The sequence below is a fragment of the Notamacropus eugenii genome, chromosome 2 (genome assembly GCF_028372415.1).
Source record: "Notamacropus eugenii isolate mMacEug1 chromosome 2, mMacEug1.pri_v2, whole genome shotgun sequence".
In the NCBI taxonomy this organism is placed as follows: domain Eukaryota; kingdom Metazoa; phylum Chordata; class Mammalia; order Diprotodontia; family Macropodidae; genus Notamacropus; species Notamacropus eugenii.
The window spans coordinates 65,871,771-66,000,867 of record NC_092873.1 but is presented as its reverse complement, the minus strand read 5'-3'; the positions used below and the strand labels follow the sequence as shown (position 1 = coordinate 66,000,867).

The following is a 129,097-nucleotide window of genomic DNA, read 5'->3' as shown; positions in this document are numbered from 1 at the left end:
TTCGGCAGAATAAAAATTTTGAACCCACAGTAGCAAGTGTCACCAACAAAGGAAAAGAAAATAACTCAGTGGGAATGCGTACACACAGAAGTGAAAGACAAACTGGGAGAAGAGGAACTGAAGCAATAACATTAAGAGAAAATGTGGGGGCACCTAAGTGGAGCAGTAGATAGAGCATCTGCCCTGACATCAGGAGGACCTGAGTTCAGATCTGGTCCCAGACACTTGCTAGCTGTGCGACCGTGTGCAAGTCACTTAACCCCAATTGCCTCCAAAAAAAGAAACGAAAGAAAAATGTGATCTCCATGCATGAAAAACATTAATCTCAAAAACCAACTAAGTGACCCAGAAGAACACAAGTTAAAATAAAAAACATCATAATGTGAGAAATAATACAAGAAAACTGCCTAGAACTTCTAAAAAACAGTGTCTATCAAAAGAATTCACAGATCACCCCCAGATTAAACAAAACTCCCCAAACTCCTATGCTGTAAACTCCAGTGTTTCAGTTGAACAATTCCATTGACAACACATTTTCTAAGCAACAAGGGGAAAGACTTTCAAGAATAAAGCAAAAGAAATTTTAAAACACAACTCTTTAGCACTGACCAGAAACTGTAGGAGATATTGAAATAACATGTTCCTATAAGCAAAGGAGCTCAAACTCAGCCCAAGGTGACCTAACTTGAGCCTGACTGTTAGGGAAAAAAATGTGGATGTTCAATAATGAAGAAGAAGCTTTCAGAGAATTCCCAGAAAGAAAACCACACAGAGGAAAGTATTTGCTTTTCAAATGTCCAACATAACAAAAATATAAGAAAACAGGGGCAAGAGCAACAGGAGGACAGCCAACCAACAATCATTGAGACTCTTTCTAAATGTACATGAGAAGAAAAAGGTGAAAGCAGAAATCAAATGGAAGTGATGGTGAAGAAACAAGCGTAAGATATCATAGGCTGAACCTCACAACATCCCAAGTAGAGGTGAATCAATGCTTGTTATGGGATTAAATGTCAAAATAAGAGGACACATAAAAGAGGGGAAAGGAAGAAAAACATAGAGGGGAATATGTGATATATCCCAGGCAAGTCAAAGTGCAGTCATAAGAGAAAATGACTCCTGTCATTTCTCAGGAGGAAGAGAGGCTACAGTAGAATGAGTGAGGAGACAGAAGGAGGGATTAAAAAAGGGAGAGTAAAAGACGAAAATCTTGGGAACCAAGATGACTGAGTAAAAGCAAGGACTTGCTTGAGCTCTTCCACCAAACCCCTCCAAATACCTGTAAAAATGATTCTAAATACATTCTGAGCAACAGAACCCACAAAATGATGGAGTGAAACAAATTTCTAGAACAAGACAACCTATAAGGTCAACAGGAAGCATCTATTGCACTAGTCTGGGAGTAGAACAGTCCAGCATGGGCCATGTCTGCACAGATAGGGTTAGAGAAATCCTCAGGGGACTGAATCATTGGCAACTGTGGCAGTTTCTAGACTTCTCAACCCACAAATGCTAAATACCATATGGAAGTTCAGCGGAAAAACTCTGTGGGATCTGGTCTGGCTGGGCTCTGGCCCCAGCCCTGGGGCATAGGAGGAGGAGGCGGTGCTGATGACAGCACCACCAGCAGCAGCAGTGAAAGCTGTAACTGCTTCTGGAGCTCTGGGCCCACAGATTGTGGGGGACTGAGTGACTGATGCTGAGTGACTGAAGCCTGGGACAGTATACTCACCCCTACCTATACTGGAAGAAGAATCCTATCTTGACAAAGAATTAGAAAGTCTAGTATTTGACTGGGAATATGAACAAACAGTGTAAAAAACCTCAGAAAATCTTTGGTGACAAAGAAGATCAAAACATAGAACCAGAAGAAGACGACAAAGTCAAAGTTCCTACATCAAAAGCCTCTAAGAAAAATATGAATTAGTCTCAGGCTATGGAAGAGCTCAAAAAGGATTTTGAAATCAGGTAAGAGACATAGAGGAAAAACTAGGAAGAGAAATGAGAGTGATGCAAGAAAATTATGAAAAATGAGTTAACGTCTTGCTAAAGGAGACCCCACCCCCAAAAAACTGAAGAAAATAATATCTTAAAAAATAGACTAACCCAAATGCAAAAGAAGTCCAAAAGCTAATGAGGAGAAGAATGCCTTAAAAAGCAGGATTAGCCAAATTGAAAAAGAATCCAATAGCTCACTGAAGAAAATAATTCCTTAAAAATTAGAATGGAGTAAATAGAAGCTAATGACTTTATGAGAAATCAAGAAATTATAAAACAGAGCCAAAAGAATGAAAAAAAATAGAAGACCATGTGAAATATCTCGTTGGAAAAACCACTGATTTGAAAAATAGTTCCAGGAGAGATAGTTTATAAATTACTTGACTACCTGAGAGTCATGATCAAAAAAGAAGAGCCTAGACATTATCTTTAAAGAAATTATCAAGGAAAACTCCCATGATATTCTAGAACCAGAGGGTAAAATAGGAATTGAAAGAATACACTGATTACCTCTTTAAAGAGACCCTCAAAGGAAAACTCCTAAGAGTATTGTAACGAAATTCTGGAGTTCAGAAGTCAAGGAGAAAATATTACAAGCAACCAGAAATAAATAATTTGAGTATTATGGAAATACAGTCAGGGTAGCACAAGATCTAGCAGCTTCTACATTAAGGGATTGAAGGCCTTGGAATATGATATTCCAGAGGTCAGAGGAGCTAGGATTAAAATCAAGAATCATCTATCCAGCAGAACTGAGTATAATACTTCAGAGGAAAAAAATGGAATTTCAATGAAATAGAAGACTTTCAAGCATTCTTGGTGAAAAGACCAGAACTAAATAGAAAATATGACTTTCAGATATAAAAATCAGGAGAAGCATGAAAAGCTAAACAGGAAAACAAAATCATAAGGAACTTATTAAAGTTGAGCTGTCTACATCCCTGCATGGAAAGATGATATTTTTAACTCATGAGATCTTGCTTATTATTAGGGTAGTTGGAGGAAATATATATGTATGTGTGTGTGTGTGTGTGTGTGTGTGTGTGTGTGTGTGTGTATGTGTGTACATAGAGGACACAGGAGGAGTTGAATATGAAGGGATGATATTTACAAATAAAATTAAGAGGCGAGAGAAGAGTATATTGAGAAGGAGAATGGGAGAGATAGAAGGGGGTAAATTATCTCACATAAAAGAGGCAGAAAAAGGATTCATAACAGAAGGGAAGAGGAGGAAGGTGAGAGGGAATGAGTGAATATTGCTCTCATCAGAGTTGGCCTAAGGAAGGAATAACATACACACTCAGTTGGGTATCTTACCCTACAGGAAAGTAAGGGGAAAGGGAATAGGGAGGTAATAGAAGGGAGGGCAGATTGGGGAAGGGGGTAGTCAGAAGTAAGCACTTTTGAAAAGTGACAGGGTCAAAATTGAAAATAGAATTGTAGGTGGGGTAGGATGGAAGGAAATATAGTTAGTCTTTCACAACATGACTATTATGGAAGTATTTTGCATAGCTACACATATATAACCTATATTGAATTGCTTGCCTTCTCAGTGAGGGTGGGTGGGAATGGAAGAAGGGGGAGAATTGGGAATTCAAAGTTTAAAAGCAAATGTTAAAAATTATTTTTGAATGAAACTGGGAAATAAGATATATAGACAATGGGGTATAGAAATCTGTTGCCTTACAAGAAAGTAAAAGAGAAGGGAATAAAGAGTGGTGATAAAAGGGAGGGCAGATGGGGGAAAGGATGATCAGAATGCATACCATATGGGGTGGGGGGGGAGGAGAGATGGAGAGAAAATTTGGAAGTCAAAATCTTGTGGAAATGAATGCTGAAAACTAAAAATAAATACATTAATGAAAGAGGGAAATCTTATTTCAGTGGTGTAACAGGGTACCACAGATGAATATTTCCAAAGGATAAATTTGTTATTCTATAAAGGGAGATGGGGACCTGCAATGAGTTTAATCTACAAGGATCTAATACTTAAAGAGACCTACTTCAAAAGAAATGGAATCAGAACACCTAGGCACAACTAACACTCAGAAGAATGGGGGGACATGGACTCAGGGAAGAGATTTCAAGGAAATGGAGTGGGGAAGAAATGAGCAGTGGAAGGGCAAAGGTCAATAATGAACAGCACAATCAGGGACAATAAAAAATTCCTTCCATAGGACAAACTCTATCACCTGTATAAAAAATGGAATTTTTAAGAGCATGGCAGAATAGAAAAAAAAGTAAAATCATGTTGAAAGGGCAAGGTCCAAAGGCTACTTAGCATAAAAGCAATTTAGAAGAAGAAACTCGTATAAGTTTTCATCCCATGGGAAATAGAGATTTAAAAAGACATAAGTAAGAATAAGGCTGTGAATCCAAGAAGAAAATCTAGAATGGACAGAAAGGGAATGTAAAAATAAATTAGAGAGTGAGGGGAATAAATTCTTTTTTAACTGCAAAATAATGAAATGTTAAAAGGTAAAAAAACTGAAAGAGAGAGTAGAAAGGAGAAATTTTATTTAATTCAGGGAAAGAAAGGAAAATGAATTATGTAAAATTAAGAAAAAGAACTAATTAGGCAAAACTTCAAAACTAGGAAAAGGGAAACAAATGGGAAGGATGGGAGCTTGAGGGTGAGGAGAAGAGAGGTTACCTTAAAATAGATTAAATTAATATAATTGAAGACATTATTTGTAGAAAGGAGGAGGGAACCCTAATATGGAAACAGAAAATATTAGACAGAAAAGAAAAAAATATACATTTAACTCTCAAAATTTTAAATGTGAATGGATGAGACAATTCAATAACAAAAAGAGAGTAACAGAATAAGGAAGCAAAACCGCACATTCTGTCACTTATAAGATATGCAGCATAGATAAAGCACCTGTGGTTCCCAGATCCCTCAACCCACAAATGCCAAAGGCAGTGTCAAAGGTCAGTGAGAAAGCTCTTTCACAGTCTGGCCCCAGCATGCATTTTAGGAGTCCTCAGCCTAAAGCCCCTGGGGGAATTGCACAACTGATCTGAATCTCAGCCCTGAATGGAAACCTTGAGATGAGGAGGAGTGCTGGCTGGCCTGGTGGAGCTGGTGGAGGTTCTGGAGAGGGAATTCTACTCACAGATCCTAGGCAGAAAAGAGAGCTTGTGGTTACTCCCAGACAAGACTGTAGTCCAGGAGAGGAGTAAACTCCTATCCCTTTATTGTGCCACCTTGGAGGAACTGAGAACTTGCAGGTCCCCAGAGTATACCATCTTCTCAACAAAGGACTCAAAAGTCAAGTAACTAGGTGGGAAAAAAGGGAAAAAAATAAGACTATAGAAGACTACTTTCTTGGTGAACAGGTATTCTCTCCCATCCTTCTGAATGAGGAAGAACAATGCATACCATTAGAGGAAGACCTAAAAGTCAAGGCTTCTCATCTGAAACCTCCAAAATAAATATTCAATGGTCTCAGGCCATGGAAGAGCTCAAAAAAGATTTTGAAAATCAAGTAAAAGAGGTAGAGGAAAAATTGGGAAGAGAAAAGAGAGTGATGCAAGAAAATCATGAAAAGTGAGTCAACAGCTTGCTAAGTGAGACCCCAAAAAAATGCTGAAGAAAATAACAACTTTAAAAATAGGCTAACTCAATTGGCAAAAGAGGTTCAACAAGTCAATGAGGAGAAGAAAGGTTTAAAAATCAGAATTAGGCACATGGAAAAGGAGGTTCAAAAGCTCACTGAAGAAAATAGTTCTTTAAAAATTAGAATGGAGCAGATGGAAACTAATGACTTTATGAGAAACCAAGAAATTACAAAACAAAACCAAAAGAATGAAAAAATAGAAGACAATGTGAAATATCTCATTGGAAAAACAACTGACCTAGAAAATAGATCCAGGAGAGACAATTTAAAAATTATGAGTCTACCTGAAAGTCATGATCAAAAAAAGAGCCTAGACATCACCTTTCATGAAATTATCAAGGAAAACTGCCCTGATATTCTAGAACCAGAAGGCAAAATAAATATTGAAAGAATCCACTGATCACCTCCTGAAAGAGATCTGAAAAGAGAAATTCCTAGGAATGTTGTAGCCAAATTCTATTAACTATTTAGACCTATCTAGGTAAAAATATAATATCCATTGGGGAATGACTTTTAATTACATATATGCAAACAGGTATATTTAAATATGTTTATTGCATATATGTATTTATTATATAATACATGTAACATATTTTATAATATATTGCATATGATATGTAGTGTCATATATAACACACATAATATGTTATATATTATATGTTATATTATATGATGATGTATAATATTTATTTATATTTTCTGTGTGTGAATGTACATGTGTATACAGAAAACCAAAAGTAATTCCCTAACATACATGTGTCAAAGGACATGAACATATCATTCTCAGAACAACCTTATGAAAGAATGTTCCAAGTCACTAATAACAAGTGAAATGCACATTACCCCTCCTCTTCCCCAGAGGTTCACCTCACACCCTGACAACTGGCGGAGATGATAAAAGATGGGAGAAGTTCAAGTTGAGGGGGGTTTGGGAGGATAAGAAAACTGGTGCAATGTCGGTGGAGCTGCCATTCAGTACCACAGTTTTGAAAAGTATTTTGAAATTCTTCAAACAGAGACTAAAATGTGCATACTCTTGGCCCTAGGACTTCATTGCTAGGCTTATATCCCAAGGAGGCCATTGACAAGACAAGAAGACAAGCTTCATAAACATGACTATATTGATAGCAGAACTTTTTTTTATGATAACACACTCTTCCCTCTGGGGCCTAGCATCATAAATCTCCTCTATATAACAGCTCTTCTATAACTTGGTGACAGCTATCACTGACCCTTCCTCTCCTCCAAGTCTTCTCTTCTTCAGATTAAACATCCCAGTTCCATTAGCCAGCTTTATATGACACAAACTTGAGAGCCTTCCACATTGTGGTCCCCCTTCTCTGGATGCTCTCCATGTCCAAGTGAGAACTGAATGTACTCTTCCAGCCAAGGTCTGACCCTACACTGTAGAAGACAGTCCCAAGCCTATTGTCTTGAAGCACTTAGCAGCAGAAGAGATGACATGAGGACCTCAGATACAAGATCAGTTCATTGGCTTGACCTCTGTCTATGCTTGAAATCCACCTTATTTATACTATTTGCAATGTTCATTATGTTAATGAGAGTTAAAGAGCTTCCCTACCAATTTATGGAAGGGAAAAGTCTTTGACAAAGTACAATATTTATTTTTGCTAAAAGCCCTGTAAAGTTCAGGCATAAAGCGATGTTTTGTAATGTCATAAAAAGTATCTAAAATCAAACATCACATGCAATAATAAGGTCACACTAGAACCTTTCTCAATAAATACTAACTCATTAACACAAGTAGCTGGGATTGAGTAACTACCACTCTATTTGATAGAGTTCTGGAAATGCTAGCAATAGTATTAACATAAGATAAAGAAATTCAAGGTATAAAGAAAGATAGGTAAAGAGAAGATAAAACTGTAGTTATTTGCCGATAACATTAAGGGAAGCTTGATTAGGGGAGATTTGTTTTGTAGGAAGACCCACACCTTTTGTTAATTTCCAATGAGGCACTGGTTCTCAAGGGTTGCGATGCCCTCTGCTCTGAAAAGTATATATATACTCTGAGGTGAGGTTTTTCTTTGGGGCTTACTAATTGGAAGTGTTTGTTTGGCCAGAGGAGACTCTGGATAGCCACAAAGGAGCTCCCTGGCTTTGAAAACTCAGATGTCTGTGCTTCTCTCTCAGGGAATTATGTATGTATGTAACGATCAGATAGTTGGATCTATCTGTTGAACTGTGATGTATGTATTACTTATGGTCATACAACTGGGAGCCCTGTCTGTTGGACTTCTTTTCCTCTGTGTTTTCTCTGAAGTTCAGGATGCTTTTCCCCCTGAACTAAGTGAATGATGCATGTGTTGGATTAAAGTGATTGTTGACCCCTCAAAAGTTGCTTTCCTTTTAGAAAAGCAGATCTAAGAACCTTTACAGCAGGCCATCCTGTGTATGCTGGTGTCCTTGCTATTACACTGTTCCTGAAATTTGGTCCCTGAGTCCATTCATGTAAATTATTCAGTCTGTGTCAACCCACTTCTTCAGCTGTGCTTTTTGTGTCTTGCTCTTTAGGGATTTTTATAGAAGATTTATGTGGCCAATGAGACCCTTACATTTCTCTCTAAGGAGAAGTGACCCTGAGGTGATGTCATCTCTCTGGGGCTCAGCTTTTTCTTTTGTACAATGAGAAAGCTAGATTGGAGGAACTCTGAGATCCCTTGCAGGTATCTATGCCTGGAAAAAATATACTGGGCTTGAATTTAGAGCTCCTGAGTTATGATCTGAGATGTGACCTTGGTCAAGTCATTCTCTTTGCTTTACAAATAAGGAAACATATCTTTTTAAATTTAATTTTTTTAATGAATTTTGTTTTACGGATTTTCACTTTGGATCTGCTTATGTGGTTGTTCTTATTGTTCAGACGTGTTTCACTCTTCTTGACCCCAAGGATAGTATTGTCCACAGGGCTTTCTAGGAAAAGATACTGAAGTGGTTTGTCATTTCATTCTCCAGTGAATTAAGACAAACAGAATTTCTGTGACTTGCCTAAGGTCACACAGCTAATAAGTGTCTGAGGTTGGATTTGAACTTCCTGACTTCAGGCCCAGTGCTTTATCCATTGAGGAATCTAGCTGCCTCTTGCTTATACAAGCTGGTCTCAAAATGTAGTCCTTTGACCAAGGGAGTTTTTGAGAATTTTTCTGGAGGTCTGTGAGAACAAAGCTATTTTCATAATGATAATGAGATGTTATTTGCCTATTAAAACCCTCCTCCCCTTCCCAATTACATATCCCTGTGAGCCCAGAATGTCTTCACATACTTCAACTACAACAACATATTATATTACAATAGATTAACTACAAAAGCAGATATGATTTCAGTGATGCTAAAAAATGTCTTCTCTTAATACGGATATTAAAAAGATTTGAAAAATTTACAAAAATAGTGAAATCTTACTTTATTGTTGGGAAAATGTGCTTATTTTCAAAAAACGTTATTTACATGAACATATAATGGGTTTATTATTGTTATTTAAAATAAAAACATTTCAAAATTTTATCAGTTGCAGTTTTAATAGAGTAAATAAAAGCTCTTTGGGGAATTTTGAAGACTATAAAGGGTTACTGGGACCAACAAGTTTGGGACCAACTAGCTTACAAAAAGGGGCCTCCAAGTTCACAGTAGACTAGAATTGAGCAATTCCAGTGGTCCACAGGTGGACCACCAGAGGGCACTGACTCCCCAGGAAAAACCCTCTCCTTGTACTCTGAAGGGCAAACCTATGCATGTGCCCAATCTCAGCCATGGTGCGATCAGGAAAGGAGATATCTCTTCAGTAGGTGGTCTCACCCATTTTCCTCTTTGTAGACTGAAGGCAACAATCTCTACAGCGAGGTTTCAAGATGAGCTGCAAACAGCTGGCACCACAGTTTCTTTGGCTGTGTGATAATAATAACAGTGATGATATTAAGTGGATGACTTGTCCGTTGAGCTAATGCTCAGACTCACCTCAGTGGTCCCTGAGGCAGATGTCCTGCGTTCATCCCACTGTGCTCCATTTTTAGCCCTTGTATTTGAGACTGCTTGTCTGGCCTTTCCTTGTTGTATTCATCAGCAAAGATTGGCAGAACACTTACCTTATTTGCCCAGAACCAATAAACATTTCCTGTTCTCCATTAAGCCCAGGCACACCTTTGGGAATGTGTTTGTTTAAAGACACAATACTTTTGTTTCACATGACTGTATATGCATAATGGTATAGCATTCCTTTCCTTGTCAATGGTGAATGAAGCATGGAGGGAAGGAAAGAATTTAGAGATGAAAATCAAAATCAAATTTGAATTTAAAAAACAACAACAATAATTTGAGTAGATGGACCTTCCCTAATCAAAATGGCACAGTGGAAAGGGAGCTAGGATTGTAGTCAGAGGATCTGAATTCAAATCCTGCCTTCACCAAGTACTTCTTGAAAGACCTTGGGCAAGCTGTTTCCCTTCTGGTTGGCCATTTCCTCATCTGTAAAAGGAGCAAGTTGGATTAAATTAATTTAAAGCTCCTATGTTTAAATCTAGGATTCTGTAACCTGCCTGGGTTCAAACCTTGTCCTTGGTGAGGGATATCCCATAAGGCTGAGATGAATAAGGCAGCTTTTGTAAAGGATCCCAGAGCTAAGCTGGGGAAGCCAGGAGAGCTCAGGGGGTTGCAGCTGTCCCCCATATCTAGGAGCTCCAGGGCACCTCACCCAACTGGAGCACCCCCTCCTCTCCTCCCCTCCAATTCCAGGCACATTGAAAACTATAAATCCAGACCTTTCAGAAGGGCTGAGATGTGAAAGAGAAAGCCCCTACTGTGGCTCTGGAGAAGGCCCAGACTGTCAAGGCCTAAAGGAAGAGATGCTTCATTTACTGAGAGTTAGCTCAGGCAGTTGCTTCCTTTGTTCAGTTGGTAACCGAGAGAAGTTCCATTGAGGAAAGCCAGTCTCTCCCTTTCTGGGAGAGGTTCCAAAAGAGGCCAAGCTTCAAGGTCAGGAGCTTGTTCCAGAGCAGGTGGAGGAGGGCCTAAGGTCCTTGGAGGGTCTATGGAGGGTCTGCTAGGAACATGGATCACTGGGCTGGTGATTCTGGGCAAAGCATGAATCTTGTATCAGCTCCATTGATGGTGTTTGGAGGAAGAAAGAAAGAAAGGAAGAAAGAAAGAAAGAAGCAAAGAAAGAAAGAAAGAAAGAAAGAAAGAAAGAAAGAAAGAGAAAGAAAGAAAGAAAAAGAAAGAAAGAAAGAAAAAGAAAGAAAGAAAAAGAAAGAAAGAAAAAGAAAGAAAGAAAGAAAGAAAGAAAGAAAAGGAAGAAAGGAAGGAAGAAAGGAAGGAAGGAAGGAAGGAAGGAAGGAAGGAAGGAAGGAAGCAAGGAAGGAAGGGAGGGAGGGAGGGAGGGAGGAAGGAAGGAAGGAAGGAAGGGGAGAGAAAGGGAGAGAAATGGAAAGAGAAGGAGAGAAGGAGGGAGAGAAAGTGAGGAAGCAAGGGAAGGAATGGGGGGAAAGATAAGGGAAAGAAGAAGGGGAGGGGAAGGGAGAGAGGAAGGAAGGAAGAGAGAGTGAGAGAAAGAAATCAAAGTATTAAACATTTACTATAAGCCAGCAGCAAGTTACAGTGCTGGGCCTGGAGTCAGGAAGACTCATCTTCATGATTTCAAATCCAGTCTCAGACATTTACTAGCTTTGTGACCCTGGGCAAGTCACTTCACTCTGTTTGCCTCAGTTTCCACATCTACAAAAAGAGCTAAAAAAGCAAATGACCAACCACTCCAATATTTTTGCCAAGAAAACCCCAAATCAGGTCATGGAGCGTTGGATACAACAGCAAAATGACTAAACAACAAAAAAATAAGCCAAGCACAGTGCTAAGTAACAACACAAGCAAGTAACAAACCCTGACCTCAGGGAGTTAACATTTTCCTTTGAGGAAAACAGCATATACGGAGGAATTAGGGGTGGAACGCTTGACCTGAGGTATAGCAGGCCTGGTTCTGTACAAGATAAGTCAAAAGTTTAGCGACTGGAGCCGGGAAACAAAGGGGTCAGAAGGTGGAGGTGATAATCAGAAAGAAGGCATCCTGGTGAGAAAATGAAGGAGCAGACAAGGAAAAGGACTTGCCAATGTTCATAGAAGTAGTAAGTGTACAAGTGTGGATTTTAATTCAGGTTCTGTGACTCTGAATTCAACATTTCTCCCTCTATACAACTGACATTCTTTGATGAGCCTGGAGGGGAGGGAGGTGCTCTGGAGCTGTGGGGAGGGCTGGCAGTTATAGCTCTCTGAGCTCTCCTGGCTTCCTCAGCTCAGTCTTTTAGGGTATCACTACCTGAGGGCAAGGTTTGAACCTGGGCAGGTCATAGGATCCTAGATTCAGAGCTGGGAGTTTGGAGGCCAGTTCATCCAACTTGCTCTTTTTACAGTTGAGGAAATGGTCACCCAGAGGGGAACAGCTCATCCAAGCTACCATGAATTGAGAGCCAATGATAGGTGGAGAAATGATTTTTCCAATTTAGATCTTGAGGTCTCTCTCAAAGGAAAGTGAGATGATGGGAAAAAGCCTTAGATTTCCAGTCTGAGCCCGTAGCTTTGAATCCTGACCCTGCTGTGTGTTTCTTAACTGTGTGACCTTTGGTGAGTCACATTCCCTCTCTTAGCCTCCATTTCCACAACTGTAAAGTGAAGAGACTGGCCAAACAGACAGCTTCCCAGGTCCCTTCCAGCACCATATCTATGGACTCAAGAGGCTCTCTAATTCTAAATCTAAATCTAAAACTGTCAAAGCAGTTAGGGAAATCCCTCTGACACTTGAGTAGAGCAAAGCCAAGAGCCCATTCTGTCTGTGTTCTTCTGAGAAAAAGAAAGAGAGAGAGAGAGAGAGAGAGAGAGAGAGAGAGAGAGAGAGAGAGAGAGAGAGAGAGAGAGAGGAGACAAAGAGAAGAGAAAGAGACAGACAGAGAGATAGAGACAGAGAGAGACAGAAAGACAGAGATAGAAAGAGATGGAGAGAGGCAGAGAGAGAGAGGAGAGAGATGGAGGGAGAGACAGAGATAGAGAGACAGAGACAGACAGAGAAATGGAGAGACAGAGACAGGGAAAATCAGAGACAAACAGAGACAGAAAGACAGAGAGAGATGGAGAAGAGATGCAGACAGAGAGAGATGAAGAGGGAGAGAGGGAGGGAGAGAGAGAGAGATGGACAGAGAAAGACAGAGAGAGACAGAGAGAAAAGGAGAGAGATGAATAAAGGTAGATTGTACATCTTAGATACCAAACCCTCATCAGAGAAATCTGATACAAAGAAAATTCCCATTCAACTATTTTTCTTCTTATCCTAAATGTATCAATGTTGATTTCACAGAAACTTTTCAATTTTAAGTAATCAGAGTTACCCAAATGACTTTTTTCAAATGACTACTATAGATGATGTTATGGATGATAACCCAGATTCAAAAATATCTTGACAGCCTAAAATACTTGGCTAAATCAATTAAGATGACATTGAGTATTTTCAAGTCTGGATCAGAAGCGTAAACCACCATACCGAGGTTGGAGTTGGTAAAAATGGAACATAGCATAGTGCAACCCATTGAAAAATTGAGGAAGAGAACTGAAATTAACCAGTAAGCGTGAGAGACTTCCTTCTTGGCAAGACCAAACTGAAGAGATGAGCCATTGGGATCTGGCCTTGGGGAGTACTATAGGAAAATAAGATTGGGGTTGGAGGGGCAAGGACATATACCACCACCTCTGTAGGCACAGTCAAATTTATCATGGGGAGTCTAAAGGAACTGAAAAGTCAATGGAACCATCACCTTATGAAGCATTTGTGATCCATAAACTGAAAATAAATGGGTTAATTTATAGGGGAAAAGATGACATTTAATGTGATAAATGTTTAAAAAATCAACTTTATAAACACAGGAGATTGGTTGGTTTTTTTCCTTCATTTTTGAAGAGGACCAAAATGATATCACTATGCTAGAATCAAGTTTCAATGTGTCTGACTGTGGCTGATCAGATCAATACGGGCTTGGAATGCTCTACCACAGAATGGGCACAAATAATCTGTGTGAACGTTTGAGGTAGATACTCTAAATTTGTTTATCCTGTGTTTTCTTTGAGCTGTTCCAATTCTGCTTTACTGGTAGAGTGCAGCACCTTCTCTGATGTGGGCTCACCATGCTGAGTGGTCCTGTGCCAGTGTCTCCCATGTCACACAATCAATTCCAAAGTTCTTGGGAGAGACCTTGATCGTGTCCCTGTATCACTTCTGATCACCATGTTATTGCCTGCCCCATGTGAGTTCTACATAAAAGGACTCTTTTTGACAAGTGTACATTTTGCATTTGAACAACATGGCCAGCCCATTGGTGTTGCACTCTCTGAAGCACAGTTTGAATATTTGACAGTTTTGTTCAAGTAGGGGCCTCAGTTTTTGGTATCTTATCCTGCCAATGATCTTCACAATCTTCCTAAGACAATTCAAATGGAAGCGATTCAGTTTCCTATATGGCACTGGTATACTGTCCAGGTTTCACAGGCATACAGTGAGGTCAGAACAATGGCTTTGTAGAGGTACAGTTTGGTAATCAGTTTAATACCTCTTCTTTCTCATACTTTGCTACAGAGCCTCCTAAACACTGAGCTAGCTCTGGCAATAAATACAGCACCCTCATTATCAATGTGTACATCCCTGGAAAGAACACTACCAAGGTAAGTGAACTTATCTACAGCATTCAAAATTCCTCCATTTGCTGTAACTGATGGTTCCATATATGGATGGTGGTGGCTGATGGCTCACATATGTTTACTTGGTGTTCATTGTTACGCCAAAATTAGCATGAGCAGCACAGAATCAATCCATTCTTTGTTGTATCAGCTTCAGAGGCAGTATTGAGTGCACAATTATCTGCAAATAGAAAATCATGCATTAACACTCCATCCACTTTGGTCTTGGCTTATAGCCTTTTCAGGTTGAAGAATTTACCATCAGTACGATAGCTGATCTTGGTGCCATATTCATCCTCAATAAAAGCCTTTGACAACATGGCTGAAAACATAATTCTAAAAAGCATGTGAGCAAACCCACAGACTTGTTTCACTCCACTGATGGCTGGGAAAGCATGAGAGCATTGTCCATTATCTAGAACCTGAGCATACGTGTCATCATGAAATTGATGCACAATGCTGATGAACTTCTCCAGGCAACCTAATTTTTTTCCATAATCTCTCAAGACTAGCATTATCAAATGCCTTGGTCAGTTCTACAAGCATTGTGTATGGACTCTGTTCTGCTCCTGACATTTCTCCTGCAGTTGTTGGACAGCAAACGCCATATTGACTGTTCCTCAGCTCTTTCTGAAGTCACAGTGGTTCTCAAGTAGATGATCATCTTCCAGGTGAAGGATCAGCCAATTAAGGAGGACTCTGGCAAGAATATTGCCACAATGACTAAGAGAGAGACCCCTCTGTGATTGTTACAGGACAATCTATTTCATTTACCTTTATTGAGATGGACAATGGAAGCATCCTTGAATTCCTGGGGGATAACCTCCTCTGGCCATATGACCTGGAAAATTTCAGTCAGTTTCTGTATGAGCAATGGTCCCCCTACCTTGTAAATCTCAGCTGGAATAGAATCAACACCAAGTGCTTTGCCACATGAAAAGAGTCTAATGGCCCTCAAAACCTCTTCTTCAGTTGGAAGTTCAGCTAAGGAGGGATTGAGTTCAACCTGAGGTAAATGGTTAATGGCTTCAGCATTGATTGATGATAGTCTGTTGAGAACACTATGGACATGTTTAGCCCATCTCTCTAGGATCATGTCCTTATCACTAATCAACGTGACTCCATCAGCACTGAGTTGTTCACATTGTGTAGACATAGGTCTTTGGCCCATCATCAAAGCACTTTAGATTGTTACTATCAGCATAAAACTGAATTTCATCTACCTTCTTACTGAGCCAGGAATCCTGCATCTCTCTAAGTTTTGCTTGTATTTTACTCTTGATGGAATTAAATATGCATGTTCGTCCTTCATTGCCAAAGAAGACCATGCCATCAGAGAAATGATGACATGACTTGCACTTGACTTTGTTTTGAGTGAGGGAGGACTATGCAGGTCACCAACCTCACTTCTCCTCCAAAGCCATCTGAATCCAGTGACCAGATATTCATCAGGATGACTGGAGATGACCCAGGATGAGGCAATTGAGGTTAAGTGACTTGCCCAAGGTTACACAGCTAGTGAGTGTCAAGTGTCTGAGGTGGGATTTGAACTCAGATCCTCCTGACTCCTGCACTGGTGCTCTATCCACTGCACCACCTAGATGCCCCGTGAAATTAAATGCTGCCTTCTTAGAGATGGATGAACTATCTTGCTGGTAAATCCTGTGAAGTTCTTGTTTTTTATTTAGCAGCTTCTGAATTTCCCCACCATTTTCATCAAACCAGTCTTGGTGTTTGCGAGTGTTCAGACCCAGATGAGCAAATGCAGTGCTGTACACCAAATCTCTGAAAGTTGCCCAGTCCTTTTCTGCTCCACTGTTGTCAACTGTGTTTTGGCTCAACTTTTCCTTGAAGTTAGCAACAAACTGTTCCTGCTCAGAGAAGAGCTCAGAGAAGAGCTCTAATTTGTTGACATTAATCCTTCTGGTAGTCATTTTGCCTTGCGGATGACACTTGTTGAATGTGAATAGCACAGAATAATAAGCACAGGAAATATTTGAAGTATTTGCATTATCATATTTTCTTTTAAAAACACTTTTTATAAGTTTTATAATATGAGAAATGAATATTACTCTCTTATATACAATAACCAATTATTGTATTGAGACCAAGATTTTCCCAGGTCAGGATCTAATCAGAGAGTAAAAGAAATTAAAAGTTTAGGCTAATGGGTACATTGCTCTTCATTGTGTTTGCTCAGATAGGTTCTGGGAAAATGTTGATGCTTTCTATTACCAAGATAGGCGATATGAAAATCCATGTCTCTTTGACCAATATTTGAGGGACCTAAGTCAATTACCCCAAGATAGTCCACCTACCATTGGACTAACCAATCAGAGGTTATTAGGCATCTCTCAGGAAGACCTACTTTTCAAAGAATATATAAACTGTGACCCCCACTACTATTAGGAGTTTTTGGTCTAAGAGAGATGGCTAAATAAGCATCCTTTTATTATTAACCTGATGACCTTATTAATAAAATTACATTACCCAGAAACTATGTCTCTCAAAACTTCTTAATCATTACAATAATACTGACACATTTTCAATCAGTTTCACATTCATCTTATAATCCTTTTCATGGCTTCTAACCTACATATATATAATATACATATGCATGCACATATATAATATACACATATATAATATATGTATATGTGTATACACACACACACACACACACACACACATATATCTATGAACTTTTATAAAGTGCCTTGCTGCGAAGAATATACTTGAGTTACTTTCAAAATTTTCTAACTGCAATAATTTGGTTTTGCTGTTGTTCAGGCATTTTCAGTCATGTCCAACTCTTTGTGACATTTGAGGTTTTCTTGGCAAAGATCCTGGAGTGGTTTGTCATTTCCTTCTCCAGCTCATTTTACAGATGAAGAAACTGAGGCAAAGGGGGTGAATTGAGTTGCTCAAGGTTACACAGCTATTAAGTGTCTGAGACAGATTTGAATTCAGGTCTTCCTGATTACAGATTTGGCACTCTGTCCACTGCACCAGCTAAATAAAATTTGTTTTTTATCAGGGAGTTAATAATAAAGAGAGACATGGTCAGATAACAGTTATCTGATTTTTTTAACTGGACTGTAAGTTTGGTAGGAGCCAGAAGTGAGTTATGACAGTCAAAAAATGCTTATCAGGTGCATTTAGAAAGTCATGGGGACCAGGATGAGGGAGATGGCCACCCTGGTCCCTCAGGGGAGTGTTCTGGTTAGATTGCTTCAGAAGCATTTGGCTCAGCACTTGAAACTACAGTTTAAAGTGGTAACTGATAAGTTAGGGTGTCTAGAAGAGGGTGACTGTAGTGCCAACACAATATTCATGGACACTACTGTGGCCATGAATATCCCAGCACAATTCTGAATTGCCAAATATGACAGACTGTCCACATGGAAGACAGAACCAAAACACTTATTCAGCCACCAGAAAATCAAAGCTCTCATAATCTATACACAATAACAATGCAGAGGACAATACCATCCCCACGCCTTCCTCCTGCTAGGCTTCCCACAAACCAGTTCCCTTAAACAAAATCACAAACAAACTCTTTCACTCATGCTAGCCAACTGCTTGCTTGCCTGTACCCTTCCTAGCTCTGACTGCTCTCATGACTCACTTCCTCTCAAGCTCTGCTCTAGCTCTGTCTCTTCCTGTTCCATCCTTCTTGCTCTATCTCTTTAGCAAATTCCTCTCTCCACAGACTCATGTGACCCAGGCAGGTCACATGGTCCTATTAATAAATGGGAAAGTTCTTCCCATTTAAATTACCATTATAGTGACCGGGGTAGTAAATGGGTCTGACTTTATGCCACAGGAGGATTATTCAAAGAAATTAGAAATTCTTTGCCTGGAGAAGAGGAACATGTAATCAGTCCTTATGTCCAGAAAAGGTAGTCACACAGCAGAGGAAGTTCACTTGTTCTGTCTGGTTTCTGAGGGCAGAACTAGAAGTTACAGAGAGTCAATATCAGGAAAATCCTTCCTACCTTGAGCGACTCCTAAAGTGGAAAGGACCTCCTGGGAGGTGAGGAGGGGGTTCCCCTCACTGAAGAGATCTGAGCAGAGGCTGTTTTGGCAATAGTTCATAAGGGTGTTACCCACACTGAAGAATTTCTTTCTCTAACAGGGGAAGGCTTGAGCTTTCCTTCTGTCACTCATTTTGTCCTGCTCTTTGGAGTAATTGTCTTCCTAGAACCCTGACATGTAAGAGGGACTATGTATTCCTTAGACATTTTCATACTCCTCATAAGTAAGACTAATTCTTTTCATTAAGAGGTATTGAAATGCTTCTCAAGTTGATTAATTGGTGGGCTAATTCCCGGTAGGCTGAGTCAGAAAGGTCAGGAAGAATTCCCACTTTGTCGGACCCCTCTGAGCAAGAGTCAACAGCATGAAGAACATGGAAACACTGGTCTCCGTTAAATTGGATGATGTGCTTATAGAATATCCTTCCCCTGCTATGGCTAAGCACACCCCCCTCCTTTTTGTTAACTGTGAATGACCTAATATGTCTCCTTTTCTTCCAATATCATGCTTGAACTACTAAATTCAAACTATTTAAACCAGAAGTGGAGAACTTAGGTCCTCGGGTGCAGCCTTTTAACTGAGTCCAAGTTTTACAGAATAAATTCTTTTATTAAGGGGATTTGTTCTGTGAAATTTGGATTCTGTCAAATGGCTGCACTTGATGACCTAGAGGGCCACATGTGTCCTCAAGGCTGTGGTTTCCCCATGCCTGATTTTAACCTTTAAAATAGTCTAGTAGTCCAACCCTCTCTTACTGAATCCTCTCTTTAACAATTTGTCCTTCCCATGTGTCTTCTAGTCAACCTTATTTTACATGGAGGAAACCAAGTCCCAGGGAAGTTAAATGACTTACCCAAGGTCATAAGATCATAGATCTAGAGATAATAGGGACCTCAGAAGCCATCTAATCCAATCCCCTCTTTTAACAGGTTTGGAAACTGAGGCCTAAGAAAACTAAGTGATTTGTCCAAGGTCATACAGCTAGTGCACGACAGAGTTGAAATTTGAATGGAAGTTTCTTACTCCACACTGGATCACAGAGGGACTTTGAGAATGGAAATACAAATTTGCCACAGTCATATCACTGGAAAAAGTATTGAGGAATGTAGTTCTACAACAATGCAGAATGTGGTAAACATAGTACGGTAGGGGTTAAAGTCCGGCCGACACTCACCAAGGCCTCTCCAGTCCAGGTTAAGAGACTTTGCCCCATGCAACTCTTAATACTGGAATCGGATAGAAAACAATGCTTTTCAAGAGCTCAGAGCTGCTCACACATGATGATGTCACATACTCTGGTCTGAAGGTCAGCTGGGAATCTGCCACTTTCCTCCTTGGTCCTCCTTTCATCCTGGCTCCCTCGCTCATGCTTTGGTGTAGAGCTGGACCACTCCTAGGGTCCTTGTCACTGCCCCATAAGTGACTCAGAGGCCAAAGTCCTCCCATTGTCCATCTCAGAGACTTCCAGGCCCTCAAAGTTAGAAGACATCTTACAGGCATTAAATCCCACTCACACCTGACCAAGAACTCCCTCCAGAACACCCTAGGTCAGGGACTGATGCTTCAACTTCCTTCTGTAGATTTCTCTCCACCAAGGGAGGCCCAACATCTCCTGAGGCCCTCACACTATGGGGGACAACTCTCCCTAGGAGAAAGTGTATCCTGACATCCAACTTTCATCTGTCTCTCTGGGACTTTCAGTCAATTCATCAAACTTTGGAAAAGGGCCTACAGTGTTCCAGGTATCAAGCAAGCTACTGAGAAGGCAATGAGAAAATTGAAATAGTCTGTCCTCAAGAAGCTCACATTTTATTAAGAGAATTTATTGACCAATTTTGTCCACTCCATAATGGTGCTAACACTTTTTGTCCAATTCATCAGAAGTGAGAGAAGAGTAATGAGGTGGTTATACATTTGAACTCTGGCTCTGCTACTTTCTACCTATGATGCTGCCTCCTCAGCCTCTGTTTCCTCCTTGTAAAACATGAGGTATAGATGAGATGTCCACTTCCTAGCCTCATGATCCTAAAATTGAAAATGAATATGAATACACACATTGAATCCAAAGTCTCTATTTGTGTTTTTTAAGACACTTGAACTACCTTGTCTTCACCTGACATTCACAGACGATGGCTTCCAAGACATCATTTCTCTATGATGTTAATTTGTTTAGATGTGACTCACAGATGCTTCTAGGACCTCGGATTTCAGCCAGGTTTCAGCCCATTAATATTTGTTAAGTGCCTACTATGTGCCAAGTATTATGTACTCTAAGTCCTGGGGATACAAAGAAAGGGAAAAGCCTTTCAGGCAGGTTACAGTCTAAGGGGAAAGACAACCTTTCAACAGCTCTGTACAATCAAGTTAAAAATAGGGTAAACCATAGATAACCAACCAAAGAAAACCCCTCTGAGACTGGACCCATAGGTCAAGACAGCTCCCCACTTGTCTATGAATACTCAAGTTTGCTCTTGTTAGGAAACCACAACACTCCCCATCTGAGGAACATAGCCCCCTCTCCCCATCTCTGCCTTTCACTATCTCTTCTTTCAAGACTCAGCTCATCACATGGGAGAATGTTGGAATGGGAGAGCTGAAAGGGATTTCAGCATCACTGCTTAGATCCCTCGGAGCAGCCTCTCCAGTGCCCCCTCTACCAGGAAGCCTGCTCTGCAAACAGCCACATAACAGATGTTTTACAGAATAAGTCCTTTCATTAAGGGGCTTAATAAAAGATTTGGTCTGTAAAAATTGGCCTCAGTCAAAAGGCTGCCCTTGTGGACTTAGAGGGCTACATGTGACCTCGAGGCTGCAGGTTCCCACCCCTGGACTTACCCAATCACATTAGCTCTGAGCCCCCACCTACTGACCTTTTTCCAATGCCTGGTTAATCCACAAAACCTTAGTCATGTAACCTTGGTGTAATGGAGTAGCTTTCTAACAGGAGTAAACAAAGCATGTTTAACTATACCCAGTGTTTTACTTTTTTATATTAATTTTATTTGTTTTCAGTGCTCTACAATCACTACCATATAACTTAGAATATTTTTTCCTCTCCCTCTCCCCTACCTACCCCCTCCCTCCCCAAGACAGAATACAATTTTATATAGGTTCTACACATACATTCCTATTAAATGCATTTTCACTATAGTCATGCTGTATAAAAGAATTAAAATGAATGGGAGAAATCATATAACAAACTAAAATGTAATACAAAGGAAAATGATCTGCTACATTCTGCAGTTGAATCTTTCTCTGGGTAAGGAAGGCATTTTGCCTTAAAAGGCCATTGGGAATTTTTTTTAGGTCCTTGCATTGCAATAAAGTTCCAAGTCTACTAGAAAAAACTCTCGCACACTGTGGTCGTTGCTGTGCACAAAGTTCTCCTGGTTCTGCTCCTTTCATTCAGCATCAGATCATGTAAGTCTTGCCAGGCCTCTCTGAAGTCTTCCTGTTCATCATTTCTTATAGCACAATAGTATTCCATTACATTCATATGCCATAATTTATTCAGCCATTCCCCAGTTGACGGGCATTCCCTTGATTTCCAGATTTTGGCCACCACAAAGAGGGCTGCTATAAATATTTTTGTACATGTGGGACCCTTTTCCATTTTTATGATCTCTTGGGGATACAGTCCTAGTGGTGGTATTGCTGAGTCAAAGGGTATGCACATTTTTGTAGCCCTTTGGGCATAGTTCCAAATTGTTCTCCAGAATGGTTGGATCAGCTCACAGCTCCACCAACAATGAATTAGTGTTCCAACTCTTCCACATCTTCTCCAACATTTATCATCTACCTGTTCTGTTATGTTAGCCAATCTGGTAGGTGTGATGTGGTATCTCAGAGTTGTTTTGATTTGCATCTCTCTAATCAAAAGTGATTTAGAGCATTTTTTCATATGATTATAGATATCTTTAATTTCTTTCTCTGAAAACAGCCTGTTCATATCCTTTGACCATTTATCAGTTGGGGAAGTGTTTTACTTTATTTTACAAAACCAATATAAAGCAATAATGCAACACATAATAAAACATCTATTTTGTAGCTGTTTGCTTAGGGCTTCCCTTAGACACAGCTCTCAGGCAGTGATAGGCTGCTTTGTACCCAGGAACTGTAGGGAAAAGACAGCTTTAATTTGTTTAATACTCACCCAAAATGCACTCTTATTAGCTTCTGCAAAAAAGCTTAAAGATTCAACATAGTTCCCAATGTCTCCTTACTTAAGAATGGTTTTTGCCATGTATTGGGCTGATCATTAGATAAGGAGTTGGGAACTGTAGACCTAACTTTCAGCTTTTCTTCATGGTTTGGGACATGAGCTTAGGACCAATTTCGACTGAAGCTCATATTTGGGCTTTGAGTGCTTTTCCACTGTGCATCTTTTAACAGGCAAAATCCTTTGACTTGGACTTTCTTGGACTTCCTTAGCCCCTGTGGAAGAGAGGGAGTTGGATGTGAATGTATGATCCAACAGTGAGAGCCTGGGATCTCTGTGACCTTGAGTCCATCAGTAGCAGTGTCTGGAGGGAGGCTGTCCTCAAGCCTGTCTTTGGCACCTCAGCCTCGGCTGCTGCATCTCATTACAACTGCAAGATGGTTCTCTCATTCCCTACTGGCTGATCCATCTGAAGGAGAAGCTGGCTAAGACATAAAGTCAGTTAACAGACATTCACTTTGTGTTTCCTAAGAACCAGACACTAACTGGCGAGCAGACAAAGAAAGGCAAAAACAAATAAAACTGGGCACAGGAAAACTTTGCAATTTCATCTGAAGTATTGACATTTTCTTCATCTCTTTCTTCCTCCTAAACTATCAACAGAATACTACATCAGACCCTGGTTTGTAGTGTTGACTAATAATAGTTGATAATTGGCTCTCCCTTCTTATTCTAAGGGAGCTGAAGCATGCCCCTGCCCAGAGGACTAAACGCAGACTCCATTATTTGGTCTTCAGAAACTTACGATACCCTACCTCTAACCCTAGCCTACCTTTGCACATTGTACAATATATATTAGTCCCCTTCATGAACTCCACAGTCCAGCCCAACTGTCCTGCTTGCCATGAGCTCTGTAAACTCAGTATGCTACTTCACACCTGAAAACTCTGACCAGGCTTATCCACCATGGTGGAATGCTCTCTTTCCTATAGAATCTATCTCCCATCCCTTCAGAATTTCCTTCTCCCTGCAAGGTTCAGCTCAAGCTCCACTAGGGCTTTCCTGCTCTCCCTCAGTGACTAAAATTGCCTTTTCTTTAGCTTCTGTAAACTCTGCGTTTACATATACTGTGAATCTACTGTTTACCCACTGAAGAAGGAAATGACAAACCACCCCAATATCTCTGCTAAGGAAATTCCAAATGGGGTCACCAAGAGCTGGACATGACTGAAACTACTAGATGACAACAACAACACCCTTTACCTGTTGTTTCTTTCATAGGATGTAAGATCCTTGAGGGCAGTGACTATTTCATTTTGTGCCTGTGCACCCTCAGCTCCTAAAATGCTGCTTGACCTGAAGAAAGCTCAAAGTCAATGTTGGTGGTCTGCTTGACCATTTGGAACCACTTTGTTCCCTATATTACCCAATTTCCTCTCAATTTCTTTTTGCAGAACAGAAGTTTTAGAGTCCAAAGGAGTCCCACCCACATACGAAAAAGTCTTCTCTCCAACATGGTTCAAAGGATCACCAGGCTTGGATTAAGGATTTGCGGAGGAGAGAACTCACTACCTCTCTGTCAGTCTGTTGTCCTTTGTTTCCTTTAAATGGGACAGAAGTAAATTGGTCACTTGGGGAAATTTTTGTTTATCAGGGCAATTGGTTTGAGACCTTTGATGGAAGGAGGGACACAAGTTGAGGAGCCACCTTGCCTACCTGTCTCAATTCCTTTCTATGTCACTGCTCTTTATTTCTACCTTTCCTTTAGTGGTGTGGGCCCAGCTGTCTTTATCCAAGGTGGAATAGAAGGGACCATTTTTTCTCCTTCCCTTCGGGAAACTCAATATCATTTCTCTAGCCTCAATAGAATTGATTGGCCTAAAGAGAACTTTCTAAAACTCTAGCCTTTGTGCATCTCACTTCAATAATTTACAAGGCTGGAAGAGGTACACAGCCCTCTGAGGAAGGAGAGAAACAAACAGTTGAATGGAAGGCCCTGTAGTCTGGTAATGGAGTTGGGAGCAGGGTGGGGAAGACCTGGGCTTCTCACTGCTTTGAGATACTGCCAACCTTGGACAAGATGCTGAACACACCGTCTTCAGGTTCCTCAGTGTTCAGGTGATGGTCCATGGGGTAGGGGACATGCCCACCATGGCCCGGTTTTGGGGAGGATGACTTAACTTCCACAGAACTCTGTCAGCATGTCCAAGGTGATAACTTCAGAAAGGAAAATGACAGCAAGAAAGGTAAGAGTGTCAATGGTCTCTGAGCTGACTGGGCAAAATCTTGGCTCCTCTATAGCTAAATACTTCGTTAATTCAAGGAGGACATTCAGGGTGATGAGGGGTTAGAAACTGCTGAAGGACCTGGGGTGATCCATTTGCTTGGAGAAGGAAGGTTGAGGATGAGGGTGGGGGTACAGGACAGGATGATTGTAAATCCACATTTAAAGGAGTGTCCTATTCAAGAGGGAATCTAATTCATAGGATCATAAACCTAGATCCGGCAGGTTCTCAAAGGCTAAAATGTCATTTTGTAGCTAACAGAGATAGAAAATAATTTGTCCAAGGTCACACAGGTAGGAAGTGGCAGAAACAGATTGTTCTATGCATCCCCAAAGGAAAGGACCAGGAGCAGTGAAGATCTCCCATCTCTTATGAGAGATAAGGTAAGATTTTGGCTTAATGGAAGGATAGAATTTCTCCCCAGCAGCACTATCCAGCATGGGGCTGGGACTGGGGGGTGGGGAGGAGTAGAGCATTTTTTAGTAGTGAGCTCCTTGTCACTAGAAGTGTTCAAGAAGGGATTAGATACTGTAGACAAGACTCTAGCATTAGGTGTCAGGCTGGACCACATGATGTCCCTGAGGGCCCCTCCAACTTTCGAGGATCATAGATTTAAACTGCAAGAGGGAGTCACTATACCCAGGAGGGAACTGAGACCAAGAGAGGACAAGACTGATCCAAGACCACAAGATGGTAAAGGTTTGAATATGTAAAGGCAGGATATGAAGCAAGCCCATCAGGTTATCGCCAGCCTTTCAATTCTGTTTTTTCTGCCCCAGTCTGCCTCTAGGAAGTCCGTGGACTTTCTTTCCCAGGAGGGGACAACATCCAGACCATTACTTCAGTTTTCTCCAAAAGGCAGAAAAATAGTTTTCTCTCACCTTGAAGTAGGAAACTCAGCCTTTTCAGCTTTCCTCCATTTAGGAGGTGAATGGCCAAAGCCAAGAGTGCTAGGAAGTGGGGAACAAAAGTTCCCCCTTCCTCCTCTCCTCCCTCATTTTCTTTGTCGTTCTCCTCTTCCCTTTCTTCCCTCTTATCTTCCTTCCTCTTCCTCTCCCCTCTTCCTTCATCATCCCTCCTTCTTCCCTCCTTTTCCTCCTCCTCCCTCTTTCTCTGATTCCCCTTACCCCTCACCCTCCTCCTTTCTCCTCCCTCCTTTTCTCTCCTCCTTCCTTTTCTTTCCTCTTCCTCTTCTCTCTGGCCTCAGCCTCCTCCTCCAGCATGCTGAGTGTCTCTAAATGCGGCCAGGCGACCACCTGGCAGTCGCAGAGCTCGGTCCCTCCCTCCCTGGGCCCCGCAGGTGCCTGCCCATGGCAGCAGGGCTGGTAAACTCCTGGCGGGAGGAATTGCGCCCCCACGCGGCAGCAACTGCAGGAGCAAGGCAGACCCTGAGCCCGCAATCAGAGCTCTGACTCTTGTGGAGGTCAGGGCAGAGGCTGAAGATCTGTGGGACCGACCGGCAGCAGAGGCTGCAGCGCCCCTCAGCTGGGACCGCTGTGGCTTGCAGGGACCTTTCCAGGGCCCCACCCACCCTGTGCTGTCCATATTGTGACTGCAATAGCAGCTCCCGCCTCGGGCCCCTGAGGATGCTGCCTGCTCTCTTCCTGCCCCGCTGCAGTAGGTTGGGTTTGGGGTGCGTGCGTGCCAACTTGAGGTGGCTGCGCCCGTCTCCTCCCCTTGTACTCTCTGACCGGAGGGAATCAGTCCTTCCCGCCACCTGTCTCAGCCTCAATCCCTTCCTTTCATCTAGCCGGGCCCGGGTCGGAGGTGCTGGACGCCTGGGTCCTCTGGTCCTTAGGAGGGTGAGAGCTCGGAGCAGCTTTCGCTATGCTGCTGGCCGGAGGCGCCTATGCCAAGAAGAAAAGGAAAAAGCCGGTGCGGAAGAGGTGGGTACTTGGACCAGGAGAGCGGGCAACTTCCTAGCCCGCCGCCGCTGCTGCCCCACTTGGGGCCAGCCTGGATCGCCCAGGACCAGAGCTCAGCTGGTTACTGGGCCCAGGGTGCCTTTAGAGACTGGCAGCCTCCTGCGGGGCTAAGAGTACGGAACAGAGCGGCTAGGAGCCCGGGGGAGGTTGGAGATCCCGGGAAGCCGAGGCTCCACAGGGGAAGGTCTGAATTGGAAGCCAGTACTTCTGACTCTAGAACCAGGGCGGTCTCGCAAGGCCCCCATGCCCGTCCCCATCCTTTTCTCAGGAGGTCTTGCCCCACCAAAAGTGTCCTCAGTGGGGCTTCTTGGGGACCTAGGACAGGGCCCTAATAGCCTTAAAGGGCCACCACAGCCCTTGAAGAAGCCAATGTCTTGGTTAGAACATAGGCTCAGCACAGCTCTCTAGACCTTCCAAACTTACAGAGGGAGGTCTCCAAACTCAGCAACCTTTCCCGACCCACCCCCTCCTCTCGGTTCTAACGCTGGCCTCGGAAGCGCTGGCCCAATTAGGCCGGAGGGAGGGCTGAGGATGGGGGGCCCAGCTAGGGGCTGGCTAAGTAACTTTGATTTTCATTTTGTACTGTTTGTGACTCCCCATCCCCAAGACTTCTTCCCTACCCCCAAGCTCTCCTCAGCTCCATGAAACGAAACCCCCCTCCCCTTGAAAAGTATTTTTATTTTATTTTTTATGTAGAGGGAGATTTTCTTTCTTAGTTCCTCTGAACTGGCTCAGGTGTAGAGAGCAAGTTTAAGGTCATTCATTTCCTTTGGGGGAACCAGGTGGGGCTGGACTGAAGGCAGAGACGCAGGAGAGATAGAAACAGCCAGTGTTTAAGCAGAGATGTAAAGGGGATGGGTGACACGTTAGGGTCATTCTTGAGCTGTCTCCAGTTCTGTTACTGTATGCCTAGAAGGTGTCTGGGATACTTATACCATGGCTTTGTTCTAGCCCTGCTATATATGCACATGAATGTCATCCTGGGTCCTGCCCTTGTTGAATGGGTCAGTGCTATCAAGGAAGAGAGCCCCTGGATTAGAGGACCTGGCTTGAATCTTGGACTTTCCCCTTCCTCAGTTCTCCTATCTCTTAAAGAAAGAGTTGGGGCAAGGTGGGAATTGTGATGTGAAAGGACCTATCATGAAACCCAGTGAAATCTGCCTCCTGTCACTGGGCAGAGGAAATGCACTGTAGGCATGGAATAAGGCATAAGTGGTCAGGTTGGGCCTTGGTGCTCATCTACTTTCTCTCATAGTTACCAGAGAGGATTCTAATGTGAGTAGGGGATTCACTGACCAGGAAGCAACAACAACGTTTAATACAAAGCACTGATAAAAAACCAAAAAACAAAAAAGCCATTTATCTTTTAATGGGTCTGGACTAGGACCAGTAAGCCAGGCAATTCCTAAGGAAGATCTTTTTAAGTTCATGATGCCCTGAAATACAGACTTAGATGAACAATTGTTTTTGGTTCCGATTTGTCATTACATTAATGTGGAAGTTGCCTCTGCTGATGTATAGGAATTCATCTGAAGGACCAAGGAGGTGATGAACCTTGTTCATGGTCACAGTAGCATGTGTCAGAAGCAGAACTGGAACCAGGGTCTTCCTGTCCCCAACACAACCTCTAGCCATTCAACCAGGAAGCCTTGAGGTGCCCCCAAAGATGGAGGGCTGATTCCAAGGCAAGAAGGCGAGAGTTGGAATGTTAAATGAGAGAAATAGCAAATAGACCACATGGACTGGAACCCAGACCAAGAGTGATCTTTGCACAGTTTGGACTGTTTCTTGAACCTAGAGAGCAATGGCTGCCACTGTCCCTGCCCAGCTTCTACATTCTGAAGAGAACAAGACTAGAGGGGAAGTTTGTAGCATTTAGAGCTTAGAGGGACCAGCAGCTGGAGAGGCCATTGAGTGCATCCCTCACAACCTTCTGGCCTGGTCTTCACCTGGCATGTGACTTGGTTTGCCTGGAGAGTGATTAATGATTACAAGATGACCTTTTTATTTTTAAACTTTAACCTTCTTTGGATGGATTTTTAGAATTGCTTTGTTCTGCACTCCCTGGCTTTGTGGCTTTCTTTAATCACTCAGCTTGGAGAAAGAGCTGTTACTCATTGCTTTTCTTGTTATTAAAAAAGGGGACTCTTTTTTCTCTCCCATGAAAGTGAGAGTCCATTCTGAATACTGGTGTTTCTGAACAGATACATTGCATGGGAAGCCTAACGGGGTTGGTCTTCCATGTATCCCATTGGACTGTTAGAGGGTTCCAAGTTGGGGAAGCCTATAGCCATGTCAAACATGATGGTGCTGAAGCTGGAGATGTATGTGTGTGTACATGTGTGTGCATGCATATGTGCATGTGTACATGCATGTGTGTGTACATGTGTGTGTGTGTGTGTGTGTGTGTAGAGGATAATGCAGCAAGGTTCAGGGCACAGTTGTGTGCCTGCTCTGCCTAATGACTGGCACACCTCTCAGACCCTTGTGATCTGTCCATTCCACTCTCCCAGGTTTGAAAAAGAGAGAAGACAGTCAAGTTTTTCCAAAGACTTTGAAATGCACTTGTTTGGGAGTCAGAATCACTACTTCTCAGGGCAGGTGTGAGAGGAGCATGAGATTGGACATATGACAACCAGGGTTCAAATTCTGACTTTATCCCTTCCTAGGGGTTGAATTTTGGACAACACAAGTTCTTCCCCTCTCTGGACCTCAATTTCTGCACCTGCAAAATGGGAAGAGAAATACATCAACCCCACAGTGTTGCTGTAAGGATCCAAAGAGATGCTAGCTGTAAACTGTTAAAATGAACATACCAATTTTGCAGGTCTCTTGCAGCTCTGACTCTGACCTGTTATTCTTGATGAATGACTTCAAATGTGTCAATTTGTTTCTTGGCTTCCTCAGTTTCCTTATTTGTGAAATGTATGTCATATATTTCTCAGTGATCCATCAGGTAGCTCATCATTGCTGGTCTACCAGAGATGTAAATACAGCACTTCTCCCATGCCTGAGGCACTGTACAGATATGTCAGGCAACTGAGAAAATAGTAGGTCTTCAGGCCTGTGTCCTGTGGGCTTCCCTCCAGTGTGTGGCACTTAAAAACTTTATGACTCTTGATGAGTTGTTGAATCTCTCTGAGCCTCAGGTCACTCTTGAGACCAAGAGCTTGTAGATGACTTGAGACCTTCAATGTATAGTAAGTACCTGTGCTGTCAAGATCCCAGGGTCTTGGCATAAGGGATATGTAGTCTATTTTTAGAACTTAATTGACATTAAACTTTCATACTGCAAACATCTATGGCTTTGAATTGTGGAACTTCTTCTACCAAGGTAGATCTGAAAATTTTAATGGCTTTAAAAGTGGCCATGGCTGGAAGGTCCATCCATCTTCTGGCTTATCTGGTGGTTGAGTTTCTCTTATTTGAGACATGTTGAGTCTTGGACAATAGACAGACAATTTGTGAGTATTCTCTGGTGTCTTTTCCAAAGTCTGGCTGATGGATCTCCCCTGCAGGGTTCTATGGGTGTCTAGAGAGGCTGATGGGTTTCTCTTCTGTAATGTCATTGGCTCAAGCCTTCACCAGGTGTGTTTTCTCTCTCTGCTAAATGTTGTCCTGATCTGTATGTGATGACTGCACCCAGATGTCTCTGGAAGACAAAGTGAGGCTGGTGACTTTTCCCAGTCCTCCCTCACTTAAATCCAATTCACTTGCATGCCATGGCATCACCTCCCTGATGTCATAGTCCTCTCCAAGAATGAAGGACAAAACAACTGTAGCTAAATACCAATGACTATCCATCCAATTCCATTTAATCACTTAACATTAATTAGTTATTACAAAGAAATATTTACTTTGAAAAATAACAAAAAGCCACAACTATTATGACTTATCCTGGAGGCTGTCCCAGGTTGGTAAAACCTGTCAGAGATTATGGTTCAGTGATCAGAACCTCAGGTCCCCAGTGTAACCTCTCCACCTCATGAGACATTAGAGTGGGCTTTACATCACAAAATCCTTCTAGAGGCTCCATAGTTATTTCTGGAGTCCTGTACCTGTTGCTTCACCATGTCTAGGGAAAACTTGAGAGCATGAATGAGATAAAAGGACACACATCCATCAGGGGTGAGCCACTCCTTGGCCACACATGACCTCTAACTACTTTTCTCTGAACTGTGTATGTACAAAGGGGAGGGAAAGAATTTTGTGGGACATGTTTCATACCCAATTGTCCTTATTGTATCATCTTAGTAAATATTATCCTTCTTTTCTTCCTCCCTTCCTTCATCCCTCCCTCCTTTCCTTCCTTTTTTCATCCATCCCTCCCTCCCTTCCTCCATTCCTCCCTCCCTCCCTTCCTTCATTCCTCCCTTCCTGCCTTCCTCCCTACTCCCTTCCTCCTTTCCTGCCTACTCCCTTCCTCCCTTCATCCCTTCCTTCCTTCATTTCTTTTTGAATTCTCCCCTTTTAACAGGTATTTGAGATTCACTGATTAAATTATTTTCATCTGATGTGTGTGTGTTTGCCCTTCATTGCCAAGGAATACCATGCCATCAGAGAAATGGTGACATGACTTGCGCTTGACTTTGTTTTGAGTGAGGGAGGGCTGTGCAGGTCACCAGCCTCACTTCTCCTCCAGAGCCATCTGAATCTAGTGACCAGATATTCATCAGGATGACTGGAGATGACCCAGGATGAGACAATTGGGGTTAAGTGACTTGCCCAAGGTCATGCAGCTATTGAGTGTCAAATATCTGAGGTAAGATTTGAACTCAGGTCCTTCTGACTCCTGCACTGGTGCTCTATCCACTGCACCACCTAGCTGCCCCTTTCATCTGATAGTACTTAGAAGAAAGCACCTCAATTAGGACTTCAGCCAATGGTGTTAGACAATCACTTCTTCTTTCCAGATGTGCCTTTTTCTCCTGCCAGAGAACCAGACCTTATAGGAAAGAATAAAAAAGAAAGGGGGAGGAGAAGGGGGAGCAGTTTTGGCAGAATTAACCAATACTGTGAACAACACTGGCTTTGAAGACTGAGGACTTAGGCACGACCTTGGGCAACTCACTTAGTCCCCTGAGATTCAGTGTTCTGTCTCATGTGTAAAATGAAGGGCTTTGAGGTCCCTCTCTACTCTAGATCCATGACCAACATAGTCTGCTGTTGTCTGTGTTGTTCCTCCAGCTGTTTGGGGGACACCATTTAGGACAGGGATAGAAGACAGGAGGTTGGACTCTTTCCTAAGAGAGATGGGGAGGTAGGATGTGCTATGCCACTGATGGGAAGCTGGAGAGGGCCAATATCCTCTGGGGAAACTCATGTCTGAGCAAGAATGTGGAGAGTAGAGGAGAAAAACCAGTCTTATCCTAACTTATCTTTGATTAATTGCTTACAATGTATCGAAACACTACACTAAATGATGGGGATACAAAAAGACAGTCCACTGGCCTCAAGGAGCTGACAATTTAAGGGGGGAGACAATATGCAGACAAAATCTACAAAACAAACTATGCAGGAGACAGGAGACAATGAATCAAGGGAAGGCCCTGGAATTAGGAGGGGTTCATGGAGGCTTCCTGTAGGAAGAAAGTCTTTAGCTGGGACTTAAAGGAAGCCAGGGAGTAATGTCTTTGGGATGGACAGGAGCATTCCAAACATGGGGGACAATCAGAGAAAATGCCTGGACCCCAGAGATAGGGGGTCTTGTCTGTGGAAAAGCCAAGAGGCCTATGTCATTGGACTGAAGCATATGTGTCAGAAAATAAGATGGAAGAAAACTGGAAATGGAGGAGAGGACCAGCTTATAAAGGGCTTTGAAGGCTAAACAGAGAATATTGTTAATCAAACCTCCTGTTTTTATGAATAAGGAAATGGGCCCAGAGAGGTGAGTAGAGTCAGGATTCGAACCAGGTCTGCTGAGTCCTAATCCGTTATGCATTCCTAGAATCCTAGCTACAGAGAGGGAAGGGCTCCCAAAAGCTATCTGGCACCATCCCCTCCTCTGAGGAAATGAGAAAACTTGGGCTCTGAAAGGTTAACTGATTTTGGAGAAGCCTTCCCCAAAGCTGAACAGTGGGGAAGAGGCAGAGATGAGAGTTTGAACCTTGGGGTGCAGAGGAAGTCTTTGAAATGAGAGGACCTGGGTTCAAATCATGCCTCTGCTGTTTTCTACCCATGTGACCTGGGGACAGACATTTCACCTTCCTGGACTCCTATAAAATGAAGGAGTGGGATTTGATGGCTCCAGAGGCCCCTGCCAGGCTGGAATCCAAGGACTCTAGAGCCAGGGCTCCTCCCTCCACCAGATGGGCTGTCTTCATGACTTCTGGGGGAGTTGTGATTGGTCTCAGCTCTGAGCCAAAGCACTTCTGTGCATGACCAGCTTACAAACAAATGCACAAACCACATTGGCTTTCATTCCTGAGGACTGGGAGGCAAAACTAATCAATACTACTGCACCAGAAATGTCAAGTTCACATAGTAGAGGAAGTTCACCACTCCCATGCAGGCTGTGTCAGGTGCTTTACTTTGTACACATAAGAAAGTTGAGACTTTCATTTGCAAAATTATTGCACATCAACTTCAGTTTGGTCATGGAAGTTATTGGAAGAACGTGACTGCATGCAGTCTGAGAGTATAGACTTCTGAAGGTTTGGGGATGAAGTTTTCTAAGCTTGGTCACTGCATAGAGTTCAGAAATATTCTTCTCTTTCAAAAAACAAATCAAGATTCCCTGGGCTGTCTTTGGCAGACTGATGAACGACTGGTGCTCTTTAGCTGTTCCTAACTGAGCTCTCCCCCTTTTAAATAAATCTTTATTGACCTCTTTTGTCTTTACATTAATTTCCCCCTCTAGCTTTCTGCTTCTCCTTCCCTAGAGCTATACCTCATAACAAAGAATTTAAAAAAGAAAGAAAAAGGAAGAAGAAAAAATAAGCAAAACCAATCACTACATCAAACAAATCTGACAGTCTGTGAAGATTTACACTCTGCCTCACCCTCCTCAATCTGTGCAAAGCTGTACCCTCTTCTTTTATGATGAAGAAAACAAAAGGGGAAGGAATGCTAAGAAGATGGGGAGAACATAAGTGAGTGATTCTGAGTTTAGTGGGGCTCATCCATCCTCCCAGTCCAGGGCTAATTCTCTCAGGGTCCCACTAGAGGAGAATCCTTTTCTTCAGAAGCATATTTATCATCTGAAGCAAAGGCCTTTAGACCCTTTGCTGTCTCCTTGTCTGAAAGCTGATGGCCACCAAGGAATGGACGAGGTGTGGTGTGCCACTCAGGAGCTGTCCTTAGTATCTTTAGATTGTGAGTTCAGCATTTAAAAGACACAATTCATTTTTCAAGTATGGCTCTTTAACTGGATGATGAGTAGCTTAACGATGTCGACGGCTAGGCAGGGATTTTCTGGTTTTACATCACAGCCTTGGAAGGGGAGATACAATTCACAGAAAAGCAAGATGCGGGGCTGCACTTTTTCATTTTGCTTTTCGAATGAGTGATTCATCCAGTCTGACGACAACTTGAGAGAGGCTCTTCAGAAGAGGGTACTATTTGATTTGGAGCATAGGGCAAAGTGTACAAGTGATCAAAAGTTGTCCATTGAGGGGCACAGAGGGGCCCCTGACTCCATAAGTTTTTGCCAACAGTTTTGGGCAGCTTCTGCCCGTCTGGGGAAGCTTCACAGAGTCCAGGAACTGTAGACTTCATAAAGAACACAAAGGGATCTAGCTTTCCCTTCCTCATCTGCAAAATGGGGCTAATATATTAGCACCTCAGTTATTCCATCTGACCAAAAGAAAAATAACAGCACTGACTGCATTGGATTGTTGCAAAAGTCAAATAGAGCAATGTGTGTAAAGTGATTTGTAAAATGAAAAGTGCTATGTAAAGGCTAGCTGACATTACTCAATCCACCAAAGAGCTTTTATCAAATAGATAGCAGATGCAAGTCATTGTATAGGTCCAGAGGGAAATGATTCCTGCCTCCAAGGAGCTTATTGCTTAGCTAGGGAAGATGGTGTGTACATTTATAGATACATACAGAGTAGATGATAAAAATAACATTTTTTATGTTTGTAAAATGCTATCTACTTATGTATTATATATCAGTCCACCCATTTATCTGTCTCTAAATTAATTTGATCCTTATAAAAACTCAGTGAAGCAGATGATATTGTCTCCATTTTACAGATGGGGAAACTGAGGTAGAAGGGATAAGTGCCTTGCTCAAGGTTGCAAAATAGAAGATAATTTTGGAGCAGAGATATTCCCTTTTAAATTTCATAATATTTTATTTTTGACATGTGAAGATGATTTCTAACATTCATTTTTTGAAAGACTTTGAGTTCTAAATTTTTCTCCCTTCTTCCCTCCCCAAGACAACAAATAATCTGATATAGGTTATACATGTGAAATCAAGTAAAACATTTCCACATTAGTCATGTTGTGAGAGAAGAAACAATAAAAGAAAAAAAAACAAGTCCCTCTACCTGAAAAGTTAAAATAGTATGCTTCAGTCTGCATTCACACTCCATCATTCTCTGGAGATAAATAACGTTTTTCATCCTAAGTTCTGTGGAACTGTCTTGGATCATTGTATTGCTGAGAAGAGCTAAGTCTATTATAACTTCTCATCACACAGTGTTACAGTTACTGTGTACAATGTTCTCCTGGTTCTGCTCATTTCACTTAGCATCAGTTCATGTAAGTTCTTCCAGATGTTTTTGAAATCCACAAAGCAGAGCTACTCTCATAGAAGTTGTGAGCAGAGGATGCTCAGTCCTGAAGCATCATGGGAGATATTATATTTGACCTGGGACTTTGAGGATCAGTAGAGTTGGGATAGTTTTCCCAGGTTTGGATAATATTTAATCTAAAAAAATAGATGCAGACCTGTCTAAATAAATTGATCATAATCTTCTTTCCTTCTTTTTTTCTATTCAGCAATCCCAAGCCACCCCCTCCTGAGGACATCAAGTCCAACCCTTCAAAAAGACACAGGGACCTTCTGAATCATGAGCTCAACAAACTGACCAACTTGTTGCCTTTTCCTGAGGATGTCCGGACCCGACTGGACAAACTTTCCATCCTCAGGCTGGCTGTGGGTTATCTTAAGGTAAAGGACTATTTCACAGGTAAGATGTGGAGATGGTCCCCACCTGCTTTCCCCAAATCCAGTTATCCCCACTTTGAACATGCTTAGGTGGTCAGCAGGAGAGCCCTACTTAGGAATTGCTGCATCTATGAAAAACAACATGAAGGATGCCATCAATTGGGGAATGGGGGGAGACACTCTATTGTTAGAGACTGAGAACCCCTGGAACATCTTTGTGAGATCATTTCCAAAGAAGCCACAGTGAAGGGAAGGAAGAGAGAGAAGTCACAATAGCTCCCTGCTACCCTCTAGGAGTTTCCAATTTTAACTTGCATTCTTGGCTAATTGGTGATAAATTTTGTTGTTTCTATTACCCCTAAGGACTACAAGGGTCACTGGCATTCTTTAAATTCAATGCCTTAGGTAAAACCCCTATAATCCAGCCCCAATTCTGCTGCTGGTTGACTGGTTGATGGGTTGTGCTCACATGGTACCATATTTAAGCTGGGAAGTTGCTTTGGGGATGTAGGCACATGGGGGACAATGTCATGCGGCAGATATATGTTCCTGGATATTGCGAACCAGAGATTCAAATTCCAGTTTGGACAAGGACATCAAGTTCTAAACCTTGTTGAACCTGAGCATCTCCCTTGTTAATCCAAGACCAAGCTTAGATTCAATGGCTGATATAGTTTGGCATTCCTGGTGTGTTTTCACCTTCCTTGGATATGATATGGATCATAAAGGTCTCAGCTTAGGTTTACAATGGTACAATTTCTTCCCTTAGCCTCCTCCCCTCTGGTTTTTGATTGGTTGTTACTCCTTCTGAGAAATTCGATGACACCTCTTAAACCTGTAAAATCTACATCATAGCAAAGAGTCTCAGTGACTTTAAAACTGTACTTTGACCTCATGACCCATGAATCAAGTCTTTATGGGCATAATAAATACTTCTTCCTCGTGTGTCAGTCTTTGTGTCCTGTGTTGATGGGAAATTAGTCTGCTTCTTCTAATTCTTAATTCCTATTCATGCATCTTGAAGAAACCATTAGACTGGAAGCATGATGAGCATAAGAGCTGTATCTTACCTAAGTTTCGTGATTCACACACCACCTCCCAGTGAGCTTTGCTCTGAATAGCAAGTAAGCAATAAATCAACAAGTGGTTATTAAGGCCCTGCTATGTGGAAGTCACTGTCCTTGGTGCTGAACACACAAAGAAATAAACAATCCTTGCCCTTAAGGTACTTATATTCTAACACAAGAGACAACACGCATATTGTTTTTCAGTTGTTTCCGTCATGACCCCATGTGAGATTTTTTTTTTGGCAGAGATACTGGAGTGGTTGGTGAAGTGACTTGCCCAGTGTCTGAGGCCAGATCTGAACACACAACGATGAGTCTTTCTGATTCCAGGACTGGCACTGTATTCACTTCACCATTCAGCTGCTCCAACAGTATGCACACATATAGGTATATACAAAGTGTGTACTTTGTAAACATGGATATAAATAAATATAATGTGATGTTAAAATGGATACAAAATAGATTCAAAGTGATGAGGGTAGGGGCAATGTAGAACTGGTATCTGGGGGATCAGGAAAGGTTTCATTCATGAAGAAGGTAGTGCTCTAGTGAAGACTTGAAAGAAACTAGGGATTCTGAAAGGCTGAAGAGAGTAGGCAAATGCATTCTAGGCATGAGTGACAGTGGGTGCCATTTCTGTTGGAGATACTTGTGGAACCTATTTTCCTACTGGAGTCTCTCCTCAGTCAGTCAGGAAATGGTTGCCTTCCTGGCCAGGTGTAGTGCCTTCTGCCTTCTGGAAGTCTCATGCTTTGGGCTTAGACATAAGCCCCAAAGAGAAGGACTTGCAAATATTCAAACCCAAGAGTAGGGGTCCTGGCCTTAGGATGGCCCTAGATCTCAGAACAGCAAAAGCAGCAGACTGGATGATGGGAAAGGGATCTAAGAAAACCTCTTTTCTCAAGCTGGAGCTTTTGTTTTCAATTCAAAGGCACTCAGTGAAAGCCACATGAAGAGCTCCCAATACTCTTGGCAAGCATCCCACCCCACCCAACAACTTTGTCTTGATGCTGCATGTCTGCTCCATTTATTTCTGCTGCACAAAGTCAAATGCAACTCATGTCATCATTTCTCTGATGGCATAGTCTTCTTCAGCAATGAAGGACGAACACAACAACAATATACTTATACATGGACATATCTGTCAATGTAATACAAACTCTTGGCACAGTGCATTATAAATGCTCATGGATTGATTGCTTGATAGATGGAGCTGCATGAACATAGGGCATGTGCTCACTCTGGATGGACCTCCCATTGATGGAGAGTGAGGAACATCCTTTCTAGTTAATGACAATTACAGGAAGGCAGCCTGAAGCTCGATGTGAAAAAGAACTTACTATCACCACACTTGGGGCTGGCTAAAAAAAGAGGAAAAAGTGGAATGGGCTGCCTTGGAAGATTGGGGACTGGAGGGCAGGATCAGTAGTGAGTTCCCTGTTACTTTAATGGTAAAATGCAGTTGCAACTATTTGCCAGGAAGCTACACATCGGGCCATGACTTGGATTAGCTGATCGCTGGGGTCCTGTCTAAATTAAGTTTGGTGGATCCATGATGTGATGCACCTGAAGCCACAGGGTAGAGAAATGCCCCAGCCTATAAAAGGAAGTGTCTTTGGCCCAAAAGAGGTGATAATAATGACAAGGAAGATAGTAGTGCATGCTGACATTGGTTCTCACTTTCAGGCTGCCAGAGCTCTTTACACATTGGTTCTCATTGATCCTCACATGGGCCTGAGAGACTGGTGCTGCTACTTACTGTCCCAGTGCTGGAGATACAGGCTCTTTGACTTCTCACTTTCCTTTAGTAATCTCTGGCAAAGCCAGCTAGATGAAGACAAGTTTCCTTTGAACATTTTTAACCTTGATCTTCTTGGCTTCATTCTCCCTTTCCTTCTCCTCTTCCTTCTCCTTTTCTCTCTCCTCTCTTTTCTTCTCCCTCCCTCTTTCTCCCTCACTTCTTCACACTTCTCTCTTTCCCACTTTCTCTCTGTAACTGACCCTCATCCTCTTTCTTTCATTCAGATAACAAAGATGTTTCTACCACACTTATCATAGATAAAATAGTGTGGTCAAGGAAGATATGTAAGTGATTGAAACTAGCCTATCTCACTTTCCCCTTTTGGTAGATCATTCCCTGGTGATTCCAGCAATCTGCTGTACTCCTTTTCATTGAACAAATATTTAATAAATGCCTTTGATGTGTATAGAATGAGGCTACTCAAGGTGCTAGGTATACAAAACTTTTACAAATGAAACATATTTCACTGGTGGAGTGGTGGGTGGGATACCTTCTAATAATTGCAGTGGAAAGAAAATTGAGATGTGGAAATGCCATTTTTGTCTAACTGGTTTTCTTTGCTACAAGGGAAGACTTTTCTTTGGAGGGGGTGAGCATATTTGAAGATAACGTGATGTAAAAACAAAAAACATTATTAGTCTATTGTTTAAAAAATGATCCAGGCAAGAGGTGATAAGTCTGAACTGGGTAATAACTCTGAGTAGGAGGGGAAAAGGGAATGAAGCTCTTCTGGATGGAGAAGCCAGGAAATCTGGCTTTGGAGGTAGGAGTGGGGTACAGAGAGTCAGTTCTTCATCCATCATACTTAAGGAATGGGGAATGCTAGGTACATCACACAGCCTGGTGAATTGAGAGTTCAATGATCAGTATCTTCTGGAGCTTGATGGAATTAGAGATGATGGGGTTGCCAGAGTCTATAAAAAGAATTTTCCTCTTCATCATGGAAAAGGGCCCATGTGACAGTAAACACATCGTCTTAGTGAAATAGCTTGGTAGGTGTCAGAAGGATGTTTTCTTCCTGCCAATCTGTCAATGATCAGCAAGTATTTATTAGACACTTACTTTGTAAGGGACATTGTGCAAAGTGCTAGGAGTTCAAAGACAAAGGACAACAGTTCTCACCCCTCAGGAAGCTTATGTTCTTTTGGGGGGAGGGTTCAATAGAGGCATAGATGTATACATATGAAATATATACAATGTAAATGCAAATCAGTTGTCTTGATGGCACTAATATGGGGTTGGGAGATCAGAAAAGGATTCTCATAGGAGGTATCACTTGAACTGAGTCTTGAAGGGACAATGAGGGTTACAAGAGGTGGAGGTGAGGAAACAGGGTACTCCCAGTATGAGGGAGTCTGTGCAAAGGCAAAGGCATGGAGGGGGGAGATGGAATGTTGCTTGGAAAGAAGAGGAGGTAGGTCAGTTTGGCAGAATAAGAGTATGTGTGAAGGATAGTAATATGTAATATGTCCGGAGACAGAATGTGAAGGAATATACATACCAAAAGTGATTTTGTATGTTACTCTAAAAGCAATAGGGAGTCATTGGAGGTTCTTGAGGAGGGAGGTGACATGATCAGAACATCATTAGAGGCTAAGGGTTCTGTATCTGTTGAGGAGAAAAGAAACCCAAATTTCACATTTACATTTTAATTTGTTACTTGATTGATTTAGAGGCAGTGTGGTATAATGGAGAGAGGGATGGCCTTCAAATAATAAAAAAAATGATTTGGGTTCCAGTCTTTCCTTTGACACACCCTGGCTGTGTGGCTACTGGCAAGTCAATTAACCCCAGTATGTCTGGAACATGACTAATGCCAAAAGTTACCAATGAGCTGCTAATTTGAATTGATGGAGGGAGTTTACTTTGAGTGTTCCTCACAGCAATAAAATCATAGGGAATGTCAGTCTCTCCCTCACCCAAATATTTCATTCAATGTACTGTCACTAGAATTCATCTGGGATGAAATACTAGTTTATTGTCCTTAGTTCAACTTGAACTGTAAAAAAAAATCTCTGCTTGTCTCCTGTTACATTACTCACTCAGAGAATGATAATATATACCAAGTGCTAAGATTTTATAGACAACCTCATTTGGGCTTCCGTACAGCCCTGTGAGGCTGGTATTTTTACCTCCCTTTTGAGGTTGGTCTTTTGACCTCCCTTTTGCAGATGAGGAAATGTCAAATGCCTAGCAATTATTGCTGATGTTCTATGGCAGCTTCCACCCTCTCCAAACCTTACCAGCTATTTTTATGATTGGCTGGGATCCAGTCATTCTTCATTTGGGGCCAAGCTCTTGGCAGTGCCACCTTTTTGAATTCAGATAGACTGGTCTACACATACCAATCTGTCACAGACTCCATGCAGGTTGCGGGACCTGTTGAACCTCTGACTCTATCACCTGAGAAACTCCAGGCTCACTTCTACCCCCTACAGAGGCAGTCAAGGAGGGCATCATCAGGGAAGGTTTTACTTGAAGTCTTCCTAGGGACAGGTGTTACTCCAGACTAAGTTATGAATCTGCAATTCCATAGCCCAATCCTTCTCAACTTTCATTGGCAAAGAAAGTCATGGACTCATGAACCCAGAGCTAGAAGTGATCTCAGACCATCTGATCTGATCATTTTACAGAAGAAAAAAAACTGAGGCCTGGCAGGTAAAAGGACTTAGAATTAGAGGCCCATAGACTTAGAGCTGGAAGGGACTTCAAAGACCAGCCACCCTCACATTTTAAAGAGAGAGAAACTGAAGCTCAGGGAGAAAATTAGTTGACTTGTCCAAGTTTGCACAGGTCATAAGTGGCATAGATGGAATTTGAACTCAGGGCTCTTGATTCCAAACATAGTGTTATTTCTGCAGTCAAAGGCTGGTAAGGTCTAGAAAAAGAAAGCAGCCAATTCTTTTCATCCCAGCAAACCTCACTTGTTATTAAGAGAGCACCTGTGAGGCCACAGTCAGACTCCAGTTCTTACACCTGATCTGCCTAACTACAGACTTGGTGTAATTCATTGCATAGTAACCGCCTGGCATTTTGCTGCCAAACATTCTCTCCTGCTTTGGATGCACTTAGAGTTAGTGATGTTGGGAATTTTGTGTGTGTGTGTGTGTGTGTGTGTGTGTGTGTGTGTGTGTAATCCCACCAACTACCCAGATACTGAAAAAAGTTTCAAGAGTTACAAATATTGTCTTTCCATGTAGGAATATAAACAGTTCAACTTTAGTAAGTTCCTTATGACTTCTCTTTGCTGTTTACCTTTTCATGCTTCTCTTGATTCTTATGTTTGAAAGTCAAATTTTCTCTTCAGCTCTGGTCTTTTCATCAAGAATGCTTGAAAGTCCCCAATTTCATTGAAAGACCATTTTTCCCCTGAAGTATTATACTTAGTTTTGCTGGGTAGGTGATTCTTGGTTTTAGTTCTAATTCCTTTGACTTCTGGAATATCATATTCCATACCCTTCGATCCCTTAATGTAGAAGCTGCTAGATCTTGTGTTATCCTGATTGTATTTCCACAGTACTTGAATTGTTTCTTTCTAGCTGCTTGCAATATTTTCTCCTTGACCAGGGAACTCTGGAATTTGGCCACAATGTTCCTAGGAGTTTCTCTTTTTGAATCTCTTTCAGGAGGTAATCAGTGGATTCTTTCAATATTTATTTTGCCCCCTGGTTCTAGACTATCAGGGCATTTTTCCTTGATAATTTCATGAAAGATGATGTCTGGACTCTTTTTTGATCATGGCTTTCAGGTAGTTCCATAATTTTTAAATTGTCTCTCATGGATCTATTTTCCAGGTCAGTTGTTTTTCCAATGAGATATTTCACATTATCTTCCATTTTTTCTTTCTTTTGGTTTTTTTTTGTGATTTCTTGGTTTCTCATAAAGTCATTAGCCTCCATCTGTTCCATTCTAATTTTGAAAGAACTATTTTCTTCAGTGAGCTTTTGAACCTCCTTTTCCATTTCACTCATTCTTCTTTTTAAAGCATTCTTCTCCTCATTGGCTTTTTGAACCTCTTTTGCCAGTTGAGTTAGCCTATTTTTAAAGGTGTTATTTTCTTCAACATTTTTTTGGGTCTCCTTTAGCAAGGTGTTGACCCATGTTTCATGCTTTTCTTGCATCTCTCTCATTTCTCTTCCCAATTGTTCCTCCACCTCTCTTACTTGATTTTCAAAATCCTTTTTGAGCTCTTCCATTGTCTGAGACCATTGGATAGTTATTTTGGATGTTTGGCATACAGAAGCCTTGACTTTTATGTCTTTCCCTGATGGTTAACATTGTACTTCCTCATCAGAAAGGATGGGAGAAGATACCTGTTCACCAAGAAAGTAACTTTCTATAGTCTTATTTTTTTTCCCCTTTTACTTGACTTTTGGGTCCTTTGTCAAGAGTAAGGTATACTCTGGGAATCTGTAAGATCTCAGTTCCTCCAAGGGGGCATGATCAAGTGTGGACACTGGTCTGGGAGCAGAAAGAGATTTTTGTACCCAGAATCTTTGCAGTTTCCTCTCCACAGTCACCTGGCCTCCAGCTCCACCAAGCCAGCACTGGGGGCTGAGATTCAGATAAGCTTCCTGGGCAGGGCCACCACTCAGTGTGAGATAAAGATCAGCTGCCACAGGGCCTCTACACAGGGCTGAGGTAAGAATGGGCTTCTCAGTGCCCCCATGGTTTTTACCATCCAACAATGGATGCAGGCTTCTGTAGGTTCTGCTGTGGGAACTGCTGCTGCCTGCCCGATGTTGCCTTTATGACTGCTGCCTAAGGCTGGAGCTAGGCCCTTCTGGGCCAGCTGAAAAAAACCCTGTCACTGACCTTTGGTGCCTGTGGGTTGAGGGAATCTGTGAACTGCTGCTACTGCAACTGGAGATTCCACCCCCGAGGGCTATTCACAAGCCATCTTGGCTCCGCTCTGTGTCTGGTGCAACAGATGTTTCCTGCTGGCCTTTCAGGTCACCCTGGGCTGGAAATCTCCTCTCCTCTGTTGTTCTCCACTTCTGCTGCTCCAGAATCTGTTGAAAGTCCCTCTCTACAGGTATTTTATGGGCTGTGTGGGAAAAGCCAGCATATGTGTGTCTTTCTACTCCACCATCTTGACTCCACCCCCCACCCCCACCCATGCTGGGAATTTTAAGGGGAGGATTTCAAGTCTTCTTCATTTAATAGCATAAGAATTGGGAGGAATAATGCTGTGTGGTAAGCAGTGATGAAGGAAATGGTTTCAGAAAATCTGGGAAGATTCCTGTGAACTGATGTGGCGTGAAGTGAACAGGACCAGGAGAACAATTTACACAGTAACAGCAGCATTGTAACAATGATGAACTATGACTGACTTAGTAACTCTGACCACTGTAATGGCCTACCACAGTTCCTAAGGACTCATGATGAAACATGCTATCCCCACCTGATAGAAAGCTGATGGATTCAGAGTGCAGATTGAAGAATATATATTTTGTCTTTTTTTTTTCAGAACATGATCAATATAGAAATTTGTTTGGTATGACTAATACTTACAATGTACTTGTAATAGATTTTTTGTTTCTTTCCCTTTCAGGGCAAGGAGTGGGAGGTGGGGGGAGGGAGAGAATTTGGAATGGAAAATAAAATTCAATATAAAAACATAAAGACACACATTCATTCAATGAGAGGTAAAAACTTGTGGATAATCACAGCAGGATCTAAATTCACCCCTGTCTGAGTTAGAGGCAACCTATTGAAACTGCTGTCAAGATCTGATTTGGGAATCTTATTGCATTCCACCCTTCTATCATAGCACCTCAGAGTTGAAAAGGACCTCAGGGAACACTCAATTCATGCCTTCCTTGAATAAAAATTCCTTTTACAATATACACAAGGAGGGGTAATATGGTCTGTTTGAAGATGTCCAGTGTTGGGAAGTCTACTACCTCCTGGCCTTTCTACTAAGACCCTAGGTTTCAGAGCTGAAAGGGATCTTAAAATCCACCTTGTTCAGCTCTCCCATTGTTCCAGATGAGGAAACTGAGGTCTTGAGAAAGCAAAGAGATTTTCCAAGGATGACTCAGGCTCAGAGGGGTAGGCAGACAGTCTTCTTTCCACCATTCCCACTGCCTGCATAAAAACTAATATTCAGGTAGACCATATTATAGAACATGATCTTATCTTTACCTCATGATGGAGCAAGAGGGAGGCAGTGCAGGGATTAGGGACTTGGTACCTGGGTTCAACGTCTGATTCCAAGACCTAGTAGCAGCCGTCTTCACTTCTGGTCAACGTCTAATATGATAAGTATCATGAGACACTATTAAAAGCCACAGAGGGAGCTCTCTACTACACTGAATGAACTCTCATTGTAGGATTGCTCTCTGGGAAACTTTGGACAAGAATCACTTGGCTAGGCTGCCATATGCAGGAGGGGGTTAGTCCTGTGGAGTTCTCCCTAACCCTGATCTCAGGGGCTCATGTCAGTGGTATTATGGAGTGTGGAGCTTCCTACATCTATGTCTTTAAACAAGTCATTGATGAAAAAGCTGAAGAAATCAGGGTCATGGACAGATCACTGAGACTCTTGGCTAATATAGCATAAGACCAGGGATCTGTTGGTATTTCACATGGTGTACAATCTTGGGGAGCTAGTCCATCTTTTGCCATCTTTTCCAGTGTGCTGTATATAAGGTGAAACCTCAAGATTGTTTTGACTTCCATTTCTCTTACTCTTAATAATTATTTAATGTAGGCATGGGACTTAGTCTTAGGGAATTGTGTAGGGCCCTGAGAGGTTAAGTAACTAGTTCAGGGTTACACAACTAGGATGTTTAAGAGACAGGACTTGACAGCAGGTCTTCTTTTCAGGTTTGCTAGGTCATATGCTTTTGTAGCACAGTAAGTTAGGAACTTCACTGATACGGGCTTTCATTCTACAGGGACATCTTCTGTTCTTCATCTTGTGAGTCTCTTGTTTGAGAGATTCCATGAGCCTTCAAAGGAGGATCTTTCCAGTCTAGCATAGGCCTCTCTGACTTCCACATTTCTTGTCTTTTTATACCCCATACCCACTCCCGCCATCCTTTGTGATCCAGTGACTTTGGACTCTTTGCTTTTCCTCACACAAGACCCTCTGTCTCTCTGCCCCAGGCATTTCCACTGACCGGCTGGCTGTTCTACCTTCCTGGAATATTCTCCCTCCTCATCTCTTAGTTCCTGGTCTGAGCTAAGATTCTACAAAAAGGTTCTACCTTCTATCAGAAGCCTTTTCTTGGTCTCTTAAACCTTTGTGCCTTCCCTTGGAAATGATCTTCAGTTTGTCCTGCCTGTATCTTGTCATATTGTTTTATGGTATATATATGTGCATGCGTGTGCATGCATGTGTGTGTGTGTGTGTGTGTGTGTGTGTGTGTGTTTGGCCTTCCTTTGTATCCCCAGTGCTTACCATAATGCCTGGAACATAGGAGGTACTAAATAATTTCTTGTTGACTTGTTTTCTTCTACATCAGGGGTTCTTCACCTTTGCTGAGTCTTAGAAAACTCCTTGACAATCCAGTAAATCTGGACCCTTTCTCAAAATCAAGTTTTATTTAAATAATTGAAGAAAATATTAAATTTAAGTTTGAGATGATTGAAAATAAAAACATAGCATTTTCCCATCCGAGTTCTAAAACTGATCTACTGACTCCATGAGGGTTCAGGGACCCTCATGAGATACACAGCTTTCCCTCTCAGTATTTACCATAGCAGCCTTTGGATTCTCCACTGATTATCCCTCACTCTTGCTTTTGGCAAACTAAGTGCCACTCTTCATCGTAGCAAGTTCCCTTGACATGTTCCCTGGGTCCAAATAGGCCAGTGAGGGAAGCCCACATCAGTCAACTCTTTATTGCCTTTGTCTTAAGAATTCTGATCCGCCCATCCCTCTCCCTCATGTATGTGAAATGGCTGAGGCTGCCGACTTGGGATCACTCAGTAGGTCTGCAGAAGGATCACCAGCTGATGACAGGGACTCAGGGTCAATGGGAAGGATAAGTCAGAAGTAAGACAAGGATTCTGGGAATTAACTCTATGAGACCCTGAGTGGGGTTCAGGTTCTCTCAATATTCTGGACACTGGAGAGATTTTACATTACATAGAATGAATGGTACACCAAGTAGAGACTGATACAGTATTATCAGATATAGTAGAATGGGGAGGCAATGAGGTCACATCAAACTCTTAAATCTGTGATTCTTTGGGTCTTAGCATCATAGCTACAGAACTGGACCTTAGAAACCATCTACTCCACATATCCCATTTTACAGATGAGGAAACCAATCTCAAGAGAAGTGGTTGGAAAGCCCCATTGTCCTCGGAGTAGGTGCTATCCCCTGAAGAAGTACCCATTCATTTGTTGTGTGAGTAAACACTTCACAGTGTATATTTGTGTATTAATTAGTTACCTAAAAGTACCTAAGGCCTAAAGGCTTCTGGGTTAATGGAACAGAGGAGAAATATTTAGTCTAGTTGTAGCACTATTGATTACTCTATCCTTTAGACACTTCTGTTTTATTCTTTAGGACCTTCCCATTAACAGAGAAGGAGATGTATTCAGGAGGGATGAGCTGAGTAGGTGAGTCACAAAGTTTATTACACATGGACTCCAGAAAGGAATAACAAGGCTCAACCTCAGGATAGTACTTCCCATGAAGTTCCCATATTCGAAGCTTTGTAGTGTTTTTCTATAGACCCTTGGAGGGAGGCAGGGCAGTCATTAACATCTTTATTTTGTTAGGAAACAGGGTCAGTCAGAGAGGTTCAAGGCCTTTCCTAAGGATTTTTGTTGTGGCTGTTCAGGCATTTCAGTCATGCCTGATTCTCTGTGACCCCATTTCTGGATTTCTTGGCAAACATACCAGAGTGGTTTGTCTTTTCCTTCCTTAGCTCATTTTACAGAATAGAAACTAAAGCAAACAGGGTGAAGTGACTTACCCAGGGTCACACAGTTAGGAAGTATTTTCTGAGTCTGGATTTGAGCTCAGGTCTTCCTGACTCCAGACTTGATTCTCTATCCACTGCCCCACCCAGCTGCCCACAAGTATACACACCTGGTAAATAGCAGATTCAGGACTCAAACTCAAGGCCTCCCTTCTCTATCACTTTCTGCTGTCTCTCCAGACAGTGAGCACCTTTCTCTGTCCTAGCACAGGAGGATCTCACTTAGGCATCTCTGCTGAGAAGCAGCAAAGTTGGGCTTCTGAAAGATTCCATCTCCCTACTCTCAAGCAGCCTGCACCTGGAGAGACACTTTCTTACCTGAGTAGATAGAAGGTGAAACTTCTTTTTTCTTCCTGCTAAAAGGGAGTGTGTGTGTGTGTGTATCCCTACAGTCCTTAAAGATGTCTTTTAGGATATTTGTACTCACAACAATAACAATATAAACGTGAACAGTCCACAAGCCAAATAGCTCTGGATTTCATCACTGAATCTGCCCGAAGTCCACCAAGCCCTGTCCCACCTGTGGGACAAATTCTCCTGTTGGAGCCATTCAAAACACACAGAGAAATGATTATTACTCTCTCATATTAGTAACCATTTACTGTTGGGGAGATCCAGGATATCCCCCTGCCTCTTCCTCATTCTCTAACGTTCTCCTCAATCTTGTTCAGACCCCACCCAACTGGGAAAACTAGTATAGGTGAATTTGTGATTCTGGTCTGAATAAAAGTGGACTTCCCTCTTTTGTCGAGATTCTCCTAGGCAGGGTGATAGGGGTGTAGATAAGTCTCTTTGACCAAGACTGAATGATCACAGTCACATGCCACAGGCCCTCATTAGAATAAGCCCACCTCTCATTATAATATTCATTCTCTCATTACTTATTAACTAATTAGAGTTGATTGCTAAGCTTAGGACACTCACTCTTCCAAGGACATATAAGCATTGAGTAGATTCCCTGAAAGGTCTTGCTAGCATGATTAATAAAATGATTAATTACCCAAAAACTGTCTCTTGAACTTTTTATACACCACAACACAAAGGAGAAGTCACATTCTCCCCTTGGAGAACTTTGATAAGAGAGCCAGACCTAGCCCCCGGCCTGTTTTTGGACTGAGGGACTTTAGTGTCTGTGGCTTCAGGGTCATTGTCTGCTTCTGTCTTCCTTGCTTGGTCCTCCTGACTGCTCCTGCCCTCCCCCAATAGATGACTTTGTATTTACCTCATACACATTTTAGAGACACCGATATAGGTACATTTTGTCTCTTCCTGAGGGAACACTTCTCTCTTCTAGAGGGAAGCTCTAGAAAAGCTCAGCCACCTTTAGAGCAAGGACTGGTTTTGTCATGAAGCAGGTGTTTAACAAAAGTTCGTGGAGGACAGCGAACCGGGAGGGTGTAGAAGCGAGCGGAGACCGTGCCTCAGACGTGAATGGCCTGGGGCCGCCCCGGGGTCCGTCCATGCGGGCCCTTGCCTTTGTGGTCTGGGAGTGAAGGAGACATGAGCCTCTGAGAATGGAGATCAAGGACTCCGGCAGCGTGGTCCTGACCGCCTACCACTCTTACGCACCGTCTAGGATACCCAGAATCTAGCCGAGCTTCGTGCCGGAGATCGCGGCCGCCTCGCCGTCGGGCCAGCGGGTCAGCAGCAGAAAATCTATCCCTCGCTGTCGAAGAATTAACAGAATGCTCTCCAATGAATCCCTCCATCCTCCCACATTTAGCCGGTCCAACTCCCAAGCCTCTGTGGACAGTACTTCAATGGAGGATTTCTGGTGTGAAGTTGAAAGTATTAAAGAAAACAGTGAGGGTGGACAAGAAGAACAGACAGTCACTGAGGTCAAGCCTGCTGATGAAGGAGAGCTGGAAGCTGAGTGGTTGCAAGATGTGGGTTTATCAACACTAATCTCAGGAGCAGAAGAGGAAGATGGACAGGCCTTACTCTCCACCTTGACTCGAACCCAGGCAGCTGCAGTCCAGAAGAGATACAACACCTATACCCAAACCATGAGGAAGAAGAACAAGCATTCTGTCAGGGATGTCTGAGACATCTTTGGAGTTGCTGAGTCTCCTCCTCCATTTGAGCCCGTTCCAGTATCTCTTGTTCCTGCAAACGGTGTACAGGTACCAGGGAAGAAGCCAGTTTGGAAAGCAGTTAATTCCAACAGCTGTCTTGACTGTGGGTTCGATAAAGACGCGCCATCAGTAGCAGAAGAGTTGTCCTTTGAGATTTCCTTCTCAGAGTCCATCACAGAAATCCCCAAAGAAAAGGAAGGTCTTAAATCACAGAGGTTTAAAAAAGAAGGTTCCTCCTTAACTAAATTCATCGTTCGAAAAAGCAGATTTGGATTAACTGAAGTAGGAGATCTGTCTGTCGAAGACATGAAGAAGATTCACTATCTCTCTCTCATCGAATTGACAGCTTTTTATGATGCTTTGGGGATTGAACTGAAGAGGAACCGAATAGACAAAGTAAAAGGCCGAGAAAATGGACTTTTTGGTGTTCCACTTACTGTCCTGTTGGAAAATGATCAAAAGAAGTTCCCTGGAATTAAAGTTCCTCTCATCTTCCAAAAACTTTTGCAGAAACTTGAAGAAACAGGTTTGGAAACAGAAGGAATCCTTCGAGTCCCAGGATCTGCATCCAGAGTCAAGAACCTCCACCAAGAACTTGAAAGCAAATTTTATGAAGATACGTTTGATTGGGACCAAGTCCGAAACAACGATGCAGCAGGACTGCTAAAGATGTTTATCAGAGACCTTCCCAGCCCTCTCTTTACTGTGGAATATCTGCCTGCCTTCATTGCCTTAGTGGAAAGAATCTCCAAGATCAAATTGCAGTTACAAGCTTTGCACCTTTTGATTATGCTTCTGCCTGATGCCAATAGAGATACTGCCAAGGCCTTCCTGATATTCCTCAAGAAAGTGGTTGCTAATGAAGGGAAAAACAAAATGAGTTTGTGGAATGTTTCCATGATCGTTGCACCAAATCTCTTCATCTATAAAGGCAAACGCTCCAATCAAGAAGAGATGCAGGCCGCTGCTACCACTGCACACATTGTCCGGCTCTTGATTAGGTACCAGGATATTTTGTGGACGGTCCCATCTTTCCTGATCACCCAGGTGAGGAAAATGAATGAGGCAGCGATTAACAACACGAAGAAGCAACCAATATTTGACAAAAGCATGAGAAAACTTCTCAGAAGGAAAACTTTGGAACGAGAAAGACCTGAAAAGATAGAGGCTTCCAGTCCTAGGACTTCAAAAACTCTCCCGACATCCCCATCTTCAAGAAGGAAGTCTGATATACCCGAAGGAGTCATTAGAGTACATGCACCTCTTCATTCCAAGGTGTCCATGGCCATCCAGCTTAATGGTCAGACCAAAGCCAAAGACATCCTAGCTCGATTTCACTGCGAGAACAGCCATGATTCACCAGGTAGCCTTAAGACTCAGAACCAAAGCTTATATGAAATTGGAGGCAATATAGGGCAGCACTGTTTGGATCCTGACGCCTACATGTTGGATGTATATCATGAGAATCCTCACGCAGAATGGGTGATAAAACCAAAGACAAGTTGAAACTTCAGGAAATAGCCTACTTCTGAGGGAAAAGATTCCACTTGTATTTTCTAGGCCAAGAAGGTCCAGAATATGGTGAAAAACCAAGTGGCTGCTTTTGACTCTATCCATCCTAGCCCTTTTAGTCTTGAGATGTTTCTTCAAGTCAGAGGGTATTAATGTGTTCATCGGTTACCAACCTGTGAAACCTAAGATAAACACCAATTGTAACCATCAAAGCAGGAGTCTTCTCATGCCAGTTACTAGACTTACAAAGGAAGGACGATGGTACTTTCAAAGAGAGGCCAATCTGGACAATGGAAAGTTTCATCCTCTCCAGGATTTTGACTTGATAATTAGACTGTGTCCTCTACTCGGATGCCTTCTTACTCAATCTTACAGCCTACCAAATGTAGCAAACACTACCAAATATGAGAGACGCTGCGGGGTGGGGAGGGGCTGGTGGGGTGATTTTGCTAGTATTCCAAAGCAAGATTCTCCTTCACCTTTATATATATATATATATAAACAACACAGGGCTATTTTTTCAGAAAAAGAATGATAGAAATGCCCAGGGTAGTTGTGTTACATAAATGCAATTCTTCTATCCAAACAAGACTTATTCTGAAAGTAAAATAGACAATATTTATGCTTCTGACTCACTCCTCATTATTTGGTTATTTTGAGGAGAAAGAACTACTGTTTAAAGCACCCTGTACTTTTTATCTATGTTGTACCGTATTGTCATTTTCATCATTCTGATACCAATGTGTAGTTCTGTCTGTCTGAACAAATTGAATTTTTTTTAAGCTTTTCATCTTACATTATGGACATAGTCTCTGAGTGAAGCATTGTCAGACTAAGGATGTGCCTGTCCTTTTATTTCTCTTTTCTTTGTACCTAATCATTATTATATTATTTGATGAATGTCTTTCCATGTGCCAGTCACCGAGTTTCTCTCTTCTCCCAAACATTTCCTTATCTATATTTTATGATCATACTTAATTCTAGAGCCACAGTTTTGAAGAGACAGTACTGTTTTTATCCAGGCCTGGAAAATACAGCTGCCTCTGGTTCTTACATGCTATGGAGGTCATTTTTCACCTTTGATCATCAATCACAGGCATAGTTAAACACAACTGTTAAACAATTAGGCTGTCCAAATCTATGTATGTTGGGTAAGTAAGTTGAGTAGCATGTATTTTCTAAATCTGGAATCTGTCAGATCAGTTATTCACCAATCATCCTCATTTGGGAAAGACAGCAAATACAGTGTGTTAAGGAATCTTATAGTATTGGCTTCTCTTTAGACAGTAAAGATACAGCCCCTTCTAGGATGAACTAAGTATGGCTATAGTTTCAGAATTGTGACAAGATAGCTTGGGATGCATTCTGGTTTTATACTGTCCCATTTGCCCCCTTTCCCGTAAATAAACTCTGTTATCTTTCAACCTTTGGCTTGGGATCAACAGATAATGGATTTGAGGGATTATTTGGGAGCTATGTGGACTAGATCCTAGACCTAAATGCCTCTTTCTGTTGCAACAAAGCAGCATTGCCTGGAACTCTGGTAAAAGTTTTACATTTTTTGCGTAGTTTCTCCTTTTAAGTTTCAGGTTCTAATGCATTCATGATAACTGCCAATATTTGTAATAAAACTTTAAAATACACCTGTCTTCCAAAAAAAGAATGTCTTGTTTTTCCCTGTATAAATAGGTATATTTCCTACAGAAAGAATAGTTAACTTTTTTTTTTATTTTCACAGAAAGGGATGTTATTTTGAAGTAAAAAGTCCTCAAATCAAATTCCAGACATGTTAAACACAAGAACTATAAAGCATCCTAAAGTTGTCACACATTTCTTTATTCTAATTTGTCATCAGTCTACTGTTAAATATAGGGGATGTGGAGAAAAAAATGTTTCTGTACTCTTCTACTTTTGCACTCATCAGACCTATCTGAATCAATTATTTCATTCACTTCACTTTGTTCCAGGAAAATACCTATTTGTTACCAAAGATTTCTAGCATCTGAGGGAGAGAAGGAAAGCCTTTCTTTTAAATAGTCTCATTAGCATTATTGCATCTGACTTTAATGTTTACTTATAAGGCTCTTAGCTTGCTGTCAAGAGAGGATTTTTGTAGTGTATATGAGAGTGGGGAGAGAGCCACAATACAGTTTAAACCATTAGACTTGGGTTCAAGTACCGTCTGCCTCTTGGACTGATTTTATGACCTTGGGTCATGATTTATCTTAGCTAGGTGTAAATTGTATTAGTGCTAGTCTTGGTCACTCAAACTATATAAATTTCACAGAAGATGCTGACTTGCAATCAGTATTTTCATCACCTAGGAATCACAGGTCCTATGCCTCCTCTCTCTATCTTTGTATTTTTATGTTAGTCTTCCAAAAGAGGTAATTTTGGTGACTAAATCTATCCTTAAAAACATAAATGGACCTTTTCACAGTTCAATTCTGGGACAACAGTTGGATTGAGGATCCATACTTTTGATGTCACCTATATTTTAGAGCACTTTTTTCGACATTTTACCTTTGTCACACTTTGACAACCAAGCCGCAAAGCTGAAAGTTTACCTGCTAACAGAAGATGACGTTAGGGGAAACATGATGTTTCTCTAATTCTGTCTGAATTTGCAGTCTCCATTCCCCAGGCATCCCTACCATCCCCATTGTCTAGGCTCTTAGGGGACTGCTAGACAATCTTGAAATGAAATGCTGGAGGAAGGGAAAGGATTTTAAGAGAACTTGACCCAGAGACATTGTAGCTGCCTTAAATGTTTTTCCTTTTTCATTCTGCAAAAAAACATAAAAGCAAAAAAATGAAGGCTTATTTTGCACGCCAGCACACTTTGTTTGGCATAATGGTTCTAGGAAATCAATGACCTTTGAAACATACTGGAACCACTCATTGTCATTATAATGTACATACAAAATAAACTACCTCACTTGCCTTACTCAGACAAAAAGCATAGTGGATTATGATAGCTTTTGTTAAGAAGTGTCCCTGAGTCTTATTATTTAATGTCAACCTTGTTTTGCTTTTGATATTCCTAGTTTAATGATGCACACGAAATGAGCAAATGCTCCGAATACCAAAATAAAATATTCTGTGAATGTCGTGCTCTGAAAGCGTTGTTGCCGAAAACAGATTCTCTCTGTCATTAATCATTTGTTTCTAGCCATGTTCAGACAACTGGGAGTGAATCCCAGGAGTTCAAATGAGAGATTAAGAAAAAAAAAGTTTATCTTTTCTTCCAGACATTTTTCAACTATTTTCCAGTGTCTTATTGGATTGGAAAACAACATGCCACTCGATAAAGCCAATCGCTTGTACATTTCTGACCCACACAAAAGGAAAGTGTGGATTGTTTGTTACAGTAGCTTCCATTGTAGCTGTAATAGCATATTTGTAAAGTAGAATGTGTACATTGTATTTTAACCATGAAAATAAAAAACAAAACCTTAAAAAAAACAAACAAACAAAAAAAAAACAAAAGTTCGTGGATAAATTCACCTCCTGTGGGCCTGCAGAGGATCTTTTCCTGGCAGGCAATTCAATTTGACTGAACACACATTTTTAAAATACCACATGAGCCCCTTGAGGGCAGGGCCCCTTGTGTCCTCAGCACGAACTTTTTAAGGTTATTGTGAAGATCAAAGAGGATGATATTTGTAAAGTATCTGGCAAACCCTAACATTCCAAACAGATGTGAGCTGTTTTTATGAAGGCAGCCTAATACTGACTGCTACAACACACCACTACCTGCCATTGAACTTGCTGGCCCCTGAAGCCCAATCCTGGATAAAGAGGTGTGGAGAACAGCCTCTGCTCTTGGAGGAGCTCTAGGGGGTCCCTTGACGGGGGAGGTGAACTGTGAGAGGTAGAGTCCCACCAGACGATCTTTCCTGGAGTAATCCAGGGCTCACGGTGGGGCTCTCTGGGACAGTGGTCCAGTCTATCCATCCATCAATTAGATTTTCCACATACCCATCACATGCCTTGGCATTGTGTTTAGTGCTAAGGTCCTAAAGACCAAAGTGAGCCTGCCCCTGCTTTTCATTCTATGGTACATATGTAAATAAATTCAAAGAGATTCAAGGGGATTTGGAGGGAGGAGGAAGACATCTGGAGGGAGCAGGAAAAGCTGTGTTGAAGGTGGTGATGCTGAGCTTGAGGATAGCTGGGAATCCAAGAAGCCATAAGTGAGGAGGGAGGGAGGGTGTTCCAAGAGTGAGGAATAGCCAGTGCAAAGGTGCTGCCATGGAGAACAAAAGGCCAGTTGGACTGAACTTTAGGGAATACAAAAGGGAGAAAGATGTAAGATGGTTGGGAAAGATGGAAGGAACCAGATTGTAACGGCCTCAAATGACCAAAAGGAGCTTCAATTGGGTCCTACAGGCAAGAGGGAATCACTGGAATTTATTGGACAGGGGAATGATATGGTCAGGTCTTTAGGAAAATCCCTTTGCAACCAAATGAGGATGGATTGGATCAGGCTGTTGGTCCTTCCATTGAAGAAGGACCAATCCATACAACTAGAGGGTAATGCTTTGATTTCCTCTTGAATTGGATTTAAGTGAGGCAGAGTGGCACAGAGGCAACAGCCTCACTCTCTTTTCCTGAGTCATCAAAGTCCAGTAGCAGGACAGAAATCACCAGGACTGTTTGGGATGTGGTTGTATCTCATAATAGAAAATGGGATGGGGAAAATGAACCAAGAACCAGCCAGGGAGGAATCACCAGTAAGTGGCAAAGAGGGTTCTGTAGTTATTGCTAAGAGGATCTTTATTCTTCTTCGTCTGGGCTCTTGGAGCTTGGCAGAGCACAGCTTCCCAATGGACAATGGATCAGGAGTCAAATGACCTGGGTTCAATTCTTGCCTTTGCCACTTACCAGCTGTTTGTCCTTGGACAAATAACTTCCCCTCTCCAGAGTTCAACTTCTTTATGAGTAAAATCATAATAGTAGCACCTACCTTATAGGTGGTTGGGAGGATCAAACATGATAATCTCTATAAAATGCCTGGCAGCCTTAAAGTATTCCATAAATATTAGCTGCTGTTATTATTATTTTTTAAATATCAAGAATAGTTAGTCTCAGCTTGTTTCTGCTCATAGTCTTTCTTTAAAATATGTGTAAGATGTTTGTTTCCCAGATTAAACTGTTAACAATTAGCAAAAGGGAATTTGAACTCAGGGCTTCCAATTCCGGTGTTCTATCCACAGGAAAATCCGGCTTCTTTTTGTTACAAAGAAGAGACTAATCCAGGAGTTAGAGGAAATACTTCTTTCTTCTTTATCCCGATTCTAGCCTTATGGAAAAGGACTTGTTGATAGCATGTCTAACTCATCCTCCCATTCTTAGACCTCCCTCAGGGTTGAATTCAAACCAGTTTGAAATACTCCTCAGAATCTCTGAATTTCAGAGCCCATCCTACCCCCGCACACCCCGCACTGCACTCACACAAGAACAGTAATCCTGTCTATGACAGTGGCAATAACTGCTCACCTATTCTCTGCTTGAAGATTTCTAGTGATGAGGAACTCACTACCTCTTTCAGCATGAAGCAGCCCTTTACATTCCCAACCTTCTTTCAGTGTGAGGAAGTTCTTTCTCTTACTGAATTTAAATCTTAAATCGGCCTCTCTGTACACTTACCCCAGGACTCCCAGTTCTGCCCTCTGGTGTCAAGCAGAAAGAGTTAGACTGTTTCCTTTTCTGTTGAGCACTTCCCCAGACTGTGACACATTTTAGTTTGTGGAGTTATTTGCTCAGTAGAGATTTGTGCATTTGTTCTTGGAACTCATTGACTGTATGGATTCATTTCCAGCTTCTAGGAGCCTTATCTTGCTCCTCTGTGAAATGGGGATAACAATGTCCCTATGGTTTACCCCAGGGTGTGCATCAAAAGGGCTGCCCTATGACATTGTCAGTTTTTCTAGCACTGAGATGTAGTCCCTGCATCAGAGAGAAAGAGACGCCCCCCAATCAGATAGAGAGAGAGAGAGAGAGAGAGAGAGAGAGAGAGAGAGAGAGAGAGAGAGAGAGAGAGAGAGAGAGATGGGGCCATTGCATCAGAAATAGCAAGCTGGTTTAGGAGCCAGGAGAACTTGGGTTCAAGGCCTGTCTTATACTGGTTGTGCCTCAGGAAGAGAGAGTGAGGCCAATAACTTTGTGCAGGTCTGCCTCCCTTAAGTCCATTTCACATGCGAGCGAAGACACCTCCAAAAGTGAAGGCTCAACAGCGACACAACAATATTGAGGGCATGGCTCTGACCAACTCATTATCCTCTGTGCTTGGCCACTCTCTAAGATGCTATGTTATAGAAAAGGTGCTGATTTATCTTTCACGGCCAGTCTCATTCACCTTCTTGTGAGTGCTTGTCCTGGGATGGGAGGGGCAGGGCAGGAAGAAGCAAGCAGGGGAGCTGTGTTTGGGTGTGCACGTGTGGCTAGGAGTGCCCTCTTGTCATGTTCTTAACATTTTCCTCTGGCCCACATGCCTTACGGATCTGCAGCTAGGCAGCCTTTCAGGCCGAGAGCTCACCCAAGCACTCTGACGTGTGGGACACTGGTAGACACCGAGGCTCCCAGGAGTCCCTGGGCTTTGTCCTTCAATCTCACTTGAACTTGGAGGCAGAGCTCTTTTTTTCCTCCCTCTCTCCTCTTCAGCCCAGAAGGGGGAGAGACACCCTGACTGTCCCAGTTCCGCCTCCAGCTTTGGTGGCATGTCATTGGACAAAGATACCATCCTAAGGAGATGCTCGTCAGCAGTGTGGACTGCCCAGAGCATTGGCAGCATTCTGCTGAGATGGGCACAGACCCAAAGCCAGTAGGAACATGCTGTGGCAAGGAGATAGCGTCTTCAGAAGGCACAAAACATGTACTTCCAGCCTTAGTCCCCCAGTTGCCTCCTGGAAATTCTGAGAGGATGAGCCCAGGTTGGCTGTCATCCCTGCCCCTCCACACACACTGCACAGTGAATGAGGGTTAACAGAGAAGTGTGTGTATGGCAGAGTAGAGAACCCAGGTACCCAAGGTTCAAGTCATTGTGTTCAACCCCATAGGGAAGGGGGAGGCCAGAAGCAAAGGTAATTGGAGTTGGAAAGACTTGAATTCAAATCCTGCCTCTGACACTAACCAGCTGTGTGACCTTGTGCTAATCACTCTAATTGGACCTGTTATAAAATGATTCTTTGAGTTTATCAAAGGAACACAACTAGTGGTTCAGTGAATAAAATCAGGAAGATCTGAGTTCAAATCTAGTTTCAGACAGCGATTAGCTGTGTGAGCCTGGGCAAGTCCCTTAACCTCCAATTGCCTCAGTTTCTTCATTTGGAGATAAGCTAGATATATGATGGCAGTAATAGTAGCATCTACTTCCCAGGGTTGTTGTGAAGATCAGATGAAACAAAATTTGAAAAGGGACTTAGCTCAGTGCCTGGTACATGGTAGGCATTATGTAAATGTGTATTCCCTTCCCTTTCCCCCTTTTCTATAAAAAAGAGAGAGGGAGAAGTAGGTATAACAATGAACTTTCCAGCTTAAGGCCTGTGGTCCTTTCTTGCCCCTGGCCATTCTGCCAGTCAGACTGGGGAGGCTCTAGTCCATTCCCAGATGTAGCCATCATCCTAAGATGCCACACTTTCTCCATGACCCTACTATTTCAGGAGGAGTGAACCTCTGTGTACATCCTACTCTCAGTATTCATCAGCCATTAGGGAATGGTTAGATGTAGCCAAGACATATTTAGCCCAGCAATTCCTAGAACCCCCAACAAATCCTGGGATAGGCAAGACAGGGATGACTTTTTCTCTATTCCCTGATGATCCTAAGGGAAGGAAGGCCCAAGGGAGGAGGACAATGGTGGACTGTGGTATAGAAGGCATTGTTCTCCATGGAGCCTTGGCATCATGGGTAGAGAGCAAAGCATTGGCCAGTCTGGGCACTCCTAGGTAATTAGTTTCCAGGATGAGCCTCATCCTGAGGTAGTCACTGTGTGTGGCCAGATACTCTCCACTCATGCCAGGCCCGTCTGCCCAGCTGCTTTTCCTCATGGGTATGGGAAGAACAGAGGAAGTCATGACCCTTACTAGTGGCCCAGCACTATGACCTGTCTGCCTTGGAATCCCTCCTGGAGCTGCATCATGCTCCTTCCAATCTCTCTAATGCTCGTCCTCAGTCCAGAAGGAAAGAATGACTGCCGTTCAGCCCCAGTTAATTCCTTTGGCCATAGGATACAGGACTGTACCCCTTCCCATTCATCTATTGTCATGGACACCCAAGAGCTATGGGGCAGGGTGGGGCAGAGGAAATGACTATAGGGGGCATTGGAGGACCAGGATCCTTGTCTCTGTCCCTTACTGTCTGCATGACCATGGTCAGGTCACTTTTCTTCCCTAAACCTGTTTCTTCTGGGAAAAAACATGACAGGATTGAAACTGATGGTTTTTGAGGTCCCTTCCAGCTTGAAGTGGATGAGCCCAAGATCACGAAGACATCATGTCTGGGCTAATATTTTTCTTCTCCATCAACTGGTTTATTTCTGTCACTCCTGAGGGAGTCTTAACACATTCAAAACAAGTTGTCTTTGCTCTTGATTTTTTAAAAAGGCACAATTAGCCTTAAGGGCTGCGTCAGAAATGTCGGGTGTTAGAGTCAGGACACAATATTCTTGTCAGGCTCCAATGTTGGGCCAGATCTAACAAGATGAAATGTAATAGGGATAAATGGAAGCTTCTTTGTCTGTTTTGTGGGTCTTTCCAGTAAGCTGGCCCTAAATTGGGTATGGGGGAGATTGGTCTGGCCTTGGTCACATTTTGGAAATGGTCCAGCATTTTCAATGACTTCAAAATTACTTGCTGTTGTAAAAGCCCATCTCTGGAACCCTAGGGTTGTTCCAGTGATGGGTCTGGGGTCATGGAAGGTCACCATCTCCAAAAGGTTAACCTTCTAAGTACCAGCTCTTGATCTCCTGTTGGTCTCTTTTCCTTTTTTCTCTCCTTTTTCTGTCTCTTTCCTTCCTATTTGTTGACTGTTCTCTTCCTCTTCTTTCTATCTTTTTCTCTACTCTGCTCTCCCTTTCTCTGTCTGTCTCCCTCTCTCTTTCCTCCATTCTTGATAAACTTTTTTCCTCTAATCCTTTGACTTATTCCCAGACTCCTGTGTTCACTTGTATAACTCCCTTTGGCATGGTGGTGCTCAGAGTGTTGAATATTTCACGGTCAGACCCAAGCTCTGGCAGGCTCTGTTAGAATGGAAAGGAGACAGACAGACTGAGGCCCAACCTGTGTAAGTCCATAGGAACTCATACCAGGCCTAGGCTGGCACAGGAGCAGCTTGTAAACATTAGTACAAGCACCAGTTAGGCTGGCGGTCAGACAGAGATAGACTGAGGTTAATGTAGGCTGGCTTCTCTGCCTCTCCTCCCCCAGAAGTAGGGACCCTGGATGCAAGCACTCATGAAGGGAGCAGCCTAGGCTTCCATCTGCCATATTTCTTTTCCAAAGTAGAACCAGGGGTTGGGAACATCCTGCCAATGGAACAAACACCTCCATGGAAGAAGCTTCCCTGCAGATTCTTTGCTGATGGGTCAATCAGTTTGATAAGCAACAAACAATGCACATCAAAACAACAAAACACATGCTTTTCTTGTCCTTTCTGGTGTTAATGCAACTGTTGTGGCCTCTCCCTCCCTCCTGAAGGTCTTAGGGTAGCAGGACTACCACTGAGGCAGGAGGATTCCTGTTCGGGCACTGGTTGACTGGATGCTGCCAAGTCTCTACTGTCTTCAAGAGTCCATTATTTTGACATTTCTTCAGCACATTGAGGTTTCTGTTCAATCACTGAGGCTACACTCTGTGTGGCAAGCTGAAGGAACTTAAGTGATGGAGGGGGAGAGAACAGGGAATGCAGAGTCTGAAAGACCTGAGTTTAAATCTGGCTCAGACATTTACTAGCTGTGTGACCCTGGGCAATTCATTCAACCTCCATCTGCCTCCGTTTCCTTGCTTTAAACTGGGGATTCTAATAGCACCCTCTTCTAGGGTTATTGCAAGGATAAAACCTGATGAGATTTGCAAAACTCTTTGCAAACCTTAAGGTGATGTATAAACATAGCTTAGCTTTTATTATTATTACCTGGGAACACTTTACATACAACATCCCCCTTGAGCCCCACAAGAGCCAAGGTCTGAGTGTCTCCATCTGGTCCTGAGGATGGGCGCCTGCCTACACTTCCTAGTCTTCTCTGCACCAGAGAACAAGTCATTCTTCCAAATGTAGCAGGAACAGAGGTGCCAAAAAGGACCAATGGAACCTCTGAAAAGAAGCCAGGGACCATTTCTGGTTCTCATCATGGCTCCGCTAGGACCGGATACTTGCTGACCTTTAGAAATCTGAATGACTGTCAGTCCTGGGGTTCTTGGTCAAGATTCTAAGGAGGGCAATTCCCTCCTTCTCTTAGGCTATGAAGAGGCATTACTGTGTCAGAGGTTTAGAGCCAGAAAGAACCACAGATGCCTTTTAGTTCAACCCTCTCATTTTATAGAGGAGGAAACTGAGGGAAAGAGAGGTGGAAAAGCTTTCTAAGGAGTTCAGGAACCAGATTCAAACCCAGGCCCTCTGCCTCCCAATCCAGTTCTCTGTCTGCTGCCTTTCACTGCTCTGTGCATGGTCGTGGGGGTCCAGGCTCTTTAGCCAAGGTGGACTTCCAGATCTGTCCTTGGGCCTGCTGCCTCTCCTGCACAGAGCTAGCCTAGCCACATGTGGAGTAAAGCCCCCCTCCCCTCCTGTGGCTCCCCAGTGAAGAACACCAGGGTCTTTAGCTGGGCATTCCCTGCCGGTTGTTTTGGGCACTGCCAGGGGAGGAAGCCAGCTTTGTTTGTTTCTTTTCCAGTTACTAAGCAGCAAAGTATCTCCAAGATCTTATTCATAGCAAATCCCTCTTCCGTGTTTGCCAGCCAGCCTCAGCCTGCTCCTCAGGGCTGGATCCAATGCCAGTCCTTTGATGTCTCAGTGCACAAGCTGAGTGGATCAGAGGGTCCCTTAAACTGGCCTTGTTTGATGACCAGTTGCCATTAAGGAGAGCCTACATGTGTGGGAAGGGCTTGACTTGGCCTTGGCCACAGCAGGTTTGAGGAGTAAGCCTGGCCTTCTTCCCTTGCCCAGCATATTAATAAATTCAATGAGTATCATCCACGTACCCCTTCCCTGCCTCCCCCAAGGTGTGGAGCAGAGTCTGACAAAGCAAAGGAGAATACTATAGATTTGGAAGTGGAAGGGACAACAGACGTGGGCTCATCTAACTCCCTGGACAGCCTTCTCTGGACACCTTCCAGCTTCTTAGGGTACTTCCCAGAATGGGTGTCTAGACATGGAAACTGGTCTCTGAAACATCTCTGAACAAATGGACTTTGCTTACAGACTTCTAAAGATGGGAAGGTCACTACCGCTTGAGGCGGCCTAGTCTTTCAGATGATTCTAATAACTAGGAGGTTGTCAGGTTGTTTCAACCACTGCCTTTGTGTCTTTGATCCCTCTCCCAGGGCGAGGCACACACCAAATAATTACTATAAACACTTCTTGATTGATTGAAGTTCTTGATGCTGTCCAGCCCAAATCTACTTCAACTTCTCTGCCTTGCTCCTGTCTCTACCCACTTGGGCCAAAGAAGACAAGTTCCATCCCTATGTAGGTGTGGTAGCTCTATTCTCTGGCAATGGGTGCATTCTTGTAAATGATGGCAGTTAGACTGGGATGAAAGAATTCTTCCTTGTGAAGGGAAGGGAGTGAGCATTTGTACAGCCCCTACTATGTGCCAAGTGCTCCTTACAAATACTATGGGATCATTTGCTGATGCCCGGGGCTCTCCTGGCACCATTGTGATGTATCATGTTCCCAGTTAACCTGCTGCCTGATCCCTCATATTGAGGGTGAGCTCCTATGAGAAGCCATGTGTTGTCATGGGTTCTAGCCCTGACTCTCCCACCAGCTAGCAGGATGACCATTGGCCATCATTGGACTTCTCAGGATCTCAATGTCCACCTGTGAAAATGAGTCTGATAACTAACACTGGCTCCATCAGGGTGGTTGTGAAGACTTCCTGGGAGAGACCCTGAAAAGTGTTTGGTAACCTCACAGTACCTGGGAGATGACGAGGAGGTGCATTCTTTCATATTCCCCGGACTTGATGTTTTGCCAATATTTTCTGCCTCCATTTTTTCTGCCTTCACTAACTAGTCATGCCTATGTGTTCCAGGGATTTGGGCTTTGTCAACCTTACCACTTGCTGTGTGTGTGTGTGTGTGTGTGTGTGTGTGTGTGTGTACGTGTGCGTGTGTGTATGTTTGCATGTTGGGGAAGCAGGGACAAATGGGGAAGCAAGTGAACTCAACTCCTCTAGACAGACCCTGGGCCTGGACACTCCCAGCAGGCAATGGGAAACATGAACTGCTTTCCTAATCATGCTAATTATTTACCTTACTGTGTTCTCAGCAATTTCATCCCTAAGGATATAGGACCAGAAAAGTCATTTTCCAGATGGGAGATGATATTAGGCTTAGGCGGAGGCCTGGGCATTGGGCACTGATGTTTGCTGCATTCCAGCCAGGTTCTCCCAGTGGCCTGAACTCTGTAGCCTGACAGAGGCGGTATTCTCTCTGAAGAAGAGCCTGATGTCACAGAAGAGGTCATCTACCTAGAGCCTAAGGGGCCTAGTCCATCTAGTCTGGGTTTCTCATTTTGTAGATGAAGAAACCCAGACCTGAAAAGTTAAATGACTTGATGAAGGTTCCACAGAGAGCATCGAGGTGGAATTGGAACACGACTCCTTTGGCTTCAAAGCTAGGACTTGTTCTACCAGACTCCTCCCTAAAAGAATGTAATCAACTGCATTTTAATTCAATAGTCAAACCTTAAGGAACTATGTGACTGTCAGCTGTTGGAGGAGGGAAGACTGAGCAGGGAAGGCTTCATGGAAGAGATGGTACCTCAGCTGAGCCTTGAAGGATAAGAGAGTTTCTGAAAGGCAGTAAGGAGGAGAGAGGATGGTATAGGTGTCAGGGACAGTTTGTATAACCTCCAAGAAGTGGGAGATGGAACGTGGGGTCTGGAAGATAGCTTCTGGACCATTTGCTGGAACAAGGACTACAGAAGGGGTCAGGAATGTGACTGAGTTTGGAAAGGTACTTTGGGGCCAGATGTGAAGGGCCTGGCTATAAGTCATCTGAAGTGTTTTCTCAAGGCAGTAGCGGGGAGGTAAAGGTTATTGAACAGAGAGATGAACTGACTAGACTGTGTCTTAGGAAGATGATTTGGGCAGGTGAATACAGGCTGGATTGGAGAGGAGGAAGACTGGAAGTAAGGAGATCAATTAGAAGACTTATAGAGGTCCAGGTAAGAGGTGATAAGAACCTGAACCAGGGGTTTGTGAGAGTTGAGAGAAGGGAATAGAGAGGAGAAACACTGGGAGGTTGACAAGAATTAGCTCTGCTTGGATGGCGGTGGGTGGGAGAGGGAAAAGTCAAGACTGACCTCAAAGCTTTCATTCTGGATCACAAAGAGGATGGCAGTGCCCTTTGCTAAAAGAGGGATGGGCATCTCTGAGGACAGGAGGGAAAGGGAAAGAAGAGTTTGGATAAGTAGCCTTCAAAATGAGTCCTGGAGTGATAGAACATCAGAGATGGAAAGGACTTTTCAGGTCAGCTGGTCCAAATGCCCTATTTTACAGTGAAGGAAGTTGAGGCTCAGAGAGCTTACCAGTTCCTATACCTAGAGTTGGGAGAGACCTGAGATGGTTAGTCCAAACCCCCTATTTTACAGAGGAAGAAACTGAGGCCCAGAGAGATCATGGGCTCATAGAACACTAGGATCTAGAGAATCTTCAAGTTAGTCTGACCCAATAAGCTCATTTTACAGTTGAAGAATCTGAGAAATTATTCTAGATCATAGACTTAGAACCTCAAGGGACCTTAATGATCACCTAATCTACCCTTCATTCTGACAGAGAAGGAACCAGGCCCAGACAGAGATCTTCACTAGGTCCCTTCATTAGTGGAGGAGCTGACCTAGAACTAGATCTCTTGACTTCTGGTCCAGCTCCTTGTCCAGTGTGGAGCACTGAGCTTGGAGTTAGAGGACCAGGGTTCAGTTTCTGACTCTGACATTTACCCTCTGTGTGTGACCTTGAAGAAGTCATTACCCCTCTCTGGGCCTCAGTTTCCTCCTCTGAAAAATGAGGAGGGTGGACTAGATGGCATCTAAGCTCTCTTCCATCTATCATCAGCTTTTGTCCCCAAGGTTTAAGTGAGCCAGAGGGTGGCACCCAAACTGGAGAAGTGCTGGTTGGGACAGGAAGGGGAGGGGAGAAAGGCAGTGATGGCTCCCTGACCAATGGCTCTGAAGGATCAATAGGGCACTCTAGTGATGGCTTTGACTTTCCATGAGATGTCTTAATTTCCTACTGATTTTTACACATTTTCTGTTCTTTGAGTTTGTAGATGTGTTTGGGGTGTTTTCCATGTTATTGAATGAATCAATTAATCAAAATGAATGAATGAATGAATGAATGAATGAATGAATGAATGAATGAATTGTCCCACTTTGTCCAGCAGGAGAATTTGTTCATCACAACTGTTCTTTAATAGACAGTTGGGTTCCACATGCTTCTACATGGACCCCAGATGATAGCCACACCCATAGTCCCCTGGGACTGCAAAGAGAAGAAAGGGGGAATGAGGATACTTGGCATTTATGTCAGAACCTGAATAGAAGGGAATGATAGGGCAAGTGACACAGCTAGTGCTCTTGAAGGATCGAAATTAGTGGTATATTTTTGCCTTGTCTGTTTTAGCTCCCAGCCCATCCCCCAAGAGAGAGTTTCCCAAAGAATAGTTGTATTATGATCCAGCCCTTTCATCTCCTGATCTAGGCAGCCTCCAGTGATGCTTTGGCCCTGTTTTATCCATGGTAGCACATTTCCCCAGCTTACTTGTATTCTATCAATTGCTGTAATATTTTTCATCACTTGGTAGGATTGTCATTGCCTGGCTAATGCTTCACTATCGGCAATGGTGGATGTTTGGGGGACAGAAAGGGGGTCATGAAATTGGCAGACTTGGACCAGAGAGACATGACTGGGACAGTCATCTTAAATATGGAGAGTTTACAGTGTCTTACAGATCCTTTGCTGGTTAGGTCGTGTAAATGTTACAACCTCCATTTCACAGATGGGGAAGCTGGGCTATGGTACTTGCTTATAGTAAGTGCCAGAGTCGGGATCAGAACCCACATTTTCTGTCTCTAAGACTGACATTTTTTCCATCACATCATCCTACCTCTCTAGATGGATTAGAAGAACATATCACACACCTCTCAGCACGCAATTCAACTTTAAACAGGACAAGTGCCTGCTTTATTAAAATAATAGTATAAATTATTAACCAGTCCTTACATTTGTTTGCCAGATAAATCAAGATATAGTATGAGCAAGACTTGAAAACATGCAAATAATTAAGTACAAGGTAAATATTTTCTCTTCTTAGACTTCAGCTAGGATAGTGTAGCATTTATGTTACATCTGAGGTCTAAGAAGTGCTCATCCCAGATTTGAGACCCAGCACCAGGCTATCATCCTTGCCCCCAGCCTGTTTCAGGTAACAACCCAATTATTCTGGAAGAGGACACAAAGTCTCTCCAGTCATCAAGAACTTTTATAGTTTTTCATCCCTTGCCCATCCCACTGTCTGTCCTGTGATTGCATATTGTTGCAAATCCCACATACGTCCTTCCTTAGCAAAGATTCATTTATGTTGAATCTGGTACCTGGCTACCCTTCTGAAGTTTCAACTTTTTTCTTTGTCATATAGGTCAAATGACCTTGATTTCTTTCAACTGAACAATCACCATCTTTCTGCCTTCGGGGCATATTACAACCTAGCTTGGTTATAACAAGAGGTTTTGAATTCAGTTCTGTGGTGTCTAACTTCCCTACCTGAAACCACTCATTTCTTTATATAATTTTTTTGTCACTATAAATGATTTGAGCTGGAAAGAACCTTGGTGGGTAGGGATTATTAGGGAAAATCAGTTTACTCCTTGACTGGTAGGGTGAGAGGGATATGATGGGTAAAAGGTGAAATGAATATAACCAGAAGTACTTGATTGGCTTCCTTCCTTCCTTGTTTTGTTTCTTTCTTCCTTTCCTCCTCTCTCCCCTCTTTGTTTTCTTACCTTCATTCTTCCCTCCTTTCATATGTGTTCGAGTTTTAGGAGAAAATGAGACCATCTTATATGAATAGGCTTTACACTTTGTTAAGTGTAATCTTTTCTTTATTTTTTCCCCTGAAGTATGTTTTTCCCAGTAGAAACAGATAGATCCTTCTCCACCCCATTCCAATCCCAACTGAAGACTGGAATGTTTGGGGCTTTGTTTGTTTCTTTCAGGGATATTCAGTTTCCTTAATATGAGCAAACTCAATAGTAGTAAGTCTGTGTTGTTTACCTGGAGTCATAGAGGAACTTGAGACTTGAAGCAAAAGCTGAAATGTATAACATGCCTTCACTTGCCTGGAAGGGGAGGCATATCTAAAAACAATGGTCTGGTTGTTCATTCTGCCCAACATGAGAACCACATATCACAGGAAATGTGAAATGGACATTTAGAACCTCAAAGGCCCTATTGAACTAATTATAGTAAAAAAAAAAAAAAAGGATTTTGCTGGTGTGTGTGTATGTGTGTGTGTGTGTGTGTGTGTGTGTGTGTGTGTGTGTGTGTGTGTGTGTTGGAGAGGGGGAAGAAAGGACCATAGTTAGGCTGGAAAATCTTTCTAATAAGCTTTAAATAAATGTTAATTATTATGGAGAACTGATTAATGGCCCAACTTCAACTCATGGATTAGGTTCTATCAAGAACACTGGAATTTCAACTTTTGGGCAGATGTGTTTGTTGTCAGTCTCATTTTATGGCACATCACTCAAAAAAGCTTTGAACTTCAGGCAGAGAATCTGGGTGAAGCTACTACTCTAAAATTTTTGACCTTGGTTGGGAGTCATTGAACCTCAATGTCTTCATCTCTAGTGGTGGACTTAGTACCTGCATAATGGGATAGTGCTATGGCTCAATGGGGAAATGGATGGAAAGTGCTTTGGAGAATGATAGTACCACACTTATGTTCCATTAGTGTTATTGTTATTGTGTTGACTTCATTTTTCTCATCTTTATTTTCTTATTTTGTTGCTTATTTTTTAACTTGTTTTCATCTTTTTCGATGGAGTTCAAATAGAAACAATAGAAGGACAAGTCACTCTTCTGTTATTTTTCTTCCATATTTAATATTTTGTGGATTGATTCATAGCTGGATAAAATAACTGCCTTTTACCAGTAGATAAAAACACTGAGATATAAGCTTTCCTTCTAGAGGTTTACTGAAAACATCTTCAGTTTAAAAAAGGAACCAAAAGGATCGTAGTGGTGATGTGATATATATTCTACCTACTTTCTCAGGGTTCTGCTTTCTTCTGGGAAGTTTCTGTTTCTTGAAAACTTTTCTTTCTATGTAAGTTGCAGATTTAGAATATTGGGTGACATGCTTTAAAATACTATTTGTAGGTTTTTATTGAGCTGTTTTATTGTGGGCAGCATTTGTCCCCTGTGATAACTTCCTGGTTCCAGTACAGTTTATGTGTTGACTTCTTTAGGTTATTTTAGGATTTGTATTTATAGTATGGGGGTTTGTTGAAAGTTAATTTATGAAAGGTAGCAAGCTTTGGATATGCAATTCTAAATATGAGGTTTTGTCTTGCTATTTTTTTTGGAGGCACTAAATTTTTGCCATCTATAGTGATGTAGATTTTTACCTTTCTACAAACTACAATGGTATGTTTTTGACCTTTTCTTTATGAAATTTGCATTGATCAATTAGTAAGTTAAAGTTAACCCATATGTAATTTCTGTTTCTGAACTTCCATCATAAACACATGTGTTTCTATAAAGAAATCTTCATGACTCAACCATTTGTTTGACACTTCTCTGAAATATTGCTGATGGAGTTTATGTGAGGGTCACCCATGGAAGAACTTTTGATTCTAGTCTTGTATCTTATCTATTTCACAGAATCCTTCTAGAAGTAAACCACTTTTAGTCACATTTGAAAATTTCAATGTTTTTTACCTATTACTAAACTTTACTGTTACTCATCAAAGTAATGCCTGCTTTAAAAAACTGTTTTGCTTAAGTTTTTAACCTGTTTATCACGGCCTCTGAGAACAATCTATCAACTCTTCCTCTCCTTTTCAGTGAGGAAATGGTAATTTTTCTATAGTTACTATGGTAACATCAGTTTTCCATTAATAGTATAGGAGTTTTTGTTAAGTTTTTGTTTACAAATCTGTTCTGTATTTTACTGATCCAAAAATATACATTAAAAGTGTTATTGAATACATGTTAATTACCTTAAACATATGTTCCAGTTGAGCTTTGACTTCAGGATGCTTGCGAGTCTCTTAACGTACATAGTTACAGCTTTCTCCTTGGTAGCTTTATGTTGGATATGTCTTCTCCAGAAGTGATGATGAAGATAGTTTGATGGCATTTGGATAGAAACTGCCCCAGGTTATATCACCATTGTTTTATATTCTGTGGATAATTATTTTCATTGTTACAATTATAATCTTATTCTAAATTTTTTTATATGGTTCACATAAAAACAGTCTTGGGGAAGATGCAAATATGCTATTATTTATGCTTGTGTATTCAGGGTTTGGTTGGCTGTTGTGCAAGTAGACAAAATGGTTTCTTTTTGTATTTGAGTAAGATATCTATATTTTTATCTCTATCTATCTATCCATCTATCTAATCTATCTATCTATCTATCTATCTATCTATCTATCTATCTATCTATCCATCTATCTATCTAAACTCAATCCTCTGTTGGTTCACTACAGGCATCTTTGGTCTATCTTCCATTTCTGTCAAGAAAGCAGGGGTAATATGTATCTCATCCTATTCCCTAATGGTTTTAATTTTTTCCAGTAGTCCTTTATATTTGGAAAACTTTTCATTTCACAAAGTTTGTAGGTTGCGAATATTTGGCTTGGTGATATCTGTCCAAAGTATTGCTTTTAAATGTTTGTGGGCCAACCTCATATGTAGGCACTTGAAAGAAACAGTTGTGTTCATAATCATGTTCTAGTTCTAATAAAGGTTCTTTACTGAATTCTCAAGGCTTTTCTGGGATTTGTATTTGTAATACAGCTTGCTGAATTGAATTTACTGTTAATAACAAATAATGAGTCTGGGAGGCAGCTACTTTTAGGAAGGAGAGTTAAAAAGAGTTCCACATTTGTTTCTATAAAGAAAGGGGGTGTCTTGATTACAGGAGCTCCAATCAATTTGATGAGGTGACATGTCATGATGTAGGCCTTTGTCTGAGCACTTCCTATCAAGGTAGGAATGCACTCTAGTACCTTCCTGAGAGACACAGGGAACTCCTTTGATTAGTCTTCAGGGATTATCGATGACTCTGAAGTGATTGATGGCTGAGAGTCAAATGATGCTTGTTGGAAGACATGCCCCTTCCCTATGGTGCAAAGAAGTGACCAGTGTGACCCAAGCTTCACCTGCCCCCATAGCTATCCCCAAAGGACTTGTATTTTGCAAAGATTAGAGAGGGGGTCATCACTAGGAGGACTTTTTCTCTCTTTGCTGCATTTTTCTCACTCTCTGAGAAAATCTCTAAATGTATTCACGGTACTTAGTGTATAAAATGGTTATGCATGGGACATTTGACTTAGAACAGAAATTGTATTAGACACAAAGAACTCACAGGATCCCATAAAATATATGGGGAAGATAAAACACTCAATAGCCCATTCAATTCACTAGCTGTCTTCTCCCTCCAGACACCCAAACCTTTAGAAGTTATGTCATGGGGAGAGAGGGGGAAAGAGACTTAGATCTTGTCATCCCCACCAATGGCCTGAGCAATTGCCATGTGAAGGGGCATTGCTTCTCCAATAGAGTCACCTTTTTGATGACCATCTCAGTTGCTGTCCCCTGAATTCACTCCAGCTCATTTTTATCCTGTTGAAATGTGCTGTGTTGAGCTGAACATGACATTCGGACTGAGAGCATGTACTACACTATTTTGTCTCATGTTCTAGGCAAAAAAATAGAGGATAACTAATATTTAGCAATTTCTATAGTTAAAGAATCATGACATTGAATCTAAATTAATTGAATTACTCTATCAAATGAATTATTGAACAAACTAAAAAACCCAACCCAACCATGTATTGCCTTCACAGAACATGCCCAGGTGTATCTAGATTTACATGGATAGGCTGGACTAAAATGCACCACATTTCTATAATTTCCAGAAGATTCAGTCATGCCAAAATCATAATTGGCAAAAACTAAAGTCAAATTAGAAAGCATTACTAAAGATTTTTTTTCCTAAAGAAATTATATCACGTACAAATATGCCATTGAAAACTGCAACATATCAGTGTGAAACACAGTTGTACATAATGAAATAGAAACCAAATGCATACAGGAAAAGTAACTAAATTGCTAAAAGATTTAGATGGGAAATCTACAGTAATGGGAGATGTCAATACCCCAGTAAGATAATATAACGTGTCATATTAACAACAACATCAAAAAGGAAAAACCTATCAGTTTGAATGGAGTACTAAGGAAGGTTTATTGGGCATTTCCAAGCAGTAAACATATTTTAGGGGCTCCCCCACCCCACCACCTTGAATGTTCACAATTTCACGATAATAAATCATACTCTAGGCTACAAATAATTTGTACATAAATTTGGAGAGGGGGAATATTTAACCAACAGATTTATGTATCAAAATGTAATTTTATAAAAAGTAATTAATGTTGGATAAACGATCAAAAGGGCACCTAGGTGGTAGAGTGGATAGATTGCTAAACTGGAAGGCAGAAAGACCTGAGTTCAAATCTGGCCTCAGACACTTACTAGCTATGGAATCTGTCCAAGTCATCTAAATTTGTTTGCCTCAGTTTCCTCAAACTGCAAAGTGAACTGGAGAAAGAACCCACTCTAGAATCTTTGCCAAGAAAATCCCAAATGGAGTCCTGAAGAGTGGGACTGAAATGACTGAACAATGAAAACAACTACAAACATGTTCAAAGGATGCATTCCAGTGTGGAAACACAAAATGATTGATTGAATAATTCATGAGTTAAAGAAAAAAATAGAAACAATAGAAGATACTATGTAAATCAGGGCATTCTGCCTGCAGAATGAGAGAAGTGAACAACATTGCATTTTATCTCTTCTATAAACAAATGGAAAAGTAATTCTTGTGCTGGAGAATAAAATCTATTTAAAATTGGCACCACAAAAAATTAGAAGCAATAGCAGAACACATTAGAGATAATGACAAGGAATTAGAAAATGAACAAATGAATACACCAATTACAGGGACAAAGGAAGAAAAATTTAAACAATTTTATTTTTTTATTTAAATTTATTTATTTAAGTTTTCAACATTCATTTCCACAAAATTTTGGGTTCCAAATTTTCTCCCCATTTCTCCCCTTCCCTCACCCCAAAATGCCAGGCATTCTAATTACCCCTGTCACCAATCTGCCCTCCCTTCTAACATCCATCCCTTCCCTTATCCTCATCTTCTCTTTTGTCCTGTAGGGCTAGATAACTTTCTATACCCCATTACCTATAATTCTCATTTCCAAGTTGTATGCAAGAACAATACTCAACAGCTGTTCCTAAAACTTTGAGTTTCAACTTCTCTTCCTCCCTCCCTCCCCACTCATCCCCTTTGGGAAGGCAAACAATTCAATATAGGCCATATCTGTGTAGTTTTGCAAATGATTTCCATAATAGTCGTTTTGTGTAAGACTAACTGTATTTCCCTCCATCTTATCCTGGCCCCCATTTCTTCTGCTCTCTCTTTTGACCCCATCCCTCCCCAAGAGTGCTGACTTCTAATTGCTCCCTCCTCTCATTGCCCTCCCTTCGCCCCACCCTGCTTATCCCCTTCTCCCCCACTTTCCTGTATTGTAAGATAGGTTTTCATATCAAAATGAGTGTGCATTTTATTCCTTCCTTTAGTCGAATGTGATGAGAGTAAGCTTCATGTTTTTTCTCTCACCTCTCTGCTTTTTCCCTCCACTGAATAGTCTTTTACTTGCCTCTTTTATGAGATAATTTACCCCATTCCATTTCTCCCTTTCTTCTCCCTATATATTTTTCTCTCACCCCTTAATTTCATTTTTTTAAAGATATGATCCCATTCTATTCAACTCACACTATACTCTCTGTCTCTTCCTGTGTCTCTGTCTCTCTCTGTGTATGTATGTGTGTGTGTAATCCCATCAACTACCCAGATACTGAAAAAAGTTTCAAGAGTTACAAATATTGTCTTTCTATGTAGGAATGTAAACAGTTCAACTTTAGTAAGTCCCTTATGATTTCTCTTTGCTGTTTACCTTTTCATGCTTCTCTTGATTTTTATGTTTTAAAGTCAAATTTTCTTTTCAGTTCTGGTCTTTTCATCAAGAATGCTTGAAAATCCTCTATTTCATTGAAGGACCATTTTTCCCCTGAAGTATTATGCTCCATTTTGCTGGGTAGGTGATTCTTGGTTTTAGTTCTAATTCCTTTGACTTCTGGAATATCCTGTTCCACGCCCTTCGATCCCTTAATGTAGAAGCTGCTAGATCTTGTGTTATCCTGATTGTATTTCCACAATACTTGAATTGTTTCTTTCTAGCTGCTTGCGATATTTTCTCCTTGACCTGGGAACTCTGGAATTTGGCCACAATGTTCCTAGGAGTTTCTCTTTCTGAATCTCTTTCAGGAGGTGATCAGTGGATTCTTTCAATATTTATTTTGCCCCCTGGTTCTAGAATCTCAGGGCAGTTTTCCTTGATAATTTCATGAAAGATGATGTCTAGGCTCTTTTTTTGATCATGGCTTTCAGGTAGTCCCATAATTTTTAAATTATCTCTACTGGATCTATTTTCCAGGTCAGTTGTTTTTCCAATGAGATATTTCATATTATCTTCCATTTTTTCTTTCTTTTGGTTTTGTTTTGTGATTTCTTGGTTTCTCATAAAATCATTAACCTCCATCTGTTCCATTCTAATTTTTAAAGAACTGTTTTCTTCAGTGAGCTTTTGAATCTCCTTTTCCATTTGGCTAATTCTGCTTTTGAAAGCATTTTTCTCCTCATTGGCTTTTTGAACCTCTTTTGCCAATTGAGTTAACCTATTTTTAAAGGTGTTACTTTCTTCAGCATTTTTTGGGTCTCCTTTAGCAAGGTGTTGACCCACTTTTCATGCTTTTTCTTCATCTCTCTCATTTCTCTTCCCAATTGTTCCTCCACCTCTCTTACTTGATTTTCAAAATCCTTTTTAAGCTTTTCCATGGCCTGAGACCACTGGATATTTATTTTGGATGTTTAGAATACAGAAGCCTTGACTTTTATGTCTTTCCCTGATGGTAAACATTGTTCTTCCTCATCAGAAAGGATGGGAGAAGATACCTGTTCACCAAGAAAGTAACCTTCTATAGTCTTATTTTTTCCCCCTTTTTTGGGCATTTTCCCAACCAGTTACTTGACTTTTGGGTCCTTTGTCAAGGGTAGGGTATACTCTGGGAATCTGTAAGATCTCAGTTCCTCCAAGGTGGCACAATCAAGCATGTACACTGGTCTGGGATCAGAAAGAGATTTTTGTGCCCAAAATCTTAGCAGTTTCCTCTCCACAGCCACCTGGTCTACAGTCCTGCCAAGCCAGCACTGGGTACTGAGATTCAGTTAAGCTGTGGAGACAGGGCTGCCATTCAGTGTGAGATAAAGATCAGTTTCCTCAGGGCCTCCACACAGGGCTGAGGTAGGAATCGGCTGCTCAGCACCCCCAGGGGTTTTACGATCCAACAATGAATGCAGGCTTCTGTAGGTTCTGCTGTAGGAGCTGCTGCTGCCTGCCTGATGTGGCCTCTGTGGCCACTGCCTGAGGCTGGAGCTATGGGAAGGCCCTTCTCCTTCCAGGCCAGCTGAAAAAACCCTGTCACTGAGCTTTGGCACCTGTGGGTTGAGGGATCTGTGAACCTGCTGCTACTGGGACTGGGGATTCAGCGACTGGAGATTCCACCCCTTAGGACTGTTCATGAGCGGAGCAGCATGGCCAAGGCTGAGTTGGGCTCTGCTCTGCGTCCAGTGCAACAGACATTTCCAGTGGGTCTTTCAGTTTACCCTGGGCTGGAAATCTCCTCCACTATGTTATTCTCCACTTCTGCTGCTCCAAAATTTGTTGAGAGTCCCTCTCTACAGGTATTTTATGGGCTATGTGGGGACAGCCTGCATATATGTGTCTTTCTACTCCACCATCTTGGCTCCACCCCTCAATTTAAATAATTTTAAATAAAATGTTTAAGAATCACAGAAAAATTGAATAAAAATAAATAAAAGTAAATAAAATGAGAGTGAACTATTTTTTAAAAGACCAACACCGTTAATAAGAAATTAACAAATTTAATAAAATGAAGAGAAAGATTATTCCAATACTCACCCAAAGCTAACTGGACTGAGGTGTACTCATTCACTGATTGGTAAATCCCTGCCTGAGGATGCCATCATCTTGACGAGCCCCAGCCCACACTGCTCATTTTCTCCTGTCCAACTTACACACAAGTGGGCTCTATTTTGCTCTAATACATGGACCCTTCTCCTTTCCTCCCTTCCTCTCCAACTTCTCTTTACATTTGGTCTTCCTCCATTAGAATATATGATGCTTGACAGGAAGAAGCCTCTGGTTTTCTTTTCTTTTTGTATCACCAACAATTATTACAGGGCCTGACAAACAGCATGTGCTTAACAAATGTGATTTGCATTTGTTGTGTATTTGTCCTTCATTCTCGAAGAGGACCATGACATCAAGATAATGACATGACTTGAAGTTGATTTTGATTTGAGTGAAGGAGGCTGTGGAAGGTCACCAACTTTACTTTCTCCTCCTAAACCAGGATACTCCTAAGCCAGGGTCCAGTGGCCTGATCTTCATCAGGACAACTGGAGATGTCCCAGGATGCAATGTGAGACCCTGACCCTTTGGGGTCTTATTACATTCTCACTTTGAGTGAGATACACCCATTCAATGAATAGGCTTCTTTATGTAGTTACTCAAGAGATGACCCCTTTAATAAAAAAAAAAATCAAACTGAGAGGGGAAGACCCTCAGGGCTCCTGGGTAAAAGAGAAACAATTACTCTTTAGTAATTGCATTCACTCTGTGCTAGGTGGATGGGGACTTGTTCAGTCTATGAGTTTCAGAGTGAATTGGGTTTAAGGCTTGATCTTTGAGCAAGAAGTTTAGCCAGTAAACCCAGAGGAAAAAAGGCAGCTTTTGGGCTGGGTAGAACATCAGAGGGGAAGATGATTTACACTAAATGCATATGAATGAAGACAACTTTTCTGCTTTTCTTGGCAGATAAGGGGTGGGAATAGCTGCAGATAGAGGAGCAGTATACATGGTTGATTCTAGCATTGAACAACCCCTCTGGATACCTGATGTAAATATCATCTGGTGCTTTATGTAGTCAGATAATACAAAGCATAAAACTGAATCTGCTCTTTCACCCAGTGATCTCCCTATTTGGTCTTTCTTTACCCTAGAATTCTATCAAAAGCAACTCTAATCCCCACCCCCCTACCCAGCTCCTTTAATAAGATCCTTCAATATGAGGAAGATACTCATAACCACGAGAGCTGTTCAGCAATGGAATGGCTTGCCTTGGGGATTAGTGGAATCTAACCCATCACTTCAATAAAGGCGTGGCTAGCCACTGGATGAGAATGTTGTAGATGTAGAGGAGGGGATTCCCCTACTGCATATAGGAGGATTTTGGACCAGGTAGCCTCCCTGTTGTTTTCCCACCCTATGATAGTAATTGCACCTAAAAGCCAATCAAGGGGATTTTCCTGAACAAGGAAATCATTTTCTGCAAAAACAAAACTGGATATCTTTCTTTACCAGCACTAGAAATTTCATTACACATTTACATAGCTAAACACACACTGGGCATGTATAGGCTTATCTATGCAGAAAGATAATGTTTAGAAATGTGAAATTGTGAAGACTATATGGGTTGGTTTTTTTCCTCCAATGCCTGACTAGGTTCCTCCAGGTTAATCTGCATGGATCTGTAGTAAGTGGAATGGAAAGTGGAAGGCTCAACAGAAAAAGACACAATCCGGTGTAGAATGTTTTTCTTTATTTTTCCCCCCAATATTTTTTTTGTTATTCTCAATGTAGTCAGTTCTTAGTTGTTCTGGGATGTTCAGTAATTGTCATTATCTTTTGCCTACTGATCAATATTTTCATACTCCCTAGTGTTAGAAAGGGAATTAGGGTCAACTGGTCAAAGTGAACACCTGCATCAAGAATCCTGCTACATCATACAGACTAGATTGTCATCCAGTGTCTTCTTATAGATCTCCAGTGAATGGGACCCCACACATTTCTATGGTGGCCATAGCCTGGTTTGGTAGGAGATTCTTCCATGTATTGAACCAGATCTGCCCCACACTATACCTTTTACCCTTAGGTCTTAGTTCTGACTTCCAGGACCAAGGAGAACAAGTCAGATACCTCTTCCACATGAGAGGAGTCTTCCAATTCTAGATTTTGGATCTTTAAAAATTTTGAAGACTGATAATTCTATCCTTACTCTCACATTCCAAATCTTCTCATTTCCAGTCTAAATATTTTAGGAGAGGATGGAGTTTTTTTCTGTGACTATTTATAGTACCCACTAGAGTCCAGATCAGTTCATTTTCAGCAAACAGGGTGAAATCTGTTGGTGGTCAGCCTTGGGGGGGGGGGTTCTTAACCACAAAAACAATGATGATTCTTTTGAGCAAAAAGTGACTGATGTGAGGGAGCTCCTCAGTGTAGAATAAATAGGACCTAAAAGCTGATTGATATGAGGAAAGAGGTATCTGTGAGAGGGAAGAGTAAAGTCTTATTCTTAGATTTCTGAGCCTGGGCCATTGGAGTAGGGTGGTGCCATTGATGGAAATAAAGAAAGTAGAAGATGTAAAGGCAGAGGTTTGGGGTAGAGCGGGGGAAGATGCTCAGTTTGCTTTGTTATACTATTGTTTGGTGTGCTTCAGAGACATCCCAGTGGAGTTGTCCCACAGGCAAATGAAGATGGGAGACTGGAGTTTTGGTGAAAGATTAGACCAGGGTTTAGATCAGAGAGTAGTGTATATAGAGAAGGCAACTGAATCCGCAGAAGCTAATGAAATCACCAAAAGAGAGAATATAGAGGAAGAAGAAAGGGGAGTCTAAGAGAGAAACCCACATTGAGGGAGTAGGAAGGGAATGGGAGATCACTGAATGAGACATACATTACACGCTGGCAGAGATCACTAAGTTGGAGGGGGTTAAGGAAAGCTTTAGAGAGAAGATGGGACTTGGTCTGGCCTTTAAAAGATAGATAGGATTTTGAAAGTGTAAAGGACTGTGGTCATGGGTCACTGGGGAAGATCTGTGCAAAAGCCAGCTCTGCTAATTTCCTACTGTGGGACATTGGGCAATTCACTTGTAAAGGGCTCTCACTATCTTCTGAACTCATTCAATTGATCAAGGAATTCCCCTGCAGTTCCCTACACACCTTATCTAAATGACCTTGGTTTTCCCATCTGAAAAATAAGTTAGTTGTACTAAGAATCTCTAAGGTCACTTCCAGATCCCAATCTATGACAGTAAGACTGAGAGGGAATATGTCAGTAGGAGGAAACATACATGGAGACAGAAAGTGTATTCATGTTCATGAAGGGAATGGAGAACAGTGAGTAGACTAGAAGGAAGGATTTACTTGAAGACTTATGGGCTGATTGGAATCAGCTTCTTGGATGGATAGACAGATGAATGAATGACTCTATCAATCACTAATTGTATTATTATTATTGTCTTTTTCAATTATATCTTACTCTTTGTGATCCTTTTTGGGGGTTTTCTTGGCCAAGATAACGGGATGGTTTGCCATTTCCTTCTCCAGCTCATTTTATAGATGAGGAAACTGAGACAAACAGGGTTAAGTGACTTGCCCAGGGTCACGTAGCTTATCAGTGTCTGAGTTCAGATTTGAACTCAAGAAGGTGATTCTTCCTGACTCCAGGACTGGCACTCTATGTACTGTGTCACCTAGCTGCCCTATTAAGTATTTATTAGGTACCTACTATTTATTTGGCATTGTTCAAGGTGCTGAGAATACAAGGAAAAAGGTTAAATCAGTTCTATTCAAAAGAACATAATCTAATGGGGGAGACAGGAAATACATGCTCTATCTATCTATCTATCTATCTATCTATCTATCTATCTATCTATCTATCTATCTATCTATCTATCCATCCATCCATCTATCCATTCATCCATCCATCCATTCATCCATCCATCCATTCATCCATCCATCCATTCATCCATCCATCCATTCATCCATCCATCCATCTCACACACGTCATACATATATAAGAAACATAAAGTTAATAAGTACCGATGTATGTGGAGTAGCTCAGGAGGGAGGGCACTAGCGGTTGGGGAACTCAGGAAAAGCTGCATGCAGAATTTAGCTTTTGAAATGGATGCTAAAGAAAGAGAGGGACTCTAGGAGGTGGAGGGAAGGAGGGGGGACTTTCTAGACATAGAGGATGACCAATGCAGAGTCACAGAGAAGGGAGATGGCATGTTGTGAATGAAGAACTGTAAAAAGGCTAATTTGGATAGAGCACAGTGTTTGGGGTGGAAAGTTAGGTTGGGACTGCATCATGTAAGGCTTTTGAAGTCTGAAAAGGGAGTTGAAATTTTCTCCCGGAGGCAACGGGACACAGCTTGAGCTGATTGAGTAAGGGAGTCATGTCATCAAGTCTGCACGTAAGGGAGACTCCTTTTAGCAGTACACAGAATGGATTAGGGTGGGGAGATCTGAGAGAGGTGGAACCATCTGTAGCCTGATGCAGTAATCTAGGTGAGAGGTGAGGAGGGCTTGTGCTACTCTGGTAGTGGTGTGAATGGAGAGGAGCAAGATGAGAGAGGTGAGTGATGGAGAAATGGCCAGAGCTGGCATCTGATGGGACATGCAAGTTTTAGACCTCGCCTCTGATGGTGTCTCATCCAATCCCTGAAGGAATCCCTCTCCCTGGAACATGGCTCTGTCCCCCGGAATATCTCTCTGGTGCCTACCCCCGTTCCCACTAGTAGCCCCTCTTAGGTTCTCCCTTTTGTGGAGGGACCCAGGCTCTTCTTCATACCCTTCCCCGACCTGGTCCTGGCTTCCAGACATCCAAGCCCCTTCTCGGGTCCCCTTTGTCTTCTCCTAGAACTATTTCACAATTCCCATGATGTCTGAAAACCTTCTTTTCTGGATGTTCAGTAATTGGGGCTACAGGGGGACAGAAATTGAGAAGAGTGATCATTTGCTGTTGAGCTGGCCCTTGATAATAGACTGGGGAGGTACAATAGAACGGGCTGAAACTGAGAGGCGGTAAATTAGCAAGCATTTATTAAGCATTTCCCAGGCATCCACTGCACCCTGGGCCATCACCTGCCATCTTGACTCTGCCCTGCCAGACTTGGATGACTCAGTAAGAGACAGGGAGGCTAATGACTTTGTGCAACTCTGCCTCACTTCAATCTAATCCATACACAAGTCTAGGCATGTGATATCACTGACGCTCTTCAGAAATGAAGGATGAATGTGCAACACAGCAAGAATGTAGGACAACTAGGGGGCTCAGTGGATAGAGTGCCAGGCCTGGAGTCAGGACAACCTGAGTCTGAATCTGGCCACTTACTATCTGTGGGATGCTGGGCATGTCCTTTAACACTGTTTGCCTCAGTTTCCTCATCTCTATAATGGGTTGGAGAAGGAACCATTTCGGTATCTTTGTCAAGCAAATCCCAAAAGAGGTCACAAGGAGTCAGACACAACTGAAATGAAAACAACTCAGTGACAACAACAAATCTATGAGACAGTGAGAAAGTCAGTATCTTCTCTGGGTCTCAGTTTCATCTATCAAATGAGTATTAGAGTATTGTGAAATAGCAGTCAAGGAAGCTAATTTGACCTTGGGCTACCTTAAGAGAGGACTTGCTTTCAGGAATTGGGGGCCAATAGCTCCTTTTTCTCCTGTCCTGGTCAGACTTTCCACTGATCTGCAGTGCTATGTTCTGATCTGGGCACCAGATTTTAGGAAAGATTAGTAAACTGGAGAGTATCCAAAGGACTGCACCTAGGATGACGAGGGGCCTCAAGTCCATGTCATTTGAAAGGCAAAATGGTGTAATAGAAAGAACACTGGATTTGGAGTTTGAAGAACCAGAATGGAATCCTGTCTCAGCTACTTTTTACTTGTATGACCTTAAGAAAGTCGCTTACCCTCTGAGCCTCAGTTGCTTCCTCTGTAAAATGACAGGGTTGGACTCAATAATCTCTAAGGTTCTTGCTAGCTTTCTGGAATTTAATGCAATGTAATGTCTGCTGTGTACAATTAGAACCTCATATTGTAGGCTGATTCTCAAACTTTGTTCAGACAAATCAGCACTCTAAATTTTTTTACTATTTTGATTTTTTTCTGAGTCAAAGAGATTGTTAAAACTGATGCATAATATTTTCCCCAATTATGTTAAAACAATTAAAAGTTGTGAGTTCTAAATTCTATCCTTTCTTTCCCTTCCTCCTTCCCTGAGAGAGTAAGCAAACAGATAATAGGTTACATATGTACAATCATGTAAAACATTTCCATTAGTCATTTTGTAGAAGAAGATTTTAATAAACCAATGACAAAAAAGAATGAAACCAAGACAGAAACTGAAAAAATAGTCTGCTTTTGTCTGTACTCAGACAATATCAGTCTTTCTCTGGAAGCAGATAGTATGCTTCCTCATTAGTACTTTGGGATTGTCTTAGATCATTGAATTGTTAAGAATGGCTCAGTCATTCACAGTTGATCATCTCATACAATATTCCTGCTACTGTGTAGAACATTCTCCAGGTTTTGCTTGCTTCACTTTGCATCAGTTCATGCAAGTCTTTCCAGGTTTTTTTGAAATCATCCTGCTTGTCATTTCTTATAGCACAATAATATTACATCACAAACATATACTGTGACTTGTTTGACTGCTCCCCAATTGATGGGCATCTCTTTGATTTCCAGATCTTAGCCACCACAAAAAAGAGCTGCTATAAATATTTTTTTTACATATAGGTTCTTTTCCCTTTTTATGGATGTCATTGGGATGTAGATGCAACTGTGGTATTATTGGATCAAAGAGTATGTACTATTTTATAGCCCTTTACACATAATTTCAATCTGTTCTCCAGAATGGTTGAATCAGTTCACAACTCCACCAATAGTGCATTAGTACACCAGTTTTTTCCATATTCCCTTGGAAATCCAACATTTTCCTTTTTTGTTACATTAGCCACTCTGATAGGTGTGAGGTGGTACCTCAAAGTTATTTTAATTTGCATTTTTCTAATCAATAGTGATTTAGAACATTTTTTTTCATATGAGAATAGCTTTGCTTACTTCATCTTAAAACTGCCTATTCATATCTTTTGACCATTTTTCCATGGGAGAATGCAAGTCAGCACTCTTTGAAGAAGCTGGGTGATCAGAGCCCTGAGCTGGGAATCAAAAAGTTGGGTTTGAATCCTTATTCTCCCACTTACTGCCTTTGGGACCTTTTGCTCTCCAAACCTCAGTTTCCTCATCATTAAAATGAGAGTTCGATTTGATAATATTGAAAGTTCCTTGCAGTTCTAATAGTGTGCAGTTATTATATTCATTGTCTTGTTCTTAACTGTTTGATAATTCAACAAGCACTTGTTAAGTGCTTATTCTATGCTGAATACTGTGTTAGGAGTGGGAATATGAAGCCCAAAATGAAACCATATTTATCCTTATAGCTTACATCCCAATGGAGAAGGCAGCAATAATGGATGCAAAATATATGTCAAGTAATTTTAGTGGGAGTGGGAGAAGATACCAACAGTTGGGGAAAAGACTTTAGGGCGGATGTCTGAAGGAAACTAAAGATTCTAAAAGTCACATAGAAGGTGTAGCAAACTGTCCAGTTTGACTAGTCATGTGTGCGTGATGTGAGATGGTGCATCATGAGGATGGAAAGGTGGTTTGGGGCAGAAGTGCTGTCACTTGGGACTTTAAATACCAAACTGAGGAGGTTGTACTTGACCTTGGAGCTAATGCAGACCTCCTAAAGATTATTGAGCAGGAGCTCATGATGGTCAGATCTGTAGCAAAGCAACGTCATTTAGACAGATCACTTGGATTAGAGAAGGGAACAACTGAGGCTGTACAGGAAGTGTTTCAGAGCTGAACCCCAAAGGGCACTTAGAGTGGCGCATACCTGGTGTCTTCTCATATACTTGGTGAGCTCGCCATGTCTGAGTCTTCTTTTGTATCCCCACAACAGTAAGCACAGACCAAGCAGTGGACTGGATGCTACCTGCATGCTTGTGGATGACTTCCTAAGTGCAATTCTTGGTTGGAATTGGTCAGCAGAAGTTAGTGGAGTTGTTCCTCAGTGTCCCAGAGTGTCCAATAACAACTTACTATGCATTCTTTGCTTCCCTGGTCAGACAGAAGAGATGTTGCTCAATCCTCTTGCCAGCTTCAGAAATAGTATATATACAAATAGCAGGCTAGTTCTTTGAGTCTATTTTGGATCTAAAACATTGTTCTTTTCCTTTGGACCTTGGTCATGGCTTTCTGGGAGTTATTACTTAGATTTGGGGGGTAGAGGCTGTTCTAGTACCACTTACTTTGTAGGCAGCAAGAACATCACTCTTCTGGTCCCTCTATGCCTTCCCCCCAACCTCCACTACCACCACAGAAAGGGTGAACTTTGATCTATGGTTGAGTCTCACAGCCTCAATCTGATAAGGGGCTCAAATTTTACCACTTAGGTAGAACTCAAGGGATATTTCTGCTGGTCTTGGTTTAGTTACTGGGTCTCTGGGATTCAGGGTTCAACTTAGCATAAGTATTCCCATTTGAAATGTTGGCCCTAGAAGCTTTGCCTACAGAAAGCTTAAATAAACATGGAAGATAGTCTTTCGGGAGAAAGCTTGCTCAGGAAACAACAAATAACTTTTGAATTTTCATCTGGCTTTGAATTCATGAAAACTAGGATAATGGGGTATGAACTGTAATCATTTTGGAAATGAAATATCATAATAACACAACAAAAATCTGTTTAACGATAAGCTTAGAATGGAAGAAATTCCCCAAATCCTGCCCACTGTTGTACTATGCCAATGCCAGTTGTGTGCCAATTTTTATTTGTATGGCTCTCTGGAACCGTGCTATGCCCCAACCGCAGGGTTAAATATGAGAGTCAGGGACCATTTATTAAGTGTCTCCTCTGGGCTAGACACTGGGTATGTAACTAAGAAACAAACTGGACTTATTCCTAAATTTATCTTCTAATATTATGAGTGTGACAATGAACCAGTTGTTTAGTTAACAATCTTTTATTTAATACTCAATTTGTTTCACACACTGTTCTAGATATTTAAGCAATAAAATCAAAACAAAGTAGACCCTGGCCTCAAGAGGTTTGCCAGCTGGTAATGGAAACCAGAATATACACATATAAGTAGATAAAAAATATATGTGTAAAGTCAATACAAGGAAATTTTGTTGAGGGTTCCCCTGAAACGTAAGCTCCTTGAGGTTGAGAGGGTATTTGATTTTTTTAATCTCTGTATTCCCAATATCTCATACAGTCCTTGGTTTATGTGGATACTTGATAAACATTTGCTAAATTGAATGACCTGCACGTAACTATAAGATAAAGTATGATAAAGACAAAGCATATTTCCAGATAATGATCTGTAGGGAAGTGGAGAAGGAGACAAAACACTTCCAGCACAGTGAAATGTGTGAGGAATGGGGTGAGAGAAATGGTTAGAGAAGACTGCACAGAAAGGGAGCATCTGAGATGAGATGTGAAGGAAAAGAGACTTTCAATGGTTAGAGATAGATGAAGGGGGGATTCTTAACATGGGGAAAGGCTCAGGCAAATGCATTGGAGTTGGGAGGTGGCATGCCAAATTCAGTGACCAGACTACAGTCCAGTTTAGTTAGAACATGGGGTTATGTCCAAGAAACCTGGAAAGATAAGCTGGAGTTTGTACACTCCCTCAGTTAAATTATAACAAAGCCCCTTTCTCTTTCTCAGCCATTTTGAAGCCTAGTACAGGTCGACCAGATGACCAATCTGCAAATTCAGGAAGAAATGTCAAGATGCCTCCTCAAATTAACCAGGTGGTTCTTTCTGAAGGAGACTTGCTTCTTCAGGTAGGTGGACAATATCTGTCTTTTTCCTATACAAGAATTATGAGGAGGGAAATCCCCTGGGATCTGACTCATGGCACATTAATGTCAGCAGATAGTTCACCCAAAAGTTCTCTGTCTTGAGATTTTTTTCAAATGTTATTTCACCTTCTTGCCACAGTAACCACACTATATAGAGCCCAGACCCTTTTTCTTTGATAATTCGGGATCTTGCTTGGCTTCGAAAATAAGCATTTTTTGGATGAAGCCAGGAGACCTGAGTGTATGATGTATGACACAAATATTTACCTGACGATGTTGGCTAACAGCAACGTAGCAGCAGCAGCAACATGACAGCTTATATTTCTATAATGCTTTAAGAATTATGGAGTGATTTGTACATATTAATTTATGTTTTCCTTCTAACAACCCAGATAAGTGCTATTATTATCTCCAATATGCAGAAGAGGAAACTGAGCCACTAAAGAATTTAATAATTTGCTGAAGTCATGAAGCTAAGTAATTGGGAAGACATGATTGATTCAAACCCCGGTCTTCTTGGCTCCTAAGTCCAATACTCTAATCCAGTGGATATTCATTAAAGGCCTATTATGTGTGAGAACTCAGGTCCTCCTGACTCCTGCACTGGTGCTCTATCCACTGCACCACCTAGCTGCCCCTTGATACTCACTAGCTATGTGACCTTGGGCAAGTCACTTAACCCCAATTGCTTCATCCTGGGTCATCTCCAGTCATCCTGATGAATATCAGGTCACTGGATTCAGATGGCTGTGGAGGAGAAGTGAGGCTGGTGACCTGCACAGCCTTCCCTCACTTAAAACAAAGTCATGTGCAAGTCATGTCATCATTTCTCTGATGGCATGGTATTCCTTGGCAATGAAGGACGAACACACACATTATGTGTAAGGTACCATGCTTGAGGTGCTGGTGATGAGAAGGCTGATAGAAAATGCCTCTTACAAAGAGATTCCATTTTGCTGGGCACCCAGCACATTTGCTATCAGATAAGTAAATATTATGTAATTTGATAAGAAAGAGACATTAGGGAAGACTTCCTTTAGAAAGGCTAGCTTTGATGAGTCTTGAAGAAGAGAGGCTTCATCTTGGGCATGGGAGGCAGCCTCTGCAAAGGTACTGAGGCAGGTGATGGGATTCCAAGATCAGGGAACATCAAAAGGGACCTCTTGGCTGGGTTGTGAAGTCAATGAGTTTTTATTGGCAGGGAGAATAAACAGAGACATAATATTCAAGATGTGGACAAAACTTAGCATGCAGTCCATCCCAATGGAGATGGGACTGGAGAGAGTAAGAGTGGATATATAAGCTCATGGTAGCTTGTGTTAGTCTATGAAAGACTTACATTGTTCATGACCATATTACTAAAGTGAAATGTGCCCAGGTCCTTATTTCATGGAATCAAAACTCCTAAGATTCGGGATTTATAGAGTGAATACCTTCAGAGATGGAAAGGACTTTAGAGGCAACAGTACTGCAGCTTCTACTTCCATACTCTAAGTGATGGGGAGCTCACCATCTTACATGGCAGTCCATCTCAATCAATCAACAATTCCTCTGTTGGCAGACTGCTTTAATATTAGAAAATACTTCAGGATGAACTGTAATTAGCCTTCCTCATAGATCTCTGCTTTATTTATAACCTATTTCACTCAGCAAATTGGATTTTAAGAAAAAACAGTAGCTTTAGTTTCAATGCCTACTAGTGCTATTTTACAAATGCTGGGAGTGATGGCTTCTGTGGAACACTTCCTACCCTCCTGAAAACTGCTCCTTCTTAGCTCCTCTCAGGGTGAGAGTGGTTTGAATGCTGGACACAGGGTCATGAAGCCCTGGGTTCCAATCTTGCTTCTAAAATTTCCAAGTTGTGCAACTATGAGCAAGGTACTTGATCTCTGAACTTCAGGTTATTCATCTATAAAATGGATTTAGCAATACCTATGCTACCTTCTTCATAGAAATATCATGAGGCTCAAGTAGGATAATATCTATAAAGTGTTTTGCGAGCTTCAAAGTGCTCTTTAAGTCATCAGTTGTAAATTATAAGGGAATCTTACGTCCTAGAATATACCAAGCTGACCAAGCACTTTCTGTGGGTTGCTCCATGGGGTTGACTGGCTCTCACATTGGTGCTTGTCAAAGTGATTTTGGTTAAATTTCACACATACACACACACACACACACACATACACACACACACACACACACACACACACACACACACATACACTGTGCCTAAAGGCTGAAGACCTCCTGTAGGCTTCAAAGAAACTCCACAAATAAAAGAGGAGCTGTCTTGTCATGATCTGGTTCCCACTGTGAGCTGTGGAAGTGTGTGTATGTATGTGCATGTGTGTGTGCACATGTGCATATGAGGACAGATGGAGAGGGGATAGATTTGCTTTAGGGAATAAGCTCACATCAGGTTTAAGGATATCTTTTCTTTTTTTTGAGAGAGAGAGAGCTGACAAGGGTTTGAGAGGCCTCAAATTCATGCCACATTCCTTTTCCTTCAGTTGAAGGAAGGAGGGAGGTTTAGCCTGGAGAATAGCAAACTCCAGGAGAGACATCCCACAGTTTCAGCTGTCAGAAGAACTGCCACATGGGAAAGGGGATTCACTTTGTTTTCTTTGGCCCCAGAGGACAGAAACAAAGAAATGGGAGGAAATTGTGGAGTACCAGACTTAGGCTTGACACTGGGAGAGACTTCCTCTCAGTGACTGCAATCCCAAAGTGCCCAAGTCAGGGAAACCTTGGACAAGATGCTTCCCCTGCCTCTTAAGAGGGGCAAGGAGGACACTTAGAAGATCTCCCGACTTGGATTCAGAAGATGGGACTCTGAGTTCTCCATCTGCCTCTGGGTGATGGTGGATAAGTCTTTTGATCTTTGTGGGACCAAGTGTTCTGTAAAATGTGCTTAGGCTTCTTGGAAAGAAGGTGGAGACTACGAGAGGCCCAGTACACCTGCAGAAAGGCAAATGACCCAATGTTCATAAAGAGGAAGAGAAGAGGGTTTAGGATCTATACTAGCGAGCCTGACTCTGATTTCTGGAAACATCTAGAACCTGTCCTTCCCAACATCAGTGAGACTGAAGTACATAGAATACACTCTAGAGCATTTGGGAGTCCTGAATATCCTTATCACAGCTGCTGACTCCACTTAGAAAGAGACTCCCTCAAGCCCCTTCAAAGACTGGGAGATTTATATATTACCTTATTGAAATTCCTTTATGGAAGTCTTTGACTCAAACAAGAATGAACTGGTGCTACTTGGACAATGTGGTGCAGAAGAAAACTTGCAGGATTTTGAGGCAGATGGCTTGGGTTTGTATGTCAAATCTGCCTCTTACCACCACTGTGAACCTTTGTCCAATCACATCCCCTCTATAGGCCTCAGTTTCCTCTTCTGTAAAATGAAAGAAGGACCTTTTAGGTTGAAGTTCTGACGCTGGATTCTCCCTGTATTCTACCAGCTTAAAGTCAGCAGGTGAGTAAATGTAAACTGAAAAGAGAAAACCTGAGAGCTGGCTCTCTGCTCCTTTGGACTGTCGACCCCATTGGCTCCATTTTCCCAGTACCCATGGTTTACCAGTTGCTAATGGCTGGCTAAGAATTGGAGAACCATCTTTGACTACTGCTGCATCCTCTGAAGCTTGTGCTTCTCTTTTGCCTCTCAGTTGGTATGTGGCCGGAGCCTGTCCTCAGGGTGAGGGGCATCCTCTTGTGCCTGTAATTCCCTAACGAAGTCACCTGGGTCCCATTAAGCTTTTGATGAAGTAGTTGCATAAATCTGTCCTTTTCTTTTTGCCTTTCAGCTTGGGGCTTTCCATACTCCATTTATTCCATCTGGGCAGTTTTTATCTCTCAGAACTGTCCTGGCTCAAGAGGCTTTCTCATCTGAGGGTTGTTGGTTGCCTCTCCTCCTGGACTTTGGTTGCTTAACTCATTGGCTCTGTTTTCAGAGTTGGTCTTTCTGAGTCTTAGGCTGCCTCTGAGGGACAGGCTTTCTTATTTAAAAGCTGCTTTCAGCTTAGCATTTCAGTTAGATGCAAATGGCTCTTCCCCAACTGGAATGGTTTCCCAGCAGTGGTTACTTTGAAAATGAGGCCAGCTTGATTTGCAATATGAAATGAAAGATTATTTGCACTGGAATGAAACTTAGCAGTCACCTGGTCCACTTAGATGAGAAAAGAAGTTATATCTATTTTTTTTATGTTTGCAACTAATGTCACCACCACCATTTTCATCTCACCAAAATTTCCCCCACAGTCACTGCCCATTTGAGTGAGCCTTGGATCCTGTAGACTCTTCCCCAACTTCAGCTATGGTGAAGGCATGGAGGTTGAGTCACTTTTCTTTAGGACATGAGGAGGGTTGGCTACAACCATGTGGGTTGTGAGCAAATAAGATAATAACAGACTGGAAAAATAAGGATGAATCAGTGCCCCCAGGCACAATTCTCCTCAAAAACACTTTGCATTTGGGTTTGTGGATTTGGGGACATTATACAAACTTGTGACATCTAGTATTTTTCCTGCTATTCTGTAAAGTAATTTGTCAATCAACAAACACTTATTAAACACACACATTATATATATATATATATATATATATATCAGTATAAAATCCATAAACATTAATACAAAGTAATAAGGGGAGGATGCAGTAGGTGGGGGCTGGGATTAGGAAGGACCTCATGGGGAAGGTGGAGCTTGAACTGTGGTTTGAAAGATGCCATAGGCTTTATCCATGGCTCCCAATGTATACACATTCACAGCAGAAAAAGATCTTAGAGCACACCTAGGCCAAGCTTCTAATGTTGTAGGAAAGAAGCTGAGGCCCAGAGCAGAGGAGGCCTTAGTCAATTTTACACAGAGAATCAGAAGCAGACCCTGGGCTGACCCTCAGGCTTCCCGGGGTCTTCTGGAAGACTCCATGTTCCTCCAGGGTTTTCTGCTTGACCAGGAGTTGGGAAGAATTCAAGCCTCTTGAGTAGCTCTAGCTTTGGACTCTAAGGGATTTTCATTAGCTAGATATTCTTTGAAGCAGGGGCACAACTAGCCACATTGAGCTGGGAGAGTTTTCTCAAATTGATGTCACACACAAAGGAGATTTGAAAGAGAATTCGAAAATTCCACACTATGGCCTTCATTCACAGCCAGGTTGTGGTAGAGTGGAAATGAAGGTGAATGTGGAGTCAGAAGATGTGGGTTTGAATCCCAGCTGTGTCATCAACTCCCTTGGGACTATGGGCCAGTCCTCCTCCCTTCCCCTCTATAGGACTCAGTTTCCTTATCTGTAAAATGAGGGGATTGGATTGAATGAGATCTGGATTTGTTTTTCTAATTTGAAATATTAGGAACTGATTTGGAGGATGCCAAGGTGCCAGGCCTAGAGGCCTGTGGGCTACCCGAGTCTTCCCTTACCTCTATCGGAGGTCTTCGGTTGGCCAAACCGGATGCTTGTATAAGAGAAAGGACGTTCCAGAGTCGAACAAGGGTTGAGCTTTATTTCAGGGTCTAGTTACAAGTGCAGGGGAATTCTTCCTTAGGAGGGAGCGAAGAATCTCCCAAGGAGGCAAAGATCTTACAATAAGAGATTGGAAGTAGAAGTATAAGTGGGGATAGACGAAAAGCAGAGCCTTCTGTCCTGTCTGCTCCGCGCCCCTCCGCCCAAGAGAACTTTCAGGCTTTCCTGATCCTACTTAAACCCTCCAGCAGCATAGTTTGCATCTGAATACCGTGCTGTTAGATAACAATAGTGTGCCCAGATCCGGGACAATCTCGAGGGCGGGGAGAGCTCTCTCCCATCACGTTTCTCACGGGAAAAGGGGGAAATACACGAGATAGCTCGGTTCACCTCAATTCCCAGTCGTTTCCTGGGGGGTCTCGTGAGAACTCTAAGATTTAGAAGTTCCCACCTTTACCCACCCGAGACTGTCCACCTGGAATTGAGCTTCCATCCCCAACACCAAGGCATGGAAAATCAGCAAATTTCCATACAAAACACTCATACACATGCACACAGACATATATTTTTGATGGTTATATACATACATATTTATATGTTAAATGCAAATATGTGCATATATTTGTATATATACACATACATATATAGGCATGAATATACATATAATTACATTCTAAAGTTTTATATCTGTAGTTATATAGATGTATTTATATATTCTATATGATAAATGTATATAAATACATACTGAAATTTTCATGAGTTCTATGGGTTATGTGTGGGGCTCATTTGAGCTTGAGTCTCACCTGCCTTAGAAATGCAGGAAGGAGCTCCAGCTTCAAGTTCCATCTCTGACAGACACTTACTCTGTGGGCCTCAGGAGGACCCTTAGCTTCTTGGTAATCCAGGTATTTTGTTTTATTTTTCCATTTTAAAGGTTTCAAGAATTTTAGTGATATTTTAGTGATATTTCCATGAAGGGTAAATATCAGAAGCGGTATTCAGATCCATGCTTCTCTCCTCTCCTGCCATTTTCTCTGCCCTGGCAGATGTGGATTTTCTCACAAGGCCATTGGCATTTCCTGATGGACTATAGGGGCTGCGGTGAGTGGGGGGATCCTAGATGGAGAAGGGAGATCCCAAACTAACCCCTGACCTTTGACCTCCTCCACTTTGCCCCCATGGCTCTGGCCTTGCTAAACAGCCTTTAATCTTCTCATTCCTCTTGAGCTGAATCAGACCAACTGACCCCCTCTTGTTGGGGGGGGGGGGTGGCTGTATTTTTTCAACAATGATTCCCCCTTTCCATTGACACCCCCAGTTCTCCTCTCCCTCCCCTCTCCCCCCATGCAGTATGCCCACTTCTAAGTGTGATAATGGCTTTGTGCTTGTCTGTTTAGTTCTGTGTATAAATGGGATAGTGGAGAGATGGCTCCTCTCCCACACAGACTGGCATCCTTCTCCTTCCCCCCCCTCACTCATGTTGAAACAACTTCAGTAAAAGGAAAGTCAATTTTGAAAATAGAAAAATAAATAAAAAGTGAACTGCTACACAGACAACTGACCAAGGCCATGGGCAGAGGTGTGATGTTCAGGAAATCTTCTCAAGGACTCAGCCCTGGGAGGGAGAAAGGACCTTGTCCTTGGTGCTGATGCTGCCCCACGCTGCCAGTTCTGGGGTCCGCCTCCAGGTATATTTTTGCTTCCATTTAAGACCTGAGACCCATGACTCCTCCTTCAACATTCAGATTCTGGTGAGAGCATCAGTGCAAGGGCTCCAGTCGCATCCTTGTAAGAAACTCCTTGAAAGTGGTCCTAAAGCCAGCTGTTTGGGAGCTCACCATTAAGGAGGGAAACATGTGGCCCCTGTGTCATTGGGAGACAGGGAGGCCTGTGAATTAGAGTGGCAGATCCCGGGGTTCCCTGGCCCCACAGCTAGAGTATGGCCAAGCTGTAGAGTCGTATGTCTAAGCTGGGTCTGGCCAAGTGGAGGGAGAAGGTTCTGTAGGAAGCTATGGCTGAGCTACGCTGCCCAAGACAGGCTCAGGCCTTCTCCCCTGCTCCTTGTTGAGGGACCTGGGGAGCCTGGTACTAGAAGTAATGTAGTCTTGTGCCCTCGATGTTTTTATCCCACAACAAAAAGGTGTAAAAGACGCCACTGGAGAGATGTGTGGCTGGGATAGGATGAGGCCCACTGAATGGCAAGGGGAGTCAGAAGTCAGATAAAACCTGGGAGTGGCTCAAGCACCATGGAAGACTCCAGTTTCTGAGAGGATCTGCATCTCAGCATTGGGAGGGAGAGAGTAGAGAGGAAGACAACAAGCATGTGTATAGTGCCTACTATGTGCCAGACACTGCAAAGTACTTTTTACAATATTGCCTTAGTATATGCCCACAACAATCCTGTAAGGTAGGTGCTGTTGTCTCCAATTTGCAGTTGAGGAAGCTGAGGCAGGAAAAGGTGAAGTGACTTGTTCAGGGTCAGGCTGGATTTGAGTTCAGATCTTTCTGAATCTGGACCCAGCCCTGCAGCACCCAGGTATCTTCAGAGCATCTAGCCTGACTTGTACATGGGGAGAGATTCTTTTTGTAACATGTCTAACAAGGAGCTATCCAGTTCTTCCTTCAAGCAGGTGGAACTCCCAACCCCTACCCCCTGGCATCCCACTCCACTCTGGCACAGCTCTGATAATTAAGGCATTTACATTCAGCCAAAATCTGCCTCTTTGTCCTGCCCTCCTGCTTCCCCACCTACCCCCTTATGCTTCATTCTGTCCCTGGTGTCACATAGCATATGAAAAGGTTGGGATCACTCAAAATAGAATCAGCCAGGAAACAATTGGAAGTAGTTGTGTCTCAGGGGCTGGCCCAGCCAATGGATTTGGGCACTTCCATGGTGAACAAGGGCCCCCTTTTCTGGAAGCCCTGGGGGTTAAAGGCAAACATTGTTGGTTGAGACGCCTTGTGTAACCCTACTGGCCCTCGGTGCTTGTCATCTATAAGCAGAAAGCAGGACAGGCTGCCGTTCTTCTTACTCTCTGATCATCTTTGGCCTGGGTCAGTCTAAAGAGCATATTTTGGCAAAGGTTTTGTCAAGATTCAATTCAGCTGCACACACACATTCAGTGCCGCTTTGTGTCAGACTCTAGACTAAGCCTGGGGGTACAAAGACAACAGGAAAAATCAATTCTTCCCATAGAAGAGTCAGCATCCTGCTGGGAACAGAGTGTGGTCTGAATACAGATCAATGTCACACAAGGTCTCATATGTCAGAGGGGAGGGATTCAGGGACAGGAATTCAGGAAAATGTCCGGAGGCAGAGAACCTGTGTGCTGGGAAAATCAGGGAAGACTCTGTCGAGATATGGCATGCAAATTGAACCAGGACAGCAGACAATGTTTTTTAAAGATGGAAATGAGGAGAGAACATCTCTTACACGTGGGAAACAGCCAGTGCAAATGTGGGGAGGTGGGAAGATATCATGTTGAGTTTGGCGAGTTGGCATGGATCACACCTGACATATATACATGTTGATGTCACAGTATTATGAAAATTAAGGTAGGACAGATGGGAAAGGATGCAAACTGTGGGAGCTTTAAATGCCATGCTGCAAAGCTTGTGTTTGACCAGGAATCAGTAGATGGTCACTAGCGATTATGGAACAGGAGAGTGGCCTGGTCACATCTATGCTGCAAGGAGAGTGATGCCAGAAGCTCTTGGGGGATGGATTGGAGAGAGCCAGAAAGTAGAGAGATCAAGTGAGAGGGTTTTCTAATTGTTCAGAAGAGAGGCCATGAGGCTCTGTAGCGGGGTGATAAGTGCAGTGGAAGGAGACACATGAGGAGAGTTGGGATATATTGGAAAGCTCTGATGGACAGGACTTGGCAGCTAATTGGATAGAGGAGGTGAGGTGGAGAGGTGAGTTAAAGATGCTTCTGGGCTCCACATCTTTTTGAGGTGGTAGGCCATGGGACTCCTAACTCAGCTTCCTGCCTCAGCAGCTTCTAGGAAATTTGTAGGACCTTCTGCTGCTGGGCTGTTGGCAAGTTCTGATGATAGCAGATACACTGGGGTCTGGTCACCACAATTTCAGCATGTCCTTGCTTTGTCCATCCTTTCTCCTGAGCTAGATTGTCAGTTCTTGGAGGGAAAGGCTGCTGTCTCCATGTTTCCAGAATTTTAGATGTTCCGCTTTTTACATCACAGTGCTGGAAAATCTGTTCAATGAGCATATGCTTACCTTTCGTGGGCATATGTACATGTGTTTACCTCAGGTTTAAACTGTTCATATATATTGGTACTATATTATTTGTTAGTAACACATTATATATTATTACAAATATGTTATATATAAATTATATGACCATTATGTTATAATTATGTCTATAATTATATATATGTGATTACAATTTATTAATGTAAAAATATAATACCCATATATTTATCTGGGTAAATGTTGTTTCTCCCAAAGAATTCCTGGAGGTTGCGGGCTCATAGTAGGTCTTTAACAAATTCTTGGCAATGGCTTGGCTGGTGGCAACTTGAGGTGGTAAAGTAAGACCAGGGCCTGAGGGGCATGGGGGCAGAAAGAGCAAGGGGTAGAACCCAGCCCTGGGCATGGCCTTCCCCACCCTCCTGTACTGCAGCTGTGACAGGTAGAGGGGAGTTTCAAAGTCCTCCTCTCTATGGTGGCTGCAGGAGCAGGCAACTGCCAGGTGTGCCTCAGAAGCTCACTGCTGGGGTGTGGCCACAGTAGCACCAATTTCTTGGGCATTTTTCCTTTTGCCTTTGTGCTGGCATGTGCCTTGGGTAAAGTGGCTTAGAGCCTGTGCAAGTGGGACAGCTAAAAAGTAACGAGCCAAGAGTTGCCTGTCTGAGTGCAAAGCCTGAGCGCCTCCCCATTCCTGTCATCAGCAGGACCTGCCAGAGGGGCCAGGACCCAACCCACGGCTGTGCACAGAGCTCTGGTGCAGACCTGTGCCAATGCTGTCATAATTCTCATGTAAAAGCCTACCATTAACCTTTGTCTGACTCCCATGTAAAAACCATAATCACCAAAGATTGATCAAGTACCCTGCTCTGCCTCTGTTGAGATCTTGAATTTATTCATAGGACAGGTCTCTGCAAATCAAGGGTTGGTTTATTCCCCACAATTTATTCTCTAAGAATGATCAGGAAGTGAATGAAATATGTGACCTGTGACATACTCTCCATCAGAGATAGTTTAAACATCTCAACCAGTTAATATGCAGTCCCAAGAAATGGCAATGATATTTTATCTTTAACATCTCACAAGGTAGGTATATGACATTAGAGAGTTGGTACAAAGGCAATACTCATTGCAGTATCCAGGGGTCAGGATATCTCAGAAGTGATGGCGGCTTCAAACACCAGCTAGTCCAACCCATAGTTGAACAAGAGTCCCCTCTCTAGCAGAACGTTTATCCTGAAAGTCATCCAAAGAGGGTCACTAACCAGCTCTCATGGCAGTCCATTCCACTCTGGGACAGCTCTCATTGTGGGGAAGATATTTCTTTTGTCTGAGCCTATATATATCTCTTTGCAGCTTTTGCTCCTTGGTTCAATGTGTGCCCTCTGGGGCCAAAAGGAACAAATCTCATCCACATCCCATGTGATGGCCCTTCCAGTATTTGAAGACAGTCATCATCTTCCAATAAAGACTTGCCTTCATAGTCCCTTTCAGCTCCTGCTCTATAGACCTGTGTCTCTCTGGGCCTTCTCTTCTCCAGGCTAGCCATTCCTAGTTCTTTCAGCTCATCATGGTGGGGAATAATTTATAGGGCTCTGGTGACTCTCCTTCAGATTCTTCATATGCTCTTTGTCTTTCTTGAAATGTAGCACCAAGAAAAATGGAACACAGCTGTAGATGTGTGGTTGGACCAGGATGGAGGACAGCCAAAAGATTCCAGGACACCATGTCATTTAATGCACCCAAAGGGCACATCAGTGCTTTTGGTTTTTCTGGTATACCATAGACAGATGGAGTTCGGAATGTATTAAAACCTCCGATCTTTTACGGATGAACTGTGCATATCCCCTGACCCAGCTAAACTGCTTCTGTGTCTCTGCCCCAAAGAGATCAAAGAGAGAGAAAAAGAGTCCATATTTAATATATACATGTATGCACGCACATATACACACATGTGTGCATGTATGTATACACATGTACATTCATACATACACATACATGCACACATATACACATATACATACATATATATAAGCTCTTTTTGTGTTGTCAAAGAATTGGAAACTGAGGGCATGCCCATCAATTGGGAAATGGCTAAACAAGTTACGTTATGTGAATGCAATGAAATACTCTCGTGCTATAAGAAACGATGGAAATGGTTTCAGGGAAAAAAAAACTTGTCAGGATTGACATGAACTGATTCAAAGTGGAATGAGAAAAACTAGGAGAAAAAATATACTAAAATTATGCAATAACAATAACATCTCCTCTCTCTTCTCCTCTCCTCTCCCCTCCTCTCTCCTCTCTCCTCCTCTCCTCTCCTCTCCTCTCCTTTCTTTTCCTCTCCTCTCCCTCCTTCCCTCTCTCCCAGGCTCTCCATGGTTTCTTCATTGCGGTCACTGCAGATGGACTTATCTTATATGTCTCACCTACTGTTCAGGACTACCTGGGATTTCATCAGGTCAGTTATGGCTGCCTTTGGAGGTTTTATCTTTATTTAAATGCAATTTAATGTGTAAAGAGCATTGGAAGAGGCTCATAGGATCACATCTAGAACTGGAAGGGATCATAGGTATTACTAATAACTTCCCTTTTACATATGGGGAAACTGAGGTCTAGGAAAGTGATGCTACTTGCCCAGGGAACCATAGGTTGTAAGTAGGGCTGGGAAGGAACTGAAAGATAGTTTGTTATGACATCTCATTAAATGTGTAAATGATTTGCACAGGTAAAGCACTTTGCAAATTGTTATTATCATCGTTATTATGAATCATTGTTTATAAATGAGGAAACCGAGAAGGAAATTCCTCTTATGGACCATCTGGCCCTGGAGGTCCCTCAGCTCTCAAACTCTGTGCTTCAGTGATCACAACTCAAGAAGTCAAGAGAAGCTTCATGGAGGAGGCGACCTCATGTAGAGCTGTGACAGGAAGGGAACCAAGTCTTTGCCTGCCCTGTTGTTGTCTTCTGTCCTTCATCAAAGGTTCTACTTCCCACCTAGCCCAAGTTTCTTAACTGCTCTCTTTGGCATTCTGTTCTTACTCAACATAACTTAGACCATTCTCTGGACAATCCCACTGGGGATCATCTTATCAAAGAAACAAACAGATTTGTTGGGACAATCACAGGTTTGAGCTGGAAGGGTCCCAGAGGGACACCTTCTCCAACTCCCTCAATTTACAGATGGAGAAATTGAGGCCCATATGAGGCCTTAATCAGATCATAGATTTTGAGTTGACTAGAAGTCATCTGTTCCAACCTTCTCATTTTATAGATGAAAACCCTGGAGCCCTGAAAGAAGTAACTTACCCAGAGTCACACAGCTAGTGACTGGCAAAACGAAGATTTGAATCCAGAACCTCTGACCAAAAACCAGAACTCTTTCCACTAAATAGGAGAGTTCAATTAATCAAACATGCTCAATGTTCTTTCTCCCCTTCCTTTCCTGCTCTCTCTCTCTCTCTCTCTCTGTCTCTCTCTCTCTGTATCTCTTTCTACTTCCATCTTTCTCTTCAAAGTAAAGCAGTTAATGATTCATTCTTTGCTTTAATGACACTTTTATCTTTAAAAATGTGCAGAAACCAATAAAGGGAAATTTCCTGATCTAATATTCACTACAAAGACTAGCTGGTTGCTGGAATGGAAATATTGGGCGTTACGGAGGGGAATGACTACTCAATAGTAAAATTCTTGAGAGAGAAGGAAAGCCAGCTTCTCCCTGCCTCAGAAAGGTTTTGTTTGGTCTATGCTTCCTAGCACTCATTCTGTATCTCTTTTCCTTTTCCATATCAGAACGTCCTTCGTCAGGCTGACTTTTCACCTCCTTAAGTTGCAACTGTCCTTCCAAAGATCCTAGTGATATCTTCATGTCCAGATCCAATGGTCTCTTTGCCATCTTCATCCTTGACCTTTAACATTACTGATCACTGTCCTTTTGATCCTTTTTTCTTTCTAGGTTTTCACAACACTGGGGCCTCCTGGTTCTCTCCTCAGTCTAACCACTCCTCCTCTGTCTTCTTTGCTTGATCTTCATCTAAGGCATGCTCACTAACCCTGGACCTTCTTCTCTTCTTCTTCTAGACTGGTTTGCTTGATGATCTTGCTAGCCCCTATAGATTCAATGATTTTGTCTACGCAGAAGATTGTCAGCTCTATTCATCCAGGTCTAACCTCTCTCTTGGCCTCCAATCTAAAAGCAACATGGCCCAAGCTTCTTTCATGATCTCTTCCCCTTCCCATTCCCTACCTCTTCTGAACATGCCTATTTACCAACAAGAACACCACTATTCTTCCAGCCACTCAACCTTGATATCTACAACCCTCACTTCAACCACTCCCCCAATAATGAAGGAATGAAGCAATGAAAAAAGCATTTATTAATGCTTCCTTCCTCTTCCTTTGGGCAAAGTACTGTGCTAAATGCTAGGGATATAAAGAAAAAAAAAACAAGAGTATGCTTACTCTTCAGGTACTCCCATTGTAATAAGGAAGATGACACACATGGAAAACTTCTGTTGCAAGTCAGATGGAAAAGCCTCCTACTTCCTAGGGAACAGCAGTAAAGCAAGTGCTAGAGGCCTCTTCTTTAACATCATTTCCACTGAGAAAATCCTATGGGCTTTTGATGTTGAACCATTGGAAAGGGTCAAGGACTTTGATGGGTGAACACTTCCCTTCCTAGGTCTTCAGCAGCTATGGCTCTAGCATCTGCAGGAGTTGATACTTGGTTGCATTTCTACAGGATACTGGGATTTGGAGTTGGATGACCTAGGTTCAAATTCTGACTACTATTTACTTGTGTGACCTTAAATAAGTCATTTCACCTCTCTTGGCCTCACTTTATGAAGGGCTTGTATTAGATGATCTCTGAGGACCATTCCAACTCTAGATGATGCTGAGTCACTTCATTAGACCACTGACCTCAGTTTCCTCACCTGTAAAACAAGGGAGTTGGCCAAATAGCATCTGAGATCCCTTTAGGCTCTGAATCATGATATTTTCAAAAGTAGCTCACCCTAGCTAGTGGGAGTGGGACTCCTTAGAAATTTCCTGACTATTGGATTCTTGTGATGTGAATAGCATGCTGGGAGCAGTTGAGTGCTTCATAGAGTTTCATGTCTTGGCTTCCTTTGTTTAAATTCCAGCTTTTGTCCATTTTTTCCCTGTGTGAATATTTTGTGGCCATACACCACTACTACCCCACACTGGGAAATGATACCAATCTTTGCACTAGTTCTTTGCTTTCCACTACTGCCAGAAAAGCAAAGTGATTTAGTCCTATAAATGATGCTGGTTTCTGCTGGTATCTCTTCCAGAGTATGAATCTTCTTCTGCCTAGCAACTTTCAAACAGTTGCATTTTAGAATCTCCCTCACCACTGTGATCAGCATTAGACAACAGAAGCTCCAAGTTCTTCATTAATAAACAGATGATAGATTATTGTACTATAAATACAAGAAACCAAATATCTCCAGGAATTTAAAAAAATATGGTTCTGGATTGAGAGTTTCATCACTGATAAAATGATTATTCATGACTGCGTGGATGGAACATTGAACAATACATTTTTAAGGATGGTTTAAAAGAAGTTGTGATGCCAAATTGTCTTAATTTCCAAACTTTGTGGAATGAAATGCTCTAAAATTAGATGAAATATACAGCATGTGGGCACATATTATTCTGTTTGCTGCTGTAGCTGTCCTGAAGATGGTTTCAGGAAATCTACAGAAGAATCACCTAAATCACAGCACCACCATCAATCATCTCATTCACCTCATGCCAACCACTAAACATTACAAAAATAGAGGTGTAATGGAATTTGTCTCAGGACTGTTTTCATCTGAACTTTATCAAACAGAAAGATGAGAATGAAATAGTGATGATGGCGGTGGTATTATTAAGTCTTTACACATACCTTTGGCACAATCAAAAATAGATGACAGAGAATCCAGAAGGCATTCAAATACAAACTTAAACAGTGTTGACCAAACATTTTCATCACCTTAAGACATGTACATCAGCACTTCCTCAGAAAATGGAATAAACCAGTTAGAAATTTTGGAAACAAATAAGCCTCACTTCACAAAGCTATGATGGTAAAGGACAAAACCACATTTTTACATTGTTGTATTTGTGAAATGTAACTGAAGGTGGTTGAAGTCCAAATGGAGCCTATGGAATGGAATGACACCCAACTCAGCCAAAAAATATGAACACAGAAGCATAGAATAAATTACTCTGTCTCGAAAACTTGTTTATAGACATGGGGAGGTTTATGAGAGCAATTCAGGATCTAATCATTTCCATCAGAAAATGTAGAAGTTTGTCCTTAGATAGTCCCCGACCGAGTCATCAATGCAGAAGATGCAGTCATCAGTTGGAAAACCATGAAATGAGTAAATATTGAGCATCTAATTAGAAGGTCATGATTGGGTGTTCAGAATTCTACACCAGAAGGTCACTATCCTTTATAAACTAGCGAGTGACTAGTTCCCATAAATACAAACTTCCATTATATTTGTGAATTCAGCTAATAAGCCAGAGTAGAAGTGGAACATTATGACAGATAGAACTATATTCACATCTACTTGAACATATCAACCATTCCTAAAACTTCATGAGCAACATTTTAGCAGATATTGCCATATCAAGCATTTAAAACTTCCAAACGCTTTAAGATGAGAAGCCTTTGAAGTATAGATAACCAGAAGAGGAAATCTAAACCATGATTGCACAGGATGAGATGTGGGTTATGCCCACCATTTTATGTGCTCCTGGAGTTGTACTGAGAATCTGTGACTTTTCTGTGACTTTACTGAGATCGAGCTTACATCCTAATATTCTTCTGGTATGAAAAGCAGTCATTTTGTTCCCCTAGCAGTGGTCCATGGAAGATTAAATAGGTAAAAGAAAATAATAGCAGGATAGTGATTTGATTTTTGACCATTTCTATCTGAACTTCATTTAAAACAATGAGAACAAAATAATAATGGAACATACAATCATAATATTATTAATAACAGCAACTAAACATCTGTATCTAAAGTAAGGTGTACAAAGTGCTTTTTGGACATGGCATCAATTGAGTTTGGTAGCAGGATTTTTTCAGTTTAATTCAACAAATGTTGAATAAGTACTTATTATATGCCACACACTGTGCCAGGGGCTGGGAGTAAAAAGATAAAATTCAAGGCATTCCCTGCCCTCAAAAAACTTAAAATCTACTGGGAAATACAACATGTGCACAAAATGTAAACAAAATAACTTGGAAGGACCACTGATGAGTGGGGAAATTGGGAGGGGGGGAGGTGCTTTAGGTGAAGATTGAAGAGAACCACAGATTCCATAAGTTAGAGATGAAGAGGAAGTACAGGAGCTAGAATAGCATGTATAGGAACAAAAGTAAACAGGGTAGTTTGGATGGAATGTAGTGTTCATGCCAGTGAATGGTGGGAAAGCATTCTGGAAAGATATGTTGGAACTAGACTGTGAAGGTCTTTAGATGCTAAATAGGGGAGTTAGTATTTTGTCTTACTTACTGAATATTCTTAGGCTGAGGAGTGACATGGTCAGGTCTAGGCTTTAGGGAATAATCATTTGATAGCTGTGTAGAGGAAGGAATGAAGAGGGAATATATTTGAATCAGGGTGACTGATTAAGCAATCAATTAATCAATTAATAAATGTTTAAGTGCCTACTTACAGTGCCAGGCACTGTGTTAAGCACTGGGGATATAAAAAGGGGCCAAAGACACTCCTTGTTTTCACAGAGCATATAATCCAATGAGGGAGTCAGCATGTTAACAAATATATAGAAATAGACTATATTCAAGATAAATAGGAAATAATTAACAGAAACAAAGCACTAGAATTAAGACAGGTTGGGAAAGTCTTCTTGTAAAAGATAGGATTTTAGTTGGATCTTGAAGGAAGTCAGAGAAATTGATAGATGATGAAGAGACAGAGCACCCCAGGCATGAGAGGCAGCCAGAGAAAATGCCCAGAACTGAGATGTGGGCTGTGTTGTTTGTGGATTAGCCAAGAGGCCAGTGTCACTGGATCAAGGTTCTATGGTGGGAGTAAGGTGTACTTATCTGAATCCTCTAGTTGCTATTCTAATCCCTTCCTCCTCTTGACACATTTGGTCATTTTAATGCTTTGTTTTTTTATTCCTCTATTGCTCAATTTCTGACTCTCACCTTTGTTGATGTGACCTAGAGACTGGACCTCAAAGCTGTTTCTGCCTCCTCTCACAATGGGGAATTCACTTGTCTCTGGGCTTGGTGTCTTCTCCAAGTGACTTCTGGGAAACAGAACTGGCCACATGTGTATACAGGTGCCTTTATTTCAAGTCTAATGGAGTTTCACACACATCTTGTCTCCCTTTCAGAGTTCCCTCTATTCTTTACATCTCTAGCTAAGCACTGTCACAGCACAACACACTGCTAGAAAGCTGACCCAAGCAGAGTAAGCTTCTGGATTTTGGCTTTCCGTGGTTTGGGGTATGTGAAGCCACAGAATTGAGTGATATTGTATCCATGAATGAGTTTGTGCAGGAAGCCCTGCTAGAGCATGGTGGTTAGTGCATGAGGGGTACTGAGTGCAGTAAGAATTAGAGATTAGCATTCTCTGTTAGTTCACTGGGTTATAACTTCAATAAGTTTCTTTGTGTCTTAGATCATGGGGACCACTGAAATTGAGTTTTCTCTTGTATATAATTCTTCTTTTGGAGAGGTCATGAGGATAGGAGAAAATGTTCATAGGTCACATGACTTAAACTGATATTCCTATCAGTTATTAAAGTATTCTTTAATACTTGCAAATCATTTTACTCACATAATCTCATTTGAACCTCACATCAGCCCCGTCAACCCCAAAGTACACACAATAAGCATTATTCTTCCATTTTATAGATGAGGAAATTGAAGCTTAGAGAGGTGACATGACTTATCCATCATCATATACCTACTAAGTGTCAGAGATGGGCATCAAGCAAGAGCCAGTTAGGTGGCATACTGAATAGTGCTGGGTCTGGAGTCAAGAAGACTGAGTTCAAATCCAGCCCGAGACATTTACTACTTGTGTGACACTAGGTTTGTCTCAGTTTCTTTATTTGTAAAATGGGGAAAATAATAATATCTACCTCCCAGGTTTATAGTGAGGGTTAAATAAGATAAAAATTGTAAAACTCTTAGCACAATGCTAGGCACATAGTAAGAGCTATTGTTATCATTATTATTTTTTGACTCCGTGCCCAGGGCACTGCCTTCTTTGAATTCCTGCTCTCTATCTCTCTTCTCAGTCTATTTCTTCTGCAGTTATTAGTTAAGAAGATAGATGGTTACTGTTTTTGACTCTATGGGGAAATCTAGACTGAGCCACCAAAAGCTGTAAAATTACTTGTTGTAACATTGGGTCCTGGGAGTAGGGACTGCTATGCGCTATCCTTTTCATTTCTTGCAGTCTTCATGACTCATTTTCATCCATAGAGTCCAGAGGAGATTAGTTATATAGGGCCACATGAGAAGAACACAGATATGGATCCCTGTACTCTTTGATATTGATGTATAATTATTAGTCAGGGAAGAGTAAATCTTACATCTATTTCAGGGAACAATACTTCCCTTGAGTTCCTGGAGAAGAGCTAATGAAACCTGCCTCCCTCCTCACAACAGGGAGGTAGGGACTACTGGGGACAGAAAAGTCCATGGTCAGAGTGGTCACTATATTAAGTGTCTTTCCTTAATTCCTTTTGTCACTAGTGAATTTTCATTAAATATGCATGGTTTTTTTGGGGAAAATTGAAACAATTTTTAAATAAAAAAAAAAGACATCAGTAAAACATTTAAAAATAAGTCAAAGTTGCTTTGAAAGTCTTTTTCCTTAGTTGTCCCTTGGGCTGGCTTCAGGGAGCATAAGAAGACCCTCCAAGAGGCCAGCACTTTTGCCTTGATTCTTACAGTCAGACATCATTTGCCAGAGTGTGTTTGAGCTGATCCACATCGATGACAGGGCCATGTTCCGTGACCAGCTGCAATGGTCCCTGAACCCCCCATCATTCAGGGAAGCGAAGCAGGACTCCAGCTGTGAGTATATGAACTATCAGCTTATGTAGAAGTTACTTTGTGATTGTGGGGAAACAAGAAATGCTCCTGCTTTCTTATGGCGGAACTATAAATCAGTCTAGTGGATTGCTTAACCCCTGCCCAATGTAGTCTGAAATACTTTAATGGGTGAATCTGAAAGTCTTACTGTTACTGCCTTGATGTCAGCTTGGGAGGAAGTCCTGGACTGCCTCAAGGATTGACTCTTGGTCCTTATCATATTACAGACTTTTTTTTTTCATCAATGACTTGGCTAAAGGCGTAGATAAAATGCTTTTCATATTTGCAGAGTACATGAATTGAGGAAGCACAGTTAATGCATGGGATTATAAAATTGTAGCCAAAAGTGGTAGACTAGAACACTGTAAACAGCAAACAAATTTAATGAGGATAAATATAAGATCCCCCACAGGGGTTCAAATCATCAAGTTCCGAAGTACGTGGTATGGAAAATGGGACCAAATTACATTTGTTTCCTAGAAAAGATCTTGGAGTTTTCTGGATTAGGAATTCAAAATGAATCAAGTCTGTGTTATGAGAGCCCCCAAAGCTAGTCCTAGGAGTCTTTACTCATATTGAAATACTACTAGTTGCTAATATTTAGAAAGCATTATAAGGTTTGCCAAAGAAAGGCAAGAGGTGATAGTTCCCTTTTATTCCATCTATTTTCATCACATCTGGAGTATTGTTTCATTCTGGTTGCCACATTAGAGGATAACATTGATAAGTTGAAGAATGTCCAGAGGAAGGAGACCAGGATGGGAAAAGCTCTTTAAGTTCATGCTGAATGAAGGTTGGTTGAAGGACCTGGGCAGGCTTCCCCTGTAGAAGAAGAGATTTGGAAGACATGAAAGCTGCCTTCAGATATTCAAAGGCTTATCACCTGAAAGGAGGGATTAAACAAGCTCTCCATTGTCCCAGAGGGGAGAACTCCAAGTAATGGGTAGCAGTTAGATAGAGGTCAGAGTAGGTTTCCTGTTATGAGAACCTTCCTACAGTGAAAGGCTGTGGAGTTGGTTGGTTCCCTCTCATTGGGAAGCCCCAAGGCCAGGCTACATAGTCACTTTTCAGGTATCTTGAAAAAGGGATTCTTGTTCCAGTATGAGTTGGACTAGATAGCCTTGGAGGCCCCATTTGACTCTGGAATTCCCTGTGTATGGAGCCATGATCTCATTAATGGGGACCCTTCCTTCACTGATGTATGCTTTCTCTAATCTTGTGCAAGTATTCTTCATGTCTCTACACAAGTACTCCTCAGTGGATCCACACGACAAAGGTTGTATTCCTCTGGTGCCATTAAGCTCTCAGTACAACACATGTGCCCTTCTGCTCCTTTATGGTCTCTCATTCTCACGATTTGACTGGTTCACCCCTTTTCCCTGGTGAACATGTCCTTGAGAATTCCTCGTGTATTACTTCTCACATGTGTCACCCTAGCTTCTGTGTTCTGGCCTTGATAGCTCTATTTTGATTGCCATTTGACTTGCTTGTAATTTTGATTCTCTCGATATCATGGTATTTATTTTTTTGTGATTTTCAGACATGGAAGGAACAGAGAGAGGAAAAAAAGCATTTATTGAGCACCTACTTTGTACCAGGCACTGGGCTAAATGCTCTACAAATATTTTCTCGTTTGATTCTCACAACAGCCCTGAGAGGGAGGGAGGTGCTAGAGTTATCCTCACTTTATAGTTGAGGAAATAGAGGCAGACAGAGGTTATGTGACCTGTCCAGAGTTACACAGCTAAGTGTCTGAGAGCAGATCTGAACTCAGGTTTTCTTAACTCCAGATTCAGTGTGTTATCCATGGCACCACCTAACTAACTCCATAGAATATCTTCATAGAGTACCAGATGAGGATCATTGACAGAACTGATGTCCTTCCCAGATGTGATCCCACCAGTGCACACCGTGATGTTCAGTTCTGACCCAGCTTACTTCAGTGTGGAGTTATTCATTAAGTTACCCATCCAGGGGTATGAAAAATCTTGAAAGTCGGCATTTTTTGTCCACTTGTTTGTTCAGGCTGATCAGTTTGTTGAGCAAAACTGATCCTTTTTCCATGTATGTGATGTGTTTCTATGGCATATTCCTCTTCAAAATGATGACTCCTGTCATCAACAGAAAACCTTCCTCTTATTTTAGGTTTTCTCAGACTCCTCCCCAGACAATGAGGAACAGACACTTTGGGTAAATGTCTCCCCTTAACTCCTCTCATCGGAGGTCTGTACTCAACAGACCTGTGAATAAAGTTATTTCCAACTGTAATAGAGTCTTACATGATCTGATGTCTGCATGTGAAATGCTTTGTCTGAGAAGAGCCCCCAACATGGTTTTGTTCTTTCAAGCCAATTGCATTATCTTGAAATGTGTTTTACTTAAAACAGCATTTACTTTCTCTCCCTCTCTCCTTCTCTTCCCTACCCCCAAAGAAAAGAGAAGCAAAACCATTGTAATGGAGCCAAATGCTGCTGCATATCAAGGAGACAATAAATTCAGCTTTTGGGGTTACAGGTTCAACCACACAAGTTACGGGGATTCTCTACTAGTTAGATTTAGAATGTCCAGCAAACTACAGTTAGTAAGTTAACAACTATTGAAAACATATATATATATTCTAATTCCATGGAAAAACAGATTTTACATTAAAGAAATTGAGTTTTAAATTCTCTCCCTGTTTACCCTTCTCCGTCTTAGAGAAGGCAATCAATTTGATACAGATTATGTATATACAGTCATACAAAACATATTTCCATACTAATCACGTTGTAAAAGAAAACATAGACCAAAAAAGCAAAAATAAACCTAAGAAAAATAAAGTTAACAAACAGTCTGCTTTAATTTTCATTCAGATTCCGTTGATTTTTTCTCTGGAGGTAGATTGCATCTTTCATCATCCATCCTTTGGGATTGGATTATATCATTGTATTGCTGAGAATAGCTAAGTCATTCATGGTCAACAAACATATTTTAAGCACCTAATAGGTTCTAGGCATTGTGATATGCTTTGATTAGAAAAAAAAGGTGATGGAAAATGCTATCCTTATCCCAGAGAAAGAACTGAGGGTGTCTGAATACAGGTTGAAGGAGACTTTCCTTTTACTTATTTTTCTTGAGTTTTTTGGTCTATGTTTTCTTTCACATCATGACTATTATGGAATTGTTTTGCATGGCTACACATGTATAATCTATATAGAACTGATATCCTTCTTAATGAGAGGGATGGGGAGGGAAGAATGGAAGGAATTTGAAACTTAAAGTTTTAAAAAAGAACGTTAAAATTGTTTTTACGTGTACTGGGAAAATACTAAATCCTTTTTTTTTAAAGGCTGACACAAGCATTAGAGTCTCTACTCCCAAGGAACTCACAATCTGAGACAGAGACAATCTACAAACACCTAGATATAAGCAGAATACATGCAGGGTAAGATGGAGATACCCTTAGAAAGAAGGCATTAAGATTATAGGGACCTGGGAAAGACTGGCAAAGATGATGAGAGAGTTGCAGGTATAGAGACAGCCAGTGAAAATTCTTCAGAGTGAGAAGATGGAGGGTCTTGTTTAAATACCAACCAAAGGACCTGTCTCACTGGAATAAAATAAGTCTCTGTGTAGAGGGGAGCAGTGTGGAAGGGTCAAGGAGATTGGGAAGGTAGAAAGGAGCAGGTGCTAGAGGGCTTTACAAGTAAGCAGGCTTTCATATTTTATCCTGGAAACAACACAAAGGGGCTGACATCGATTGAATGGGGGGAGCATGGACAGATTTGGACTTTATGAAGCTCAGTCTGAGAGGTAAATGGAGGATAGACAGGAGTGGGGAGAGACTTGAGGATGGCAGACCAATGATGCAACTACTGCAATAGTTCAGGGATGTATTTAGCATGGAATAAACCAGGGTGATGGCAGTGGCAGAGGATAAAATGAGACATAATATGGTGGCAACAGTAGCAGGAAAACTAGGAAGAGAGGAAGAATTGATGTAGGGATAGGATGGGTTTGGTTTTAGACATCTTAAGTTTAGGGTATCCAGTAGGCAGTTGGATGGGGGAGCTAGGTGGTGCAATAGACCATCAGACCTGAGTTTAAATCTGGACTCAGACACTTACTAGCTATATGACCCTGGGCAAAGTCACTTCACCCTGTTTGCCTCAGTTTCCTCATCTGTAAAATGAACTGGAAAAGGAAATGGCAAACCACTTCAGAATCTTTGCCGAGAAGAACTCAAATGGGGTCAGATATGATTGAAACTACTGAACAACAATAAATGGCAGTTGGAGATTCTAGAGTGAAAGTCAGGAGGATAGGACTGGACAAATAGACCTGAAAATCACCTGCATAGTGATGATAATGAAGTACATGGGTGCTGATGAGTTCCACAAATAAAATGTTATAGAAAGAGAAGAGGACTAAGGACAGAGCCTTGGGGAATAACTGGTATTATGGTATGACCTGGATAAAGATACAGGAAAGAAGACTACGAAGGAGCAGTCAGATAGGTGGGGAACCAGGAGACAGCAGGGATCCTACTCCAGGTCACAGAATCTAGAGAAAAGAGAGTTTCAAAAAGATGGTGATGGATAGTGTCAAGCGCTACAAAGAAGTCAAGAAGGATGAAGACTACAAAGGGGCCATTAGATTGGACAATGAAGAGACCATTGGTAGCTTTGAAGAGAGCAGTTTCAGTTGAATGATGAGGTCAAAAGCCAATCTACAGAGAAGGGAAGGTTAAAAGGGTTAAAAGCAAAGTCAACCTGTCTGTGAGTCATCATCCTCACAGCTGCCTCACCAGTCTTCATTTCACCTTCTAGCTCTGCCTGTGAATGTGAGCCCTCTGAACAGTGGTACCACCACTAATGACCCTCGGCACCTGTACCCACAGAATTCCTCCTTCCTGAGAAGTTTTGTCTGCCGATTCCGCTGTTTGCTGGACAGTTCCTCAGGGTTCATGGTAATTTCCCCCTCCATCCCTAAGCAATGACCCTGAATGATCCACATAGCCCTGTGGCCCTGTAGAGTCTCTGCATTGTCCAGCCTGGGCATCTCATCCCATGGGCAGTAGCTGGGGGAAAGGGATGGTTTTTCACCATGCCCCATTTCTCTGTTCTCTATTGAATCATTGCAACCCATCAGAAATTGAATAATCTCATGATATATCCACTTTAAAGAAACTGAGAACATATCTAATCATTGATCTCAAATCAGATTATGAGAAGGGGTTCCTGGTCAGCTCTAGATACAATGATTATCTGTTTCCATAAGGGACATTTATTGTCTGATAAAATGTAAGCTCCTTAACATCAGGGTCTGTCTCATTTTAGAAGTCAATCAGTAGTCACTAATAGTCAATAAACATTTATTAAGAACTTGTCAGGTGCCAGGCACTGTGTTAAACATTAGGAACACAGATAAGAAAAAGACAGTTTCTATCTTCAAGGAATTTACAAACTAATGGATGGAGAGAGATACACAAAAAGAAGCTGAAAAGGTGGGTGAGTAGATGAGCTGGAGGGGACCCAGGATGGGGCCATGATGCTTCTAGATATCAAACCAATCAGAGCAGCTGATAAGAGTTTAGCTAGAAAGGTCTATGTCCTCGATAAAGAAAGACTTTGGAGGGAGTTTAATGTTCCATCCCGTGGTCCTTCAGTCAGAGAGAAGAGGCCGTTAAGGAGGATGAGTATCAAAGCTGGATCAAACTCCAAGATTTCAGTTAAGATTTTCAGGGACAAGAACATCATATATTCATATATATGTATACATATACAGACACATATATGTACATATGTATATACCCACACATATATGTACATGTGTATGCACACATATATGTATATACACTCATATATACAAATAAACATATATATATACAGATACACATATATTTTATTTATTTTGTTAAATAATTACCAATTCCATTTAAAATACTTTAACATTCATTTAAAATATTTTTGAGTTCTAAATTCTCTCCCTCCCCTTTGAGAAGACATAATATTGATTATACATGAAAAACCTATTTCCATATTAGCTACATTGCAAAAGAAAACATACCAAGGAAATTTTTTATAAAGCATACTTCAATATACACTGGTTTCAACAGTTTTCTTCTCTAGAGGTGGATGGTATTTTCCATGATGTATTCTTTGGAATTACTTCTGATCAATGTTTTGCCCAGAGTAGCTTAGTCTTCTACAGGTGATGATCATTACAATATTGCTGTTACAGCATCACAAGAACATCTTAATTAAACCTTTGTGTCCCTATTAATTACCACAGTCTAGAGTAGCTTAGTCTTCTACAGGTGATGATCATTACAATATTGCTGTTACAGCGTCACAAGAACATCTTAATTAAACCTTTGTGTCCCTATTAATTACCACAGTCTCTGACATGTATGAGGCACTTAATAAATGCTTGGTGATTGATTGATTGACTGTTTCTTGTGTTAGACTGCATGCCCACTCCTATGTGTGGCATGGGCTCATTTATGTCATCATCATGAAGAAGGGGCAGCTAAGTGGTGCAGTGCATAGAGTACTGGATTTGGAGTCAGAAAATCTTATATTCCCGAATTCAAATCTTCCCTCAGACATTTACTAGCTATCTGATTTTGGGCAATTTACTTAACCTTGTTTGCCTCAGTTTTCTCATCTGAGATGGAGAAGGAAATGACAATCCACTCCAGTATCTTTTCCAAGAAAAATTCCAAATGGGATCATGAGGAGTAGAATATGACTGAAAAATGATTGAACATGTAGATTCTCTGCTTCTCTGGAAATCCATAGGAGGTGGAAAGTCGATTAATTAAATTGATATTGACATTTGCCTGCAGAAATTCCTACGAATATGCAGCTGATGCAGTTTTGTTCTAGTTGAATAGAGTTCAGGACATGCCAGACATTTTGAAAAATGTATTTCAGCCTCTGTATGAGTTTGGTTATTCCAAAATGGTAGCCAGGAGATGTGTAATGACCTAAGTGTTCCCTTTGTTTCATGGAAGATCTTAGAAACCGGAGAGGATGCATAGAATTGTCTAAGCCTGATTCATTTTCACTAAGCACAGCTCAAAACTGCTAACAGTTCTACCCAACAAGCATTTGTTAAGTACCAGACACTGTGTTAGCAACCTAGAATACTATTAAAAAAGTGAGTAAGTTTCTGCCTCCAAGGAGCTAACATTCTACTGCTGTGGACTGGATATACCTGGTGCATCTGCTATATTTCCAAATAATGCAGAGAAGAGGGAAGTATTAGAGGGAGCTTCATATTGCTCCTTGCCCCATATGGCCACAAAGCTTCTTCTGGGGTAAAAGAATGAGGCTAATGTGATGGACAACAGACCTCTAAAGGCCATGATTCATTTGTCCTTTCAAAAATTTCTTTCTGGCTCTGTTGTTTATTATCCTCTTCCCAGGCTTTGAATTTCCATGGTTACCTGAAATTCCTCCATGGGCAGAATACAAAAACTGAAGATGGATCCCTCATGCCATCTCAGCTGGCCCTATTTGCTATAGCAACACCCCTCCGGCCTCTCTCCATCCTGGAACTCCGGGTGAAGATATGTATTTTTCAGACCAAATATAAGCTGGACTTCACACTAATGGCTTGTGATGCTAGGTATGCTGCATGCCAGTGTTGTGCCTGAAAGTCAAAGCTTCAGGTAATGAGATGTCTTCTGGGGACCATTGCACTTGTCCTGAGCCAAGTTAGAGCAAAGCTAAACTGCAATCTGATCAACCATCTATGCGAGGAGAAAGTGAGCAGTAGAAGATGAGTGTCAGTGATTTGGAAGGATGAAATTGCCACTACCTATTTACTCCCTACCAATGGTGACATCTGAGTCAAAGTCATGAACCTCCTGCAGTTAGTCCTAGAGCAGCCAGGAGGGTGATGGGGAGCCTTAATCTGAATTAATTAGAAATAAATCTACTGATCAAATGACTCATTCATGGCATCTATTTGATGAAATTTTTAGGTATTTCACCTACTTAAAAATGTCAATGTGTCATGTCAGCTTTCAAAACCTTGATATTACAATTCCTGATAAAGCAGATCACGGAGCGATCCAATGACTGGAAATTGAAGGGTCCAGGTTAGACTTGGCATGAGGAAAGCATTTCCTAACAGCTGAGTTATCCTAGTGTGGAATGGGCTGCCTCAGAAGGGAGTGGGCATATTTTATCAGAGATCTTTGAGCAAAGGCCAGATAATCCCTTGTCAGGTGTGTCACAGTAGGATTTTTTTTTCTTATTTTACCTTTGGGTATTTGAGGTCCCTTCATACTCTCAAATTCCCTGATTCTTTGATTTGATGATTCTGGGATCTTAGTGATTTAGATGTTCTCTTGGATACAGATTGTGCCTTTGCATCCTTCACTGCTCTTGGTCATGTCCTCCAAGAAGAACACCACACACTCAATGTTGCTGTGACCTTCCTTGGGTTCTCTTGATACTTCATTAATAACAACAGAGCATGTGGTCTTCACAGTACTTGAGAAAACATCAGATTTGACTATGGTCAGAATATCACTGATGAGCTAAAGAATGTTGCCTTATTACCCCAAGTCTTTCAGAAAGTTTCTAAAGATAGTTAAGTCTAGGAGTATGACTTGGTTATTCAATTCCTCACTTTCTCACTTATCAGATGGATAGATGTGAGGGTATCTCCCTTCATTTGCACTGCTATCCTCTGGTGAAAGGCTACATCATGTGATGACCTGAGCACTTATGTCCCCTGACTCTTGAATATGTTATAGGATGATCGTTGGTGGTAGTGACAAGTCTTTGTTTTTGTAGTAGACAAGGATACTTAAATAGATGGGTATATTGGTGAAAGATGGTCCCATCTGTCTAGTTTATTCATTTGGGATCACAAGTCATGTTGAATCTAAAACTCTGACATTCTTTTCTTTCTCTCAGAGGGAAGGAGCTTCTGGGTTACACAGAAACTGAGCTCTTCATGAGAGGCTCTGGATACCAGTTTATCCATGCAGGAGACCTGATGTATCTTGCTGAAAAGCATGTAAGAGGTAAGTTCTCTGGCCATCTGTACATTCTTCCAAATTACATAATAGCTTCTTTTCTTTCCTTCCCTTGTGGCATCACCCAAGACAATGAGGTAGAGTGAATTTACAAAGGTGGGGGAGTTCAGCCAACAAGGGTCAAGACTGTACAACCATATTTAAGACTGTAGTTGGGCTCAGTCAGTGGACAAAGTTAGACTAGGGAGGTCAGAAAAACTCAGAACTGCAATTTGAGATATTAATCAACAAGCATTTATTAAGTGCCTATTGTATGTTAGGAATCATGTGTGTTTGGGGAAAAAAGAATGGGAAAAATGCAGTCCTTGTCCTCAAGAGAAGCACATTATAATGGGGAGACAATGTGTTATCAACCATTTACAACGTAGATAGAAGGTAATCTCACAGAAATCCACTGGTGAGGGTGAAAGAAGCAGTAGGAAAGGTCTCTTTCCAAAGCTGGGATTTGAGCTGAGTCTTATAGGAATCTCTTGTAGGAGAAAGTGATGCATATTGCAAACATGGGAAATAGGGAGTGAAAATGTACAAAGTGAGATCAGACAAGCTAGATCATCAGGGTTCAAGCTAGCAAGTGAAAAGAGGTAGCAGATAAGTCAAGCAACAAGAAAGAGGCAATATAGTCTGAGGGAGCACTCCAACTCTCAAGCTAAAGAAGAGGTTCTTAATCTGAGATCTGTGAACTTTTATATATACGTATATATTTTTAATGCTAATATATATAATAACTATATTTCAATAAAATGGGTTTCCTTTGTTTTCCTATGTATTTTATTTTATGTGCTTAAGCCATTACTGTGAGTAAGGGTCCATAGGCTTCGCTACACCAGCAAAGGTATCTCTGACAAAAACTTGTCTAACTCATTATTATTTAAATATAGTTCATCCCAGAACCATGGAGAGCTCCACACATTCACTATTAGTTTTGAGGGGGGGGGGTCTCCTTTCTTTGATTCAGTGGTCCTTTATCCCTGACAGTACAAGGCTACTCAGATTCACCTAGGTATTAAACAAAGCTTGAGAGATCAAGTTCAAGTCCACGAGATGATAAATCATTTTTATCTACCTAGGAGTCTTCTGAAGGCAAAGTTGAATGCTTGGGTCTGACTTAGGGTTTATCATTGGGCTATCCAGAAAGGGGCTGCTGGTCAGGGGCTCAGGTCTTTCTACAGAGACATTGATCTTTTCTTCACAGGGATTTTAATGTTCAGGGGCCCTGGCATGCCCTAATGTATGGGACCAGGACTTTTAAAAACTCAGTTTCCCCCTTGGCATTTTAACTTCCTAGGCAAGGAAGCAAGAAATCAACATGCATTTCTTGAATACCTCCTATATTGCCCAGCATTTTGCTGGGCCACAGGGATAGAAGGGCAAAAGTGAGACTCCCAGTGCCCTCAAGGATCTGACATTCCATCAGGAAGACAAACAACAACTCAAACAAACTGAGTGTAACAAAATATGGCTAGATGTCAAAGAGATATTGAGAGTTGTAACTCCCTAGTTAGGGGTGGGGTGAGAGGGGAAAGGAAGAATGTAAGAGCCCATGCAAACCTGGATCAATAGCTGTAACATCTGGATGTGAAGAGGGCTTTGCTTCTGCCCTCCCAACATATCTGCCTCATTAGTAAACTAGATGCCAGGTGGTCCTCAGAACTTTCCATCTCCCAAATTCCCTGGGCATGAGGTTGGGAAGAAGAAGCTTGAGGTTGTGGGAAGATTGGTGAACTGGGTGGAAATCAAAAGCTTTGAATTCTAGCCCCACCTAGGCTATGAATAACCCTTGTGATCTTGCACAATGGGATTCTTTTTTCTGGGCTGAAGCATTTTCTCATCAGTAAAGTCTGAGGTGGTTGAATTGGAAGATTTCTACATCCCTTGTAGTGCTACTATTCTGTGCTTTTAAATCATTTGTCTATACTCACATAAAATGACAGTGTAGTACAGTGGACAGTGGGGAATCAGAAGTTCTGGATTCAGATTCAAGTTCTTCTACTTTCTAGGTTTATGACTATGGGCAAATCACTTGACCTAGCTGGACTTCAATTTGTTCATCTGTAAACCTGGGTATCATACTGAATTACCTTTACAGTTCTGAGCATTATAAATCCTAGAATCCTTGTATTTTACTCCTGAGGAAGTCCTATATGAACAAAATGACTTGATCAAGGGAGATGACATGCCAATGACATATATATGAATATACATATGCATGTACGTATATAGAGAGATCTCTGTATACATGTATCATAATGTATATGACACATTTATAGATAAATGCATCTCCATACTTATGTGTGTAGGTTAAGCTATCCCTAGGTAGAGACCAGTCTTTTTTCCTGAGATCCAACTCCTATTGGACTAGATGTCTCATAGACATCTCAGATTCAACACATCTAAAACAGAACTCTTCATCTTATCTTGCAGACCTTCCTTTCTTCTAGATTGCCTTGTGGCTGTCTTGAGTAGCGCTACCCTCCTTCCTGGTCATTCAAGATTTACCTCTTCAAGAACTTTCAAATAAATTCTTTTGTGCTCACTTCCATAGCCACCTTCCTAGTATAAGACCTCACCACCTCTCACCTAGAATATTACAGTTGCCTAATCAATCTCACTGCCTCGATTATTTCTCTGCTATACTCCATCTTCCTTAAAGTTGCTAAAGTGATTTTTCTAAAGCACAACTCTGACCATGCCAACCTCTCCTATTCGATCAACTCCAATGATTCCCTATCACCTCTAGGATCAGACAGACACTCCTGTGTCTCACATTTAAAGCTCTCCACAACCCACACCCCCTTGTCCTAGCTTTCCAGTTTTCTTGCACTTTACTCTCTCAATGTACTCACTAGGTCAGCCACACTTGCCTATTTCCTCTTTCTCACTTCTGAAGAAACAACTTATCTCCATGCCTTTAGACTGGCTCTCTCCCATGCTTGACATGTTCTTTCCCCTTACCTCTGTGTATCAGAATCCTGGTTTCTTTCTAGACTTCAGTTCAAGCACCACCTTTGATAGCAACCTTTCCAAGACCCTTTAGACTCTAGCACCTTCCTCTCTAAGGTTGACTTTTTCTAGTCTGCATTTATCTTGTGTGTACCTATGTCTCTTATTAAAATGTGAGCTCCTGAAAAGTGAGTACTATATTCGCCTTTTTAAAAATTCCTAGCACACATCATAGTATCTGGCACATAGTAGGTGCTTAGTAAGTGCTTGCTGATTGACTGCCTGATCTAGCTGTGACACTAGCTTTGTTGAAACTACCAGAACTTCCATTCTGCTGACACAGCTTTCAAGGGTTACTTCCATACCATGATGAAATCTTTCTATTTCATAATCTCCTAGACTTTGAGCTAGAAGGGGCTTCAGAAGTTATCTAGTCCAACCCCCTCATTTTAGAGATGAGAAAACTGAAAGGTGAAGTGACTTTCCCAAGGTTATTGAGGCAGTAAATCATGCTTAGAACTTGAACGTAGATGCCCCCACTGGAGGAAAACTCTTATAAAAAGTCAGCAGATAATATAATGTGTGTGTGTACATATATATATATATATATATATATATATATATATATATATGTACACACACATATATACACATGTATGTATATAAGTATACACACATATATACATACATCATATGTGAATGTGTATGTATATTTATATAAGTGCCATATATTTAATTTTTTTGTCTTTTTGACTGAGAGTGGAATGTGAGAGCATAATAACAAGTCAGAATCTCCTGTAAAATGTTTCTAGTTTCCAGAGGTCACCTTCAATCCCCAGTGAGTCCCAGGAAAGGTGTCTTCTCTTCTAGATTACCTCAATTAACCCTGTATGTATTTTGTATGTAGTTGCTTGTTTGAATATGCTTTATCCCAATCAGAATGTGAGACCCTAGAGGGCAGGGACTGGGTTTTTGCCTTTCCTTTCATCCCTGCTGCCTAGCATTGTGCCTGGTACATAACATTTGCTTGATAGAGGTTTACTGAATTGACTTGACCTGTTGACTTGCTGAGCTTTCTTCATCTCCCTTCCTCCCACAGTGATGAAGATGGGTGAGAGTGGAATGGTCATCTTCCGGCTGCTCACCAAGAAGGCTGGCTGGCTCTGGGTCCAGTCCAATGCCAGAATTGTGTACAAAGGTGGCCAGCCAGACTGTATCATTTCAAGGCTGAGGGTACTCTCGTGAGTGATGTTTTCCTGAGATAACAGTCCAAACAGCACCTGCCCACCAAAGCCCAAAGGGGTCATGAGTCTCATGTCTCTGCATTACAGACAGGATGAGACTGAGGCTCCAATTACCCAATAATTAAGTAGGGAAGGTTCTGATTCCTAAGACATAGGACTTCCATTTTCTAGAGTCACTATTCTTTCCATTGAGAACATGGGATTTTCATTATAAAGGAAAACTCCTCTCACCTGTGAGCAGACTTGACGTTACTGAACCCACCATCCAAGGGATCATGGGCTTTAGATTGTCTTTTGTCTGAGTTTTGCACAGCTCCTCTCCCAGTCCCCCTTCACATGCATGAAGTGAATGGTTAGGAATGGAGTCTGTGCTTAGAGAACCAAAAAGAGTTACTAGGTACATGTGTGGATGTGTGATAGCTGATAATAGCCTGTCAGTAACATAGCAGCTAAGTCTTAGATAGTTGCCTGAGGCTCAGAGTTAAGTGATTTTCCCTGCTCACAAGGCTAGTTTATATCAAAGATAGGATTGAAACTGATGTCCAGCCCTTTATTCCCTATTCTTTGATGCTCTGAAACTGACACAAAGGGAAATGAATCACATGATATGGAACCCATTAGGGCCATGTTTTGATCAAGTGAACCTGAAGACTGGAAACATATGTATGTATGTTTATATACGTCATACTTTGCTTTCATTGATCCTGGTTTGCACCATTCTGAGATCTTGAAAATTCCAAACACACTGAATTGGGAGCTTCATAACTTCTCAAACCTTTGGAGTCTCTAACTCAAGCTAGATGGCGGCAATCAGGCCCAGCTCCAAGGGTATGCAACAGGATAAGGGGATAGTGCCAGTCCTGGCTCTATCACAAAGGAATGGGGGAGTAGGAATGGATGAGAACTTAGATGCATTCTGGCTCCCCAGCCCATTTTACAGAGGAGGAAATTGAGGATTGGAAAGGGACCGTGACTTGTCCAAGGCCAGACAGTTAATAAGGGACAGAGCCGGGATTCAGACCTAGGTCTTCTAATTCCTTCTGGCTCCTGTTTCTAAACCCCCAATTATTATTATTTTTTTCCATTTCAGATTCAGAAATGGTTCCATGCCTCAATGTGCTAGCTCTTCCTGAATGGATGCCTCTAGAGAGTCAATCAAGATTGGCCTTGTACCTTGTCAAGGCTAAGCCATGTGATCACAAGAGGCAACCACTGTCAGCTACTGTCAGAGTACAGATACTTGCTCACATACACAACAATCCCCCAAACTGTTGTAGCACTTCAATCCCTTCCCTCCTCATAGATCTTTACTTCAAGGAAATGAATCATTGATCTCTTCAAGTGAAAAGTTGTTGATCCTTAATCACTTTGCTCAGTCAAGCACTGAAGGCAGGTACTTGAATCAAACACTGGATCTTGGTTTTTTTTTAAACAGAAATAAGTTTGTAAAACTTCACTGATATTATGCTCTGGACTATACTTACAACCTTTCCTGATCTCCCTAGCTGCTAGTGCCTTCCTCCCTCAAATGACTTCCAATTGATTTTCTCTGTAATATATGTGGGGCAGCATGGCAGAGAGTCAGGCTCAGTGCCAAGAAGATGTACTGTTAAGTTCCATCTTTGACACATGCTACTGTGTGACCCCAGGCAAATTACTTAACTTCTTATTGTTCCAGGCAGTTCTCTAAGACCTTAAGTTACAAAGAACATGCCTGCCTGGACTAGTAAAAGAATTTCCTCTCCTGGGAGTTCTCTGTACCAATGAAATCAGAGGCACGTTCCCTAACCTCATAGTCCATTTTATGTCCCTAAGTATATGCACATTATCTTCTTAATAGATTTTAAGTCCACTGCTCCATCTTTACCTTCACATCCCCTCGCAATGTGCCTACTCTTAGCCAGGTGATTGATGTCTCATCATAGCCTAGGACTTTGGGTTCTCAAAATTTCATTTTAATAGGGAACAAGGTCCAACAAGTCTGGAAAGGTTGTGAGTACCCAAAACTCAGGGATGTGTGCTGTCTGGGAACCAGACAGACCAAGTTTGGAGACGCTTGCCACTAGAAGGCTGCTACCAGCTGCTGGCCTTTTTTGGCCATAGTGACTCATGAAAACCATTTCCTAAGGTGCACAAGGGTTAAGACCTGCATTGGTGGAGGGAATAATCACAGTAATGAAATCACGTAATGATTAGCCAAGAAGCATTTGTTAAACGCCTTCAATATTAAGTGTGTAGTGCAGCCCTTGAAGTTGGAAAAAAAAAAACACCTTTTCCAACTTCACTGATGTCCTTGAAGGTTATTCTAATTCCGGACCATTCCAAACAAGTGTCCATTAGTCACCTGTTATGAGTGTGCTAACTGTGCTAAGCATGGAAACATAGAGACAAAAATGGCATACTGTTTGCCTTCAAGGAGCTTCCATTCTGGATAGTCTGGACAGGCAACTAATAAATCCATCAACAAGCCTTGACTAAGACTTCCTATATGTTGTGGGCTTAGAAGACAAAGGCAAAAAGTCCAGAATCTCAAAGAGCAGCAGCAGTTTTCCGTTAGGAGAAAAATGTCAGGATCAAGTAAACTGTGGTTTTATCCCCTTAACCATTAGCAGAAGGCCCAGCACCCTTTCCTTCCCTTGTTTCCCTCTTGTGTCATGGCTACTCCTCTTCAGTGGATGTAACTACCCTGATACCCAGAGGACTGCCAGAAGCTTGCATGCTGTATACCTTTCTGAAAATCAGAGTAGCTTGTGTAGCAATGAGAAGCAGAATGAGAGCCCTGAGTTTGAATTCATATAGCCTGTCAAGTGGGGCAGGGAAGGGAGGCAGGGGAAAGGCAGGGAAGGTGGGCAGCAGGAAGGTAGCATAAGATCATTACATCTCTTTTTCCCTCAAAACAAACATTATTTTTCCCAGTGATTGAAATGGATGTTTCTATTTGCTTTCAGAGCTCAACCATAAAACTTGGCACTTGCCATGTTAGCTAAATGTCCATTAAAAATGGCAAAACAAAACAAACATGTCCATTTTGTCAAAAGAGTCTGGCCGGATGGACTGTTGAGATTGAGACTGCAAATAAAAGTGAGGAGGAGAAGGGACATTCTCGGGAGGACATGACTTCTCACCCTGTATTTTTGTCTGCCTTTGCACCATTTCAGGAATGAAGAAGGTGAGGACCACCTGCACACACGGGCTGCCTCACAGCTGCCCTTTCACTTTGTCACAGGGGAAGCTATCCTGTATGACAACCACAGTCCAGGCCTTCCCAGCTCTCTCCCTCCCAGGCAGGGGTTCAAGGCAAAGAAAGAAGTTTTTTTTGACCAGGACTCAGCCAACCTCGATTTCCTCCTGGAAGCCATGATGCAGCAAGATGAATCTGCATACATTTCACAGACAGTCCCTGCATCCTCATTCTCCTTTACAGATGTCATGACAGCCCCCAGGGAATGGTGTCTCAATGATAAGAATGAGAACATCATCAAAGATGAGAATGATTGCCTTTTGAGCATCATTGAGATGTTATTTGAGGAAAATGAGACTGAGAGTGACATCTGCAGAACCATTCAGAACCTGGATGTTGATGACCTCAAATTACAGAAGTGGGAGGAAAACATGTTCCTGGTGAACCAAGTGGGGTCCCCAAACTTCCAGGGAAGACTCCAGCAGGAAGTGACCCCCTTCATGGATGAGGTGGTACTCTCACAAGAGAACAGAAAACACGTGGACTTTCTATCACTGGACAACACAAGACCTTTACAGTCACTAAGACAGCAGGCTCTACTGATGGGACCATCCCATCAAACCACTCCAATGAAGCCACTTCAGCACTTATTTAAAGAGAAGAATGCAGGCCATCCTCAGGAAGACTACTGGCCTTCTCTGGACCCTGATGCAGTTGTCCATTTACCACCTGGATTGCAGGAAATCATACCAGACTTGCCCCAGAAGATAGATAGACAGAATCATGAGAGTCCTTGGACCTTTGGGATGTACCCAAATTCCATGCCCACCCCTAAGATACAAGCAGCATCTGACCAACCAAACCCCATGACCATTTCCTCATATCATACCAGTTGGCACCCCTTGGAACCAATTTTAGATAATTCCACAACAGTATTTCCACCAGAAGGCACAGCTTCCCTTTCTTTGGAAAAAGGTAGTTTTGAGGAGACACAGCACAACTGTGGGTGCAATGCTTCTTCCCAGGCAGTTCAGTTCCAGGCACATGCGTATAACACACAGACACATGTGCACAACATTCGGTGGCAGGATACAGAGCCTGCAGGGATCTCAGTCTCTGGTGGTCATCAGGGTCCTTTCCAGGATAACAATCCCAGATACAATGTGGACTCTCTGACCCTAGGAGAGCCTTTGGAGGTGGAACCACAATTCCAAACCCAGAGAGCTCAGCCAAACACACTTGGAAACCATGAGACTAGCCCATGGAGTTCTTCAGGTTTGGCTGACTACCCTCCAGGGGACATACAAGGTATGAGAATTCCTCCATTTTCCAACCCACAGCAGACCCAGAGGACAATGCCACCATACTTTGGTCCACAGCCCATTTGCCTGGAAGGTCCCCAGCATCCAGGGGAATATTCTTCCTGTTGGCCAATCCACCAGCAGCAACCATCACCAGTCATGGATATTTACAGTGAACAGGAAGTATTCTCAACTCGGCATCAGCAGCATATGGTGCAAGGGACTGAACATTCTGCAGCACCGTGCACACCAGCTCTGGGAGTACCTGGTGTACCTCTCCTGGGAGAAGTGGAGCCCACCATCCATCCCCGGACTGCCCCTGATCAGGAGGCCAGCTACCAGAGAGAGATGAGGCTCCAGACCACTCAGAAGCCCTCTGCTTCTACCACATGGCAGAGAGAATGCTTTCTCTCTTCACCTGAATATCAAAGCAGCATTCCCACTGTGGAAAGGGACATCTCTCCTCGGGCAACTCATGTGTCACCCTTTCTTGGGTCCCCCCAACTCAATAGTAAACTGGGAGAAACCTCACCATCTTGCACAGACAGACTCACTGGCTCAGTCCCTGGGAGGGAAGCAAAGCTGGAATTGGATTGGACTTTTCCTCCTCATTCCTCGGACCCTCCTTTCTCTCGCATGTTATTATTAGAACAACGATCAGATGATCGGCCAATTTTTAGTTATGATGTTCATTTGAAGGTAAGATATAGAGAACCAAAGAAAGCAGTTGAAATGGCTTTGCAAATGTTCTATAGAATCCTGGGTAGGAAACAGGGCAGAGTCCAGCATGGTGTCTGGATGTCTGGTACATAGCAAGTAATTCATAATTGCTTGCTGATTGCTGTCATTTTACACATACACACACTCACACATATATGCCAACATATACGTACTCAACATACATGCACAACACAATACATACATACACACATGTATGCACATGCACATACACACACATTCTGCCAGGAAAACTGAGCAGGAGGAGGGCTGCAGCATTCATCTTCCAAACACCGAGTCCCTTGCCTCTCTCCAGAGCCTCCCCTAGAATGTGGCCTTCAATGTTCTATATACCAAGAAGTTGTTGAAAGTACACAAAGTACTTCTCTACCATATGAAAGACCCTCTGGGGCACAAACAAAAATTGTCTTTTGGAGAACCAAACCTTTTGAGAGCTTTCCAGCTAGTAGGGGTGAAGAGGAGGGGAAAGGCTTGGGTGAAATCCTAGGTAAGCTTCAGGGTGCTTGGAGCTCACTTATAGGGTGCTTCCTTGCCCCCCCCACTCCCTCCCACCAACACAGAGCACCTTCTCTCTGTTACTGAGGAGAGGATCTTTGAGAGCTGCCATCCTCCTGTAGCCACTCTGGTTCTGAGACGCAAAATCACCTAGACCAGTTCAGATGTGGTAGACATCCCCAGAAAGGCTAGGCTAAAAGTCTAAATTGCTTGTCTCAAGTGAGGGGGCTGGTCTTGAGGTCAGGAAGCTTTTGGTCCAGCTCTTGCCTTTAACATGTCCTTGCTGTGTGATCTTGGGCAAGTCACTTGCCTACTTGGTCCCCCACAACTCTCTAAGACTTCAAGCTGCAAAGTACCTGCTCTGGTAGTGGGAGTTTCCTCACTTGCAGCTTCCTATATACTAATGAAAGCCAGACCAGACATGTACTTTTATTGGACAGACCTGTGATCTATTCAGTATTAAGGAGAGGTTCTTAGTGAAGCAACCTCCACTACCACCCTCCACAGATATATGCAGTATTTACCCAACCAGTAGAATTCCTCCTGTGAAGAGGACTGTGAGCCTGACCCGTGGCTCGTTGCTTCCTTCCTTCCCATATCCTTTCTTCTGGTTGGAGCCGAGGAGCAGAACATGACCTGGGAGGTGATCCTTCCCCATCAGAATAACCAGATGTCAGTGGTGTCCTTTGATAATTGCAATATTAAGAGGTTCATCACAGACCCTAGTTCAGAGACAGCCTCTTGGGGCCATCACATGGCATGCTCATGTTTTACATGTTGTAACATGCACCATCCAAGTAACATTTCTTGGATGACTCATCATTATATTTCCACTGCGACATGCCTGGCCTTTTCTAACCTGACCTGTCTCTCGCTGGAACACTTTCTTTTGCTCCTGATAGACTTTCATCTAGGTGTTTTTTTTTTATTCTAATCTCATCTTTTTGCCTGTACTTGGACCAGCTCACCTGGTCCTCAACCTCAATCCTGCCTCCTTGGCATCTCTACTGTCCTGGTACTATTCACTAGGTGGGTTGGTTTCCTCGCATGAGCATCCTCAAGAAATGAAGTGGTCCTCAGAAGGGAATCTTCCCGAGCACTGAACCTTATCCCTTTGACTGATAAAGTCCCATTGCTTCTAATCACTTTGTATGTAAATATTTCAAAAGTGTGTTCTATGCTGCCTGTTTTATTCCAAATATAGGAACCATATCATAACATTTTCTTGGTGACTTAGAGTTCTCATCATGAAGAGATATTTAAGGATTATTGGAGCTGAGGAACTGAGCCCAAGAGAGAGGAATGTTCCAGACCTTAGTCTCAAACTCCCTGATCTATGATTTTCTGAACTTTCCTCTTCAAGGTGCCACTTGAGTCCCTTTCTCATGCTCCACAGTACTGCAAAGATTTCTTACATGATTCTAAATCAGTTCTTTAATTTTTCTCAGTATCCTAATTTGGAAGTGGGCTATGCCAACTGATAGAAACTCATTTAAGTAAGGTTAGCTTTTCCTACCTATCTCTTGGTCTCCCTTGCATTTCATTTCCCTTATGTGCTTCTTCTACCATTTCCAGTTTGAAGAGTATGCAGCTTGACAAAGGAGGACCGAGTAAAATGAGGCACAGGTGGGCTTGTTTGCCACCTGTTAACATTATTCCATCAGGCACAAGCAGAAGGTCTTTTTTCTTCTTGCCTTGCATGCTTAGTTTAATATCTCTGAGGCTCAAGCTAATGAGTATCGACCCGGGGATGGTTTCATGTGGTTGTCATTTAAGGATTAGTTAGTCCAAGTAAAATTTATTGATACATGAGATGGGGTAGGGGTTTAGGGGGACACTCCATCTGCATCTGGGGAAGGAGGGCCTACCTTGATCAAGTCAACCAAGACCACAGCTATTTGAGGTCTCTGAGGTGTGGCTATCTTATTCTAACTCATTCATGTTTTCTTTTCTCCTACCAGCTAAACCATCAGAATGAAGAGTCTAGCACCACAGGATTTCCAGCTACTCTCTATGCTCCTCAAACACAGTTTACTTCAAGTTCTCGGGCCAAATCACAACATCCTTCTTGGGACTGATTTTATTTTGTGGCCTTAATAACACTTGTTTTTCCTAGGACTAAAGTTCTTGATGCTTTTCAATGGATATGTGAATATTGCTGTCATTACAAAACAAAACAAAACAAAATACCTCCTCATATGCACAAATCTATATTTCTATGATCAATTGCTCCAAATTCGGGAGATTCCCATTTTTATTACCATATGGCCCTAGTTTTTGTACTTACAGAGGAGTGGGAGTGCAGGCAATCCTCATGTGGTTATTTTCTGTTTATTTCTTGGGGGAAAAAAGAATTCTACTAGAACCAGAAAGAATCAGAAAAAAAATATAAGAAAAATGACATCAAATGTAGCAGGTTTTACATGGGTGAAATGAGCTCTTCTTGCAGCTGAGATCTTGCCCCAGTCCTTTTCATTTCCCAGATGACAGAGGAGCACAGATGGAAGAAGAACATGGAAGCCTGGGCTATGGACATTTGAAAGTGGTTGGACAAAGTCATTATTTGTCTAGGGAATATCTGCTGGTTCTGCCAGGATTACTCAGGGAAAGTCACTTAAATCAAGATGTTTAATAGGAAAGATAGAACGTAGATAACAAACACTGATCATGAAATCATTTTAACTGCAATACATTGCAAACAAACAAAGAACTTCTCCCCACCACTAGTCAGAATGCTGAAGGGCAAAGGGAGATTGGGATGTACTTGTCTTCATTTCAATTTCAGAACTATTCATTAGGTATCTGTTATGTACCCAGCACTGTGCTGGGCACTGGGGGATAGAAAGACAAAAATAAAGTGGTTCCTTCCTCAGAGAGTTTTCAGTCTAATGGGGTCTATTAATCTTGAAGAATGAAGATTTTGTTCGGCTTCCATGTTGGCTCTTTTGATTTGGGAATTTTGAATTTTTGAACTCTAATCCAGTACTCTGAGTCTAAATCCAGTTGGTTTTTCTTCTTCCTATTTCCTATTCCCCACAGTTGCCTATTTCCATCAATATTACCAGATAACCACACAGTCAATTATTTTATGCTTCGTTAGGAGTTAGTTGTCACGTGAATCCAACAGGAAGCTCCTCGATGGACTAACTTTACATTCTCTGCCTTTATGTGAAATAAGTATGGAGGCAGGAGGATATTTCAACTTACAAAACCATGCCTGCAAAACACTGAGGGGAATTCTAGAGCCCTACTGTGTGTCCTTTCTAATGATAACTTTGGGTCTTTCTGTCTCTCAGCTGCTGGTCATGTGAGTGATGATGCCGTTCTGCTCATGATGTTATTGACCTATAATTTAAGCACTCAATGAAACTGGCAATTCTTTGAAAGTCCTACTGTCAGCTGCTGTCAATAAGATTCATGGAGCAGATAAATGAAAAGAGACCACCAGCAAAACCACCATTGGAGATGATCACAAAATATTCTCTAGCCAATACTTCAGCAATACTGCAAGTCTTGCATTAAATACAAAGGACTCACACTCACTAGTGATCTTTACCTTGACCAATAACTTTTCAATGCATCCCCCCCCCCAAACAACAATAACAACAACAAAAATCTTTTGAAAAATCTTGCTCATTCCATTTGTACACAAAAAATATCCCCTCCAGCAAGTCTTTGTAATTTTATCATTAAAGGGTGTTGTTTTTAATATGGACTTTGATGAAGCTAAACACAAGAGGAAATGTCTAGTTGTCATGAGGATTACCTGTTTTACATATAAACCACATGTAGGGCAATAGTTCTTAAAGTTGGTTGGGAAGGAAGATATTTTGAAATCAAAATATCTTTTTTTTCCCAACAGAAAACATTTTCATATCAAGGCTGATAAAATTCTCAGGGTAGCCCACAATATGGAATAATTGAATTAACTTGAGTTCTAGGTCCTGGGATTAGGGACCATGGAATGAAACAAGATAAAGATGAATTTTCCCTTTCTACTGGCTGCAGGATTATAATTAGTACATATCTAAAACCAAGAACATTACCTGTATTGAGGACGAATTTGAAGCTTTCTAAGTAAGATCCGAAGTGAAGCAAGGATATTGACTATCACCACTGTTAGTCAGTATCATACCAGAAATACTAGTTATAGCAATGAGACAAGAAAAATTAAATGAAGGAATAAAAATCGGTAATGAGGAAACAAAACTCGCTCTTTGCAGATGATATGATGGTATACTTAGAGAATTAACTAAAAAAAACCTAGTGGAAACAATTAAGAGCTTTAGCAAAGCTGGAAGATATAATATATTAGCCTACATAAATCATCAATATTTCTATATACTACCAACACAACCTGGAAGGATGAGATAGAAAGAGAAATTCCATATAAAATAACTGCAAATCACATAAAATAAGTGGGAGTCTATCTGTCAAGACAAACCCAAGGATTATATGAACACAATTATAAAATACTTTTTATATAAATAAAGACAATTGGAGAGATATTAATGGCTTATGGGTGGACTGAGCCAAAGTAATAAAAATGACAATTCCACCTAAGCTAATTTACTTAGTGCAAACTAGCAAAGGATTATTTTATAAAGCTAGAAAAATAGTAACAAAATTCCTCTAGAAGAACAAAAGGGAAAGATTATCAAGAAAATCAATAAAAAATAATGTTAAGGAAGATAGGACTATCAGTTCCAGATTTCAGACT

General features: G+C 41.8%; 1 protein-coding gene and 1 pseudogene across 4 annotated transcripts; both read left to right on the top strand.

Moving 5' to 3' along the window:
- The first annotated feature begins 26,207 nt into the window (after window positions 1–26,207).
- On the top strand, window positions 26,208–127,253 carry LOC140525357 (aryl hydrocarbon receptor-like). Of its 4 annotated transcripts, none has more exons than XR_011974016.1 (11): window positions 26,208–26,710; window positions 35,702–35,892; window positions 85,533–85,651; window positions 97,711–97,800; window positions 105,300–105,423; window positions 110,250–110,389; window positions 112,853–113,055; window positions 114,357–114,466; window positions 118,518–118,659; window positions 119,753–120,055; window positions 121,821–121,907. XR_011974016.1 is itself a non-coding variant. In XM_072640695.1 (11 exons), exons 1-11 carry the CDS (start codon window positions 26,652–26,654, stop codon window positions 126,453–126,455), a joined length of 3,318 nt encoding a protein of 1,105 aa, XP_072496796.1. In that variant the 5' UTR covers window positions 26,224–26,651; the 3' UTR covers window positions 126,456–127,253. The 4 variants fall into 4 exon arrangements, 3 of the variants coding, with proteins under 3 accessions (XP_072496796.1, XP_072496798.1, XP_072496797.1); XM_072640695.1 differs by lacking the exon at window positions 119,753–120,055 and adding an exon at window positions 126,339–127,253 and having other exon boundaries at window positions 26,224–26,710; window positions 121,821–123,843; XM_072640696.1 differs by lacking the exons at window positions 26,208–26,710; window positions 119,753–120,055 and adding exons at window positions 47,264–47,316; window positions 126,339–127,253 and having other exon boundaries at window positions 35,844–35,892; window positions 121,821–123,843.
- LOC140525359 (rho GTPase-activating protein 28 pseudogene) lies at window positions 47,346–51,674 on the top strand (annotated as a pseudogene).
- Window positions 127,254–129,097: the final 1,844 nt, after the last annotated feature.

Coding starts and splice junctions, on each gene's coding strand:
- LOC140525357 (XM_072640695.1), top strand. CDS start 26,652: ATGCTGCTGGCCGGAGGCGCCTATGCCAAGAAGAAAAGGAAAAAGCCG. Junction 85,652..97,710: donor AAGGAGACTTGCTTCTTCAG/GTAGGTGGACAA, acceptor CCTCTCTCCCAG/GCTCTCCATGGTTTCTTCAT. Junction 97,801..105,299: donor ACTACCTGGGATTTCATCAG/GTCAGTTATGGC, acceptor TGATTCTTACAG/TCAGACATCATTTGCCAGAG.